This window comes from Pocillopora damicornis, chromosome 7, assembly GCF_964200805.1.
Source record: "Pocillopora damicornis chromosome 7, jaPocDami1.2, whole genome shotgun sequence".
In the NCBI taxonomy this organism is placed as follows: domain Eukaryota; kingdom Metazoa; phylum Cnidaria; class Anthozoa; order Scleractinia; family Pocilloporidae; genus Pocillopora; species Pocillopora damicornis.
In genome coordinates this window covers 11,296,471-11,438,069 of record NC_142676.1, presented here as the reverse complement: position 1 = coordinate 11,438,069, position 141,599 = coordinate 11,296,471, and the positions used below count along the sequence as shown (strand labels likewise).

At 37.3% G+C, this 141,599-nt stretch overlaps 13 protein-coding genes and 2 pseudogenes across 18 annotated transcripts in view; 8 read left to right on the top strand and 7 right to left on the bottom strand.

Moving 5' to 3' along the window:
* LOC149042578 (crt homolog 2-like) overlaps positions 1-355 on the bottom strand; it is a 5,140-nt gene extending 4,785 nt beyond the window's left edge. For both annotated transcript variants that reach the window (XM_089213083.1, XM_089213084.1), the window contains exon 1: positions 1-355. This exon is cut by the window's left edge and continues 1,131 nt beyond it. The gene's annotated coding sequence lies outside the window, so the exon portion shown is untranslated.
* Positions 356-501: 146 nt separating this feature from the next.
* LOC113664762 (crt homolog 1-like) lies at positions 502-8,964 on the bottom strand. The gene is made up of 6 exons (XM_089213079.1): positions 8,221-8,964; positions 7,298-7,484; positions 3,648-3,844; positions 1,412-1,571; positions 974-1,119; positions 502-780 (listed from the first exon to the last, which is right to left on the bottom strand). The coding sequence occupies exons 1-6, from the start codon at positions 8,736-8,738 to the stop codon at positions 657-659; spliced, it is 1,332 nt and encodes a 443-aa protein (XP_089069205.1). The 5' UTR covers positions 8,739-8,964; the 3' UTR covers positions 502-656.
* A 2,536-nt stretch (positions 8,965-11,500) lies between these two features.
* LOC113664767 (crt homolog 3) lies at positions 11,501-17,624 on the bottom strand. 2 transcript variants are annotated; one of them, XM_027180393.2, is made up of 7 exons: positions 17,186-17,585; positions 16,909-17,101; positions 15,777-15,954; positions 14,413-14,612; positions 13,812-13,971; positions 12,740-12,885; positions 11,501-11,971 (listed from the first exon to the last, which is right to left on the bottom strand). In XM_027180393.2, exons 1-7 carry the CDS (start codon positions 17,430-17,432, stop codon positions 11,827-11,829), a joined length of 1,269 nt encoding a protein of 422 aa, XP_027036194.2. In that variant the 5' UTR covers positions 17,433-17,585; the 3' UTR covers positions 11,501-11,826. The 2 variants fall into 2 exon arrangements, with proteins under 2 accessions (XP_027036194.2, XP_027036193.2); XM_027180392.2 differs by having other exon boundaries at positions 16,909-17,624.
* A 2,177-nt stretch (positions 17,625-19,801) lies between these two features.
* LOC149042577 (uncharacterized) lies at positions 19,802-22,188 on the top strand (annotated as a pseudogene). The gene is made up of 4 exons (XR_016188660.1): positions 19,802-20,068; positions 20,366-20,464; positions 20,982-21,078; positions 21,317-22,188. The product of XR_016188660.1 is annotated as an uncharacterized LOC149042577 (transcript).
* Positions 21,496-25,722, bottom strand: LOC149042576 (uncharacterized). Its single transcript, XM_089213067.1, has 2 exons — positions 23,696-25,722; positions 21,496-23,155 (listed from the first exon to the last, which is right to left on the bottom strand). The coding sequence occupies exons 1-2, from the start codon at positions 25,057-25,059 to the stop codon at positions 22,639-22,641; spliced, it is 1,881 nt and encodes a 626-aa protein (XP_089069193.1). The 5' UTR covers positions 25,060-25,722; the 3' UTR covers positions 21,496-22,638.
* Positions 25,723-31,809: 6,087 nt separating this feature from the next.
* Positions 31,810-43,998, bottom strand: LOC113664766 (polypeptide N-acetylgalactosaminyltransferase 2). Its single transcript, XM_027180391.2, has 15 exons — positions 43,796-43,998; positions 41,465-41,634; positions 40,243-40,341; positions 39,056-39,123; positions 38,784-38,849; positions 38,217-38,338; positions 37,539-37,626; positions 37,060-37,147; positions 36,327-36,430; positions 36,040-36,166; positions 35,719-35,811; positions 34,984-35,067; positions 34,371-34,497; positions 34,068-34,187; positions 31,810-33,385 (listed from the first exon to the last, which is right to left on the bottom strand). Exons 1-15 carry the CDS (start codon positions 43,904-43,906, stop codon positions 33,227-33,229), a joined length of 1,626 nt encoding a protein of 541 aa, XP_027036192.2. The 5' UTR covers positions 43,907-43,998; the 3' UTR covers positions 31,810-33,226.
* A 3,560-nt stretch (positions 43,999-47,558) lies between these two features.
* Positions 47,559-58,134, bottom strand: LOC149042575 (TNF receptor-associated factor 4-like). Its single transcript, XM_089213144.1, has 6 exons — positions 57,921-58,134; positions 56,600-56,663; positions 55,826-55,927; positions 50,992-51,066; positions 50,517-50,594; positions 47,559-48,795 (listed from the first exon to the last, which is right to left on the bottom strand). Exons 1-6 carry the CDS (start codon positions 58,088-58,090, stop codon positions 48,175-48,177), a joined length of 1,110 nt encoding a protein of 369 aa, XP_089069270.1. The 5' UTR covers positions 58,091-58,134; the 3' UTR covers positions 47,559-48,174.
* Positions 58,135-59,598: 1,464 nt separating this feature from the next.
* Positions 59,599-66,361, bottom strand: LOC149042574 (TNF receptor-associated factor 4-like). Of its 2 annotated transcripts, XM_089213086.1 has the most exons (8): positions 66,073-66,361; positions 64,544-64,607; positions 63,846-63,962; positions 63,106-63,270; positions 62,177-62,251; positions 61,587-61,664; positions 60,736-60,913; positions 59,599-60,594 (listed from the first exon to the last, which is right to left on the bottom strand). In XM_089213086.1, exons 1-8 carry the CDS (start codon positions 66,258-66,260, stop codon positions 60,317-60,319), a joined length of 1,143 nt encoding a protein of 380 aa, XP_089069212.1. In that variant the 5' UTR covers positions 66,261-66,361; the 3' UTR covers positions 59,599-60,316. The 2 variants fall into 2 exon arrangements, with proteins under 2 accessions (XP_089069212.1, XP_089069211.1); XM_089213085.1 differs by having other exon boundaries at positions 59,599-60,913; positions 66,073-66,360.
* Positions 66,362-66,495: 134 nt separating this feature from the next.
* LOC113678243 (uncharacterized) lies at positions 66,496-97,488 on the top strand. The gene is made up of 36 exons (XM_089213617.1): positions 66,496-68,748; positions 69,357-69,479; positions 70,615-70,714; positions 71,277-71,348; positions 71,825-71,896; positions 71,998-72,069; positions 72,318-72,389; positions 72,634-72,705; positions 73,103-73,174; positions 73,670-73,741; positions 74,154-74,225; positions 74,579-74,650; positions 74,945-75,016; positions 75,672-75,743; positions 78,170-78,241; positions 78,562-78,633; positions 79,562-79,633; positions 80,710-80,781; positions 82,755-82,826; positions 84,602-84,673; positions 85,071-85,142; positions 85,352-85,423; positions 86,735-86,803; positions 87,088-87,159; positions 88,109-88,183; positions 88,948-89,019; positions 89,117-89,188; positions 89,360-89,431; positions 89,905-89,976; positions 90,347-90,424; positions 91,219-91,357; positions 91,543-91,900; positions 93,137-93,262; positions 93,916-95,469; positions 96,050-96,464; positions 97,024-97,488. The coding sequence occupies exons 2-35, from the start codon at positions 69,392-69,394 to the stop codon at positions 96,451-96,453; spliced, it is 4,719 nt and encodes a 1,572-aa protein (XP_089069743.1). The 5' UTR covers positions 66,496-68,748; positions 69,357-69,391; the 3' UTR covers positions 96,454-96,464; positions 97,024-97,488.
* A 1,034-nt stretch (positions 97,489-98,522) lies between these two features.
* On the top strand, positions 98,523-103,245 carry LOC113678244 (putative skeletal organic matrix protein 5). Of its 2 annotated transcripts, XM_089213091.1 has the most exons (6): positions 98,523-98,687; positions 99,517-99,794; positions 100,192-100,306; positions 101,407-101,443; positions 101,621-101,747; positions 102,031-103,245. In XM_089213091.1, the coding sequence occupies exons 1-6, from the start codon at positions 98,552-98,554 to the stop codon at positions 102,547-102,549; spliced, it is 1,212 nt and encodes a 403-aa protein (XP_089069217.1). In that variant the 5' UTR covers positions 98,523-98,551; the 3' UTR covers positions 102,550-103,245. The 2 variants fall into 2 exon arrangements, with proteins under 2 accessions (XP_089069217.1, XP_089069218.1); XM_089213092.1 differs by lacking the exons at positions 98,523-98,687; positions 99,517-99,794; positions 100,192-100,306 and having other exon boundaries at positions 100,935-101,747.
* LOC113678245 (uncharacterized) lies at positions 103,050-108,007 on the top strand. Its single transcript, XM_089213616.1, has 4 exons — positions 103,050-103,163; positions 106,762-106,878; positions 107,311-107,425; positions 107,856-108,007. Exons 1-4 carry the CDS (start codon positions 103,050-103,052, stop codon positions 107,999-108,001), a joined length of 492 nt encoding a protein of 163 aa, XP_089069742.1. The 3' UTR covers positions 108,002-108,007.
* A 63-nt stretch (positions 108,008-108,070) lies between these two features.
* Positions 108,071-109,918, top strand: LOC149042573 (uncharacterized). Its single transcript, XM_089213127.1, has 2 exons — positions 108,071-108,775; positions 109,005-109,918. The coding sequence occupies exon 2, from the start codon at positions 109,143-109,145 to the stop codon at positions 109,521-109,523; it is 381 nt and encodes a 126-aa protein (XP_089069253.1). The 5' UTR covers positions 108,071-108,775; positions 109,005-109,142; the 3' UTR covers positions 109,524-109,918.
* A 7,636-nt stretch (positions 109,919-117,554) lies between these two features.
* Positions 117,555-118,136, top strand: LOC149042572 (uncharacterized). Its single transcript, XM_089213615.1, has 2 exons — positions 117,555-117,662; positions 117,849-118,136. The coding sequence occupies exons 1-2, from the start codon at positions 117,555-117,557 to the stop codon at positions 118,134-118,136; spliced, it is 396 nt and encodes a 131-aa protein (XP_089069741.1).
* Positions 118,137-122,288: 4,152 nt separating this feature from the next.
* LOC149042571 (uncharacterized) lies at positions 122,289-130,320 on the top strand. Its single transcript, XM_089213141.1, has 7 exons — positions 122,289-122,531; positions 125,129-125,397; positions 125,885-125,999; positions 126,406-126,528; positions 126,901-126,937; positions 127,418-127,544; positions 128,464-130,320. The coding sequence occupies exons 1-7, from the start codon at positions 122,369-122,371 to the stop codon at positions 128,962-128,964; spliced, it is 1,335 nt and encodes a 444-aa protein (XP_089069267.1). The 5' UTR covers positions 122,289-122,368; the 3' UTR covers positions 128,965-130,320.
* A 5,231-nt stretch (positions 130,321-135,551) lies between these two features.
* Positions 135,552-137,523, top strand: LOC149042570 (uncharacterized; annotated as a pseudogene).
* The last annotated feature ends 4,076 nt before the right edge of the window (positions 137,524-141,599 follow it).

The window sequence follows — 141,599 nt, the reverse complement described above, 5'->3', positions numbered from 1 at the left end:
TTTCAACGAAATCTTCGGCATTATTTTTCTAAAGGAAATCCTTTTGTTTTTCTTACGGCTTGATCCTATGTCAGATATAATAATGATAAGACATTTCGATGATGCTGATAAGTTGTCAAAGACACACGGGGTTATTTAAGGGTAACAAATCAGTTTTGTCTTTCTGTTAGGAATAAATCATGTTTTTCTGTTTTGCCATAATGATATGTATATGAATAAGAGCAAAGATGAAGGAAATTTGCGGAATCCAGGCTTCATGACGTTGATAAAGCCAAAAATGAACAAACATTTGTTAATTTGTTTATACTATTGAAAATACTATTAAATTGCACATACAATTTTTTTTTCAATCGATCGCAAACTCATCCGCACCAGCTCTTTCAGTCGTATTTGCTTATGCAATTTATAATCATATTTTTGTTCAGCTTTTTTTAAAATTTACTTTATCTGCTTGTTAACCTAGCCTTACTGCTTTGATGTCATGTAAAACATGCTATAAAATCAGATCTTGTCCTTTTATTTCGGATGAACTGTAGTCACTTTGCAAATGGATGCTGTCCACGCGTATCCTTGAAACACAACATCTTAGTTTTGGCCTCTTCCTCTACAAGTGTAATGATAAAACGCAAGTCTAACTGCTACTGCTTTTAAGTCTCTTAAACGTTATAGTTCGGTGGATGTCTGCTTTCTGTACTCGAGAGAAGAGGTTGCCCTGGTCCTAGTGCTGAGTTATACTCCTCACTTTGATTTTTATTCGTGTCCAGCGAAATCTCTGGTGCCCTGCGATGAAGAGGAGAAGTAAACACCATCGTGAGAAACCGGTCGGTTTTCACTCATCTCATAATATGTTTAGAAGGAGAGGGGGAAGGGGGGAGGGGAAGAGGGGGTTGGTGGGTATTGATAACACAACACTAATAATTAAGTAAACGCCGCGGCATTTCAACAGATGAATACGGTTGACATTTTTCCTTACCCCATGTTGTAAACAAAAATGGCGGGAACCATGATGGCTAACGCACCGATACTGAACCAAGTGCTCACGTGGCCTGCGGGGTGCCATTTGAATGGTGTTTCGTTGAACAATGTCCAGAAAATGAAGCCCAATGGCGTGACCAGTGACTACAGGATATGAAGATAAAATGATTTCATCATCAATGTTTACATATCAAAAATATATTTCTATATATCACCTTTCATGCTCTTTCCAAGGTTATCCATTTAACTATCCCCTATACGCCTAACTAAGCCCTCCATCCACTATGCTATTGATGCCCCTAACTTCACTCCCGTCAGAAGTGGTATGGTATGGTACCCACCACCCGGCTAACAACCAAAATGTGCTCGAATACACCTGTTCCACAACTGAGCGCCAAGGTAAAGATAAAAATGATTCTTCAAATTTTTCGCTTACCGATACAATAGCCAGCCAAGTGGCTCCCTCGGCGTGTCTCAGTAGATTGGCCCCTCCAGCATATGATAAAACGTACATGATAATGAAGATAGCTCCTCTGATGCCTGACGTGGAGTCACAACCTGCTGCGCCAAAGAAGCATTGAACTCCAAACCACCAACTAGAACGTTAGAGATAAACTTCGTTGAATGGCACGTACAAGCAAAAAAACGTGCCCTAACCCCAATCCCCTCACCCTACCACCCTTCCCTACACTTACAGACCCGGAGGGACAGACGGCTTTAACAACAATATGCTCGAGCTTCATTTAGGATACGGTCGAAATTTTTTTTCATGTCAAACTAAGAATCACTATTTTAACTATAGTTTCGAAGAAAAGTTTTGGTAAAATATTGAAACGCGCGCGATTAATTTACAAAAACGTATTTTCGAAGTGAATTCTTTAGCTCACCGAAGTGTGAATAGCCAATAGGCCATTTTACAGTTGTGTACTTAGTTGCCAAGCCTTTGATTTGGAGTGAGGCTGAAAGTGGCCTTGTTGTGAAAGAGACCAGTTTCTAGTTAGCATGATAACAAAGTAATTTGCATTTGAAAAGCAGCAAGGTTTGTATCATAACAAGGTTACCCTTAGCCTCATTCCTGTTCAAAGGCTTGGCAACCAAGCACCCAACTGCAAAATGGACTATTATAACATGTCAACATAAATGACTCCCGATGGGTTTCTTGAGGCAAAACATCCTGATCCTTCAATTTCAATCGCGTAAATATCTCTTGATTTCGGTTGCATGTGGAGATCTTTGCTATCCGCCTGCGTTTAAAACTAGAATGTGAATGGAGAAAGATAGAAAGGAGAAGAGTCCATGGGTGAAAATAAAAGGAAGCCTGGCTGTCAGCACAAGAAGTAAAGAAATTAGACCCGCAATGGCGCAAAAATCTCACCGAAATGGATAAAGACTCGTGGTTTAGGCAATCTTCGCTGCTCGCATTCGATCGGCAACCATTAAGTTTTGCCGCGTCTTGCTTAAGCCGCTTTTAAGTTGAAAAAAAAGTTGAGATAAAAAATGAAGTTCGGCAGAATAGAAACAAAGGTCTGAAGTTACCCGCGAAATATGTTTTTACTAAGAGTCTCCTGAGACCCAGGACGCTTCTGTGTTTCTATTGGCGGTCGGCATGTGGAGTTTTTCAGAGTGTTGACATCACTTGACATGTGGTCAACTAAAGGCGTGACTTGTTGGTTAAACTTTGGAAGTGGAAAAAACCTACTTCGTTCTTAGGCGAATGTGCCTTCTTTGAAGGAATTGATAGGGTATATATACTAAACGGATTGCCTTGAAATTTGGACCGAAGACTTCCAAGATACCAACTTAAACAAGAAAGTGGCGAAATTCCGTTTTTCCAAAATGGATCTTCCGCAATGGCCTCCGACGTAAAGCATATCGGAAAAATTTTGATTTGAAAACTCGACAGATAAATTGCAAATCAACCAAGATGAACATGGCAAATCCCCTCACGGATTTGAAGACCAACCCTTCAGGATTATTGACAATGTGCAGAAGTTTTATTTGTGCGGTCAGATTTGATTTGCAACTAATTTGCTCAAAAAAACATTTTCGGTTTACGATTAGATCACGCTAAAAAAGGAAATAATCTTTGCCCAATAGTGCATTTCATAGCCTCTCCGATGATATATAGTTTATGGTGGTTATGCTTCAAATAGCGCGTTTTTTTAAGTTTTTTTTTTATTTTGCGAAGGGCACCCGCGAAAGTCTACCTTATCCCTAAGTTATAGTCAGGAGGTTGTATGCCTCTATCTACTCAATGTTTGGGAAACAGACTGTTATGTCGTGCAGGAGACTAAACCTGGCAGTAATTGACGGTAGGAAATTGAATTTATACGTCAGTAATGATACTTGATTCCTCAACTGATTGAGGAGACGGAATGAATAAATGGCCAGTGCACTGTACTGTGCTGGATGGTTTTACGGGTTATTGTGTAGTTGTGATAGGTCAAGACATTTTACTCTCAAGTGCCTCTTTCCTCTTAGGAATTTAGATGGATACAGGCTCCGGCAGCAACCTGCGCAACTGTGCGAGGGAGTAACCCGAAATAGGCATTAGTCCCTTCAGACTCGGAATGAATCCCTAAAGCTTTGCAAATAGATCTAGCGTTCAGATTTGTGTTACCAAATCTTGTGTTAGCTATGAACCATTTGGAGAAACAAGACACGAAACTCACTTTTCCCCAAACTCTTGGATATTGCCAACATTTCCATACCACGGCAGAATGTCCAACCAAAACAAAAGTCCCACGCACAGCAGCTGATATGAAGACGTCCAAAATAGAAAATACATCAAGTTGATGCATTTCTTTGATGATTTACTTTCCATCTTCACTCCCTTCTCTTCGATCACGTTCATGACGGCTAAAGGAGCCTAAAGAATCAAAGCAAACTAATCGGCCATGTAACAGGGAGATTGGCTCAGTAAGTGACATTGAATAGTTTCTCGCTAAATTCGGTTAGCTTTATGGTTCATTGCTTTTATGAATTGGTGGAGAGATTGGTAGATGACTTTGTTTACATGAACTCCTGCCGTTTGCGAGAAATTAAAAAAGAAAAAAAAACATCAAGACGTAATCCAGCCAAACCACAGTAAGTCAAGTATTTTGTTTCGATAATGAGCGGTTGCAGTTTTTAAAAACTAATTAATAGGGAGTTTTAGATCCACGTTTGTTTCTGAACACGTGTGAACCGAAAGCTTCTAGGAGTCACGTGACCAGACTCCAGCGGTCACGTTCGCCGTCCACGTTTGAACTTCGGGCAAGGCAGTTTCTGGCACTTCAACTCCCACGATGCTTGTTTTCTTTCTGTTGAAGAGTTCTCACGTATTTCCTATAAATACATGTGAACAGAAGTCTTTCTTCATAACCAATCTGTTTGGCACACTAGGAAACCAATCTTTTATTCTCATTTTGTGTTTGAAATGAAGGACCTCCATCCTTTGTGCAATTCAAGATGGCGGCGCACACTGTATTAATTTTTGAAAGCCGACGTCGATCTAAAAAGCCGAAAGTCTCGAAACTTCTAACTACTTACCGCGGTTTGACTTCAGCGGTGAACACAACAAACGTGGATCTAGGGCCGGTTTACATGGATGCGGGGGACCTCAGGTAGGTGAAGTAACCCGCCTAGCCTTGGTCGAAAAATAGCCCGCGTTTACATACAATTTTGCAACCCCGGGATGCTGAGGTGAAGTTTCTAACGGTTATTGTCACGCTTGCAATCAGGGAAGTAAGATGCCACTACGACGACTTGTGGTAAAACGTTGCAAAAAAAGTTAATTTATTTTCTTCTTAGATTTTCACCGTTTCTGACGGTACAACTTTTGAATGTAGTGTGAAGTTCGAAGTAAAAACGTGACTTAATCGCTGTCGAGGTTTCATTGCTAAGAGGAAGTAAAAATTGGTGTTTTAACGTTTTAGCTCTGCATAAGACGGCTAGGAATGTACAAAGCTTTAACGCACTCGTCGTCTTTCGCTACTGTTTTGCTCATTTGATTTTATTGTAACATGAACGCTACCCCAGCCAGGCGGGTTATCCCACCTTGAGGTGTTTACATGGCAAATCGTCACCCTGGCTGACAGAGTTGCCCTACCCAGCACCTATCATGTAAACGTGATCACGATAAAATAAGAGATTGTATGGACAGGCGGGTAACCCCGCCCAAGCGGGTTACCTTACCCACGTGGGGTCCCCTACCTCGATGTAAACAATCCCCTAAAACGTTGCCGAAGAAACGTAATTTTTAAACTTGAATACCGGAAACAGCAGCGACAGATGATATATATGAAATCATTAACCGAGTTATCATGGGAGGCATAAATAAGAACAACTTCCCAGCGTGGCTATTCTTCGCTATTCGCCATCCTTCGTCACTATTCGCCACTATTCGTCACCATTCGCCACTATTCGCCACTATTCGTCAATATTCGACACTATTGCCACTATTCGTCACATTTCGTATTCGGTCGTTATTTGCACGGCACAAAAACCTTCGTTTGGGTTTATCACTAGCCCAGAAATACAGTGAAACTTCTATTAAGCGGACAACAGGTAGGCCAAGCTCTAGTTATCCATTTTTCGGTTTCCTATTCCACAGGGGGACAACTCGCTAAAATGGCCTCGTTGCAGCAAAGTAAGAGGTCACAAAACAAGCGATGCACTGTGGAAGTAAGGTGAGGTTGAGAATTTGACTGCATTTTCACATCTTAGGAGCGGTCGTAAATATTCACATACAAACTCTTACATTTTCGTCATGACTCTTTTTTCACAAGATTATCAACTCACGGCTGGAGCTTGGATTACCTGTGAACCAGGTTCCGAAATTAACGTCTTATGTTTCCCTTTATTACAAACCTCAATTTAACGGACGTCTCTATCAAGTATTTGTCTAAGTAATTTCTAATGTAAAAAACCTTAATTAAGCAGATACCGGACTGACAATTGACAATGTAGTGTATGGGATTACGTCCTTGTAATTTGAACAGACACGCTGAAAGAGTCTATGTACCGCGCGTATGATCGTTGCTGTTTTGCTCTTGTTTTTGCATTATTACTAACAAATTAAAGTTGGTCATGAAAAGTAATGAATTTGAACTCTGGTTAGCTTTGTTAATAACACAGAACTTTTTCACAGAACAGAGTTCCCGTTGAATTTTATTCGTTCACAAGTATTTCGCAATTTTCACAAGACACTTGGGAAGGTCCCGAGCGTGTACTTAAAAACATTATTAAGGGTCACGTGAATTAGTTCTCTCAGTTTACAATCTCTTGCAAGGTGGTTTTACCCTCCTTTCGCTGCACCTTTATAAAAAAAAACACCTTTGAAGACCTCAGAAACAAAGAGAAAACGAGCGGAAGTAAACTCAATTGGAAAGAAAAGTGCTTCAAAGTCATAAATCGGCTAAAAACATATTCCCCTCGATCGATGGATATGGACGCTAAATAGTTTTTAAGGCGGTGCAGCGATTCTATAAAATTCTTGTCTTCAAGTCGAAAATTAATGATCCGTTTGGCTGCCATTTGGCTATATTTTATACATATTTGGCAGCTGATCTACCATGGTTTGTGGTATTACATATTGCACTGGATCGACCTTTGCTTTTTTTTTACGCAGGCACCTTGTGCTATTTTGCTCCATTGTCACGCGGTTAAATTTAATTACTTGCTTGGGCACAAGTTGAATTTTCAGCATCAATTGTGTAGTCCTTCTCCGATATTTTAAGAATGTTTGGTCGCTAATTCATCTGTAATTCTCCTTACTATTTGCTATACAATTCTGGTATTTGAACAAATGAAAATTCCCAAATCGTTTTTTTTTTCATTCTCGTTACTTGTCTGGTTGACATTGCATTGACACCGTAAGGAAAAATTATCTCGTGGTCATTCATGCGAGTTAAAGGGTTAATTGAATTATTGAGAACACTATGAGGTAGCTCCAAGGTCCTCTGATTAAATTTTCCAGATGAAGTTTCATAATCATTTCCGGGAGACAAAGGATTTATTAAGGGCGATAAGGCACACAATTTTAACTAGAGTTCTCAAAAGAAACGCACTCCCAAAAATTGACTTCGACTTGAATGCTAGTTGGGTACCGGATCAGACCCTCTATTCTAATTACACACAAACTAAATTCGTGTGGAATTATCGGAAGAAAATCTTTAATATTGCCTTAGTGTGCGTTGGGATTGGTTTAAACCAGTTTTAAAATTTTTGATCCAGATTAACTAACAAGAAATTAAGCCATTTGGCTTTGCCCGCTTGGGTTAATCAAACCTAAAATAGCATTGAAGAAATTTCGATTTCTTTGACATAACGTTGTACTTACGAAACCAAGCATGAAAATCATCGGCCACATTACTCTGGAAACACCCTGAGCATCGTTTTTTCTTTTCTCGGCTTTGGGATCAACATCGGGAAAAATTGTTGGGATGAGGCAAATGAAAAGACCAACAACCACGATGACACCACAGGACAACTTCAGCAGGGTGGGCTTCTTGCGCAAAATCAGCATCCTTGGAAGAAAAAAATTCACAGCAGTGATGTTGAGTCGTTTCGTGAACGATGAAGAACACGCTAATAAAGTTATATCTCCATTATTAGAATGTAAATAACAGCAAAGAAGCTGCTAGTGTGTTTTTTGTAGGAACCCATTGTTACGAACAGTCACGTTCATTTTTAATCAATTTCTTCATGTAACCTTTAGTCATGCGTTTGCGGTTTCGTTTGTACAGGACACACTTTGATTTTGTGGCTTGATTTTGATTCATCTGTTTTATGTCAAATTACTTGTAATAGTTTCGGACGCTTCGACCATGACATATAATAAACAAGTTTCAATCGAGGATACAAGTTATTCTTTTCTTTACGACTTTATGACACCCATCATGTCAGTGAAGAAAGTTATTTTAGGCTGATTGCAAAGTCACATGAATTGATGTGGAAACAAATGTTTGCGGGAATTCATTCTAAGAACTTGTCCCTTATGATAAAATTCTTGCCGCCGGAAACAAATCAAGTTGGTTCTAGTTTTTCATGTCATCGTTAGAAAATCAGCAAATAAGTCACACCAGGAGCCCATTAATGGGCTCCCGGCCACATTGACTAACGATACCTACGAATATTTGTCACCGGCACCCAAACTTCAATTATGCCGTTACATTATCACTTAAACGTGACGGCCGAGCGCATCATGTAATGCTTGCTTTGAAGTGGACAGAGAACCTTCTTCTATAAAAACGATCCACTTACCTGATTAAAATAGTCAAAGGGATCATGAAGTTTCCAAGAATCGCTTGAAGGTATGGCGGTGTTCTCGACCCTTTACTCGCGAATACAACCAGAGCTCCGTTCAAAGAGTCACAGAAGCCAACCAAGAAGAGCAGAAGGTGTGGAAAACGTTTTTCTGTTTCGCCGAGATCTTGAGGTGAAAATGTTTTAATGAACAACGTTCCAAGTCCAAATATTACTACAAACGACAAACTCGCGAAAGACAGCACAAAGTAACTGTCGACTGATTTTCCCGAATGATTCCCATTCACGGAATCGATCCAAAGGGGAAGTGAAACGTTCTGACCGACTTGGCCGGCTACAGCAAGAAATGCAAAAAATAAGTTTGCCCAGAATAGACGAATTTCGCAGAATCCAATCTTAACTTTTTTTCGTTTTCCATAAGGTGAAGTCAGGCGAGATGGCTCGAAATCTTCAGTGGAAATGCGTGACACATCACCGTCTTCATAACTCGGGTGAGAGCTACTGGTAGAACCCATTTTTTGGAGAATTGACAGGAGATTCAAGGCGCCGTGCTTGCCGCGAAAACTTCTCACCAGCCTCGAGAGAAGGTGTTTATCTCCTCCCTGCCGGATAAACTTTAGTGCGTCCTCGCTCTTAGAAGATTGGATTGAAATTTTTAAGTTTCAAGGTCGTTATATGTTAGTAATCAAGTTGCGTCACAACATAGAAATCTCGTGCTCTCCATATGCTGGACAGGGCTATATCTACGTCAGAACAGTTAACTTAAACAAGTTTTTTTCATCACATTCACAAGATGCCATTTCGGCAGAAAAATAAAAATACGTTTATTCGTATATGTAATCGCATGGGCCCGAGAGTAATGGAGGATTAATTTCACGTGTATTCTGAAAGTTTTCTTAAAATTGCCTGAGTCGCTTGGTGCATTCACGCACGATGTCCGCGCGATGAAGTTCTTTAAATACCACCACAAATTTCAAGACAAACATAACTGACCAATAGATTAAATGAATGTTTCATTCTCAAAATACAGTTAACAACGTTATACGGCCTCATTCAGTAAATTGCAATCAATATATCGTTGCTGCAAACAGCAAAAAGGCTCATTAGGCATCAAGTAATCATGCTGTTTGTCACCCTTGAGGAACCCTCTGCGTCCATAACAACTCAACTGGGTCATCGGGTCTAGACCCCAGTGAAAAACACAAAGAAGATCGAACTTGTGGCAAGCACGAGTACGATTAAGGGCGCCAACTTCTCAAGGTTAACCAAACATAACAATTAACAAAAACAATCGAAAGACTGCATGAATCAACAAGATAAAAATAATTTTATTTCTTAATAAAGAAAGAATAAATTTCCAAAAGAAATACAGTTCTGTCCAAAGGCCGTTCATAACTCTTTTGTTATGAATATGAAAGCCGATTTTTGTGAGAGAGCGCACTTTATTTTGTTTCGGTTTACCACATACAGACCACATGATGTGTTCGTGGTTAATTGTTTTTGATGAGAGACGAACAAAATGTGAGGGTTATGATTACAGTCATGAAAAATTTCATATCTAAATCACATCTCGGTCTGAATATCTTAATTAAATGAAATGAAATGTTAATCAAAGCATTTGTGGTATTTTCTCGCCTTCGTGGGCAGTTTGATGCGTCTTTTTACGAAATTACCTTTAGCCGGAGGCCGTTCAGAGAAGAAAAGGTGTCTCCCTTTCTTTCTAAAAATCATTCGTACAATTACGTTCCCACAAGCTGCATTAATTTAAAAGGTGGCTCCACCTAACAGTGGAAATGAAAAAAATGAATCTATTTGGAAAGATCCTCTCGAAAAGCTTAGTTATTGATCAGATAATTCATCCGTACTGGGGACTGATTGTTATTTATCTCCTGAGGGGGCTGGAGGATTTGGGTTGCGTTACCCTGATACATTTTATGTCATTCCATCCATCACTAGTGCGCAGGTGTCTACTATGTTACAAAAGTTACGTCCGTAGAAAGCTGCTGACATTGATAACATAAGTTCTCAGCTGTTGCGTATAGCGGCACCTGTTATAGCACGACATAGACTAAAAATTGAGATCAATTTCTCGTTTATAATAAATTTAAATATTCACATTATATGGATGTCATATCAGTTCAATAAACATTCAATTAACATTTCATTTCATGATTGCCTGAAATAATTGCCTGCAATCAATAAAGCTTCCTTTTGTACTTGTTGGATACTTCGTTTTTTGAAAAGGTTTGTACTTTGTACTTTGGTAGTTTTTCGAGGTCGACTAAGATATATCACGGTAGACCTGTACGTGATTATAATTTTAGATGCTCATGTACCGAAAAATCTAACACTCGTAGGACAGCTGGGCGCGTCACGTCTATATCTCGCCTCCAAAATGTATCGAGATAAACAAAAGTTATGTTTCTTCACGCACAAACAAAAATATCTTATATACTATGATCGTGACAAGAGGGATACGGGATATGATCGTGACAGGCGGGATACAGGATAGGGCTGGTACAGGTGGGATCATAATTTAGCCTAAGTTGCGCGTAACACGACCTCAGAGACAATTGCTTTAGAAACGGATTTGATTAATGCTCTCGAGTAAATTGAGGCTGACAGGCCTAAGTGACTCTGTAGTACGTCCAGTTTTCTCTGTATTAGTTCAAGTGTTTACACGACCACATAGTATGTCCAGTTTTCTTGCCTTCTTTATAATTTTGGATAAGCTCGTATCGTACATTGAAACGAGTATCACTTCTTTCGGAGGCTTTGTTTTTCTCTAGAAGTTGATGAAGGCTGTTGTATCTTTGAGATATTACTTCTGTTGTTGTGTGATCGGCCGAAGAATTTTATCCATGTATCAGGATAGCTTTTCTGATGGTCCATCCACAGGTGGAATTTTTTAAATCTCGCTTATAAAATCCGTAAACACACCGAAGACCACCGTTTTTAAGCCAGTTAAATATGCATGAAGCAAGTCTTTGCCTTTCTCCACAATGAGAGTACATTATCTCTATTTAAAGGTTATGATTTGTCCATGAGTTGGCAGGGAACTAGAGCAACTTAGGTTTAGCCGGCGGGGTCGGGATGAAAATATTCATTGCATTGCGGGATGCGGGATTGGAAAAGTCTATTTTTGACCCTCATATATGAACTTCGTAATGGGCCTCGCTCTCCAGAGAGTCTCTGGAGAAGGTCTGAGGTTCGATTTCTTATGGGAACTCAGAATTATCTCCTTCTCCCACGCCCGAGACAAGACGAAAATTAGACATCTTTCTCTATTTCTTTAACGAACTCAAAACTCACCATCTTTCTTGTTCTATTTACAAAACAACTTATTGCACGATTCCAAAATAATTAGTGGAAATAATTGTTCCAGTTTGATCAAAGATCTCTAATTCGAAAAGTCAGAACCAAATCATTAAAAACGGTTGTTTTAGTCCTTGGCAAATGACAATTCCAAAATTTATAAGACTTTGTCACGGAATGATTGTAAATGAGAAAAGGCGAAATGTAGAAGTTGCCAAATACTAAAAGAAACATTTTAGTAGCTTTGGGTACTTTTACTATCTAGTTATTGTTGAAATTTCACCCTCCTTAAACGCTATAATTTCCCAAATTGTTGGTTTCAGACAACAGAGGACGAGCTGCATCAGATAGAGGTTCAGAACGGTAAAAGCGACATCGATGCGACACCTCAAAGTCTCTTCGCTCATTTCCATCAGTAGAAATCTCTGGAGCTCTGAGACAAAAAACAAGGAAGGTGGTAAAACAATTTGAAAAATTTTGGGCTAACTAGTTAACGTTGGGGGTGATCTTGTTTACTTCAGGGGAGGAGGAGGGGGGGGAGGGGGGGGAGCAGCTCGGAGAGGTGGAACGAGCTTGCAAGAAACCTCATAAACCAAACCCAAGACAGAAATGAAGTTTAGTGCTTGGGTGCAAGAAGGTCATCAAATGTACCTGTTTCACTCTAGTTGCCATACAATTCACCTTAACATGCCATAAGGTAGTTTACTTGATGAAACTGGCAATTGGAAAGTTCGAGTGAACAAAGGAGAGATATTTCCCCGTTCAATTCATCAAGTCGTGGTACAATTCGTGGGAACCAACTTTTACTCCCCGCCCCGCGTGTGTGTTCCGTGAGAAAGGGGTGTTAAATATTATAACAGAGTCCTTAGAAACTAATGCAATGAATAATGAAGAGTTTGTTGTGTACAAACCAAAACTTTCATTTGGCGCGAAATCATGTTCGTATACTTGTCCGAGAATATTATTTATTCCCATATAGAACAACTGTCATCCCTTCCCTTCCCTTTCTGCTATCACCTCTGCTTCAAGCGTTAAGGTAACGAGATTAAAGGAAACAATCACCCACCAAAATAGGTCTTGATTGTTAAAAAAATTCTCCTTGTCAGTATCAGAAGAAATGTTATAAGGATGGTGTGGAGAATATTCACACTGATCACAGAGTGTAAGGGGTTGAGAGAGAGTCGATTGTTTACTTTCTTACCCATTATGGTATACAAAAATGGCGGGAACAATGATCGCCAGCGCGACAATACTAAACCAGGTGCTGTTGTTACATCGAGGCTGCCATTTGAACGGGACCTCCTCGAACAATGTCCAGAAGAGAAAGCCAAGGGGAGTTACCAGAGACTAAGAAATAATAATCATGACAATAATAATTAAGATAACAATAGACGGTTAAGAATATATGAAAGTCATATATTTGAACTGCGGATAAAGACGTGAATGAAAGTGATCCTCGCAGTAATGTGCACTACTTAGGCAGTAGTGAAAATAAGGCCTGAAAAAAAAAAAAAAAAAAAAAAAAATTCAGGCCTGTACGGGATTTGAACCCATGACCTCTGCGATACCGGTGCAGCGGTCAAGGTCAAATAAAACGGTCAAATAAAACGGTCAAGGTAAATCATTTCAATTTGAAGGAAAGACTTCTGCACTATATGTAAGTCGCCTTAGGCAAGATGAAATGGCTCCTTCTTGGTGTAGAAGACACAGAATACGGCACAATAGAACACCACCTCATTAACCTTCTGTTTTCGTCATATTCCTCGTTCTTTTGTCTTTTTGTTTTCTTCTTTTGTCTTCTACACCAAGTAAGAGCCGAGAAGGTTTCAGTCTTAGTTGAACCGCACTCCCCAAAATTTTGTAAATAACTCGTCTCTATTTCGTGATTCATAAACTTTCCTCGTGTTCTCTCAACCTTCAGGCGTAGGATATTATACCAGTAAAGCGATAAAAAGTTCGATCTGTTGCTTTAATCATTGATCAATTGATAAATGCCTTAGACAGTACTTTGTTGGCCGACGCAACCTTGACCCTAGTTTTTTTCAAAGTTCCATGTCTTATTACTCAGACACATTTATTACTTTCCCCTCAAGGTTTCTTTCGTCTGAACGGGTTCAGGCTGGAACGAAACGGGAAGAGTTTTGGGCGGGATGGCCTTGGGACAGGAAGAGATTAATACGCGAGAACCTTCTTTTTTTTACTTTTAGCCTGCTTCTGTGCCCAGTTTGCGAACTGAACGTATTGAACAAGTAATGGCGAGTTTATTCGCTCACCGACACAATCGCCAGCCACGTGGCTCCTTCAGCATATCTTAATAAGCAAGCTGCTGCAATGTGATTTAGCAGATGCATCACGATGTACATTGTTCCTCTGATACCTGATGAATAATCACAGCCGGCTGCACCGAAGAAACACCGCAATCCAAACCAAAGGCTGAAAAAAAAATGTCAATTTACAAGTGTTACTGCGGTGATTTCGTCCATTTCAAGTCCTAAACTACGAGGCCAGTTTTCATCTCACTCTGTTCCGGTCCGCGTAACTTAAACCGATCGTCCAAAGCTATATATAGACCATGTTTAACTACCAACTGAGGAACAATAATCGTCTGTCTTGTATGCCCTTGTATGCCGTAAACAATGTGTAACTTACACTTCGTTTGAATAACCGACCCTTAGGCTTGTAGAAAAAGCGAGGGAATAATACTAAAAAAAATGATGAAATAGAAAGTATGACAGAATTAGGAATGAAGAAAGAATGAAACATACGAGAGAAATGAAGAATGAAAGAACGAAAGAACAAAAATACAAAGGACGAAAAAGCGGAAGAACGAGAGAACGAGAGAACGAGATAACGAAACAACGAAGGTATACTTACTTTCCGATACACTCTGCCAAATATGTAACATTTCCATACCATGGCAAAATGTTTAACCAGATTAGGAAAACAGAGATACAAAATACTTGATACGTGGTCGTCCAAAATAAAAAATAAATGACGCCAATCCTCTCTTCCGATGTTTCATTTTCCTTCTGCAATCCTTTTTCTTCGAGAATAAACATTAGCGCTGCCGGAATCTATAACAACGGAAATTCTTGTAGGGCTTATTAAAATTGAGAAAAATTATTAGAGCGCCATGCATAACGTGGCCCACAACAACAGCTGCTAAGGAGACAAAAAAACACGAAGCAACCCCAAACAGATAAATTCACTATGAAGGTTGATACTGGATCATTAGGAGAGTAGAGCAGAGATAAACTTTGCAACTGTTTAATAAACCATTCTGGAGAGCGTCGATGAAATCTCTCGCCCCACTCCCCTAATGCCGTCTCTAGATCAACCACAGGCAGCCCAAGATCCAGCTGTGAGATAATCATCTTGCGAAACAAGAGTCATGGCGAAAATAGAAGAGTTTGTATGGAAATGTTTACGACTGCTCTTAGGAAGTAAAAATACAATCAAATTCTCAGTAAATACCTCGCCTTACTTTCACAGTGCATTGCTTGTTATGTGGACGGTTACTGTTCTTTGCTGCAACGAGGCCATTTTAGCAAGTTATCCATTTCTAGGTTTACTACTCCTAAGAGAAGGACAAGGCTGCATTCTCCATTTCCGAACGCCCGATCCGAAGAGCGAAAAATCCAAGCTCAAATTGACCGGGCGGCCGCAAATCCAACGAAGAATCCAAGCACATACAGTTTCATTTCAATTCACTTCTAACTCAATCCTCCCCATGAAACCGACGCTAAGCCGCAGTTTGCTTCCAAATTTCCAGTTTAGACGTTTCTAACGACCCGCGTACGCATTCACCTCTAAGGCCTGAGTAGTGAACGTTGGAAAGGATAACTCGCTAAAATGACTTCTTTTCAACATAGTAAGCGATCAGACAACAAGCAATGCACTGTGGAAGTAAGGTGAAGTATATATTGAGAATTTGACCGTATTTTTTTTGATTCATAAGAGCGGTCGTAAATGTTCCCATGTTCGCAAGACCCTTATTTCGTAAGATGATAATCTCACAGCTGGAGCTTAGGCTGCCTGTGTATCAACTAGCTAGGGTCATATCCAACGCGTATGTCATGTGACTGCTTTGTTCTTCACACCCATCCGCAACTTCTAAAATTACCGTTGCCATCGCATCCGGTGAAACGGCAATACTATGGGCCACTTTATGCTATTCGAGTCAGACTTGCCCACCACAAACTTGATAATGGTCACATATAAATTAAAGATTTACTTACAAATCCAAACATGAACATAATAGGCCACATCACTCTTGAAATGCCATCAACTTCGTCTTGATCTCTGTTGCTGAAATCCAACAAAACTGTTGGGATGAGGCTAATGAAAAGACCAATCATTACCACAAGACCAGACAAAAGTTTTTGTCTAGACGGTTTCTTGCGCATAATGAGGATCCTAGAAGAAAACAAAACAAAACAAAAAAACAGATGAGACTTGTCAGCACTTTTCCTAACCTCTGTAGGGCTGCCCCTACCCTCCGCGGGGGCATCTGTGCACAAGCTACTCTTTCCCTTCAGGCTCCTCTTCGCCTAATCAAATTTGCAGTGAAATGTAGAGCCTGGAGGGGGAGGGGTGGGGATATTGCAGAAAAGTTACTTCTACTGTTCTTATCGAGATACTATCCTCAGGGGCATCACAGCTACGGTAATGACACCGATATGTTGTGTCAAATACTGCTCACAGAAATTTCATCTTCAAATCACTCAAAATCATGTATGTACTGAGCATTTACTATTCTCCCTCTCATCCGTACGGATCTATTCCTAGCATGTCACGCAACGTTGGGACTGTTGTGTGACAAGAAGGAGATTGTCACGGCTGGTTAAGGCTTTTTTATGTCTCAAAGCAGCTTTCTCGTGCTTAAATTGTAGCAAAACTATCGAGCGAGAGATCTACAAGTGATTAGGTTGGCTCTGTAATAGAAAATAATATGGTGTCGCAGTTCATATAGCGATTCTTGAGAAGCAGATTCTATCTGAATGGCGCACGGGCCCATAATTTTTTCTTTTATATAAAATATACAAGGACCCAAGCATAAAAAGGGGGGCATTTCTATTGTACCTCGATCTTTTCTAGCTACATTTATCGCAAATAATTTGATTTACCTTGTCGTTCCTTGTATTAAGGAATTCATTATTCAGCAAGAATAAGGTTAAGACAAATCAGCATGGACTCCCCGTGTGAATTAATATGGATGGGGAACTCAAGAATAAATGTTTGTTCGAGTAAAGAAGATAACTTTAATTCAGCGTGACTGTATGGTATTGAGTCACAGGGATCGCCATATCTAACCCATGCTCATGAAGTTCTCAAACTGAGCAGCTAACTTGAATAATAACATCAACTCACCTGAAAAAGATAGTCAAGGGAATGATGAAGTTTCCAAGGATGTTTTGTTGGTATGGTGGAGTGCGGGAACCTTTACTCGCAAATGAAATCATTCCATCGCTCAAAGAGTCAAATAAACCCACCAAAAACAACAGCATGCGGGGAACTTTTATTTTCCTGAGAGCGTTTGGTGTACATATTCGAATGTAAAGAACTGCAAGTCCAAAAATCACGAGAAATACCACATTTGTAAATAGTAATACAAAGTAGCTGTCCACCGTGTGCCCCGGGCTGTTACCTTTTGTAGAATCGATCCAGAGGGGAAGTGAAACGTTCTGGCCAACCATAGAAAGGACTGTGATAAGTGCGAAAACTACGTTCGCCCAGAACAGCGGAAGTTCAAAGAAGCCTATCTTTACCGTGGCACAATTTCCATCTTTTGAGCGCGGAAGGGAAGGTGTTGACTCGGACGTCGAGCTCGGCTTTCTGTTGGAATTCGAGTTTATCGCGAAGGCAGATGAGACTCTCGGTGTGGATGAATCCATTTGTAGAATGAATTATCGACGCTTTGTTTGTTTGTTTGTTTGTTTCTTTTAAAGCTTTTGGAACGGGTACCCCTGGATGAAGGCTCTCTCGTTTCGCACCCAAGCTGATACAAGCCGACAGTGTCATGACACTCTGGTGAGAAGCACGTTTGTTAAAAACGGGTAATTTCGAAGCCCGATCATTTTGTTGATCACGCGCCATACAGAGCGTTGACCCGACGAACTCAATCTAATCACCAATCACTTAACTGTGATTTTGTGCCTCTAGGGGAAAGCATAACAACATGTGGTTTATTTTCGAACTTATCTTGGCTAAACATATCTCATGTTTGTTTCTTGTACCCTACGTTGGATTTTAAAAATCGCTACCTTTGTTGATATAGTTTGTAACAGCCGTCGCAGTAAAGAAATGAAGATGAATTTATTAACCAATTTTTTTTCAGAGAAATACAAATTTTTCCCTTTTAAGAAGTCATACGTTGAAAAAAACTATCTGCACCTGGCAAAGGTCACGATTTTCACGCTTACACTTTCCACAGTCACCGTGTGAGGAGGGAGGGTCTCAGTGGGGTTGGCCAAATTAATTATTCTGGTCGTTAGTCGTAAAAACGTTTAACGTAATTGTTTTCTTACAAAATCATCAGAAATAATTTAACCGTTGTTCATAAAAAGGCCTAACTCTTAACCGCTTAACGTAAAAGCTATCACCCTATGGGAGATCCTCGTGAGAATCAGACGCGATATGCAGGTGTGTATTACATCATCTGAGGTTACACGAGGAGCTTTGGGCTTATACTATTTTGCGAAACGAAACGAAACGAAACGAAACGAAATCGGGTCAGATGAAATAAAACAAAAGAAATAATGCAGATATATTTTCTAATAAGGTAAAGATAACTTTCACAAGGATTTTGGAGTAATCGTTCATTAACAAGAAGGATTTTTATTCATTTCGCAAAATAGTAATTTTAGGAGAGTTACTATTTTGCGAAATGGACCATTTCCACCCCTGCGGTGACAACGTGACCTCTTTCATGTCACGAGAATACATCTAAACATTACAAATTAGTATATCAACGAACATTTTGGCCTCCTCTTATTTCTTAAACCGTATTAAAATATATTTCGCAAAATAGTAATTTTAGGAGAGTTACTATTTTGCGAAATGGACTATTTTCACCCTGAGGTGACAACGTGACCTTTTTCATGTCACAAAAATACATTTAAACATTACAAATTAGTATATCACCGAACATTTTGGCCTCCTGTTATTTCTTAAACCGTATTAAATTGTATTTCGCAAAATAGTAATTTTAGGAGAGTTACTTTTTTGCGAAATGGACTATTTTCACACCTGCGGTGACAACGTGACCTCTTTCACGTCACGAAAATACATTTAAACATAACAAATTAGTATATCACCGAACATTTTGGCCTCCTTTTATTTCTTAAACCGTATTAAAATATATTTCGCAAAATAGTAATTTTAGGAGAGTTACTATTTTGCGAAATGGACTATTTTCACCCCTGCGGTGACAACGTGACCTCTTTCATGTCACAAAAATACATTTAAACATTACAAATTAGTATATCACCGAACATCTTGGCCTCCTCTTATTTCTTAAACCGTTTCAAAATTTATTTCGCAAAATAGTAATTTTAGGAGAGTTACTATTTAGCGAAATGGACTATTTTTACCCCTCAATAACTTTCTTTTCGGGTCACAAAAATACGCTTAAACATTTCATTATAGTATATTCTCGAAGGGTTCGGTCACCTCCTCTTTCTCTATCCAGATATAATTAATTTCTCAAAGTAGTAATGTCAGAAAAATTACTGTTTTGCGTAATAGCTAGGCTATTTTCACTCAGCGGTAACGATGTCGTTATTCTCGTGTCATACAATAGGTTTTCGGTAAGTTTCGATTTAAAGCACTATCAAATCTCAAAAGGTCTAAGCTATCTTCACCTATATAAACGTCTTCTAAGTTTATTTCGCGAGGCAGTAATTTTGGAAGAATTACTGTTTTGCAAAATGGACCATAAATGATTTAAATGCCGCCTGAGAAAACTGACTCGTGACAGATTGGGTTTACAGGTCTCACCTTCCCTTGTACGTAAGTGTTTTAATTAGCTGTGGTCTGTACTTCTTCACTACCAAGCAACAAGGCGGTGTTTTCCTTTCCTCAGCTTCAAATGATTAAGTAAGAGCCAATTAATAACTCCATCTCAATAAACATGCAACAAGAGGTTTGGGCTAACAGGTTCATTTAATCAAAATCGACAACTGTGTAGTACCGTATTGCGTGACGCCGAAGCAAATCTCCCTTTCGTAAACGGTCGTTGTCATTTGAAACGGTCGATGCCATTTCTCAGAACAGTCGTTGCCATTTGAAACGGTCGATGCCATTTCTAAAACTAGCCGAGCAGACGACAGCCCTCGTGAATAGCTCGTACGCTGTTGGCACGCTCGGACGTCACTTCCGGGCAGTGTTGTTTATAAGATGGCGGAGCAATCCACGTGCGCGAGAGTTGAGCCCAGCTGAAACAGAACGAACCCATTCTTCTTGTGCAGGAACAAAACAAAAATCAATTAAGAAGCCAACGGGGTGGAACTCCTTTATGCAGTCAGTTGCGGTGAGTTTGTTTTGTATTTCCCGAAATATTCAATCATTTTCAGCCTGGATAAAGTGCTTGTTCAAATAGTCTAAAACATGTTGTTTCCCTTACATCCTTTACATCCGATTACAAGTGATTAAGATTAAGTGATCAGAAATATCAGTGAAAAATATACCGCATCTAAAATTTTCGTTTATGTCATTAACAAATATCTTATCTGTAAGTGTTGCACTTGTATTCGTTATTCTTGTAGGCCTTGAAATTACATTCGATATAAGCTGATATCGTTTCCTCGTACTTTGTATCATTCCACAGCCAGATGTCAAGGAACAACTTGGAAAGGGGGCAGGAATCGGGCAGGTTTCCAAAGTGGTTGGCAATATGTGGAAGAAATTGCCGACAGACAGACGAAAGGTTAGTTATAAACTTCTAACATTGCGAATGTTTGTGTATTAACCCTGCCCCATTTCAGTGGACTGCTATGTGGTTTACGTGGCTAACTTTGTAAGGACCGAGAGTGAAAATATTCTCGTCAAACTTTCCAATTAAAAGTATTTTAGGTTATGAATGTTGATCTTGAATCAAGCTGGGACCTCAAGCTGAATGTCAATTTTGTAATATAATGTTCAGACTTGTTATTTTTCCAGACAGAACTCTTAAATATACCTAGGGGATAGCAAGGCCCATTATAATGTACCAATTAATTTAACCTAAATTTTAATTAGAAATAACCTACATGTGGCGGATCCAGGTTTTGAGGAAAGGGGGGGGGGGAGGCAAGGGGGTATTATCCTCAAAAAATTATGATAGAGGGTGAAAAAAAAACTGTCTTTGCAATCTAGTTTATAAAAAAAATAGGGGGGATCAAAAATACACGATTGTTCCCTAATATATTTCCCCCCTTTAAAATTTCATGCTATGATCTTCATAGGACTGGAAAGATAAAGCACAGAGCTTGAGGGAAGACCTTGATATAGGAATAGCAGAGATAAAAAAATGTCCAACCTGCAGCACCCAGTTCACAAGGGAGAAGTGTTAGAATACATGCCCGGATATTCCGAGCACCCACACTTAAGTTACTTAACACTTGATTTCCTTTGTGGTGAATGCCTGAAATGATTATCGTTCCGTTCTAATTACGCCTATCTGAAAACCTGTATATGATATGACTCACTATGAGAAATAAATCAGTTATTACTCCTAGCATTGGTTGATGTGCCATTTTGTGTAACTACTATGGCGACATCGAACTCTTGGAACCTAACAAGAAGGACTTCAAATACCACCAGAAAGGTTGTCATGAGTGCATTTGCGAGGAATGCAATGAATCGTTTGACCATGAGCAAAAGCTAAAGAGGCATAAAGACAAGAAACATAAAGACAGCAACAAGTGTGATCATTGTCAAAAGACTTTTGCAGAGAAACGAAATCTTATAAGACACCAAAAGTCACATGTTTAATTAACCTATCCTGCATTTAGTGATTTTAACTGGAGTGATTTGAAAGGACTATTGGATCAATCTATAATACATAATTGTTTTTGTTTTTAAATTATTATTATCGATTTTTGAAATTAATAATATTGTGGTCATTGCAGCACCTGTACATCATGTTACTGTTCAAACCAAATTTTAAATCATTACAATGTTGTGTTAGACTTTAACAGGAAAGAATGAATTAAAACTTATTTACAATTTCAAACCTTCAATCTTTTCAAAGTTTTACGTTTGTACAGCTTAATCTTCAGAAGATAGACCACCCCCCCCCCCCCCCCACTTTTTGGGTGAAATAACTGGAGGCCAAGGCCTTAATTTACCTGAGTATTAGTTAGCGCCCCATGTGAATCAATGGCTGAACTTTGCTTATAATTTTCCTCAATCAGGATATCAGCAAACAAACCTTCATACCCACAAGGTTTCACTTGAACAAAAATATAATCAAATTATAAGTGTTTGAAATTGGCTAGAGTACTATACGGTTGTATGGCATCGTACCAATTATCTGAACCCATGGAAGAATCCTTAAGTTCTGGCACATGTACATCATGTTACTGTTCAAACCAAATTTTAAATCATTACAAATGTTGTGTTAGACTTTAACAGGAAAGAATGAATTAAAACTTATTTACAATGTCAAAACCTCAATCTCTTTAATAAACTTGTTGTTCAGGGGCAGATCCAAGGAGAGAGGTTTTTAATCTAGGCAATTTGCCTTAAGTGAATTTCCCTCTATGTTAAACATTATGCGAACATTCCATTGTTTATTCACTAAGATTTCTCTGTTTTCCTATTGTTTCCTTTGCATGTGCTTTGTCTTGGATTTCATAGTATGGGAGCCAGACTTCTTACTACTTTTAGTGTTTGTTTGTACTGCTTTAGCCAAGTCATGGGTGCGCTTCCTCTTGGAGGTTGGTTCTTGTAGTTGTACTGGTTGCCCTTTTGATACAACCTGACGGCTTCCACTACCACACTTTTGTTTTCTGTTGGGCTGGACTCGGATCTTTTTCCATTTCCGGTTTTTTTCATCTCACTGGACCCAAAAGAAAAAAGAGCGCTTGCCAAATTAGAATGCATAGATCTAGCAGTGGTTTAGGATGTTACCCTTTTTGCGAACCTGATTACACCTTTAGCCAAATTAAGGTCTCTTGAGCTTTGGAGCTTTTGAATTATTTGTTCACAAGAGTTTCTCAACAATTGTTCAGCATTTGCAATGGAATCATCCTCATCATCATCATTGCTCTGTATTGGTTCAGTGGAATGTTCATCCTCATCATCATTGCTCTGTATTAGTTCAGCAGTTGAGCAGTTTGGCCCTTGTTGTGCTGTTTCCATACTAGTGGATGCCTCTGTTACAAAACCATTAGAACCATCAGTTTGTGATGTTTGTCCAGCGTCACTAGAGCGTAATGGCTTATAACAAGCAACAGGAAGTGTCTTTCCTATTGCTAGCCAGGCCAATTTCTGCCTCTCATGTGGATTACTGACTAGAATGAAGTTTATGCAGTCTGCTAGATTTGCCACCCACAGGACATACTGGTGTTTGCATGGGCTCCCGTTTTTACCAACCGTGCAGGTACATATCCCAAGAGTCATGTCCACTGTATAACTGACAAAGAACCAATGAGACAATTCATAAATATCTCAATACAACTGGAATTTTTGTTTTTTCAATCTGTAATAGATACATTCTAGACCTTCAACTGGTTGATCCACTAAGATATTAATGGAAATATTCCTAACAGCAGAGTAAGGACTTGCTCTTACTCTGCTATAAAAAACTCAATACCCTGCCAAGAAGGGAAATTACTAAAGGTACCCCACCCCCTGGACAATATATTACTCATGTTTTGGTCTTCCTTATGCTAAATCAACATCCTTGGAATGCAGCATATGGATGAACTGCAGGAATTACATGTATCTCATATGTTATGCATGTTATGTCCCCATGTTTTATGTATTTTTGCTCCAAAGGGGAGGAGCCTAGAAACACTGCCCCCTCCCCCCCCCCCCTGCACTGCTTCCCCTATCAAGATAATTTGAATCAGACAATGGGGGAAAGATAGGAAAATAATGCCCACCCACACATGCCCTCTTGTACCATCAAAGCATTATGCTATTGTGACGGCTAAGAAAAAACACTACTGACCTGTGACTGCTATCTGAAGAGCTTCCAACTTTGAATACATTATTGCCAAAGTTCTCTACAGTTGAGAGGTAGGCATCAAGATCTTTTTTATCAGGGACTTTAAACCCTGTGCTTCCGTCTTTTCCTTTGCCAAAGAAGCGATGTCTGTACACGCCATCAAAACTCCCATCAGCAATACTAAGGAGCTTATTCTTGTAGTGATCTTCTAGATCAATAGTCAGCTTGTCTAGAAGCCCAACAACATTGTACTCTTTGGTGCGCTGCAGAATTACATCCTTAAGAACCAAAAACTGAGCCTCTACAAAATTGTTGGTGTGGTTACCTCTAACAGGCAGTTCAGTTCTAAAGCATAGAGCAAAAGATTCTTTGTCAGTGTATAGATTTTGCAAATAGCTGACTAGATTTGGGTATTTCTTGCAACAGCCATCATTCAAAAGTTCACTGAAGCAGTTCTCAAAATCTTTTTTTCTCTGTTTTGTCTTGGCATATAAGGACCTCTTGAAAAGGGTGAGAAAATAGGGTCTATCTGCTTGGCTGATACTGTTCTTGCTCTCGTGAAGCCATCTCCAAAGTTGTTGGAGCATGTGGAAGATGCAAAGAAGTAAAAGAGATGTTGGCCAAACAGACTTCAGAGCATTTCTTTCCTCTTTACAGTTGTCTGTAAGGATGACTTGGGGGCCTTGTTCCCGACCACGATCATTGAATGCATACTCTGGTAAACAGGACCAAAGCATTTCAAAGCCCTGTTTAAGTGTACGCTCCTGCTCATCACTGGTGATCAAGATGCCAAGTGGAAGTGCTCCAGATACATTGTTTGTGCACATTAAAAACACTTTAAGATTGTGCTCTTCTGTATTAGAAGTAGCATCAACAAAAACCATCTCACCAGACTGCTGCACTTCCTTGTGTACACGGTTCATGAGAGGCGTTACAATAGCAATTATAAGAGGCGTATTATCACCTTCATATATCTGGTAACAAGTAGTAGCTTCAGGGTTGTCTTTCTTGTATTGTTCAAGCCTTTCGGCAAGTCTTTCAAACATCATAACGCCCTGTCCACCATACCTATCCTTACCAAATTGTGTGTAGAGGTAACTAAAGTCCCTTTTTCTTGGCATAACTGCCCGATTGGCCTTTTTCCTGTGAAATTCCAATTCATCCTGACATGATTCTTTGAGTTCTTTCAAATACTGTTGCCTTGCGGTTGCTGGTGTATGCTCACTTTCAAACAGCTTCAAAACCCTTTCTGTGCACTCAGGAGAAAGGTCACGGAAATTAGAGGTCTTCAGAGTTTCAAGTGAATGGTTGTGGTCCCACTCTATGTCCAAAGAACAACATCCCTCGCTGTCTATTTTGACTATCATCTGAAAGGGGCAATTGGTGTTCTTTACTCTGGCAGATGGATTCAAGTACAATTTCTGCTGTGGATCTTTACTTGGACTCCAGTTGCGAGTGTTGTGTTGGCATCTATAGTAGTTTTGCAACACATAGCCGCTTGTTGGTGCCTTCTTTGTCTTTAACTTCACTGAGATGCTGTTTCTCACTTCATATTCGGATATCCATTGCTCCAGGTTTTCTTTCGTTATATCTTCGGTCAAAAAGTGCACTTTGAACTTTTCTCCATTTCCTGAAATTGCCTTCAGGTAGTAAAATGAATCACCTGGAAGCGAAGCCAGAAAACTCTCCTTTGTAATTTGGGTCGATTCAAAAGATTTTCTTTTCGATTCGACTTCTTTTATGGCTGAAGATATTAGATCTTTGAGAAAATTGTCGGGTTTGTCCGCCAGTTTGATTTGATAAAAGTCGCGATGGTTTGTGGGAAAGCTAGTCACGCATTGCTCTAATTGTCACGCATGTCGTCGGAGAGAGTCGGAAATATCGGTTCCTTCTTGGCATCGACCTTTACGATGGTATCGACCGTCATGAGAAATGGCATCAACCGTTTTCAATGGCAACGACCGTTCCGAGAAATGGCATCGACCGTTTCAAATGGCAACGACCGTTTACGAAAGGGAAATTTGCGACGCCGAAACCAAGTCAAGAGAACCCTGCTGAAGGCCCAAACCGAGGTTGTGTCCAATTAATGACATGGGAGGGAGCGGAAAGTAAGAGGTAAAAGCTGTTTTTACTAGCGACGGAGCTATTCTAGGGGGAAGTTGGCATGTTCTCCTGAGAGATTTGAAAGACTCGTTTCGTGCGTTTTGAAGGGTGTGCACTGTTTCGGTGCAAAACCAACATGACAGTTTTCCAGTGGCGGCTAAACATGTTTAGACTCTCCGTCTCGTATAGAGAACAGAAGCATACCCATGCCTAAATAGTCGTCCAGCAGTTTTATAATCGCAAGTAATACAGTTACTTTGCTTCAAAATTTTTAATAAAAATAATATACATGGAAAAGTTACGCGCTTCTGATTACACCCCCGTCGCACATGTAACAGCCGTCAATTCGATGTCAATTCCACGTTTTATTCGATCCGATCAACTACGCTCAGCACACCGTTCGAATACAATACTGTACAAGAAATCCTTACAAACAAGCAAGTGTCTCTATCCGTAACCTTGAAAACTGCTGAAATATCCGTAATGCTTCCGTAATGTTCTATTCCTTCGATGTGAGACTAGTTAAACGATCCTTATCCGAGAAATAAAGGCGAAAATAACAAGCGATAAAAGCACATGTATGCCGAGGTTTGACCTAGTGTCGAATGACAACACCTCGGCGCAGACTGGGCCTAGTGCACAGGACACCTAGCATTTACAGCACACCTCTTCCTTACGAGCAAGAGATCGTGTTTCGCATTTGCGCAAGTTCCACGTGCTGCAAGAAGTTCGCTTTGTGCTCGCTTTGTGTGCTGCTAAATCAGGCAAGATTATGGCTTTTAAATTTCCTGTTCTTAAGCCCAAGACCATCGACTGTTCAGGTCTTCCAGTTCATGATTTCAAGTGTTTGACAAGCAAGGAAATCATTGGTAAGGGCGCTTATGGTGCTGTGTTCACTGCTAACTGGCAGACTGTTCCTGATGCGGGTGGGAAATCGGCCGCTGCGGAGAAAGTCGTCGTTAAGAAATTGCTCGGCGAGGACATATTGGATAAGAAAACGTTTGTAAAGGAAGCAAGAATCATTCAAGAGTTGAAACATCCAAACATTGTGAAGTTCAAGGGAATCTGCAACAATCCCTTCGCCCTTATTCTCGAGTTCCCGCCCGCCGAGTGTAAATAATCCATTTCGCAAAATAAACATTTTTCGGAATTACTACATTCAATTAGTTTAGAAATTACTACATTAAAGAGGAGGTGACCAAGATCTTTGAGAGTATACTATAATGTAATGTTTAAATGTATTTTCGTGACATGAAAGAGGTCAAGCAAAATAGCAACTCTCCTAAAATTACTATTTTGCGAAATATATTTTAATACGGTTTAAGAAATGAGAGGAGGCCAAAATGTTCGGTGATATACTAATTTGTAATGTTTAAATGTATTTTCGTGACGTGAAAGAGGTCACGTTGTCACCGCAGGGTGAAAATAGTCCATTTCGCAAAATAGTAACGCTCCTAAAATTACTATTTTGCGAAATACATTTTAATACGGTTTAAGAAATAAGAAGAGGCCAAAATCTTCGTTGATATACTAATTTTTAATGTGTAAATGTATTTTTATGACATAAAAGAGATTACGTTAGTCACCGCTGAGTAAAAATTGTCCATTTCGCAAAATAGTAACTCTCCTAAAATTACTATTTTGCGAAATACATTTTAATACGGTTTAAGAAATAAGAGGAGGCCAAAATGTTCGGTGATATACTAATTTGTAATGTTTAAATGTATTTTTGTGACATGGAAGAGGTCACGTTGTCACCGCAGGGTGAAAAATTCCATTTCACAAAATAGTAACGCTCCTAAAATTACTATTTTGCGAAATGAATAAAAATCCTTCTTGTTAATGAACGATTACTCCAAATTCCTTGTGAAAGTTTTCTTTACCTTGTTAGAAAATATATCTGCATTATTCCTTTAGTTTTGTTCTATCTCACCTGATTTCGTTTCGTTTCGTTTCGTTTCGTTTCGCAAAATAGTATAAGCCGGAGCTTTGGCCCCATAAAAAAATTCGCATCATGCATTCTACGGAGGCGGTCTATTTCTGTCATCAGTGTAGAGAATAACTTTAACGCTTGCGGTCGGTAAAATTCAACTAATAAGTAATACTTCATCTCTACTCGAATTTCAATTACGAAAACACGACCAATCTTGTATTGGAATCTCTTGGCGCGATCTCATCATGGAGACCGAAGTCTTCGATCGATCGGCTGAGCTTTCTAGAGTTACGGGATCCCATCTCGACCCCAAAAGGTACTGGTATGTCCTAACGAAAAGTTAGGCTGAATCAGGCTGAATGCTTGGTAAAATTTCCGCACAGCCCCATACTATTGTAAAACAATATATTGTTTTTGTCATTGTTTTCTCTATCCAAGAATTGAATGCATAATGTAGTATGGGGCTGTGCGGAAATTTTACCGAATGCTTTTGCAAAGAACGAATTGTTTCGTCGATTGCGATGACTACAATACGTTCTGTCCCGCCAGCAGGTCGCAAGCGCGCCAACAAAGGCTGTTCGTTCAACGCCATGTAACTAAACAACACGTATGTTGTACCTTCAATTGGTCTCTGTGCCGGACTAATTAGACAAGGAGAATTCCAGCAGATGGATTTGCGAGGTCTCAAAATATAATCCTGTTGTTGATGCGGTAAATCAAATCGCTTTCGATCATACACTGAAAATGCCTCTCGCCGAATTATCATTGGATATTGCAAAGATGTCAGTCAGGAATAGCCAAGCTTGACAATGACATTCGGGAACTAGTAAAGGATAATAATTACATAAGTTAACGGCGGATGCCTCAACTTTCAGTCATAAGAAAGAGACCAGACAAAGAGAGGTCTCCTGAGATAAACTAGCGTGAATTCAATTTTTCGTGCCCTCTTGGATAATGTACCCCTGAGGGTTAATTTTAATCTCTTCTATACCCTCTTGGGTAATGTATACCTGAGAGTTATTTTTAATCTCTTCTATACCCTCCCGGGTAGTGTATACCTGAGGATTATTTTTAATCTCTCCTATACCCCCTTGGGTAGTGTATACCTGAGGGTTATTTTTAATCTCTTCTTTAGACTCTTGGGTAGTGTATAACTGAGGGTTATTTTTAATCTCTCCTATACCCTCTTGGGTAGTGTATACCTGAGGGTTATTTTTAATCTCTTCTCTACCCTCTTGGGTAGTGTATATCTGAGGGTTATTTTTAATCTCTCCTATACCCTCTTGGGTAGTGTATACCTCAGGGTTATTTTCAACCTCTTCTTTACTCTCCTTACACGGCGGTCGCGTTCGACGATATTCATTCGTGTGAATTTGTTCACAATGACCTAAAATGCAATAACGGTGTTTTAGATCAGCTTCTCCCCTGTTATAGTCAATTTTGGTAAGAGTGATGTCTTCGGAAAAGCTCAAAATGCCGTTCCAAAACCTTCGCACATAAAAGGCCTTTATAAGAATAGTTGCATTGCGCCGAAGCTTGTAGACCGAACGGGGAGACCATTAATTGAAAGTGATGTGTATTCTCTGGATTATCTCATCAACACAGTTTCTGGACTCTAAAAGTTCAAAACCATGACCTGTATAAAGAGGGGTTTGTCGGAGTTAGCCTTATGTAGGCCTAGGTCTTCTATCATGGAGGTGAAATCAGCTTTGCCGGTGCCGTTTTTTTAGGCTATTTTTGGGTTTCTCCTTTTTGCATGTTCTAAATTGTTCCTGTTACATGTTTCTGTAACATTTGGTCAGGAATATTTGTGGACCTTGTGTTAACGATTTACTGTTGTCTTCTTTAAGACATGTATTGTTTCTATAGAGAAAATGGGGGTGGGGTCCAAATCCGCTGTGACACTGGCCTCCCGGTTTACCAAAGTTTGCACGCGTTGGTGGGCCTGAATATGTTTATAGTATTAAGTAGTGTTATGACGTGCATTAAATGTCGATTGTCGAGCTCTCTTTTCTTTCTCTGACTCACGCTTACTTTTCAATGAGAGTTCAACTTCAACGGCTCTTTGAACATTGCAGGAGTACGAATTTTGTGTGTGCCCTGGACGCCATGGTTAGAAAACTGATATCCTTGATCTGTTTTGACATTTTTCAATCAAAGCGATATCGGAATGCTTTAATTGGTGTGCCGGACGATAAAACCAACTCGGAAAAAAGGTTGCTTTGGCAAACTACATGTTTGATTGAAAAATGTGGTAGGATCCAGTCTCGTGGCTATTTTAATTAACGCTTCCATGAACGACAGCGAATAAATGCAATATCGGCGGGGAAAAAAAAGGAGAAACTCACTGAATTGGCTCTGCTTTACGGCAAGGCGAAGTGAAGTCTCTTCAACAAATCGACTACACCATGTGATAGTTTCGCGGCAGTCTTCACATTCGATGACGTCATACCCTCAGCAGATCGCTGTTCCATTTGCGGTTTGTATTTTTGGTGGTTTCGGCGAGATAGCCTTCATGTCACGCCACAAGCAAGCTCAACGATTCGCCCAAACATCGAAATATTTCGTGTAATGCTAAGCAATTTAATGTTCAGATATAGCGTCTGATGTTCTGCAAAGTTATTCGACATAACGCTAAGCCATTTCACGCAACTCTACACCATTTGTGTGTACGCTGTACCATTCGACATTACGCTGAGCCATTTCACGCAGCGCTACACCATTTGTGTGTAGCTATACCATTCGACATCACACTGAGCCATTTCACGCAACGCTACACTGTTTGTATGTACGCTGTACCATTCTACATTACGCTGAGCTATTTCACGCAACGCTACACCATTTGTGCGTACGCTGTGCTACTCGACATTACACTGTGCCATTTGACGCAACGCTAAACCGTTTGTGTACTGTATTGCAAATGAGTGCTAAGCTATTCGTAATTGAGCAAGTCCATTTCACAATTTCATGTTCCAACTCGACATGGGCAACTAGACCGTTTATCATTTGGCTAAACTATTCATGTTTAGGGTGTTCTGTTTCACGAAGGAAAACTAAACCGTCTAGAATTTGGCCATGCCATTCCTTTATTAGCTATTCTATCCTGCAGCTAATCCTTAAACCAGCTTTGTATATGCTGATCTATTTGAGATCCTTGTAATTTTGGTGGTGACGGCCGCCCATAGGAAAATGATTAGAGATAAAATCATCGGAAGTTGCGGTTTTTTCTATTTCATTCGAGGGGAGCTTTCTTAACTTCTTTGTAGCGATTATCGGATGTCCTGGAATGTTTAGCGAACACCTCATGCAACCAAGAGACGTCAAACCTTGGCTTGAGTTACTTACGCAAATTTGCTGTCGGCACATTGAATATGCAGCCAGCTCATTTGCATAAAAGTTTTTTCCGACGCAAAGCTCGTCACGTAAAAAAGAGAAAAAAAAAAGTTGAGTCTTATTAAATCTTCGATCGTACGTCTTGCACTCTCATCCGCACAAAAATTCTGCTAATCTGAGTGAAGCATAAATTTGCAAACACTTACCCTTCAAAATTTATCCTCAAGGCATTGGGAAGTAGAATACGGGCATGATTACAACTGAGGTATGGATGAAAAAGAAGATCTGAAGAAAGTTTAGTTTGATTAGGTTTTGTTTTACTGTGTGGGGATTGTAATCACCTTTAATAAAACGAGCATATCGTTAGGGAGTTGTCCCCGATTTTTTAAAAATTCTTTTTTGATCCCAATTTTTAAAAAATGTTATGGATGATGCCTCTAATGCGTAAAAATTGCAAACAGAATGAAATAAGCACGCTATATGCTACCTTAAAAAATTAAGAATCTCTCAAAATTTTGTATCCGATCTCGAAATATTCGATCGTCACTGTTTTGTGATAAGTATGGAAGTCTCACTGAAACTTGTCAAAAATTCCCCGAGTCTGCGATTTGTTAGGAAGGCCGGGGGTTTGGTGCCATTGTAGCTTAGAGTTATTATTGCACAATTCTCCAAAAAAGATATGAAATGATCGAGAAGATATGTTAAATAACACATGTAAAATACAATGAAAAGGAAATGAAGAGTAGAATTTAGAAAGAGCCTTATAAAAACCTTTATTGCTTTACATCTCAGTACCCAATTCCCTATTTGTAAAACGTCCTAATAACACAACGGTGATACGAGCACTGATCAAATTGAACTGTACACTAAATTTTATTCTATAGGAATTATTCGCTACCTATTCACATTGCAAAATGGATAGATAAATAGTCACGCACGCTCGTTCGTTTAAATTAGCTGATGTTTGTGTTTATGAAAAAGCTCAAGTTTCATATTCCCAAAGTTTTTGCTAGGAAAGGGAAGGCAAGGTTTTTACTCTATCCTTCCTGTCAAGTTCAAACGATATTCATCTCTGCAGTATATGAATTAGAACGAAGTTTGTCTCTGCAGTATATGAATTAGAACGAAGTTTGTCTCTGCAGTGTGGCTGTTCTATCTTTCCAGCTCTTAGGGCCAGCTTGAAAACAAAAACTGGATGTACTGAAGATGTCTGACTAGCCTGCCAGTCAGCAGGCTAATTTCAAATCGCGCTCGGCCGATTTGAAATTATTCGCCTAAATACTCCCTGGTTTGTACTCAACTCAATCTTGTTACCATCAATTTTAGCCGTTAATTGTTATTCTATCTCTTGTTCAATACATTTTTCTAATAATGGATAAAAAACTTCGAGGAGATTGATGCAAATGCTTTCGGAAGCTGACGTAACCTTAGCAACACTGTTGAAAACTTGATTGATTAATTGAAGTTCACCGAATGGTTAAGATTGAGCTGTATATACAAATCAGTGACGTAAAAAAAAAAAAAAATCATATAAAACTAAGAATGAAAACCCAAGCCCTAGCAGGTATGATTTTATCGGTCAATCTCTGTGGCAACCCACGGACAATGTCAAGATATTTAACCAAATCACGTTAAGCGCACGGGGTTCCTACGATTACCGTCTCAAAACTTGCCAGAACGTCATCGCACGTGTTCTAGAAGTTTAAGAAAAGTACCTTATGCTATTGCAATTGTTAGTATATACTAAAGCAGAGGATAGCGATAAAGGCACGCTCTGATTGGCTACTCAAAATCCAAACATCCCTTCCTCCTCACCTCCGAGCAATAGCGCAGGATTTGCGCCCGAAAATATTGTAATCGTCGCACGAATAAATGAGTTCAAATCTTCTTTTTGTGCCATTTTATCTCACTGTTTTAGTATATTATGTCTGTGGCTTGTGGTGGATTTTAACTTCACCGCTTCGCAACTAAGTAATATCCATTTCGACTTCGGCGAATAGTTGTTAATAATCAAAAGTGTCTGGAATCAAAGTAAAATTGGCAGACTTTTTTTTTTTTTACTCTTGTACAAAATTATCAGAAGTCAGATACTATAAAATATTTACTGCTGTCTACTATTTTGTTTTTTAGTCGTAAAAAAATTACTTCATAGAAAGAAATTAGAGTTAATTGTTCATGTTAAGAGAGAATTGCCATATTTGGGAATACTTGTCGATGTCACAGTTATCTACGGTCACGTGTTGACCACTCTTGACGTCTTTGCTGTCCAGGCACAAGCCAGACTGTCTGTGGCGCAGAGTGCGTTTAGGGGTGTGTTCCCACATCTAATTGACAAAATAATCACGTCATTTTGCAATAAAGTTGATAACTTTTCTTTTGAAGTTCAATGGCGCGAGCATGCCTTTCATTCTCAGTGTGCGCACTGATTGCGAGCGTTTACACATTTAAGTGTAGCAGATGGAATTCTCTTTGAACAACATTTAAACTAACACGTCAACGACGTCATAAACCAGTGGTTCCAAGAAGCGATAGCTGCTCTCTACGCACCGAGAAACTCCTAGTTAAGCATCTTCAGCGATCTTCAATCTTTCCGCGTGGTGTATATCTTGATGAACGCGCGCTGACGAATGCATCAATAGTTCATTTTAGGTCTCGTGTAGTTCACAGCGCATCCTAGCGGCACATAATTATACGCGTACCTAGCATAAGAATATCAACAAATTGACGGTGTTTCTTTGGGGCTGAGGCTCGCCAGTGAAATAATTCCTTTTTATCTTGTGAAGAAAACACTGTGCCGACGGTTATTACCCTTATCCAACTTGAGTAGAACGCGTAACTATATGCAGGTGGCAAATACAGCGGAAACTTTGGCTCAGTTATTTCAATTCCCAGAGCTTATGTGGTCTGGGACTCGCATTCTTCACCTCCAACTCAGTGGTTGGGCTGACTGTTCTCAGTTTGTCTTCACGGGAAGATCTACATGAAATCATTGTGGGGATTACTAACCTGTTCGTTGTCAGTATCTCGACAGCCTTCTATTACAACTGGCCTTCCAGGCGAAGAGTCTTTGAGCGTCAAACACATGTCGTGGTGACGTACTAAACTTGTTTTTGTGAGAGCCCACTCCTAGAGCACGAAAAAAAAAAACAACAACAACAAAAAACAAAAAATAAATAAATAAAAGAATCGAATGGACAAGAAGCTCTTGGCTATTTCATTATCCTCGAGTGAATCGTTGCAGGCAAGCGACGTTCCGCATCATTTTATCAAATGTGTTTGTGTTCGTCCTGCCATTTAATAACGCAATACCTGATTTCCTGCCTGTCCGTGACAATCGAATAGGCCGATAGAGCCGCCAGCCTGGCTACCAAGTGTATCCAGACATTTCTTGCCTTGCTTCAACTCCCCGAAGGAAACATCCTTTGAATCAGGGACTCTACGATCAAGAACAGAAATGGAGAGTTTGATAGTTGAGAGTCGAAATTTATTCGGGATTTATTAGTGGTGCTCTGGCTTAGAGAACTCTCCGAAAAGTGGATGTAGATGACGTCGCCCCTTTGCACGGTCGCACCAAGTTCCGTGGCTCCCAAGTAAAGTTCCGTTAGCCTGAGGTATGGTTGCGTCACTCCCAACTAAAAGCTGCGTCGCCCTCAACTTTTAAAACTTCATTACATGACTGTAAAAGACTTTGGGAAATTTCTGAGCCACGATTTTCTATTTTCAAGGTGCCTTTTTTCGCTAGATGTTTTTGCTTACATAAGTTGTATTATGCAGGGTATCCTAAATAGTGGGTGTTTAATAGTGTCATGGAAACTATAGTCAGTTAGCTATTGCACAAAGGCGTGAGCATTGTTAATTCGTAATCACATAATCAGAGACACCAAAAAGCTAGCAAGGTTGTTAGTAAAGAAAGCGAACGTACTGAAGATCTGGATAAACAGTCTCCAAATACCACTTAAATGGCTTGCATTTTAGACGTTCCCGCAGCTCTTTTCTTGATTTCACACTACAACCAAAGAAAAGAATCAATCATACCAAAACATCACACCAAGCAATAAAAAAAAGTAAAACAGAAAACAAACAAACAAAACAAAAGAAAACAAACATACAAAAAAATAAATAAATACAAATTCGACTTTGGGGATGACTTACGCTCAGGTATTTGAAATGTCAGTCACCACTACCGACAGCATTATTTTCAGGACTACCCTCATCCGGACGATCAGACCACACGATCATTTACGGTAACACATAAACCAATAAAAATAGCTTCTACATGGAAAATATAGGCTTTCCTCTTTTAAATCAAGGATAATATTTTTCTCTAACTGCCACGTGGAGCACCTTCACCGGTTTGTTCGTTTCAGTCTCTCGTCCCAATACGCACGTTTTTTCTATCTCCTCCATTCAGAGACGAGCATTTAATTTCTATAAAATAACTGAGACACTACGAGGATCCTGATTGGTCAAAAACCTCTCGTTTATCGTACCAGTAAAACCCTTCGTTGCTTTACAAAGCAATAGACCGCGCTCGAAAAGTTTGTTAATCACTCGTGATTTACAAACATTTCTCGTGTTCTTCCATCAACCCGCGTGGGTTGTTACACCTCTGAACTGATCAACTGATGTCCTGCTCTTCTGTTCAAAATTTCATTACCTTCCATAATTGGCACTCCGCGCCATGGGACGTGCAGCATAATAGAATCTCTTGTACTCGTCCATCCAAACCTCAGCCGTTCGGCGGGTATTCCTACATAGACATGAATAGCCTACGTGAAAAACTTTCACTGAAAGATCCCGATTGTCAATGAAATTCTCCTTGTCAATACCATAGCAAATGTAAAGAGGAAAGTGTGGAGAATATGAATATTAATCTTAGGGGGAAAAGGGTTAAAAATCCCTTTTGGATTACACAGAAACTTTCAAGATAGAAACTTTAAAAGGCAAGAGTGTGACGTATCGTGCCACCATAACCTACTTCATGTAAGTGTTGGCATTTCCATCAGGAAATGAATAGGGATGTCTTTTTCTAAACACGTGACCAACTCTTGAACAAGGAATGATTTCCATGCTTCCTCCACATTGCCATGTCCTGAAGGAGATTTCTGTCAGAAACGAAAAAAAAAATGATCTCATTATTGCTATCACAGACCTGAAAGATTCTAAAGCCGATGGACAGGAAAATACATTTACTTTTATTTTCCCCACTTTTCCCCTTTTATTTAAAATACATCTACACTTTTAGTTAACAGTTGACCCACTTACCAAAGTTTTCTCCGCCCCAGATGTCCATCATGACGTCATACTGCCCTAATTTCTCGAACCAGGCTTTCTCCACCACAAATAAGCCACCAGCTATCATCGGTGTTCTGAAGACAACACAATAATTAACAATCATCCACCGAAGTGGAGGTGAATAGGGGTAGATATCTGCCGACACTGAGGTGAATAATTGTTTCAGTATACACCGCGGAGAGACAAAAAGAAAAGAAAAAAAATAGTTTACTTATTTAACTAAACCGAAAAATAGTCGGAAATTTTGGTCGTGATTTTGTCTCATCGGTTACTACTTCCGAACCAGCCAATCAGCGCGCACGAAAAGCACTATTCATCTGTGTGGAATATACTAATTAACAAAAATATAATTGATACCGGCGAAATGTCACGCTAGCTAGCATCCCATCCAGGGGGAGTAAAAATAATCCATATCATTTGATGTCACAGAAAACAAGGTAACTGTGGCAGTTACACAAGAAAGTTTTATATGAAGTCTCCAGAAGAGAAGGCCTTTAAAATGTCACGCACCACTACTCCGCTCTCTCTGCTTATTTCGAAGTGAGCGTTACGTGACGCTCTGTAAAGGAAAGTGTCTTATATGCAGATACGTTTATCATCACATGTAACGCAACAAAATTGCACAACCAAAGGTCACGCAGACTGCATACAGCAAACAAACGCCATGTACATTATGGCCTGGATTACATGTGCTGTTATGTACCTAATTGGTGCCACTGGATTTTTTTTTCTCGCTTGTTTCTCTTTCGTTGTTAAGCTGTCCCACTTAAAATGTAGACTCCAATCAAATCCTGAAAAAAAAAGTCATAAATGAACTACTGAGTTAATAAATTTAGAAGGAATGGCACCAAATTGTAAGTATACGACAAGTATGTAAAATGCATCAATTGTTTCAAAAATCAGATTGAATACACACTCTAAACAACTTGCGATCGATCGCTGTCACGTAATGACATACTACACCATTTATCTTCATGTTATGTCAAATCTCGTTTCTCAGTTCACGTTATATCACCTCTAATCCCTTTCCATCCAACCATAACACCTCACATCGCACCAAAAATACGTCACGTCACGTAACGTCCAGTTAATTCACGTCACGTCACATCACACACTCTATATCTGAAGTCACATCACGTTATAGTATATAATTATATGTATTTTAAGCCGATGAAACCTCACCTCCCTTAATGTCTGCTGAAGCTCCAAGGTAATTAAAATCATCCATGTTGATTACGTCAATAATTGGACTAACTACAACTGTTCTATCCTGAAAAAGGGAAAGGATAGAAAAAAAAAGTGAAGCTAACGAGTAGTGATAAAGACACTCACACCAAATCCGCGTGACTGAAAAAAAAGTAATCAATATTGCAATAATATAATAATAATAATAATAATCACAAACACTCTTTAATGATTTATACTGTATCATTATTCTACCCCAAGCTCAAGCCAGTGAAAAAAAGAGAAAAAAACGCGCCCAAAAAAATTGGCGGTAGCCGTTTCCGTTAAAACCAGCATTTTATTTCACACTTCTTTTTCCTTTTCATCGCTGACTGAGTGTTTAGCCGACGCTATAAATAAAAGAGGCTTACATATCAAAGGAGTGAAAATGTCTTTCAGCTTTGACCAAGATTATAGCAGCAACACTAATTATCCTTTTTGTCTTCCCAGCGTTTCCTGACTGCTCATTCAGGTTGTATTAGAGTCAAGAGGATTTAACCCTTCACTGAGAATTTCACCCAAGGCGTACGTGGAAGAGCATCTCCAAAGCCAGTGGAACGTATCAAGTATAAGGGTCAAGGAGCAGGGCGGGGTCAGGAGGCACCGATATATTCTCAGCAAAAGATATATTCTTACCTCTACAATTCTCTGTAATAGAGGCTCTAACCAGCCAACATTACACTCACAGTGGCTGTCAAGAAATGTTAATATAGTGCTGGTGGCAGCATTTGCTCCTTTAACACGAGATCGTATTAACCCTGGAAAAAAATGTCAGAGCCTCATTAAAGTAAGTTAACAAAGACGCCCTGGGGTTTTCTTTTAGTGAATAAAGAAACAGCATTTTATAATCCCTGAAGAGAATTGACCACAACACTCAAGTTGACTTGCTCTTTATTGTGATCCGCATGTTAAGTTAAATACTCCCCACTTTCCAAATCACCCATCTTTTATAACAAGGAATGGCTAATTTAGTTTCAAATTCACAACTTTTAGAGTAAGATTTAATTGAGTTGAATTTTTGATTTTATACTTTTTCTTTTTTGTGTGAAACATCAAATCCAATTGATCAAACATGACTTGGCCTTGCCAATTTTCTCTCTGAAAACAGTAGACTTGACTCAGTCCAAAAGGTGTACATGTGTTAAATAGAACTGGATGGGCTTTGCACTTTATGTATAGGTTAAAATCTAAAATTCAGTGTACCTTCTCTTTTGTCATTTCTAAGAACTTTGACCTTTGGAAGCCCTAACAAGAGCTGACCATCATCAACTGTAAGCCAAAAAAGCAAATAAAATTTATTAGTGATGAAAATAGACAGCCAATTTAGTGTAATACTACTGGCATATGATCATGCATGATAACAATTTTAGACACTATTTAAAGTTCTAACCAAAACAAATTTATTTACATTGCTTCTACAGTGCATGTCAGCTTTTGTAGTCAGGGAACTTTTACAATAATTATAGTCCACTTACCATTGTCACTGAAGTCATCAACTAATATTATTTCTGCGATGAGGCTTGGTGGACTCTTATTTAATATACTGAAACAAAATGGAAAAATAAATAAAATAACTAAATTCTAATAAATCCTATCAAGTAATTCCCCCATATTCTTGATCTATGTTTAGCTCAGTTAAGACCTCAATGCTAAATGGACTGTCTGCTCATTCTGGTTTCCAGTCCTGCTTTCCAAACATTGGCTATTTTTTTTCCAGCTGGACTGCCAGTTTCAGCTCCTCATCCACCCTTGTAAACAGCCAACTGGTTTACCTCTACCAGTTGGGGTTTGTTATTACTTTTTATTATTAATCTAAATTGTGCTTTTTACAAGGATTTCCAGCCCTGAGAATAGCCATAATTGCACAGGTGTAAAATTAAGGTATTTTTTTTTAAGTGTGTTTGATATCGCCTATAAGCTGCTGCCTTTTGCGCCACTCAGTCAGGTTGACAAATGAATGACAAAGCATTAATAATTCTCAGTCTAAGGTAGATCGTTGAATATTTTAAGTCAGTTAAGGCTAATGGTGTTTATATGATAAACAAAATAATAGTTGCTTGTACAGTATAGATATAGAATTTCTTTTTGTGAGTTCCACTCGTGACACCGATGTATCTCACTTGTTTGCTATGCTGACACTCATGCAATATCTACTCAAACACTCAAGGAGAAATTCCATATCTCTGTGTGGCCATGCAACTATTTTTTTCTCTATTTTTTGTATGAAGCAGCATCATTTGTGCTTTATCAGAAACCCTGTTAGGGTTCTACACTGAAAATGGGGCAAGTATGTGTAGGGTGGCAAAAAACTGAGGGGTCATACAAGACAGGAAAGAGAAAGATTGGTCGTCATTCCTTAAATGCTCATTGACTGAGTTAGGTCAGGGCCGAAAGAAAAATACTTGGCTTGCCGTTGTGATCTATATGTACAAACTTCACTGCACTTGGTCTGCACATGACCTCAAGCCAAATAATTTCCCATGAGACACACTCACCCAGTCATAATACAAAACATGTGTTGTGTTTTTACATGTGCACTGTAGTTCTCTTGGTGTTGTTCTCAGCTGGAATAGCTTGGTGTACCTCCCTTATAGACACACCTTGTAATACACTAATGTATGTGTTACTGTAATTTGTTTTATTTATGATTAAAAAACCTCACCTTTTAACAGTTCTAAGAAGGGTTGATCTTCCCTCATTGTGAAATGTTATTATAACAGTTGTTGCAGGTAGTTCTTTAGAATATTCTTTATATCTACATCTGAAATGAAAACAAAATTAAAAGCAAATTAGAAATGAATTGTACATGTAATTTATAGTATGGAATAGTGATAATTAGTAAAAATGATTTGGCTCCACTACTTTCAACACCATATACACAGAGTCAAAAATGTCAGTAGCTTTCACATTTTATACAGTCATGTACAGTGTATGTACATTGTACCTGTAATTCACTGCTTTAACCATTTAACTCCCAGATCAAATTCGTATTTCTCCTTTCTGTCAACCATACAATTCTCATCATGTTATTTTAGAGAATTTAAGTATTGAATCAACTAATTATCCCAAAATTAAAATTTGTCTCAATTCTCATCATTTATCTGTTTGATATTGTATTGATATTGTAAGGAGAAATTCTGTCTTCATCACTCATGGGAGTTCAAGGGACAATGATCAGATAAGAAAATTTTGGTGAGTGGAAAAGAACTGTATAGAGAAAATCAACCCACTGACTAGCACGACCAAGAACTACAAATCATAATAAACTGTATATACATGTTTGTGCAGTCGCTTCCACTGCTTAGTGTAAACTTAAGGTCTAAATAAATTAAGCCTCAAATGATTCACTAATCATTATTCATATGGTTCAATCACATTAAGTCTCACTGCCAAGTTTGTATGTATTGAGTAAAAATATCAGTTATATTACAAAGTTAGATATAATGCTGAAAATCCAAAACTAATGAAATGAGAAGGGAAGTTGCCAGCCTGATTCTCAAAATTATACCGGAGATCGAGTCTATTTTTAACAGAGGGATTTGAAACCAAATATATCACTTCCTGCATCATCACAAATTCAACCAAAATAACTATGATTACAACATTTACATGTAACCAAGTTTTTGACCAATCAAAATGCTACTTCAGAGTGGAATAGGAAGAGTTGTTTCACAAGAGTTTGTGGAATTCTCTAGGATAAATTTCCATGGAAGAGAAAATCACAGTTTTGTTAAAACCAGGTTCAAAATGTTTCAGCTGAAAGCTGCCAAAATTGAAAAGGACTTGTTCAACCTTTCTGGCTAAATGACATGAAAACTGATTCTGAGAAAAAGATTCTCCTGGTAAAAGGCAATAAGTCCTTACTTAGATCATCAGTTACTTACTGTGAATGTCTAGTATCTGGAACTGTTCTATCTCCCCCAATAGCATCACTTGCAGCTTGATTAAATTGATTCCTATCATATTTATCTTCTCCATCCTTCAGTGCTCCACCTTTAAGATAAGCCTCTTCATCAAAGGCTGGTCTTTCCACTCCTACTTCCTTGTGAATATACTGTGGATTAAATATTTAATATGAAAAGGAAAAAAAAACTTTATTACAGTTGATTTCATAGGAAAAGAGTCAGAAGTCTTAATCAAAAATTAGGAATTTTAAGTTTATCTTTCACCCCATTTACTCCCATAAGTTAACTACAAGTAAGAAAATTTGTGATAGTGACATTGGGATACTAAACTTCTATTGCCCCAGAGGCATTCCTGAAACTGTTACTGACAATGATTATATAATAAATCACTCCTTTTGCTGCAAAAGTTAAATGGTTTGGTTTTACATTGGACAGGTGTTTATATAATAAATACAACATTACATGGTCACTTGGAGATACAAAATTTCTCTTCTAATGTTGAAAAAACACTTCACTCTTTCCCTGCTCTCACTTGTGAAATATTTGTCAGCACTCAAAGAGAAATTTTGTGTCTGCATGGCCATGAAATATCCTCTATTTAATTTTGAGGAAGTCTTGACACCTCCCAGAATATTATTGAACTGATGCATTGAGAGGAAGTTTCTTTAAGTTAAGCCAGGTTAATCCAGAAAAGGTCATCAACATCATATTGACAGATGAAGATAAAGAAAAACAATTATGCATTAAATGGTTTCCTGTTTCATTTGTTTTATAATTCCTAAATTACTGTATGTACATGTATATCATATGCTTTTTAAGTATCAACCTTTGGAAGTCACAAATTGGACACCCTTTGCCATTTCTGGAAATTTTAGAACTTTTGAGAAAATCCAAGTAAAATGAAGTGAAATGAAGTGAAAAAATCTCAATAAATAGCACTGTTCACATATACGGTAAAATATCAGAAAGTATATCATTGTGAATCAGTTAAACTCTGTACATAAGCTGTCTTATACATGCAGGTGCAAAATTACTCTTGAACTACAGTATATCTGACAATTACAAAAAAATTTAATGAGAATCTTGAAAATAGTAACAACAATAATGTTAATGACAAGGATAATAAAACCAATGGTGATGAAGATGACAATAATGATGATTATGTTAGTAATGACCTACCAAGAATCTAGGATGCAATTTTCATTGGAACTGTCATAATAAGCAAATTAGGCCACTTTCTATTGCTCTACTGGCATAATAACCCGTGCAGGATGTTGTGACTCAGAACACAAGAAAAGTTGGTAAATGACAAGATGGAAACAAGTGTTTTAAAAACTTTTCTTGTGTTCTCCTAACATCCTGTATAGGTAATTATGCTGTAAAGCGACAGAGTGTGCAGTCTATCACTTTCATAAAATAACCAGAGGTTTACTGATGCAGTAAATGATAGGTTTTTGATCTATTACAATCTGGATATACATACAGTATTTTCATTGCTTAGGATATGTGTTGTTACAGGGATATTTCTATTTAATTGTGGGTAGATCTGAAACAAAAGTTGCTTTTAGTAGGAAATGAGTGGTAATTTTCTTCTTGGCATTAAATTGAATAGTTAGAATGATTCACCTCAAATTTCATCGGGGATTTCAGTAGCAGTTTTATTCTACAGTCTGAATCTATTACAATAAATTGTTGCATTTTATCTTAATCTTTCCAAATTGGAGTGATATGCAAACATTATTTTATCAGTTGGTGGGAGAGGACTTTGCCTGAAGGCACCAGTCAGAGTTTAATTTAATTTTCACTGTGAGCATCTGATGGTACGAATTCGTTTTGTGAGGTTTCTCAGAAATTTTCCAAAATTTTGTTCGCCATCATTATACTTTGCAAATATAATTTATCCCATTTCAAGTTCAATCGACGATTCGTACAAATAAAATCTGTCTTCAGAAATAGAAAAAAATTGTAGGTTTCTAGAGAGGAATGAAGTATCTTAAATAAAAACAGTCAATAATTTATAGAATCCTAACAGCTTTCCCACTGAGATGGGAAAATGGAAATGATAAAATTCAATGGAAATCTTTGTCATTTAAGAAGATCTCCTCGGTTACTCATTGTTCAATTGATAATGATTCTCATTGGCTAATAATACCTCCAAAGAGAGCTATCACCTCTTCCTGTTATCAAAACCATTTCAAGGGGCAGTGCACTTCCATGAATTGGTTAAAGAACTTTATCTTATAGTAGCACAAACATTTTAAAATACACAACCTCGCACAAACCGAGGAACAATACGAATTCTTACAGTACCTTTGGCGGCTCGCTCCGTAATAACCCCGAATCCGATGTGAAATACAGTATTCCTAAAAGCCATATCACTATCAAAGCAACGGCAAAAACTCTCCTTTTTCTGATAATCATGATAAAATCGGAGCAAAATTGTGTTCTGTATGCTATTTACATTGTATTAAGACATGCATGTTGGCAGAATTAGCTTAGTAACCACGTAGGGCAAAGTCACGCAACTTGAGCGGTTACTTTGACTGCTGTTTGGATAGAGACGGCGCAGAGACTGGATCGCAACGCGTGCAAAGTGCATGGTCTAAACCTTGAGAAAGTCGATTTTTGTGTAAATGCTGTGATTCAGAGTCATTCATTAAGCTTGTAACGTGTAAGAATAAGAGCACAAAAAGCTTACTCGTCTGTTTTTCTCGTTTGGTCTCACCATGGATCAAAATACGAACCATGGCTCGCATGCTGCCGAATCTTTATTTAATTTTGAGGCACTTGATTAGTGCATACTCGTTGAAGGCCCGAAGAAATAAGCGATTCACAGCATTATTGTGCTGAATTTCGAAGGAACATATAAATAAAACGGGGCTCAAAAGTGATCCACGAGAAACTTATCATGATTCAGTATTCTTGTAAATTTAAGTAGTGAAAAGAGTGTTCTTAGAATTTCTACATTGAGTTTGAAACAGTAGAGTTTGTGGTAAACGTAATTTACAACAATTTTTTTGTTTGTTGATAAACAGTCAATGTATAATTAAGTGTTGGGAGCCCAATCATTTTACCACGCTTTGGGATTGGTCCAGAAAACGCACGCTCAGCGCGCTCAGAACTGCCACCCGTGGCTGCTTTGTCGCGCCTCAGATAACTTGTGTGTTATTGATGTGTTCAGAAGTGGCGGTAACACAGGTTATTGAATGAGAACAGCAGCCTGCCTGCTTCCTTTTTGCTTCGGTGTATCTAAGTCTTAAACGTTTGAAAACCTAAAACGTTTAAAAATTCTCCTAGCGCCACTTCTTCTCGTAATCGAAATGAATAGGCAGCTAGATGGTGAGACATTTTTATGTCATAAGGGTCTCCCTATCAGAATTAACAAAGTGAAAACTGTTATCTGCTAAGACCCTACATCTAATGATACAAGTATCTACGAATAACTAAAAAAACATAACACAAAAAGCCACCGGAGAAAAACAGAAAACTTTTGAAATGCTGATGGCGAGAAGACGCACAGTTTTCTTAAGGTGTATGGTTTTCATTTTTGCTTGCTAGTTTTTTTCAGAAAAACGAAGCAGAATTCCCACCATTTTCCCTGAGAAATCAATGACCTCAACTGTTTGCAAAAGTTGCTGGGAACTTCCAACACCTTTAAAAATGATCCTGAAAGAGTAACTGTGACTAGAACATTTTTTAACATTCGGCTTGGTAATAACGATTCATTTCTTACGGTATTGGAAATTTTACTAATCATATTTTCCAAAGAAATAAACGATTCCATTAAGAATTGCACCCTGCTGCAATAAAGCTTTGCCAGAGCTCATACTTCTTAAATATTTCGAAGACTATTAATGTTTATTAACGGTCCTTACTGCTCAATAAGGAGATCAATCTTCATTTCATTTGAGTGCCGGCCTCGGTTTTCTTCTTCTTTTTGTTATAATTGTACGGAATCTATTGAACTAACCTGAACGTATTAAAATTCAACCGGAACTAGTATTTTGTTTTCGAACCTGTTTAGGTTTACTTGCATCTCGTACACCCTTTTAAAAGGCTGCTGTTGCATTAGATAGTTTGGTTTTATCAGCTGAGTTGATAAGGTAATTTACCACCGTAAAGAGTTTCTAAGCTGACGATTCGAGCGTAAGCCCTTCGTCATTCACTCTTACGAATGGTTAACGCTTGAAAAATCAGCTGAGAAATTCTTCACGGTCGGTCAATTGACTTCAAGTCAAATTACTGAAATATGATTAGTGAAATTTCCAAGTCAAAATGTGTTTTTATCAACTGAGTTGATAAAGTTTATCAACTCAGTTGATAAAAACACATTTTCTTCTGATATTCTCCACCGACGCAACACCGCAGTTTCTGTAGGAAGTTACCCCCTTTAGTCAGGTGTTGCATTGGAGGACTGTTGGTCAAACAAATAATTGAATGATGGCTCATGTTTATTTTAGAATCAAAATGTGCAAGCTAAAAATCAGCGTGGATGATTTGGAATCGGGAATCGCTTTAAATTATATACGCGTGAGAGAACTTATTTAATTGCAATCATTTATATATTAGCTTCTGGTATAGTTTTTGTGCGAAAGGAAATGACAAACTTAATGTCTAAACTTTTCCGCACATACTTTAATTGAAAAGCTAGGGAATTAGTTTTCAGTTTTTGGCTCTTCTGATCCAATACTAGTCTTACGCTACCTCTTTCTGGAATTTGTAGAATTACCAGCTGTTTTAATACCATGATCAGGTATCTTTTGCAACTCATACGGAAACCACGACAAGGCAATGGTTTTAAAAAAACGGAGTTACTGTTACCGACGAAATGGGATTAAGGTAAGGGGAAGGGGTGGGGCTTAAACTCTCCGATAGTGAGCCGATCTCGAAGTGAAGGAAAAAAAAGCGTCATTTACAGTATAGCACCTGAATTCGAATTAAGTGAGATACAATTTCAGGACTCCCATGTCTAAAGTTCTCTTGGTCTTAAGGCCTTCTATAGCACTATGGAGCTTTTTCTGGTATGATCTCAGCAATAACATTTTCCCTTTTGTCTGGATCTTCCGTTGATCAGTCAACGTGAATTTCACTTTCTTTTGGAAAGTAAAACTGGTAAGATGGCGTTATTTTTACCCCTTGTTGCAGCAATGTAAATGGATAGGAATTGTTCTTCTCTGCCTTGAGGCCATTAGGATAGAACAGTGTTGTCAGCTTGTAGCCAAAGTTCTCTGTGTAGAATGCAGCATTGTATATTCCTTCGTCCAAACCCTCTATGGCTTCCCTCAAAAGTGAACAAAGGACTGGTAATCGAGAGATTGGCGATAGTGGCAGGCTTACATTAGTTGTCACTCTTTTTGCCGTCTGAGTGTGATGCATTACTTATATTTTTCATCAAGGATCTATTCTCTTTCTCCCATGATCAAACCTCAATATGGAAATGAAAATAAGATACCGCTATGATCGCTTCAGGCAGGTGTTGTTGTTGCGGTTGTTGACTTCGGATCGATGTAATGCGTTCTTAGGGACATGTCATTATTTATCGCCGGCGGGAGGGGGTCAGCGGATATCCAGGGGACCGCATGGTTTTAGGGGGACCGGACGGGGGGTTAGTCGTTGTCATCAGAGTTTAGAGGGGAACTGAATAAAACCAACTGCTAATGCGGGGGAGGTGGGGTGGAGGTGGGAATTACAATACTTCAGAACTGTTACGAGTTCGATGTTTTGGTTATGGCGACTTTACTAAGGACTCTCGGAAAAAAAACAATCTTAATATTAAAATACATCCTGACGTCCAACAACACGAGTCACAATGAACTCAGGGACATAGAAAGTTCAGCATGTTTCAACACGGTCAGACATAGTAAGTAACAAACCTGAAAACTATGCACAAAACAAAAGGGACCTGATCAATAAAATAACCAAACTACAGCTGATGGATTACAAATATTTCGTTGAAAATAACACGAATAATATCTACCTACGCCCAACAAATAAAATTCAAACTAATAACAATGACTGCGAATGTTCCAGAAGTACAAACACAACATAACGCAAATGAGAAGACACGGCACAATTTTATCTTAACAAGAGGTTTATTGAGGGATCAGGAAAATTTTATTGCGAAATAAGCAAAATCCTTCGAAACCCCTATGCGAAAAATAATGACCGGTACCTCCCTCCTTAAACCCTTCACTGCTACAGGGACGTACTGAGTACGTCCTAAAACATTGTGTACTTGTATGAATATTTCCGCACATTGATCAAAACTTGCTAAACTCAAATTTTTCTTTAATTGGTTCAGAAGTTTCTTCTATAAAAACATTTAAGTGGACTTGTTTAGAGTGTAAATATTTACTCTAAACACTTGATTATAATTAATCCATAGCATTTTGAACAAACCCCAAACTCATGAATATTGCTCACAAGAAGAGCCGAGGGAGGTCTGATTCTATCCATTGGAGAATCTTTCACGAGTCCATTAGCAGGCACTACGAATGATATTCTTAGATGAATTCCTGATATAATCATAAGATCTAAAGCGTAGAAAAGGGAAGGGGCGTGGGGTATAGAGGGAGGGGGGTTGGGGACGAGACTACACACTGAAATCATATTGTTATCCCTTAAGCACCCTAACAGTACCAGGTCGCCGACGGCATAAAACTATTCAGTTCATTTGATGGGGTAGAACATTATGAAGGAGGGCCGACTTCCAATTGAAGGAAAAGAGTGTCATCCACAACGTAGCATCTTGTTTCGAGTTTCTCTTGGGACATAAATATAATTCCCCTATATGCAGGCATCCTTTCTTTGCCAGGCCTTACAGAGATATTTAAATCACCGTGTGGAACTAACTCACGGGAATAGTTTTCACGTTCCTTTGGGTTTTCCTGCTGATCAAGAAGTGTCAATTTCGCTTTCCTTCTGAAAGGCCAATGTAATATGGCGTCATATTCACCCTTCACTAAAGAAACAAAAACTGATATGGAATTGCCCTTGCCAAGGCCTAAGCCATTAGGATAGAGTGTTATTACCAGCTTATAGCCACAATGTTCTGTGTAGAACGGAGCACTGGTTTTCCCTTCGTTCACACCGGCCTTGGCCTCTCTCTTGAGTTTACTGAAGTTATCAATCTTCCAAATAAACATCGAAGGATAATCAGGAGATTCACTTTTCACCATCACTGTTTTCTCGTTTACTTCATTCTTTAAACTCTTCATTGTTTCTTCTGTTTCACTTAACTTAACACAAGCCAAATCAAGATGGATTTTTGTAGCAGATTGAAGGTGACTGTCTACTTCCTGACGACAAACCTGGAAGAAAATTTGTTATTGAGAAGTAACAGGCTTAAAGCTTTGTAAAAGTATTTATCGAACGTGAAATACAACACTGTCAAACAAAACAAGGAAAAGAAAGGTAATGGAATTCCAATAAACACTGACTCCTTACCACAACATTCATCACTCAACATAAACATGATATCAAGAGAGAATATTATCCTCTCTTGATAATCCATAATGGAAAATGAATTGATGAAAATGGGAGGGGATGGATTTTAATATTTATTAAGAGGATTTTATCTTGGTAACTATATATTAACATATTTGCTATGGACTTGGTGAAAATCGGCCAATAGATATGAGAAATTAAATGACAAATGAGGTGTGATTTACCAATTGATATGGGCTGCGAGATAATTCAAGCCTATAAGTCGAAAAGAGAAGTATAGTAAACCTATTATCATTTATCATTCTATTTTCTTATTTCTGCTTTCCTGTCAAGTTTCAATTATAGTGGAAACAGTGAATAATCGAAGGAAAGTCCGCTATGTTTGAAGACTGGCCCCCAGCAGCGTCATTTACATATGTGTCGTATAATATTACCGTCATCTTGTAGAAGACATAACAGGTTCCTTTTTTAAACGTAAAAACTTTTCAAAACATCGCAACGTGATGGGGGAGGAAGGATTCCAACCACGCTCCCCTTCCTTCACCACGGGGTACGATTTTGCATGGACGTCCGAGTCATTATTGTTGGAAATTTCAGTCTCAGGGTTTTCGATTGGCAAACAACTAGTGCATTGAAAAATTCAGCTTGTTACACCTTGCAACTTGACATTAACCATGGTAACTTATTAACTCGTCTGGTCGATAGCCCCACTCGGGAAGAGAACATCTTGGAATTTTGTGCATGCGTCTTCTCCAGACACTGTAAACAACCTGATCGTCAGGGAGCCTTTCTCCGACCACAATATTTTAACATTTTCTTTTCAGACCTCCCCTTGTGAATGCCGCAAGTCCAACAAGTTAATTTATCTTAATTTCAAAGCAAACTGTTCTTCTCTACGTGAATTACTGTAGTATGTATCTTTTCACTGCACGTTCTTAGTAGATGATATTTATAGTAACTGGACGGACACACAGGACAAGTCATTACCAACTTACTACTAGTCTTAGAAACAGACACTACTTGCGACCTAGGTGTTGTAATCGCTTCGGACCTGTCAGGGAGCAAAGATGTTTTAACGTGCGGTAGTAAACAGGTGAATTTTGATGTGAACAAACCGCGAAAAATTGGGCATTAAGTCAACCACCCACTGCTCTTGTAGGTAATTGCCCTACGACAAAATACCGAAGCCGAAGTTCGTCCACGGGTGGTGGGTTGTTGACTCAATGTCTTATCTTCTGCGGTTTAGTTACATCAAAAGTCACGTGACACTACACGTAAAATCTAAGACCGAAAAGGTGATTTAATTTAAATAAGTGATCCAGATAAATATGGACGAAAAGACTAATGAACAGGGGAACAAGGCTTGAAATCTTGGTTTTGTTTGAAGTGTTGGGCTGGGGAAAAATACGGTCAGAGAGAAAAATACTGCGATTTAGGAGCAACTGAGAGTTGCCGAGTTTCAATCAGATTGTGAGAATCTCTAGAAATGTCAAATGAAGGTAATAAAATACTCTAATAATTCCTTTTGAAACAAGAACTACAAAGTAGAGATATGGTAATTTATCTTCCTTTCTCATGAACAAACCTTTTCTTTACAGCCAATCTTAACATAAGGACAGCAGATTATGGTCCGTGGACAATCGTTTACGATGTGACTTGCAACCTAAAGGGATAATACCGTTTCAGTACAAACAGTCTTCATGCACAGAATCAGAGCAAAGATGGCTATGCATTTAGGGTTAAATACGTAGCGCTTTAAGGCAACTGAATCGATCACTGAAAGGAACATAATTCCGTTACGTACAATTGTAAGTCAAATTCACAAAAACACCATAGGGGTCCATAGTGAAAACGAATTTAAGACAAATGAAAAAAAAGTTTGCGCGAAACAAATTCCTTTGGCGTGGGTATTTCCTAACAATAATTCAACAAGATGTTAAAAGTGGATGTCTGTCAGCACGGAGCGGCCTATTGTTTCGGAAAGAAGGACTGCTTTTGCTTTAAATCTCAAAAGAAAGAAAAATTATAATAAAAAAAGGAAGGAAAAGTGGACTTCTCACCATTTCCCTGAGAATGGTGTGTCCACAGCTGTTTGGGCAAGTTATAGGCAACTTGCTGCAGCAAGAAATGTGATCCTTGATTAAAGAGATGAGTTAGTTAAGGACAATTTTTTAACACTATTAGCACTGACAAGGAAATGTACCTGATGATTCTGATAAAGCGCTGTACATTAATTAAAATCGGACTGGACTGCATCAAAACCAGGAAAATGCTACAAATCTCGGAAATTCCCAATTATGCAAATAACCCTTGCGAACTGAATTCCCAGTTTTCTGGGAATTCCCAGGAATTCCTAGGAATTCTCAAAAATTCCCAACTTTGCATTTAAGCTCTGATTTGAAAAGCTTAGAATTACTGAGAATTTCTGGGAAAGGAAGACTCCAGTTTTGTGAGGACTTGGAATTCCTAGGAATTCCTAGGAATTCTCAGCTATACAAACTACCCATAATTTAAGAAGGTGGAATTCTTGGAAATTTCTGGGAATTGAATTTGAGGTAATTTAATTTAATAAATATCCTGAGTTCCACGTCAATTCCAAGAAATTCTCAACGCCTTGAATGTGAAGTTTTTAAGAAAAGGAGTAATTTTAGAAGCTTAAAACTTAGGCTCAATAAAAGGTAAGCAATACAAAATTTACCAAGAGATATAATACATGTATATGTTTATAACTTAAAGATTATGAAATTTATTTTTCAAACTAAGTTTTAGTAAATCTCTACATTAATATGGATTTCTCATGAAGCAGCAGTGAATTAAGTTAAATGCTAATTGCCAATTCATCCAATGTACTCATATCACAGAGTTGCTTTCTAACCTCAAAGGACTTTTGGATTCCGTGATCATAAAAGTTTTTTATTGTGATGCAAAATGTCTTATGTTCACAGATGTGCCAAAATCATCAAACATTCATCAGCTGTTCCTTGGTACATAACTTCCACATGTGTAACAATAACTACATTGTTATCTACACTTAAAGAACTTTGTCAGTTATGAAAATAAGTTACTTCCGTAACCTACATTACTGGTTGCCTTTGTTAAAAAATCTTGGAACAGTCAAGCTCAGTTGCCTCAAACACAGTGTCAGAGACTTCTTGTTCACATTATTTTAATAGAAATTTCATGCCTTAGACAAACTAATTCAACACCTACTTAATCTTTCTTTTTTCATGATTTTTGTTGCTGTTTTTTTTAGTTTTTTGCTCTGTTTTCGTGACTGATTGCTGTAATTTGTTTTGCTGTTTTTATCCTTTCAAAACATTTTTGTAAGAGTTCCAATACAAGACAAGACAGAGGTAATCAGTGTTCCCTTTGAGAAAGAACACCTTTTAAATGAATTCTTCAATCTACTTTATTTGAAACTCTGATCTGGAAATATTTTTACAACAAGACTTGTTAGTAGTAAAGAGTTCAAACCGAGTTTCCTCTCAAAACTTAATTCCTTAAATGTCCCAATCACTGGATCTCCCAAAAAAAATTACTTCTTTTTATTTTTGGGGCAAAATACAAGTCCTTCTTTACATACAAATGAAAAGTGGAAGTCACACTTCAATAAGAACAGCTCTAAAGTTTACTTGTTGTTTGTCTCTGTCTGCCAGCTATCAACAAAATTGTTTTATCTTCGGATAGTGTAAAACCATTTGTAGACCAGTGTTCCAACGCACCTCTGTAATCGCATAAAGTTGCTTCTGTCTCTTGTACAAATGTTTCTCCTTTATCAGACGTACTCTACTCTGTTGGTACCACTACTTTAAGTTCAGTGGAAACGACAGACTGAGGAATCGAGATGGGGGTGTTGGACTGTATTGCTGAACGCTTGTTACGGTCAGGCTTTGTTGATTTAGGTACTGGTACACTGGGATCATCTATGTATCTCTTATACTTCCTAATGCGGTACCCTTCTTTTATAAAAATGAGGGTAACAGACGATTTGTAATCGCATTCAAAATTGTGATTGGCTTGTGTTAATTCTCACCTTTGCCATGAACACAACTTAAGTGGGTTTTGAGATTCTGTTTCATCTCCAACTTTCGGCCACAAATCGTGCATTTGTAGTACGACTGATTCTTGTCGATTATTTCTACATAGAGTGAGCTCACATCACTATTTATTTTACTATCAGAACATGGATACAAGATATCCATCGTCCAGAAGCAGAGAACCAGTCGGAGAAGTCATGATAAAGTTGTGCGCTGCTCTTGACACTGCAATCGGGAAAGCCAGTGGATTCACTTTGCTAGCCAATGACAACTCCTAGAAGATACACGTGATCATGCCCGTGATCGCAACCAAAGAGAAGATTTTATTTGGCGCTCATCTTTGAATATATTTTTCATCGGTTGATCGCTCGTGTGTTAAGTTATTTCTTTTCTCAACTGTTTTGCTTAATATAACATTTCTAAAGATAGGTTTTAATGTGGTTCAATGGGAAAACGAGAACAGCGTGAGTGTTGTAAGTGAAAAGAAAGTCGTTGGCGCCGTGGAGTTAAAAGAAGGGACAACAGTTGACATATTGACTGGTACAAACAAGGGACGAGTGGCCATTTATAAAGCTACGATTTTGAAAGTTTGTGGTGAGTAAAAATTGCGATATTCGTTACGTGATCAAAATCTTATGAAAAAATGGATATAACGGCTTGAATTAAGCTTATATAACGCTCGGCGCAACTGAAACTAGAATAATACTGAGAATCGAGTCGGTCACTTGCATGCCGCAGTTTCGTAAGCTCATGCTTTACAATGAAATAAATCTATCAGTAAGGTTTCAAGATTACTTTAGTCACGTTTGGGAACATTCAAGATTCATAATGCAAACTGTGATTAAACAAACCTTATTACATAAAGAAGCCCTCCTTGGTAAAATCAAAGTAATGTATTCAGCACTTTTTTTTAATAAAATCTATGGGAGAGATGTAATAACTCCAATATAAAAGTCATTCAATACAACAGAGATTTCCCAATCCCACTGCACTTTGTTAAATTGAGCTTCCAATGAATGCCCTTTTCCTCATAGCTATCTAAGGCCTTGTCTGAGCTTTTAATGCATGTATGTATATATATAGTTAGATATAGCTCTTTGACTCAATGTAAGAGAATATATAGCTCTTTGGCATACAAAGCTTTGCTTTCATGTCCAAATTGAGCACTCTACTAGGATGAGTCATTGCTGCTAGCATTATGCATGCTCACTAGTTTATCTAGTTTGAGCACTCTGGCATGGCTTAGATGATACCACACGTGTGAGATCACTTGGGGTGGCTATATAGCCCTACCTCCATCCTAGCATCAGCACTGCACTGATGAGGCCCAGAAGGCCGAAACAGTACTGTCTGCAGTTATATATATATATATATATATATATATATATATATATATATATATATATATATATCTCAGACAAAACAATTTCTCCGTTTGGACAATTACCTAACCCAACTGAAAATAATATATCATGGCGTATTCTAACCTACTCTTTTCTTTTTCATTCGACTCCTTCATCGATGTTTTTTTCTGACAAAGGTAAAAAATAGTCAAGCTTCTTGTAGACAACCCTATTCAAGGCCAACAGGGAAAGCTGTGAGCCTAGGGAAAAAAGACAAACAGCAGCTAAGTCTGCTGTTTAGGATAACTTACAATAAGATTTTAATTAAAAATCAATTCTATTTAACTGTTATTAACCCCATTCACTCCCAAGGGTGCTAGGTCAAAATTTGAGAAGAAATCTTTGAATTTCAATGTGCAGAATAAACAAAAACAAAGAGTAAAACATGAAAGTGCTGCTTGACAGCTTACATTTGAATGCTCACACAGAAGAGTTTTATCCAAGTAAGTTATAACCACATAAAATCAAGTCAAAGCCTGTCTCTGGGAGCGAAAGGGTTAAATACCATTAGTATCATCATCCAAAATTAAACGATTCATTTTAAGACTATTTTTAAATAGATGGTATTTATTGCAGTAAATATAATCTAAAATATTGTATTTTATGGAAGAGTCAACGTCAATGATCGATTAGGACTATTTTACATGAATAGCTGTAACTGAGGATTAATTCGTATGAAGTTTTCAAGAAAAGAAAAATAAATCAAATTCCATCCTAATATTACTACGTGTTGATGTTAATATACAACAAAAATATTTTACATGTAAACCTTACTTAAAGCTTGTAAATAAATTTCATTGAATACTTGAATTTTAGCTGAAATTTTTTCATTTTTGGTATTAATTTTATATTAGTAGCCTCAAATTTTCGCTTAAAAATTTCCAGTAATTCTTAAACAGCTGAAATTTTTTCATTTTTGGTATTTATTTTATATTAGTAGCCTCAAATTTTCGCTTAAAAATTTCCAGTAATTCTTAAACATTCCTAGAAATTCCTAAGAATTTTTTAGATTTACAGCTTTTCGGGGAAAGTCATTGGTGCTCTTAGTTGGAATTCCTAGGAATTCCTAGGAATTCCAAGTCCTGTTGGCTATAAACTTGGAATTTCTGGCAGTTTCTGGGAATTTCTGGGAATTTCTAGGTTTTTAGGACCAGAGTTGTTATAAATGGGAATTCCCTGTCCGAATTTACACCTCTTATTCCTAGGATTTCTTAGGAATTCTAAAATCCATTTCGTAAGGGAAGTTCTCTGCTCTTTGCGAGAAGTGCGTGGGTTCTTTAACGTCCTCTGCTAACAAGTGCGGAGAGGAAGCAGGAAACAGGGCCTACGGCTTATTGTCCTTATCTGAGAAGACTAAAATTTCTAACCATTGCAGATGTCAAAGCAAAGGCAGCATATTCTCGTTAGTTTTTTTAAGAACCTGAGTGTTGGTCCATTCTGATGGCTGTATTTACCTCTTTACTCCTCAGTTCTCCAGTCCATTCACATCCATCACTTGGACAACGAATAGCAAAGGAAAGAATCTTCCTTTCAGTTGCTTTGTCAGGAAAAACATCCTGAAGGAATCGAATGAAAAAGGAAAGAGTAGGTTAGAATACGTCATGATGTATTATTTGAGTTGGGCTTAAGTAATTGTCCAAACAGATAAATTGTTTTGTCTGAAAGGATCTATTTCAGTCAAATAAATTTTTTCTTCACCAACGTATGTATACGTATTTACAACGTATATACAACGTATGAGTTTAGTTAAATTCTTCCTCATCCAAAAAATTCCCACGAAAAAAGTTTCTTTCAAGGTTTCTTTGTCAGTTTTCGAACACGAACAGTTGACTTAAAACATTAGAAATCAATTCTTAATGTCTATTCGGGCAGTAAGCAAGCAACTAGTTGGATTTCAGGAAAGTTTGCGAGAGAATCTAGGTGTAAACATATACAAAAAACCTGTTTGATTTAAGAATGAACTGCTTCTTAGAATTGATTTTCCAATGATTATATCGAACCAATGAATTTAACCAAGGTTTGTACCACCTAACATGAGTTGATTAAACGATGATCGATAATCTATGATGACGGTTGATAATTTTTACAAACACTGCCAGAAACTTTGGAAATCTTACCTTAGTTTTCCAGGAGTTTGTCTCTAGTGTTTCACATTAAATACACTGTGTTCTAGTTTTTGCGTTAATGGAATTTAACCTAAATACAGTTTTTATGATTGATTCGTGTACCATGTTTCTATCCAGACTTGATCTGTCCGCGGGGCAAGTCAAAGGTTCATGACGAATTTCCTGCCTGTTGACATATTTGGAAATAGAAGAAAAAGACATAATTTAGCGCGTATTACCTCAAGAGGTGTTATTGTTACATGTATGCAGAGTATGCATCTCACAGATTATTGCGTCTGAGAATTTACGGTTATAATAAAAAGAACTGGGATAAAATTTGGACACTTGAAAATAAAATCTTTGTCACGATACGTGAAATCCGTCATTAAAATTTCGATCTATTTAGTAGCTAAGTTCCCGTCCACGAAAACATGCCTTCATGAAGTTTACGTCGATCTAAATTATGTTAACTTTCATGATTATTTCTGCATGAATAAGAAGTCTTATCAGTAAATGTAAAAATGATTCATTTCTAGCTTTATTCGATATTTTTTTTTAAAATGTGGTCGAGTATTCAAGCTCACGGGGATTAATTAACAAGTTTCAGAAAAATCAGGGAAGCGTTTCGAATTATCACAACTGAGCCATTTGGTCCCTGTATTAAGCTTACAAATGAGTTCAATTCCCTGCTTCGTTCATAAAATATTTAGAAAAACCACAACGGCTGAAGGAGAGTTTTGGCAACTCACAAATATGCTATAATGATGAACGCTATATTACAAGAATACCGATCGCGTAACAAAAGCGGAATCAAGTTGTAGTAGCATGATGTGCATCATCGACCATATAACTGACTGAGCTATTCTTAGGTATTACTTCCTATTGCAAACATTGTAGTTTTTATCAAAAAATTGAAATCGAAAATTTTCAAGAAGCTTTTAATACCTTATGCTTTGTTAAGGATCGTGGTAATGAGTGGAGGCGCAAGAATTTGTATTGTCATTTTTTGTTAGTGTTGGTGTTTCATAGTTTAGTGTTAGGTGTTTATTTTCTCGTCTTCATTAGTGTCCTTTGTCAGTTACCAGTTTTGTACTTGTTATATTTATTTGCATATCGTATATATATTGGTTGCGCGTAATTTATTTGGTTAGTTGTCTAGTTTGCGAAAATTATCGTTACATATCTAGCTCTGGGTTTCATGTTTTCGTCTTTGGTTTGGTCACATTCGTCTTGTAAGTATACTTGTTTATTTCGCTTTGTCGTTTTCCAGTACTTTCACTCATACGATGTAAGTTATTTTATGCTCATTCGCGTGTTTGTAATTTTGTCATTTTCAGTTACCGTATTCAACAATGAGTCAAGTTTGTTCTAGTAAAGTTTGAAATACGGGTGATTAGCGTTTGCAGCTATAATGAGAAACTATGTTGTTTACAAAAAGCCGCACCTTCTTAAATGCTCCTCTAGGCAGTCTTTACAAAATCTGTGGCCGCATCTCGTAAGAACTAGCTCCTTTAGAGTCAAATGACATATTAAACAGAGGAACTCATCTTCAACTGCATTCACAAAGTCTTCTTCATAACCTGAAGGTAACTGATTTCTTGCAGCTTCCGCCATTGTACAGAATCACACGAAAGTAAAACTATACAGTGATTTGAATAATTTTGACGTTTGAATAATATTGTTGCTGTCGGTGTGCATTGTGTGACCTAAAGTAAACGGCTTCATGTCAACTGTGTGGGCCCCTTTGGCGTCCCTGATCCAATCGATTAAATAAAATTGAATTTTTCCAGTATAGTGTATAGCACTGAACCCTCTAAAGCCCCCCAGTCTTCAATTTAAAATACAGGTTGAAGTTATTTATTCAGAATATTTATTTAATCATTCGCAATTAAGTTAAAAACTTTGACCAGAAAAAAGCAAAGGATAAAACAAGGGTTTGGACGAGCTAATGAACTATTACAGTTATTTTAAGAGAGATTAGCCCCCCCAAGTAGTTCACTGCAGTAGCCTCACTGCCTCACGACAATTGCAATCACTAGTCTGAAAATCTGCGACGATATTTACGGGAAATAAGAAACAAAGATCTTGAAGGCTGGTATTCACTGCACAAGTAATTTTGCTTTCTACGCTGATCGGTAAGCTAGGAGATTATCAGCCAAGTACCATAAATATGATCAAAAAGAGACATTTCGAGACAAGAAAACAGAAGACATATATATTTAATAGATATTTTCAATGTTGCAACGTTTTAGGAAAAAACTGAAAACCGAAATGGCTTTAGCGTCAGCGATTTCAATCTTTGTACTCTCTTCTCTGACATGGAACGTTTCTGTTAGACTTCGAGCACCATGAAGGTAAATGATAACACGGGTGGTTTGTGAGGGGAAAAAAACCATTCGAAACCGAAAAAAGCAAGTCACTCACGGGCAGTCAAACGAAAGCATTCGAAAGTCCAGTTTATGCCACATTTATATATTTTTACAAGCTTAATTTCCCATAAAATACCACTACTAATTCTAAATCTCCAGTGGTGAGTAACAGAGAACTCACTGGAAGCCAGGCCGTTTAAGGGGTTCGTATGTTATGATTCGCTAGTCGATAGTTCCCATGCAGGCGCTTTTTTCGGGGAGCTAAAGATAGAAACACTCTGAAGAGCCGCTAGAATAAATTTTATTCCAGATTTCTTTATTTCTCTATTCAAGAGCCTTTTTGGAATAATTTCCCTCTTCCTTTTAGACTATCTAATCATCAAATTGTAGACAAAAAGAATTAAAGGACTTTTCCTTTAGAGCTTTTAGATCTAAAATCTTATTACCCACTAACCCTGGGTAAACTTAACCCCGCTTTGAACAAACCGGCCCTGTGGCTCAGTGGTTGAGTAGCTACAGGTCCGTGTTTGAGCTCTGGCCAAGTCATTGTGTTGTATCACTGGGCGGGATACTCTATTTTCACAGTGCCTCTTTCCACCCAGGAGTATAAATGGATTATGCAGAACTGGGAAATGGATGAGTTGACGAAGGGCTGCCTAGGGCTGGCTAACTTCCCGTCTCGGAGGGGTAACAGTTACGTGCTATTGACACTGATGTAAAGATTCAACAGGAGAGCACTTGAGAGAGCACCAGCAATCTCTTCCTTTTAATGAGGATATAATAACATAACTGCATATGTAATTTTCCTCTCATCAGTTAGTAATCCTCGGCGAAATGACAATATTCCAACCACAGCTATTTTTATAAGAAATTCACCAATCATCCTAAATGGCTTAAATCACTTTTATTATTATTATTATTATTATTATTATCGTCATCGTTATTATTATTATTATTATTATTATCGTTATTATCAGTATTATCATTATTACTATTATTATCATTTTTAATATTCGTGTCCAAATTAAACCTAGATGAAGAAGGATGAAACTTAGGAGGGCGACTAGCCCTAGAAATGGTCTTGGTTTCTAACAAATATAAAAACAGTATTATTACTTAATGGCCATCTCGGGGTTTTTTCTATTGTTTTTTTGTTTTGTTTTTGTTTTGTTTTGTTTTATTGTTTTGTTTTAGGGACATATATTTAACTATCTCCTTGAGTAAAAATGTAACCGACTTGTCTTGAACTTCGTAAACGAAATGCGGCAAATTCAGTGCTGTTATTCGTAGCCTGTTAATTACCTTCTTTCAGACCTAAATGGTACATATGTTAAACCTATATGTATAAGTAAATATTCTTGATAAACGTTTTTGTCCAAATTAAAGTCTTGCGACTCTGTAAGTACCCTTTAAGTCACTTTGGAATTTGTCCAAAACCTCGACAGTTTAAGATTTGAGATAAACAAGCGAATCAAGAGGATGGAGGTCCGACTTCAACCTGAAGAAACAAAGTGTCATCCACGATGTAGCGCCTTGAATTAAGTCTCTTGTGAGATACGAATCGAGGAAAGCCCAATCCTGTGCTCTCCTTTATCAAAGGCCTTTTAAAGATTTCTGGATGATTGCCTGTAAGGAACTCCGTAATTACGTTTTCCTTCTGGTTTGGATCTTCTTGCTGGTCAATCAAAGTAAATGTCACTTTCTTCTTCAAAGGCCAGGGTAATATGGCGTCATAATCACCTCTTTCTACTGTAATGAACACAGAGAGGTGCGAATGATCAGGTTTACAGCCGTTAGGATAGACACTCACTTGTAACTTGTAGGCATAACTTTCTGTGTTTGTTGAGTAAAACGGATCACTTTTCAACAATTCCTTTCGTCTATTCATACCTGTAGCTTGTTTTAAAACTTGACTAAAGTTGCCAATCTTCCAAATAAACATACGCGTATCCACGAGTCTCTTTGTAGCACCTAGTTCCTTCTCTGTATTCTTCAACCTCGCACAAGCGAAATCAAGATGTGATTTGATGTCGTTTTCCAGGTGATGGTCCACCTCGCGTCGAAAAATCTAATCAATAATAATTGTAGTCAATTTACAAAAAAAAAATAGTTTCTCTCCAAAGGATATGTTCTGCAATGAAAGTTAAAAACGAGTTTTGCCGAATTACTTTGTGGGCCTGAACGCAACTTGAACTCTGGAATTCCGGGTTGCAAGTTCAGAACTGACTATTTACCATTCTACACATGTCTACATCCTTGCCATATGCACATGTGCTTTAGCGTGTGTTCTAGCTAGTACATGTGAAAGTAGTTCGGGTTGATAATAATTCTATTACTTTTAACTTAAAGATAAAAAATATAACACAAGCAATGTTGGACCATTGTTTGTCAATTATCTTAAGGCATATTTTTCGCAACTTTCGACATTGTGCACACAAATCCAAAGTCAAATATAATTGTCGACAAAATTTCAGTTTGTAAACCTTACAGTAAAAAGGAAATGCCTCGTCAAAATTTTTTTCGAGATTTAACCCTTATCATCTGGTGGGGAAAAAAGGTGCTTAAGTAGCCTTTATTTTTTTATTTTGATTTCATAATCTTCGTTGTGATCTCCTTATCTTGCATGGTCATGAGTTGAACACCTTTCTTGTTGCAGGCACCGACCCTAAACCTGGAGGTACACATGTAGCTGCTAATCAAAGATTGTGCAAAGCCTCTCAGACTAACATATTAGTACATACCTTTCTTTTGCAGCCAAGATATTGATAGGGACAGTTAATTACTTTTAGCGGACAAATAGTCTGAGTGTGATTGGTGATCTGAAAGAAATTATTAACATCAATGCAAAAGCAAATGAACAAGAGCCACTGCACTGGGACATTTTCTGAATGTGTAAAGTGATACATGTAGTAAAAATTCTGTACTATGGACAAGCCTATTGGCCCACCCAGATGGAGATTATCCCAGTTCTCATAGCATGAAGCGACCAGGAGTATCACTACTCGCCCCTGGACTGGATGCTCATCCATTACAAGGTCCCCCCCCCCTCCCCCAACATACTGGGTGGAAAGTAGCACTGAGAGAGTAAAGTGTATTCAGCCCAAGAACAGAACACATTGACCTGGTCTGGTCTTTAACCCAGAGTTCAGCACACTAATCAGTGGGCCAATGTGTCTTTTAGTACCGGAGTTAAAATAATTTCAGTTTACTTTAATGCCTAAAAAAGGGTGGAGCTCAGTAACATCTTTTTCAGAAAGCCCTAACTACTATCACCCATAAACAAAGACAAACACACATACAACCAATATCAGAAAAAATATGAAAAGCCTACCGCCTCTCTAGGAATAGACTGGCCACACTTGTTGGGGCAAGGTAGTAGAAACTTTGGACATTGATCAAAATGATTCTGCAAAGTTAAAGGAAAACATATTGATAATTAATACAAACAGAAAAGGATTAACTATAATCTTATGATGATAAACTGACACATTTTGTAATAAATTTGGCTTTCATATGCCATGGAACACTATGTGAGTGTTAAATTTTCTTTACATGGACGTGTCAAATACTGGGTCCAATTTTAACATGTGTGGAAAGGGGCTAAAGAGACTGGGTCTGGAGAACAAGCCAAACTTATTGGTCAAAGTTCTCGACAATATATAACAATTATAAAGTAATAACAATACTAATAATTACAGTAAATGATAAACAACAACAATGATAATGACATTGATATAATTATTCAAACTGCATAGTGAGACTTAAAAGGAGCAAGACAAAAGACATGACAAGATTTCATTTTCTCACTACTTTCCCCATGGTTCACCAGTATGTAAGTCTCAACTTTGTAAACTTAGATTTCCTAGCATGGGACCAAAAATATCCCATATTAGGAAAACTGACCTTGGTGGTCAGTTGACAGAGTTTGAAGTTACAGCTTACAGTAACAATATGTAGCTAACTTCAAGATGATCAGATACAAGTAAAGAAATGATCTTGCAGGTAAACTAGTTACAAATTAAATTGGAAATAACAGAAAATAATATGATAAGCTTTAGTTCTATACCATTTGCCATTCAGTTTTTCCTAGAAGTAAAATGTCAAGATGACCTAACACTATGTTATCAACATAACCTGGGGGGCTAGCAGTGTGGCACACTTAGTTATAACATAATTCAACCCAATGGACTGATCCAACCAGAGGATTCACCTGCCTTGATCCTGTTCCTTTTAGTATATCCACATGAATTTTACAATTACCTTCACCTCACATTTTGGGTATGACCTATTGCAGTGTACACACATTATGATTCTCCACTGACAGATGTTCCTCAAATGGCCATTGAGATTCATCTTCCTGACTTGGACTTGACACTTTGCATTTGTGCAAGAGATCAATTTCCACTGACATGTTTTTAGGTGAGTCTGATAAATGAAAAATAGAATATAGCAAATTAAAAGAACAGAATGGAGTACCTGTAATTAAAAAAGTGCAATACACAGTACATGCTTGAATACAGTAGTTATCAGAGGAATCATATTATCCAGCTGTGGTGGGATTTGTATGAATAAGCATGGAGATCAAGTAAGATACATGTAGTGACATCAACCTTGCATTCCTTTTTTGCATTTTATATAGTCTGGGTCCATAAAACTCTTAAAATGATGGCCAATACCAAAGCCATCTTGACCAAACAAGCTTTCTCAATGACATAAATATTTTTGGTCATTATACCAGTTGAGGTCATAGTGTTTACCAAATTTAATTGTCTTCAAGGTCCTTAGAAGGTGTACACAAATTTAATTGTCTTCAAGGTCCTTAGAAGGTGTACACAAATTTGACTTATACCATCAAGTTCAAATTAAGGAGAAACACAGACTTACATTAATTGTAACTGTGGGATTAGGACTGAAGTATCCTACAACAAAATTGGTTGATCTCTGTCCTGTTGTAAGGCCAGTAGTTTTTGTTTTGTTTCTCCCTTTTTTTTATTTTTTACCTCCTTCTCTCCCAATTCGCCAGTCCAGTTACATCCAGAAGGGTCACATCTGTAATTTGGACATCTGATGGTCAAAGAAAGTATCTTCCGTTCTGTTGCTTTGTCTGGGAAGACATCCTGAAAATAGGATGTTAAGGTTAAGGATGTATTTTCTGAGTAATGACAAGGGACTCATCATTGTAACATAAAATATAAATATTCTAGAGTTGATCAAGTTCAAGATATCTTGTATGGAAAAAGGTGTTAAATTAAATCATGTTTAATCATCTTTTTGACCAGGAAAGTAACATCATGGGCTTGTCCACTTATTAATAACATGTGAATGTGAATTTACAATTTTTAATTAATAATTATATTAAACTATGCATATTCCATCATGTTTATCTCAACTTGTAAAACAGTGGCAAAATATTTTAAAAGAAATCTTTATTTTAAAATCTTTTAAATTTGATAGCCAGAGCAAATGGAAATAGGAAAAATTTTAACTTAACAAAAATACTCTAAATTTGGTTCCCTCTAATAAGTTATTTCAATGCAACTTCTTCATAGGAACATGCAAATGCATGCAAAAGAATGTGTTGCTGCATAACAACTAAACATACACAACATATTTCAGCTGATTAATTTAATGAAAATTCCACAGTCAATAGTTCATTTAAATCAGTATTAAATCAGTAGTTTCCTTTAAAACCATTTACCTTGTCTGTATCCAATTTCTGCCTGTCTTTAGGGCAATTAATAGATGTTTTGTGGCTCTTCTGTCTGTTAAAAAAATGTACATCTATAAATACCATAATATTCAAATCAATCCCTACCACAACACAATGTTTCATGATGAATCAAAAGGTAAGGGGAACAACAGATAAAAATCCCTCACTGACAGGTCAGACACCTTAATTCTATTGATTACTACCGATTTCCACAGATAACCAAAAGGAACCAAATTAGACAGAACTAAAAACCCATGGAGGTTTGCGAGTGACCTTTATTTAAATGGACAAGAAAAGCTATGGGTACTGCAGTTGTTTGAAAGCTGAGAGGACTAACCCGGCAAGGTCAAATTGTAATACAGGTTTCTTTATTTTCAGGGAAGCATATGATGATAGTTAACAATGAAAAAGCCAACGATAAGTAAATAGCAGCCACTATCAAGTATGAAGCAAACAGACCTATTGAAACAATTAGGCCCATTTATGTTCTTCAGACAAGTGATGGGACTCAAAAGAAAAAAGTCTACTTGGGGATTATTTATTGATCCAACACCAGATTCTCTGAACAACATAACTCTAAAATCACAAGAGTTGTAAAGCAAGCAGTAAGGAAAATGATTAAATGAGATCTGGGATTAAAATGGTTAAGTTTGTTGGGTGATTCATGACAAGAAATGTTTAAAAGGAAAAAAGGAAATACTACTTTCAATTTTAATACAAATCAATCAATTAAACACAAGTTGATGAATTATTCAACTTCAAAGCTTTAAATCTTACAATAACTATAAATTAACCCTTTGACACCTAGGAGTGACTAACTTGTAATTTCTCCTTACAATACAATACCCCAGATTCAAACATTACAATAATGGAAATTTAAAAAATGATCACCAGTTAAAGAAGTTCTTAATTATCAAAACATATTCTCTTTGTCAGCACCTTTAGAAATGTATAGAGGACAGTATGGAACGAGAATAAGGATACTTATGTTTCAAGATGAAAAAAAGGGTTGCTCAAATTTTCAGTTCCATTTATAATTATTGCTAATTCATATAGACACTCTTTCGGTGGCCAATTTACATTATCAACTCAGTTGATAAATTATAATTATCTTATTGTACCCTCCACTGACGCAGCACAAAATTTTCTTTAAAAAACTTACCCAATAGCTATATTGCTAATGTTTGTCAATTCTGAATGTTATATCTATAATACTGTCGGAATTACATGTATGCATTTCTGTATAGGAAGTTCTATGCATGTATTGCCTTTGAATCCTCATTTGAGGCAATGAAAGGAGATCGTTGGCTTCTACACCCTGGATCGATCAAGAATTGAGCGCCGCTTCACATACGAACTCGTTCGTACATCATTACTTCGTCACTCTGTCCGTCGACTCACAGCAAAAGGTATGTAGCTGTGCACAAGAGTAGGAGAAGCTATTTATAGGCTTTTAACATGCAAAGTATCAATTTAGTCGTGTCGCGTGGCCACGACAATGCATATAATTGTTATACCTTCTAAAATGTTCCTCGATGCATTCTTTGCAAAATCTGTGGCCACATCTTGTCAAAACAGGCTCCTTCAGCGGCTGATGACATATTGAACACTCTAAATCTTCTTCAACCTTACAAACAAACTCCTCATCATAGCCTGAGGGCACCTGAATACTTGGGGCTTCTGCTATTCTTAAGAGAAAGCTCATGTCGAAAAGCAGTAAAACGAAAGCGACAACTTATTCATGAGTAACACCCACTTGATCGTAACAACTTCCGTTAACCGTATGGACGGACTGTTGATAGCCCGTGGGGAGAAGGGTAGGACGTTAATTTGTTTTATTTAGGCTGAAACCCATTTAATTTTCACCATAATGACATGTTTGACGAAATAGATCGGATGCTCAACTGTGGAATTTTCCCGACTTCTCACTGCGCAGGGAATATTTTTACGCATCTTTTTCTATCTTTCGCCCTTCCCCCCTCACCCCTCCCCCGCTAATATCATTTGATACTAGTGCACCGCGCGGAACTCTGGGAGCTCGGCGCACGATAAAGGAGCTCGGCCCAGCTCCAACAACGTTTGACGAAGTCATCTTCATTTGCATTCACAAAGTCCTCATATTGACGATCCGCTTTTGGCAAAGTAGCAATTTCATCAACACCTCGAACAAACACTTTTTCAGTACAGCTAAGTATTTACCTACGCAAACGCAGTGGACACAAAAGTTATTTTGTAGGAGCAGATCTTCTTCTCGAGGAGTCAATTTATCAGTGAAAACGTTTTCATTATAAATGGTTGGGAAAATCTCAGTATTGTAGTTCCCATTGTTGAACATTGTTACCTTCGCTCAATAAAAAAACTAGACTCCATTCCTTGTTAATTATTGGTTTTAGAATGAAAATGATAAATCCTTACATCAAAGTAGATGATACGATGATAATTTGACGCTTAGTTGGTTTTAAAGTAGTAAAAAAATGAGTTCTTGAGCGGCATTTAGTATAAAGCACAATGAAGATTTTCTAGGCTAAGAGAGTTCATTGCTATGTGATTGATAACCAAAGTATTTTATTTTTGTGTTGGAAATGAAAAGTTTTTATTTGTCGCTAATTACTTTTGTTCACTGACGTTTCTCACTGCAAATTGTCGGCCGGATCAATTATGATGTATGATTTAGGGTATAAAATACTAACATTTGGTGAATAGTTTCGCTCATGAGGACTTATATTATTGTGTGGCAAGCACCTGTTTCATTTCCACCGGTGGCGATTTGAGTCAGACGTCATGTGTAGCAACTAGAATGAAACTTACATCAAATAAATGAAATAGTAAAAATGAAAAATAAAAAAAATAAAAAAAAATGAAATAGTATATCGCCAATTTAGAAGTGCCTACAACTAACGGCGAAAGGGACCAAGACGATGTGTAACATCTCAATTATGGAACGTTAACCGTTGTGGCGAGTTTTTCTGTGGTGGGGAGTTGACCGTAAACCATTTTGTTGCTCAGAAACTAACTAAGTTGAAACTTGCCTTTTCAAATTTTGTTAAAGTACTAATTTAGCGTATTGCAAATTGTACCATGTTATGAAGCTTCGAGTTATTTACACTACTCTAAATTGATTTTCGTTAACCGAGAAATGAAAACAGTTCAGGGCCACCGTTTTCCAATAGATCAATTGAGTAAGAAAATGGAAAGTCTGTCCTTTGTCAACACGATTAAATCTTGAGAGTAGTCCCATTTTCTGGAGGTGTAGCATTGGAAAGACACGCATAATGTCAGGAGAGCGTGATAAAAAGCTTTTGATTTTTAGTTTCAGATTTTAGTTTAGATTTTTCGATTTTTAGCCTCGAAACCACGATTTACCAGTTTCGTGAGTCCGCAGGAGTTTTACCACACTATAGACCTGGTAGGAAATACAATGTGTTCCTTTCATGAAAAACACGCGCAAAAAAAAAAAATTCATAGTGGTAAATCTATAGAGGACTGATAATTAAACTGCTAACGCTTGTCAAGTCCTTAAAAAGAGAGCTAAAAAATCAATCAGTGTGTTCTCAGAGGACGATCAACACCACAGCTGAATCGATAAAAGGACTAGCGATTGTGCAAGATGTTGTTTATATTAGAGAAAGCAGTGAATTATACTGCAAATTTCATTTTCAATTTCACTTATTTTACAGAGAAACAATAAAAAAAAAAAAACAATAAAGTTTTCTGTTCGTCTTCGAGCGCAATTTTCGGAGCATAATTACACTGTTGCCATTTGTGTACCACCATACCACATTTGGTTTTCTCGCATCTTAAACAAAAATTATATCTTAACAGACTATATCTGTTTGGTGTTCTGTCAAAACAACGTATTTAACGCTGTCTTCAACATTCCCCCTTCATTCATTTACAAATAAAAGATTACCATCTGTCCTAAAGAAGAATTCTTCCAGCTTCAACTTATAGCCTAGGCTACATTGTCTAGCCAACTGAATTGGTAAATCTCTTCGAGTGATCTTTGACGATAAAAAATACAGTAGCTACTCGTGAAATGCAACCTGGCACGTAATGATTCAAAGCTGACTTGAGGTGCGGGGTATAGTGTCGCAGGTGTAAGGAGATCATTTCTCCTGTAAAAAAAAAAATAATGCTCCATTATTTTATCTGCATGTAATCATTGTTATGTGACAAGTAAATACATTTGTAAGGTAAGGGAGGTCCATAAGAATAAAAGAGTTTTGTTATATTGTGGGGAAAACATATCTGCTAAGCTAACGGCGAGTGGTTTAGTCACCATACTCTCCTTGAAAAGAAAAGTGAAATTTGTTTGCAAAATTTCAGAAGGTAATATCACAAATAACATTTTTTTCGTATTACTTTTGATAATTTACTTTACAAGTGGCAGAAAAGTATTATCCTTCTCGTTTCCTCATTTCGACACGAGCGCCCTAAGTAAGTTATACAAACAATACGGAGCCGGATGCAGTTGACCAAAACCAAGACAAGCTCTTGGGTCTCCCTTTTCTTTCTTTCTTCCTTTTTTCCTCTTCTATCTTTATGCTGAGTAAACTAGGTAGACGAGGTTAGATTTGGAAAGTACGATGTAACCAGAGAGTTTTAATTTAGGCAAACTCCAAGACAGTATGAAAGAATCATGTAGCCTGCATCTATAAAGAACAGATATTGGTAAATAAAATAATCTCATTAACAAAAAAGGGCTTTTTTTCTTCTTTCACTGTTTGGAGATCTTCACTGTCTTGAAATTTACTTTATGGAGTCGGAAACGTTTTATGCCGCTTTTTATTTTCACCAACAGGGTTATGATTTTAAAATAGATGAGGAGTTATTGTCATGGAAAAGTTAACCCTTTTTGTGATATCGCTCATCTTCATTCACACGTTACTTTTGAGGGACCAATACAGTACAGTAGCTGTTTCAGGTAAACAAAAGCTTTCATTTGCATTTTTTAGTATCTTTCAATCAGTGAGTTATCTGAGTGCGTAGTAGTGGTGTGGGAAGGGTATTGCACAATTTTCATTCAATTAACTGGTTGCTCAGTTTCGATTTTTTACCAACTCTTAAGGAATCACGAACTAGTATGTTGTGTTTCTATTTCAGTCTCATTGGCACAATACAAAGAAAATCGTCGATGCTAAGGCTGAGAACTAGATAGCCGCGGATAATCAGTTAATAAATGTTTGAGTTTGAGAAACGCAGTTGAAAGGGAAACGAAAATAGAAATAGCAAACAGACGATCGATCGAAGAAAAACGTAAATTAAAGGTTTTCATAATGCTGGAAAAAATAAAAAGCTTTCCGTGCAATCTTGCAAAAGCTCACATTGATCATCTGCCACTATAAGTTCCAGAGTACATATAAGGATAGAAAATTCGTTTGATGTTTCTGCTCAATATGTTTGCTTCATTAGGGAAATTGCTAAAAATTTGGCTGAAAAGGCCAGCGTTCTCAGGGCCTTAATCTACCTAACAGCTAACAATGAGAATAAAATTCGCTCCTTGACGTTAGGAATAACAGCTTGCAAAAACTGAGGATTGCATGTTTGATGTTCCTCTTTTATTCAACTACTCTGAATGAAGTTTAAAGAGAGATTTAACTCATTTGTCACACATAAAAGTAGAGGACTGAAGTTTTCGACGTAAAAACCTACGCGGGTGATGGGATAGGAGATAGCTGACAAAAGAATGCGATAAAAAGAGAAATAGCCAAAACGATAATGGCTCATAATCCGACTTACGCTAGAATGTTGCTCTCTCAGATGTTCATGTATGTGACTCCATTGATTTCAATTATTCAGCTGGATAACATATTTGGAGAGTTCGAAACCCCAGCGCGCTCTATCTCTTTACCTTCACGTTGGCAGTGGGCTTACAGATCACTCAGTGAGTCAGGAAATAAGTTCGCGTATTTTTCCGTCGCAACCGTCAAGATAATTCATCAACCATTATCTCTAGGAAGACTAGTAATGATCAGTACGATAAATAATTCGCATGGCAACAATAAAGTGATGCTTAACTCTTTGTTTGATGTAAAGACAAAAGTGCATTTTTCTTTCAGGCTGTCAAACTAAATGTTCTATATCATTCTCTTTCACTTGGTGCAAGGACATAACAGCAGTGGAACTTATGAATTGCAGCTCATTGTTTTCCATGCGCCTGTAAGACGCTTTTGATCACCTCCCATTAGCTGCAGAATAGCTGGTTTTCCTACAAACGTTCTTAAAGCGCCTTTTCTTGAAGGAAGACAAAAATATGGTAGATTGCATAAGAACTGTCCACCTCACAAGTCGTTTAATGATTGAGTATCGATTTGTTTCATTATTATATTTATAGTCATTTGCATTTCTTTTCCTTTTTGTGGGAAATTCTTAAAAATGAATGATTATGTAGAATACGTAAATAAAATTAGGAGTATCAACCGCATTGGCATGCTTGATATTGATCTATAGTTACTTGGAAAACAAACATGAATACTCAAAACAAGGGGGGAGGTTTGCTTTGCTTGATCAGAGGAATTATTCATTCCTTAGCAGTCTCAGAGAGAGGATATGAATTGAATTTTTCGGCCATCAATACTAGACATTTTCAACAATTTGTTTTGTAGCCATTGCAATATTTCCCTAGAAAATGACAGTAGATTTTGATACAACGTAATTTCAGTTAATGTGCGGAAGAACAGATAACAAGTTCTCATTTTTTTCCTTCAACTTCTCCATTCAGGAAGGTGTCGTCAAGTAATTTGTCTCACCTTGAGGCGGAAATGTTTTCAAGATTTACCATTTACGATGGAATGTAAGTGTAAAACTCTCAGTGAAGGAAAAAAAATACCTAACTCAAAATGCTATCGACGAGTATGGTGATACTTTCAAAGCATCATGAAAATTCATCCGTGCAAAGCATGTGAAAAAGGGTTCTCTGCTGCTTTTTATAGGGACCTTTTTAAGCCTAGTTGGTTAAAGGATTTCCTTCGGCAACAGAATTTAATTGTTGTTGGAGTTAAACAACTTTTCAAAAGATTTACTAGGTGATAACTAAGACTGCTGGAAACTGTTAGGCCATGTCTTCGTTAATATGGGGTTTGCATTGGTTGGCTATTTCCCAGACAACATGTTCCAATTCCTGTGACCCTATGGCATCGTGAATTCCATCGAAAGTAATCCATTAGGGTGTTTTTTAAAGTGGCAAGACTTCAGATTCAAGACGTATCCGGTTCAACTTCATGCCTCATGAATGATAATCATGTCAACTTTTATTTTTATAAAACGCAGGTATTTGTCTTCAAATTCTATTGTCTCCTTATCTGAAAAAGTATTTGCTGATCAGGAATACTTGGGAACTCTGTAAGTTTAGCAAATCCTCAGGAGAGGCTTCCAGCAAAGCTCTTTCCTTAATTACAGTAAGTAACAACAGAACTGATTCACATCTGCCATGTGTTTCACAGGGATTTATCTTCCAACGCTATTACTTCTTTGCCCGAGAGAGTGTTTGCAAATCAAAAAGGCCTGTACATCCTGTAAGTGAAGACATCGGTCGCACATTGCCAAGCAATTGTACAGAGTCACTTTAGTTTTCTAAAATGATGACAAACCTATAAATAACATATACATTATACTTTTTGACTTGTGAAAATTTGTGTGAAGAATTAATTATACTCTAGACAGGCTGATGAAGAAAGACTGATGTAAATGACGCTTCTAGCAAATTTCTTTCCTTAATTACAAAACGTTACAAAAAAATTTACATTTGCGACGTGTTTCATAGGGAATTACGTTTCAACGCTATCACTTCTTTACCCGAAAGAGTGTTTGCAAATCAAAAAAACCTGCAAAACCTGTAAGTAAAGACATCAGTCGTAGATGGCAAAGCAATTGTATTTAGTAGCTTTAGTTTTATCAAATGATCAAAAACCTCTGAATAACATGTCTATTTTGCTTTTTGACTTTTGCAAATGTGTTAACCATTAATTATACGCCAGAGAGACTGATGAAGAAAGACTAATGAAAATGACGCTTCTAGCAAAGTTCTTTCATCAATTAAAGAATTTGACAAAAAATAACCTCTGTGATGTGTTTCATAGGGACTTATCTTTCAACGCTATTACTTCTTTAACTGAAAAAGTGTTTGCGAATCAAAAAGGCCTGTACAACCTGTAAGTAAAGATAAAGATGGCAAGGCAATTGAATTTAGCCACTCCGCTTTAGTTTTCTCAAATGATCAAAAACTTATGATTAACATGTCTATTTGCTTTTTGACCTTTACAAATTTGTATTAAGAATTAATTATACACTAGATAGACTTAGAAAAATAGAAAAATAGAAAAAAAGAACGGTCGCATAGGCTCCAGAAGAAAACGGACAAATCAAACGAAGATTAGCACTTCACAATTGACTTTTTTTTTTAAACTAAAGCCTATTTTCAGGGTGGTTTTGATATACATATTGTGCAACATCTTTTTAGCATGGGCTGCTCTTTGCCTAAAATGTTACTCCACTATTAGGCATGTTTTTTTTGCTATCATTGTTGTTGTTGTTTTTTTTTTTAAACAGAAAAATAGGTTCGAACAGGATCAAAATTTTGCCCGAGAGAGTGTTCGTCAACTTAACAAACCTGGAATATCTGTACGTAACATATGGGGATTGAAGCAGGGAACCTTGAAAATAAAAAGAGCGAATACAAATAATAAAGGGGAATAAGCAGAGATTTAAATATTCAGTCGTTTCTTCGAAAAAGTTATACTTGACAAACAGCCAAAGAAGTATCTTGATGCTGAGCCAATAATGTGATTTGGTTTAGGCAGAATTCAAGGACCTTTACTCATATTGTAGGGAAATTAAAAAATGCTGGAAATATATTTAGCTTTTATTTTACATTTTTTCGTTCCCAATTGCCATGTCCAAGCGTCATTTATGCCATTTTGTTTTAAATCTCATCCTTATATGAATGAAAAGCTGGAGCAGAAGTTACCCTTTTTGCATTTTGAACTTTTTCTTTTTGCTTCCTTGGCTCTTTTGTTTTTGGTTATTATTTTGTTATTAATTTTATTTGTCTATTTACTTTTGCTTATGTTTTGTTTTGTCTGTTTTTTGTAGTTTGTTTATTTGTTTTTTTCCTAGGGATTTATTTTCGAATTCAATTTCCTACCTACCTGCGAACGTATTTTCAAACCAGAAAAACCTCGAATATCTGTACGTAGCAGAGGTTATTTTGATAACATTAAATGATATTTAAGCGTGTCCTGTAGTTGAGGAGAGGAAGGGAGGGAGGAGGAGGAGGGGCGGTAAGGGACTATTCAGGGTTTTACTACTAGTTATGTGCTGTCACCGTCCCATGACAGTAATGTGGGTCACATACTCACATGCACCTTTGGAACTCCTCCCCTTCCCCATTGGTTAGTAAGGCCCATGAAACACATGAATTTTTGGGCGCACAACTCTTTTTGCATAATGTTCTTTTTCGCTTCGTTTGCCATTTTATTTTTTCCCATTGTTTTGTTTTTATCTTATCTTGTGTCATTTAGTTTTATTTGTCTGTTTGTTTTTTATTATGTTTTGTGTTTTGTGTGTGTTTTTCGTTGTCTTGACTTTTTGTTTTTAATAGGGATTTATTTTCGAATTCAATTTCCTATTTACCCGCGAACGTGTTTGTAAACCAGAGAAACCTCGAATATCTGTACGTAATAAAGGTTACTTTGATAACATTAAACGATAAATAGGTGTGTCCTGAATTGTTTTATTGACGCTCTTTTGTAGTTGCCCGAAAAAATGGAAAATCTGTAAGTAAACATTAATAAAATACATCCATGAAAACCGAGTTGCTCAAATGAAAAGATGCGACGAATACAGGGAAATCTGCAATTAAAATCATTGAAGCTCAGCTGATCAGTTTTATGTTAACTTATAGATGTGTACTTGAAATACGTATACTCATATCGTGCAAAGAGTTATTTGTAAACGTCGCTAATTGGACCTAGCTTTGCCCAGTTGCCCTTCTAAGTACTAAGAGATTTATATTGCTTCCCTTAGGGGTTTGTCCGCGAATTCTCTTATCAAGTTATCTGGTGGACTGTTCGCCAGCTTACTAAGACTGAAAATCTTGTAAGTAAAAACAAGATATATGAAATGCCAAATCAACTGTACACATTACGAAATCTCTTTTGGTTCATGCACATAAATTCAGTTCGCGGAGGAAGGATTTTTCAAAGCCTAATCGGATGTTTCTGAAATCTAAGGTTCCTTACCTGCAGTTTAATGTAAAGTTATGTTGTAACTTTGAAATCATATTTTTGTGACGCGCCGCCATCTTGCATGTTAGGTCAAGCAGGATGCAAATTTAAGTTTTTTCTAAGATTCTCAGGCTTTCTAATTCTAACTTACAACACGTTTTGCTAGGGATTTGTCATCAAATGCTTTAAAGTCATTACCGAGAAAAGTGTTTGCCAGCTTAAGAAACCTAGAAAAGCTGTAAGTCTTATGGTGCACGTTTGGCTTTTAAACTATTATTAAAACCTTCTGTCAGTTTCATTATGTATTTATTCGAAAAGGTACTCTTATGGGTGCCGCAGTATTCGCTGTTCATAGTAACAATCTTGGCACTATTAGAAATTCCAAAATAAGCGGCCTTGTTTTAGTCACGTACTAAAACACTACTTGAGTTGAATTTTTCGCTACTTATTTTTTGGACGATAATAGAAATACACTGGCCTACCGTAAACGTTTCTGTGAAAACAATGTGTACGGGAGGCAGCATTCACATACTCAGCTCATGATACGATGTTATGGGAAACAGGAATATAGAAGAACATAGATTATTTAATTATAAGATTTTAAAAACGACAACTAAATAGTGTTAGTTCCCTTTCAAGACCTTAAAAAGACGGAATAATCAGGCCTGGAAATTATGGCTAGATTTTCATATCTAATGAGACCTCTATAGGATATTGTTTCTGCAATTTAAGTGCGATGGTCGGACAAGGCCTGGAATCTATTTAAGCTGGCCGAGTTGACATCCCAGATGAGGGGTCGCGAAGTTTTAAATATTCGTCGATAACAAAAGAATAAAAACGTTTTTACGCATCTCGTCTCCATTTTTCCAAAAAAATATTACCTTTTCTTACAGGAACTTGTCCTCAAACGCTATAATCTCTTTACCTAACACGACTTTTGCTAACGTAACAAGCTTGGAGACTTTGTAAGTAATATTTGAAAATTAAATTAAACTGGAGCGCTCTTCCACTGAGTTTTAGTGTTAAACTTATGTTAAACTTATGTTAAAGTTGCTCATGAGTGAAAAAGGAAGATGCTTGAAGAAAATACATTCACAAGGCTGTAAACATTGGAAACTGTGATTGCACTTTCTTTGGTATCTGATTGGCTAGTAATTTAAATATGAGCGGCAGCAAAACAAAACCGATGTAAAGGCAGATTACTTTCGGCGCTTAATTGAACCGGTTTTACAGGAAAATGAAATAGGAAGTAGTCATTGCATTCATCATACGAAAGCTTTTGATTCCTGGAAGGAAAGAGAATGGATAGGACATAATCAAATTGAGTCGGCCTTGTGTAAATTTTAGATCAAATTTAAAAGGGGTTTAAGGATGAAAAAGAAGTCAATAGATATGCTTTAATGCAGCATGTTTTTTTTTTTCAGGGAGTTGTCCTTGAACCCTTTGACTTCCCTACCTGAAATGTTTTTTTGGCAACCTTTTTAGTTTGCGAGAATCATAAACAAAACAAAACAAGAATAAAAACAAAAAAAGAATAAAAACAAAAAAAGAATAAAAACAAAAAAAGAATAAAAACAAAAAAAGAATAAAAACAAAAACAAAAATTGGGTGGCTAAAAATTTGGAGCCTTCTCCAATCATTCTGGCTTTCTCGAGTCCGATGGGGGGGCTTCAAGCGATTTTATAACTGTCATTGGATAGCCCTCAAAAAGTTCTTCGATGCTAAAAATCGAGCCATTATTGCTAAGTGATCATGAGAAATAGTTTGTATTATAAAAAGGACGTGAATGATTTATCGAGAACTAAGACACTCTTTGAATCAATACGACCACTACATCCGGGACTGCATCAGGCGTATTCTTCGAATGTACCATAAGGGGCGATATTGAACAAACAGTGGTATCACAATTCCAGCCTTTTCGAATTTTGCTGAATAATCTCGGTTTGTTGGTTGTTTGGAATATTAAATGGCCGCAAGATTTGTTGCAGTGAACGGAGAAGATGTAAATACACTTTCCGAACAACCTAAGAACAAGTAAACCAAAGCGAAAACGCCGTATGATCTACAGATTTTCTCGGAAGTTTTTTTTCTGTTTGTTCTGAACACCCCTCAAAGTTTCGTAGTGAAAGAAGACTGAAAATAGAAGTATCTGATGATTCAAGTCAGAGTCAGTAATCGAGTTTTCATTCAGCTTAATTATAAAACCAGTTCACATGTATTTGGCCATGTAAACCTTTTTGTAATTTGGGCACCGGGTAGTTTGTTTCTATTTCTTTCTACCCAGTATTTGTATAAAGCCGGCTTTGCAATCTCTACCATTTATATTTATTGTCTATATTATAAAAAGAAAATTACACGTTAGCCCAAAGATATGAATGATATATATGATATTATATAATAAGCTCAGTTATGCACGCATTCTGATTGGTTTTCACTTATGATCTATTGGAGGACAGACGTATAGATGACGTCATCTTTAAAACTTTTTTTTCCGTATATTTTAATTCTTTGTTATATAAAACAAATACATTCCAATTAAAAAAGTTGCCGTGCGTCTGTTCAGTAATAGATCACAGACATAGACCACAGATCTTACCACATTTTGACGTCATCTATGATCTATTACTGAACAGACACACGGCAACTTGGAATCTATTTGTTAATGATATGATATGACATGATATGATATGATATGATATGATATGATATGATATGATATGATAAAACTCTCGCCACTTTGTAATATCCTCTATCTACAGGGAACTTTGCTGAAAATTTAGCCTACCCATGAATGAAATATTCAATATTTAAATTAAACAAATGGCTTTTTAGTTGTTTCATATTGAGGTTCCGTTTTTCCGAAAAGTAATTTTTCTTACAGATATTTACCTTCAAACGCTATAATCTCTTTACCCAACTCGACGTTTGCAAATCTAACAAGCTTGCAAACTTTAAAAGTAGCGTTTGGAAATTAGTCTGAAGCGTTCATCGACTTAGTATTATAGTTAAACCTATGATAACGATAAATGATAATCGCTAAAAAAAGAGAAATACTAGAGGAAACAAAAGAAACGTCCTAGAACATTTTAAAAAGGCTGTTAAGGCTGTAAATCGATGCAATGGTGGATTACCTCCATCGCTTAATTGAATGCACTCTAAGGATTTCATAGGAAGACGAAATAATAGTTATCGTTGTATCCATCATACGAACATTCCTTATTCATAGAAGAAACAACAATAGATGGGACGATAATCAAATTGAGTCGACCTTGTGCAAATACGGAATTATCAAAGCTTAAAAAAAACTGATCGTCAAAGCTGGGTTGTCTCTCAAACGAAAGCGAACTAAGGATGAAAAAAATTTTGCTTTAATGCAACATGTTTTTCACAGGGATTTGTCCTCGAACTCTTTGACTTCCTTACCTGAAATGTTGTTTGCCAAGCTATTGAACCTGGAGGGATTGTAAGTTACAATAATAATTAGACTTGAAGTGGGTTGCTTTTATAGGCTGCTGTTTGTGGACCTTTGTGTTCATTCACGAAGTCATGGCTGAACTTAGGTCCACGTAGTATCCCATGGCAAGTTCAAGTTATATCCTCGAATATTATCTTAGAATGTTTTTTTAAGTCTTCTTTTTCTTTTCCTCCTGTTAAAAATTTAATGGAATCGTGAATACTGTTTAGCTCGGCCTATTTAATTATGAATGGAATTATCTCTATTAGTACAAAACGAGTATATAACTTTATTTGTCTAAAAAGTCCTCGTGTCTGTTTCCTTGACAGGTCTTTGTCGTTTAACTTCATTACCTCCTTACCCGAAAGAGTGTTCGTGGACCTTACAAGCCTTAAGTTCCTGTAAGAAAACTCAAAGGGAACAAATATGACATTGAACGTTTCCTCCGGTTTAACGTTGTCATACTGCATTTGCATTTGGAAATATCCTAGCCTCCCTCAACAATCACATGCTAAACAAAAGGCTATTACTTGACGCGTTCGCGTTGTTTTCTGCGATATATGTGGGAAAAAGTTGAAGAGGACGTAAATATGAATCACTTAGACATTTCTGAAAAGTTCCAATCCTTATAAAGTTTCTTAAAATCACATTTCTTTTCTCGCGATGTTGAGTTCTATTAGCACCATCTATTACGACATTAGCAATGACGTGGGCGTAAAGATGGTGAATTGTCAGTCATTGCTCTCTCTCTGATGAACAAAACTTATGAGCTGAAACGGTCTATCACCTGCAACATGATCTTTTCAACTCATAAAGGCTGTTCTTGTCAAAATTAAGAACTGCTAGGATATCGACAAAAGCTTAGAATTGTAGCAAAATAATTAGTGTTTATCACTAAAAAACGGGAAATAATGGATTAAACAAAAGAAGAAACTTCATAGAACATTTTCATACGGCTGTTAAAGCTGCAAATCGTGACTGGATTTACTCTGGTACCTGACTGGTTAAAAATTCCAATTTGAGCGACAGCAAAACAAAACCGACGCAATGGTGGATTGTCTCCAGCGCTTGATTGAACGTCACTCTAAGGATTTTATAAGAAGACGAAATAACAGTAGTAGTTGCATCCATCATACAAACGTTTTTGCTTCATGGAAGAAAAAACGATGGAATGGACGATAATCCAATCGAGTCGACCTTGCGCAAATACGGAACTGTCAAAGTTTAAACGCCGGATTGTCTCCCAATAAAACCCTCTGTGATTCAAGAAAGCGAACTAGGGATGAAAAAAATCAATACATATGCTTTAACGCAGCATGTTCTTCACAGGGATTTGTCCTCGAACTCTTTGACTTCCTTACCTGAAATGTTGTTTGCCGACGTCTTGAAGCTGCAAGAGTTGTAAGTTACAATAATAATTAAATTTAAGTGTGGAATGCTTTTAAACGCTACTGTTTGTGTTCATTTTCGTAGTCATGGGTTGTATCCCTTGGCAAGTTAATTTAATCGGCGATTTCGTTGCACCTGAATAAAGAAACGGGTACCAATAACCTCTCACTATGCTTTTACAGTTTTACTTAACAATTCACTTTTCTACAGGAGATATATCCTTGAATATTATCTTAGAATAACTTTTTATGTCTTTTTTTTTGTTAGAAAGACATCCATACGTTTCATAATGCAGATAATAACACTATAGACCAATTTAGCTTGTCTGTCAATTTCGGGTCCGAAGGCAATTCCCAGCTTTATATTCTGTAAATTCTGCGTACATATGCACCTAAATAAGAGGGATATTTAGAAGAAACAGCTCTTTAATGGTTCTCTCTCTATGATGAGCAAAACTTATGAGCTGAAACAGTCTATCACCTGCAACATGATCTTTTCAACTTATGGAGGCTATTCTTGTCAAAATTAAGAACTACTAGGGTATCGAGCAAAAACCTTCGAATCGTAGCAAAGTAATAAGTGGTAATCACTTGAAAAAAGTGACATAAGGGAGTAAGCAAAAGAAGAAACTTCATAGAACATTTTTATAAGGCTGTCAAGGCTGTAAATCGTGATTGGATTTACTCTGGTACCTGAAAAACTCAAAGGGAATAAATATAACATTGAACGGTTATCTCGGTTTAACGTTGTCATGCTGCATTTGCATTTGGAAATATCCTAGCCCCTCTCAACAATCACATGCTAAACAAAAGGCAATTACTTGACGCGTTCACGTTGTTTTCTGCGATATAAGTGGGAAAAAGTTGAAGAGGACGTAAATATGAATCACTTAGACATTTCTGAATAGTTCCAATCATTATAAAGTTTCTTAAAATTACATTGCTTCTCTCGCGATGTTGAGTTCTATTAGCACCATCTATTACAACATTAGCAATGACGTGGGCGTAAAGATGGTGAATTGTCAGTCATTGCGACGAAGATTGTGTATCATTTTCCTTACCCATAATATTGGCCATGTTCTTCCACAGGCATTTGCGATCGAATTCTATCAGCTCGTTACCAGAGAGGATATTTGTCAATCTAAGAAATCTAAATTTTCTGTAAGTTAGAGCAAACGTATCAACTAAGATTACCATGAGATAATATGAAAATTTTGGAGTTGTTAGAAAGACATCCATACGTTTAATAATACAGATAATAACACCATAGAACAATTTAGCTTGTCTGTTAATTTCAGGTCTAAAGGCAATTCCAACCTTTATCTTCTGCAAATTCTGCGTAGATATGCACGTAAATAAGAGGGATATTTGGAAGAAACAGCACCCTAATGGTGCTCTCTCTCTGATGAACAAAACTTATGAGCTGAAACAGTCTATCACCTGCAACATGATCTTTTCAACTCATAAAAGCTGTTCTTGTCAAAATTAAGAACTACTAGGATATTGGCGAAAGCTTTGAATTGTAGGGAAATAATTAGTGTTTATCACTACGTCTACGTAGTATCCCATGGCAAGTTATATATGTTATTTGCCGGCTGGGAGGTCCGTATGGTGAAAAACTGTGACCGAGGTCTTGAAAATACTGCCCGAGGCCGTAGGCCGAGGGCAGCATTTTCAAGACCGAGGTCACAGTTTTTCACCATACGGACCGACCCTTAGCCGGTAAATAACATATTTATTGTTTTTAAACTTGACGAAATTCTCTCTGAAAGAACCCGAATGATTTAGGGCTGTTAATACGGCAAGATCTTCCATAAACTGAACAATTTTTGAGCGAGTAAATGGCAGTTAAAATAGAGGTGAAGCAAATTAAAGAGAGATGCCTCAGCGAAACATTTTCATTTCCGTAACGATAAAGGTGATTTAAAAGGCTTCCAAACAAACTTTGAAACATTATTTTTACAAGTATCTGTCACAATCTGACACCTGTCAATTAGAGAGCGCGTAAGAAAAAAAAAAGCATAAGAGCATTTGAAAAACAACGGAACTAGTTTGGCAAGGAGTACTGTCACGACAATGTTTTCTTCAAAATCAGTCAATAATCTAACGGAAAGTATTATTCACTCTCATCGACGATTCATTCATGTACGAAGATTTACCTCTGTTCATGAAGTAAACGGCGAGGAAAATAATTGTGAGTAAATTCAACTTTTTTATTTTGAAGTTGTGAGAGTTCGCTAGTTTGTTTGCTGCAATGGCGTGCGTAAATCTGATCTTTCCTTCACAAAAACTAAATTCGAACGGCACACTCCAACGAGACACAAGGGAATTTAATGCGGCCTTTTCTCAAAAAATTCCTTCAGTTTCTGTTGTGTAATTTACGGTACAAATGTCCAAATTGAACGGAATTGGAAAGACTCACCGGGAGCCTATATTTGTTGTAGAACTTAAATTAAAACTTTGCTCGCTCTTTCTCTACTAACAATTTTCTCGAGAAAATTCAGATATTAAATTAAAGTTCCATCGTTCAGTTTAATTGTAATCAAATACCTCACGTTTTTTACTTTCTGGGTACTTTTTGTGAACGATTAAAATTAATTGCAGACAGTTTTTAGGCCGCTTGTCAACCAACGTAATGACACTATTGTTTATACAAATTCATTCTGAAACCAATATTTTTCTGTCAACCAAAGTGATTTGAGAGAGAGAAAAGAGAGGATTCATAAGTTATTTATCGGCTTGAGGTAGTGACCGACTTGTTTGCTTTAAAATACTGCCCAGCCGGAAAACGAGGTATATTTATGAAAAATGACAACGAAAGTTGGGATGTACTCGGCGATTCACGAAAGCGTTACCGTGGCCCGTGGGCAGAGATAGGAAAATACTGACCGGGTAAAGAACCAATCAGATTGCAGGATTCGTTACCGTGCCCTCTAAAAAAACAATAAAAAGTTATATCCTCGAATATTATCTTTTCATGCCTTCCTTTTCGTTTGTCTTGATGAAAATTTAATGGAATTGTTAATACTGTTTAGTCCGGCCTATTTAATTATAAATGGAATTATCTTTTTTAGTACTCAGAGAGCATATAACTTTATTTGTCTAAAAAGTTCTCGTGTCTGTTTCCTTGACAGGTCTTTGTCGTTTAACTTCATTACCTCCTTACCCGAAAGAGTGTTCGTGCACCTTACAAGCCTTCAGTTCCTGTAAGAAAACTCAAAGGGAATAAATATAGCATTGAACGGTTATCTCGGTTTAACGTTGTCATGCTGCATTTGCATTTGGAAATATCCTAGCCCCTCTCAACAATCACATGCTAAACAAAAGGCAATTACTTGATGCGTTCATGTTGTTTGCTACGCTAGAAGTGGGAAAAAGGTGAAGAGGACGTTAATTTGAATCACTTAAACATTTCTGAAAAGTTCCAATCCTTATAAAGTTTCTTAAAATCACATTGCTTCTCTCTCGATGTTGAGTTCTATTAGCGCCATCTACCTATTACATATTAGTGGTTTAGCAAGAGGACGGGAACATCAGTTCAGAACGGGAAAGCGCGCGGATAATCGGGACACGACTCTATTTCGACTTCCGGTGTTAGCGTTGCCTTTCTCCCCATTAAGTTCAGAACGTCATTTCGCTGGTTTTCCCGTCGTGATCAAAACGCGTAGGATTTGCGTTAATTTGGAATGGAATGATTTCAGAACTCATTTCCAGGATAACCAGGTCCCTGTCTTTATTTTATTCGGTGAATTTGTGAAAATTTACCGCTACATTTATTCTGGATTCCCGAAAGGAAACACGATCGTTAGCAAGCGATCCAAGACTTTAGGGCTCAGTTACCTTTTGTAATTCAGCGTGGCTTTAACAACGCAAGGGCTTTTCTTTTGATACATTTCTTAAACCATGTATGAAACCTCTAAGAATAGGTGCTGTTAATTTTATCGTGAATTAATTCATCATTAAATTAAACTTGCCTCATGTTGAAGTTTATCAAAATGAAACAACACGAAGGTTACCTTCCGCTACGAAAGAAAATGACAATCAACTTAATTTCGGCACGGCTTTCTAAATCTATTAATTTGATTCAGTCTTGAACGACTTTATTCGTTAAAAAATTAAATTAAACAAAAAAAAAAAAAACAAATAAAACAGGAACGAAGTCTTATTCCTCAGTCTAACCGTTTCGTTGGTGAGTAGTTTGAGTGCATTTCATTCGTACATGGTTAAACGGGAACTCGTTGTAAACAACTCTATCGTTGGGTCGCTTGATCTCTACATGTTTTCGTCATAACTCCTGATAACTCCATTCAAAATGCATTGCAACTCTAAGAAGGTGGTGCTCGAAAGAGATGTACTGTCATGATTGAGAAGAATATTCAGTAAACAATGGAAAAAACTGTAACGATTTCAATTCCAAATCACACTTTACAAAATTATGAAGAAAAACGAGTAGTGCTGAAATCTAGAAGCGCGAAACGAAATGACAGCGATATAAATCATAGAAAAAAAATATTTAGTGGGCTTCAAAATTTGATAGATGAATGTGGGAATAATTTCAAAGTTTAATCGCCCATGTGGATTCATATTAACAACAAACTATCCTGTTTGCGCTTGTTACACTCTCAAAGAGGATAATTTAGTTGTCCTTCAAGTGGTCTGTGAAACCAAAAATTCCAAGCTGATAGTGATCTTAAAGAGCCGAGGTCAGGATATTCAAGAACAAATATAACGTCGACGGTTCGTTGCAACGACTGCTGAGTCACTTTTCAACACAACGCGGCGGCGTTCTCGACCAAGTTTCTTATCGGCATTTTTGCTGCGCGCGCCGTTCTGAAATGACGTTCCCGTCCTCTTGCTAAACCAATCTATTCTAATATCAGCAATGACGGGGTTGTAAAGATGGTGAATTGTTAGTCATTGTGACGGAGATTGGGCATTATTTTCTTTGTATTGTTATAAGATGGGTCATGTTCTTCCACAGGCATTTGCAGTCGAATTCTATCAACTCGTTACCCGAAAGGATATTTGTCAATCTGAGAAATCTAAATCTTCTGTAAGTTAGAGCAAACATACCAACTAAGGTTACTGTGGGATTAAATGAAAATTAAAAAAGCCTTGCAACAACAAGTGCACTTATTTTCAGCAACGAGGGGATGCTCTCCTGAAAAAAATAATATTTACAAGGATTTTATCAATACCTATCAAACTCGTTTGATACAAATGTTATTATAGAGCGCGAGGCAGTAAGACGTTTCTAGTCATCTTGGAAAATCTTTGTATCTTAGCGTTGCATTTTCTCAAAGCCATTTGTGTCCCTTATAATGATATTTTCTCTTACTGGCGTTCTCTCCATGAAAGAGCTGGTTAAACGACTAATAGATGCGACAGAACCTGTTTTTTAAAACCATTTCTGTAATTATTTTTTTCCCCTTTTGTTTTGTTCTTCTTAGGTATTTTCCTTCGAACTCAATTACTTCTCTACCTGAAACAGTTTTTGCAAATTTAACAAAACTGCAACATCTGTGAGACTCAACATGGACAAATAGCATTAAGTCTTACCCTTGAAATTGCTAAATAGTCAATGTTTTGTAATTTGATGGTTGCATTTGATAGACATCGAATCCTCAAAGCTTCCATGGCGTGAGACTCCAAGTCATTCTAAAAATAGGAAATTTAGTTGTAGGATTGTTATCTCAGGTGAAATTTTCTTATCCTCTATTTCAAAATTCAGAAATTTTTCTTCAAACGCCATCACCTTTTTGCCAGAAAGAGTGTTTGACGACCTGAGGAACTTGCACACAATGTATGTAACAACAACGAAATTAGCACGCCCTAGAGCAGAGCTCCATGAACTAACCTAAGTGAGGAACTTATCTACTATTCTTCCGCAGTAGAGCGGCCAAATATTAAGAGCTTTCGCCAACAAGTTTGACTTTCCCAAGTCCGATCGGGGGCTTCAAAAGAATGTAATGTTGTATTTGGGTAGGCCCCAAAAGGTTCTTTTATGCAGAGACTAATTGAGTCAGTATTGTCCAGTGATGAGGAAAAATTAATATTACTTCATCATATGACCCGTACGGCCATGCGAGAGCAATCCAATGGAAAACCAAAGTGAATGCAGAAGTGTGTAGGGCCCGAAAGGGTTGACTTGAGGCGGTCCGAAAAAAGCTGTCCGGTCTCACACGGCTTTGTTGCAAAGAGAAAAGAGAAAAGATTTAAAAAAAGGAAACATTTTTTATAGCAGAGTTCTTTTGTGGTTGTTCTAATCAGGTTGAAATGGAATTTTCGAAATTTTCAACACTTGGTGGCCGTCACGAAATGCTTATTGCCTGAGTTAGGTCGGGCCGGACTGTTAAATAAGGAGTTTAAGATGTCACTACGACGACGTGTGGTAAAATGTTGCTGAAACAACGTAATTTATGTTCCTCTGAGACTTTCGCCAATAGCTCGATGCGTTCAAAGTTTCTTACGGTACGACATATTGACTTCGGCCTAACATATGAACTAAATTATGTTGAGTTCAAAGTAAAAACTTGACTAAATTGCTGTCAAGGTTTCCTTGCTTAGAGGACGTAAAAGTTGGAAATTCACGTATTAGATCTGCATGGGACGGCTAAGATATGTAAAAAGTCTTAAGACACACGGGTTTTGCCAACGTTCTGCTGATTACATCTTTTGTTATGCAACCTTCTCGTTGCCGTCACGTGGTTTTCGTCGTGGTTTTCTTAAAGTCCCTAATGTTTCGATTTTGGTCATGACAAACGAACCTCGCTACGCTCGATCATTATGACATTACCGAGAGCCAAATATCTGCAAGTTAGGCCCTCCCGCTCAGTCAATAATAATGTAATAGGGAATTTTACGGAAAATTAAGCCCGCGCGTGATTGAAATATTTAATGAAAATGAACAAGATAAACGTAAAAAAAAAATTGCAAATTGAATGATATTGTGTTGAATAATTATAATGAGTAACTGTTGAATTTCACAATTTATACAATGAATACGAAGAAAATTCAATAGATTTGTGGGCTGAAGTTTAAATATTGGAAGTGAACTTAAGACACTTTTTCCGGTTTGAAGAAGAATATAATAGGAATGATGTCTTTTTTTCAGGGATTTTACATCGAACGCTATATCTTCTTTGCCCGAGAAAGTGTTTAATAACCTAATGCTATATAACTTGTAAGTAAACTCTTTTTTGTGTTCAATAATGATCAGAAAAACACAGATTACTTTAAGAGCGAGGGGATTGATACCATTTAGATCTTCTGCATATGTTGGCATCCTTCGGTTTGCCCTCCTGTTTATCCGTACGTCCTTAAGTCCACCTCTCTGTCTGTTTGTTTATCTCTTCATCCACGTTTCTATGTCTACGCCCCTGTTTTGCTCTCTCTTTGTTTACTTACCTTTTAGGTCAACCTTAGTTCTTTTATTTTAATCACGATAAAATGCATTTATTTTGTTAGGTATTTATCCAGGAACTTTATTACCAGTTTACCTGAGGGATTGTTTGCAAAGACGGATAAAATCCACGCTATGTGAGTAACTGTTGACACTAGACTAATTGGAAAGAAACAAATTATACGATATGCATCACTTTGATTTGAAATTGGAGTGAACAGCACATAACTGTACCGCATTTACTCGGCAATAAGCCGAGACCCCAAACTTTGTACGTGTAGACTCGGCATAACGAGAACCAAAAATAAATCGGAAACACCCGGCTATAAGCCGAGACCTATTCATTATTACAAGACTGAATTGTTAACTACGGGAAAACCTAACATTTTCTGAATAAAACCACATCTACTGTCATAAATGAGGCTTAGACGATCGTGATTTATGGTGATTTAATATGCAAAGGACGAAAAAGCTAACTATTCAATTGAAAAGCAACGAATCATAACTCAGATGAATTAATGTGTTCCAAAATATCAATTTAAAACTAACTATGTTGTTAAGCGGCATTACCAGTACCTACACATCCGTAATGTCTATCAAACAATCTCGTACAGAAAACAGTCAAGTTCCATCGATTTGTAATCACATCCCGTCAGCATGACGGTTATTCCCTATCAAGAATCTTTAACATGGATGTGACACCGATGCGGTTTAAACTATCATCCAGCCGCACTCTCGAATTCGAAATGAAAGTTAATAACCAATGATTGTGTTTCCTTACTTTTAGTCGGCTTATAAGTAAATAAATCCCGATTTAGTAGAGTTTCCACGTGCTGGAAAATTTTTTGTCAAAAACTTTCAGCTATAAGCCGATACTCCCTCTAGAGCCCAAAATTTTAACTCACTTTAGTTTTAATTTGTGTAAAAATCGCTCGGCTTATAATCGAATTAACACGGTACACCAATTTACGTTTAACTTACCCTGTGATACACGTGTAAAGCAAACAAGTCATATTTTGGTTTACTCTCCTTTTCCCATTCGTTTCCTTTTCTTCTGACCCACTGATTTTATTTTATTGCATTCAGCCATCTTTCCTTCAACCGCATTACCACGTTACCAGAGAGAGTGTTTGTTAGCTTGTCAAAATCACTACGATTTCTGTACGTATCAAATGCTTTGAACTCATCGAAGGTAGTAAAAGTTTTAATTCAGCCTATGAAAGAACAGTCAAAAACATTTCATTCCTGGAAGGAACTGACTTTTCGGACATAGCTTGATGCTACTCTGGTTTGCAGATTTATGAATGTAACTGAAGAAGTTACAATTCATATACCCAAAGTTTCGACACTCCTATCTAGTGCCTTCATCAGGGGTGATCTAAACGCTGCAACAAGAGGTCATTTTAAATGATCACTAATTAGCGGCCTTTTTTTTTCTGACGAGGTGTAAATAGGCGTCAGGAAGCAATCCGCCATCGTCACGATTTGAAGGAGCGTGGGCGGAGTTAATATGCCAAGCCTCCAAACAAAGGCGCTGGTGGTAACGCCGATTAGTGGTGATAATTTTAGAATTATCCCAGCCAATTGTATGGTTAGTTAGGCATGTGTGCTCCGATAAAGCTGAATTTTCCTTTTTGCAAAGGAAAACCGCTTTTTGGTGCTCTTGGTGCTCTTAATTTAGTGATCTTATAAAAGGACCTCTTGTTGCAGCGTTTAGATCACCCCTGATGAAGACACTAGACAGGAGTTTCGAAACGTTGGGTCTATGAATTGTAACTTCTTCGGTTACATTCATTAAATCTGCAAACCAGAGTAGCATCAAACTATGTCTGATTGTCCACCTGGTTGCCGTGTGAACTTTAATATATTTTAACTGACTTTTCGTTGTGTAATCGTTAAAATAATTTTGTTCATATTTATTCTAGGGATATTTCTTCGAATAATATTACCTCTTTACCTGAGAAATTGTTTGCCAACCTGACAAAACTGGAATCCCTGTAAGTATCAATAAGAATACCAAGCACACGTGATGAAAAACTGTGTCCGAAAATAATTGTGAATATAAGGGGCAAAATATATGTCTTTTGTTTCTAGTTATTTGGCTTCTAACCGCATTGGCGTTTTACCTGAGGGAGTGTTTACCACCTCAACAAGTCTTATGCATCTGTACGTGATCAAAGTGGTTGAGTTTTCATTCTATGTTGATTAAAGAAACGTGCTTTTCGAGTAGATGTACAACTTTCACTCTGTTACACACGAAAGAAGAAAGAAAAGGTACAAAAAAAGAACAGGAGAAGGTCTCTAAACTTCAACATTGTAAGTAAATTTTTTATTCAGATTGCTAAACCACAACCTTCTGGAATACATTCCACATCAAGCCTTCTTCAAATTGGAGCAGCTTCAGTTACTGTAAGTTCTCTATCACTGGAGCACCGCCCAGTACTTATCAACGCCATAAAAGACAATTCGATCAGAGACCTTCTTCAGTTTTTTACAACTTTTGAATATTCATTAGTTTTCACCTTTAATTACGTAATCACTAGCACCTCGATCTTATTTAAAGCTCTTTTTTTTTATTTAAAAGTTGTAAATAACTGAAGACCAAAACGTTTTTATTCAATTTTTTTATCGTTTTTACGTAAGAAGTTGTCCATCCTCGCATTTTTTTTAACTCTCTTTTTTTTAACTCTCTCTCTCTCTCCCTCTCTCTCTCTCTCTCTCTCTCTCTCTCTCTCTCTCTCTCTCCATATATATATATATATATATATATATATATATACTCTCTCTCTCTCTCTCTCTGTATATATATATATATATATATATATATATATATACATATATATATATCCGGCGAACTTTCCTAAGGTGTTTCGTCTTTCTAGGGCACTTTCATATAACCCCATTAAGGCGGTTGGGAAGGAAGCATTTCGTCTCGGTTCTAACGATCTACACATGTAAGTGTTATGACCTGAAGTTCTACGCTCCATTTCTGTCTTGACAGCGATTTGTGAGTGAAGATATCTGTATTTGCAATGTAACGTAAAGGAGGCTAGTATAGTTTGCATTGCCCTTTTTAAAATGCCACGTTTAAAGCCTCTGGAAGGGAATGCTTACTTTCAGGATCAAAAGCTTTGAAATTGAGTTGTTTTTTTTTTTAAGGAATCATCTCTCGATTTTCCTTAAATTCTACCATTACAATGTCCCTTAATTCATGAACCACTCTTTCTTCTATCAACCGTTTCACCTCAAAAGGTGTCTCTAAATTTCTAAGATTTTCTTATATTTGCCATTTTTTTTTATCAAAATATTTATTTTTCCTTGCAGATATCTTATACAGACAGATTTGAAAGTATTGACTTTCGAATCCTTTGACAGGATCAGGACAGTTGATAATTTTGAACTGTGATATTTCTTTATTACCATTTAAACCATAATTCCATCTGAGCATTTTGCCGATTAAGAAATGTTCAACTGTGTCGAACGTTGTTTTGTGATTGGCTTAGAAAACTCTCGCTATCCTCTTAACCTAAGAAATACTAAAAGAGATTAATTGAAACTTAACGAAAAGAGCATCATTTTAAAAAATGCATTAACTTTGAGTTCTCTCAGGCTCAGTTGGGATGCCTGGAACTTATCGCAGACTGGCTCTGTGGTAATTTTCAAGAGGGTATCAATGGTACTAATCGTTAGTTAAAAATTGACAAATTTTCAAGCAATGGCCGTAAAATAGTTGAGCATTTTTTTTCTCTTTAAACGCAACAGGTTGAAATTTACAGCTGGCCGTTAGTTTTTTTAGCATTTGCCGTAAACGTCGTCTCTCATCGAGACTGAGGTTTAAGTGTTACTGTATAAATCGAAAAGCAATCAAGATCTTTAACTTCTTCCAAACTAATAACATGGCTTGTTTTCATAATTAGACTATATTTGACTTTAAAACTTAAACTCAGAATCATATCTAGAGTCACGAGTTCAATAATGGTTTTGAATGGTATACTATTGGGAACTTTCTAACAAACCTTAGATCTGGAAGACAAAATGAAAATATATAACATGAGATGTATAGCTAATCCAGGTGTTGCACTGTGTACATTTTTCTAGTGTCGCGTGGAATCGCACTCCAAGGACAGTGACATACTTTTCACAACAAGCCTCTTACACAATACATATGTCAGTATATGCCTTTTGTTACATAACAGTCCAAGTGCATCAACATACACTACGACAAGTTGCGGTACTGAAGATGCAACTATTTCGAATCTCTACGCTCTTTGCCTGTATAAAGTTACAAATGGCATTGAGCAACACTGTAGTCTTGTAGTCTTGATTCGCCAACAGGCAACTAAAGATTTTTTCGCGACTAATGATTGGCTGGATTTGAACTTTTAAGCTCTGCCCTTTAAGCGCTTCATATGGTATGAGTAGCCTCGTTTTACAAAGAGACACAGTTGGCGTTGTCGAATACCTCCAGTTTGTGATTTTAGAATCTATCAAATATCTCGCAAGTTTGCCCTGAAATGTAGACATGGCTTAGCATTGGAATAGTGAATTCGAAACATAAACTGCCAATTGCCTTTAGTATTACAGAAATGGCACTTAATAAAGATAATTTCTCGTCTGGCTATTTTTTCGCGAGTGTAATTCACGCTTCAGAAGATTTTTTAATTTGGATTAACCAGGACTACCGATTCCCTTTCAGAAATGCACAGGTGGCTAAAGCAATTCAAAGGCCAGTGGGATCAAGCCGCTACGATTTTAAACGCGCTCTGCTGTCCATGGGGTTTACGGAAATATCTGAGGGGATTTTTATGCCCTGTCTGACAGGGACATTTTCAAACTTTTCTGGGAAAGAAATCCAAAACTGCGTGGAGTGTCCTCCTGGTAATCATTTTTTTTAAACATAACTTGGACACAATGGCGCTGTGATTTGTCAAAAACACATCGGCTTTTATCCCAGAAACCCAAAGAAAACTACAATATTTTCCTGTCTTGAGAAATGGCGCCACACAAGACGAATTCCCAGATTTTGATTTATTGAAGGCCTTTGGTTTGGAGGAAACGAAGTGGGAAATCTGAACGCTGAGTTCATCGAGAAATATGTTATTTTCCTTAAATTTATTAAATTTTCTACTTAAATTTGCAACTGATATTAACTAACTGATTGCTTCGTTTCAAGCTTTACTTGTGGGCTGCGCAGTAAAAGTTAAAGAACTTCAGAAATTCACGACTACATTTCCCCAAATGCTCACTAAGAAGAAAAAGTTGCCATTGTTTTTATTCAAAAAAAGTTTGGCGATAAACTAACAGGATTTTAATTCAGAAATTTAATTAAAGTGCTATTTGCATGAGAACGGAAATCACTTGCAAAGTGAATTTGCATTCAAGATTTATGGCTGTTCTGTTAACTGTCCTTGATCTCAGCTTTCATTTGAAATTTTATGCCAAGTTTAGGCGTTTTATATTAGTACTTTCTGAAAAAATTTAAGGAGGGCTCTGTGAAGGCTTTAATTTGAGCAGAGGCAATGGAAACCAATTTGGTTAAAGGAAATTAGTGTACCACGAGTGCAGTTGTTTCGAGAAAGGTTGTCCTTGACCTAGAGATTTCCCCGAAATCTGTTGGTCAAGGGACCGTGACATGTAATTACTCACAATATCTTTAGAGGATATCGCGGGGTTATGGCGTTTTTTTTTTTCCCGACAACCTTCCTCGAAATTGCTGTGTAAACAAATAGCTGAACGGCGTTTGAACTGGTGCACACGGCTCGATGTGCGGACTTTCGATTTTGGTGTTGTTGTCGAAGTGCAGTCTAATAAGACTTTGTCCTAAAAATGGAAACAAATTTTACCGATAAAAACTCTACAGCTGAAATTTATTACGATGTAAAAGCTCTGGCAGATTAAAGCTGTTTCATAGGCTTGCAGAAACTTTCCGTACAGATTATCAGATCACGAATATGTACAGCTAAAGCAGTATTGTCATCCAAGCAATCGATTAAGCTGGGTAATGAAATGAGTTATCCAACAAAATGTGTTAGCTGATTGCTGTTATATACGATCTTCATTATCTTTCTTTCCTTAGTTTTTACGAACTCTTTCTTGGTTTCAACTTTTTTACAGGTGGATTTTACTCAGATACTCTTGGCTACCTGGCAGAAGGCTGTAAAAAATGTCCCAAAGGTTCCTATGTCGCTTACGACAAAAGGCCGGGAAAATCAGTTTTAGATTGCAAGACATGCCCCCTCGGTAAAGAAAATTATGTCAATTATATTGGTATAGTTCTAGACTGAATCATGATCATCTTCATGATTGTTTCTAAGTTAATATAGATTACGGTTGCTTCCTATTCTGTGTTGAGATTCGGACATGTGAACCAAAAAAAACAAAAAACAAAAAACGAAGTGTCAACCGTCGAAAAACAGAAATGTATTTGAAAAAGGAGATGAGAGTATTACCATTACTCTGGCGATTCTATTGCTAGCCTAATGACAAGCTCCCATTGATGCTGCAGCACGAGCCGCAAGACCTGCGAAATTCTATCCGGCGATTGGAGCGATTTTGTGAGACTTAGGTGGGGAGTTGAAATTTGAATAAGAGCCTCTCGTTTGCGTGCCATAACCTTTCCGAAACTCTCGTACGCTCGCATCGCTTTCCCGTTCGAAACACGTGGAATTTGCTGCTCGTGTCTCAGGAGCAATGAAAGCTTGCGAGCTGGCTACCTCCTTGATGATGAACGCAATAGTCTTGGGACACCTCAAGCACTTTAAGCACCGGAAAGAGGCGATCGTAGGAAATATTTGTATATCTTATGCCCCAAGTGCGTTCCTTCAATAATATTTAAAACAAACACACTATATAGCTATAGAAAGAGTCTGCTTCAAAATCTTTAACGCTTTCAGGAACGGAAAGTGACTTTTTCGCTGGATATCGTGCTTGTCAATGTTTGATAGAACACTATCGAACCCATCTATTTCACGGGTGTTACAAATGTAACCAGAAAAGTGGACTGATATGTCAGGATGATTATGCTTCATTGAAACGTGGTCATTGGTGGCACTGGCGTAACGAATCGTACAAATATCGCTACAAAGATTTCATAAAGAATCTCCTGGCGTCATTACCAGCTCTCGATGAATTCTCCGTGCAGTATCCTCATCCTATTCCGACGCCGTACAAGTGTCCAGTGGAAGACTCCTGCAAAGGTGGTTTGGACTCAGAATGCGCACTTGGATACGAGGGCCCTCTCTGTGCAGTTTGCAGCTCAGGATACTACAAGCAGTTAAAACCCTGCATTAAATGTCCTTCAAAGCCGTGGATTTTGGGACAGATGTCAGTGATTGCTACGATAGTATTTTTAATCATTGCTTTTGCCGTGTGGAAGAGAAGGCAGAAGAGTGGGAGGACAAGAGGACAGTTTTTAATAGACACAATCCTGTCCAAACTAAAAATCGTCATCGGCTTTTATCAGGTTACGCATGGCCTGCTCGAAGCATTTTCTTATATTAAATGGCCAGATTCGCTTCAGGATGTAGCAAAGTATTCGGGGATACTGCAAATGAATTTTCTTCAGGTTTCTCCCATTCACTGTCTTTCCTCAGGATTGTCGATGGACGCCTTCGGAGATCTGTCATTAATTCTTTCAATTAATGCCACTGTCATCGCCCTATCTTTTCTGGTTTATGGTTTTCGCAAGGTATGTATCATCAGAAACAGAAGCTTGGAAAATGAAGAAAGGCTGAATAAGATATCAGAGACCAAAGAACTTGTGTGCAGAAATTTGTTTTTCTTTCTATATGTTACTTACCTGAGTACTTGCACAAAGACAGCTAATGTTCTACCATTCGCGTGCAGGAAACTCTGCAAAGATGAAAATGAAGATTGGTGCAACGAATACCTAAAAGCCGACTACAGCATCAAGTGCCATGGACCAATGTATGGCCAATTCGAAATTGTTGCCTACATTTCAACTACTTACATCTTTGCATTACCAACCGCCTCATTCATCGCTCTCTGGAGACATCGAAAAGTACTACCGATATCAACATCTGGTGAACCGGCCTATGATTCAGAGGCAGTTGCAGGATTGCGCTTCCTTTTCGAAAACTATAAATCTCGTTCGTGGTATTGGGAACTGGTCGAAACGTCTCGCAAAATAATCCTCACATCAGTCCTCATCCTAGTGGGACAACAGAGCAGGTCGTACATTGGCCTGGCATGGGTCGTTGGTGGAATGTATGGAGTCCTTTTCTCCTGGATTAAACCCGTACAGGACTCGTTCGAGAACAGGTTGATGACGACGTCCCTCGCCGTCACCGTTGTGAATTTGGGTGTGGGAGCAGTGAGCAGGATTCCGGTTGAGAATGTTTCAAAGGATTTCGACATGAACACTGATACCCTGGCAATGAAGATCTTGATACTTGGAGCGAATTCTCTGGTCCTTGGTCTACTTGTTGGTAAGAAGTTCCACTTTCGGCTTTTTTAGATTGCCTAGCTGAGAGATGACTAACAATGGAAACGTCTCACTATTCATTTTTCTGTCATTTTTTTTTTTCTGGCTTAATCAATGATTAAAGTCTCTACGTAGCAAAGTGCTAGCCATGAAGCAGTTTGATAAGCCAAAATATAGACAAAGTAAAAACTAAATGCAAAATTAAAAAAAAAAATAGGAACAAGCAAATAAAACAAGACACGCCGAAAAGCTGACAAATTATCAACAGACAATAAGGTACTTCCGATCTCAAATTTCATTAACTTATAAAATTAAAAAAGTTGGACCAAGAGATCCGAAATGATAAATTGAGTTAGCTTCTTTCCCTTACTTTTTGAGTGGTAAAGCATGAAAAGTGATCATGATGTTGATATTTTTTCTAAACCTACAGCATTTTCCCCTTACTGGAGTGCAAATTACTTGGGGTTAGAAATAATGATAATATCAAATTTACAAATGATAAATGATAAAACAGTTAAAAATAGAATCTGAAAAGATATGAGTGGATTACTTACATTCAGTTTATGCTATTTTTTCCTCTATAGTCCAGTATTTGGTATATTTGCATCAGTACTTCAATGAATGGCGAAAAAACCCGCAATGGTCTTTCTCGTGCTGCCTAGCTCTGCTTCTTCCTCTAAATGACATGCAGGGAGACGTTCAAGGTGTGGTTGGTACGAATATCCTTGACACCCAGCTAGAAACAGGAATGATAGACAAACCGTCCATTGCTGATTGCGTTCAAGATAGCGGAGCTCTAAGTTTCGCTCTAGCTCCTGCAGAAGGCGAAGGCTATGATGTTGCTAAATTGGAATCACAGGAGCAAATCCATATTGGTACGAGTAAGCGTAGCCTGGTAAAATCTAATCGTGGGACACAAACGGACTTGTTTACGCCATCAGCGTATGCTGTAACTGCACAACAATCATTTCAAGACACGTATATGTAGTAGACATCTTGGTGAGTGGAAAGAATTGCTTATGAAAGTTAATGCATTTAATAACACAGGCAAGTTACATTACAAACAGCAAAATGAAGCAGCATGACCTTTTTCTACAACGATATTCCTTCTCAAGATGAATATTTCAAAAAACATAAGATTGGATGAATCCGTTATATTGTGATAAATCTCAAACCCAACCTAAACCTTTCCCGTTTGTGGTATCCAGAGATGTGAGGCAAAAGGGAGAAAAATGTTGATACTTTTTCACAATTTCGGTATTTATGTATTTTTATCGTTTTCATTTAGTAATGCGGATAGCCTTTTATTAGTCGATTATTCATTTTAAAGTTTTTTTTTCTTGTCGGGGTTTTAAAGAAAAATTCCAAACGATCAGTTATTATCCAAATTTATTGCCAGAGAGCGACCTACGTACACAATAATACACACGCAAAAATAATGGCAATACTGGATATAATTAATGTATTGATTCATTCACTTAGGGTTACACTGAGGTCGTTTAGATACCTATGCATCATCCCAACATAAACCTTTTTATTTTCTTATTTCTTTTTTCAGATTTCAAAACCCTACGCGGGAAAATACTGTGACCTGCAGTTCAACCAAGACGTAGTTTACTCCTTTGTCTCATGCTTATGTAATTTTCATCTCACTCACTATTTGCGCTCTGCAACAGCTTTTTGTAGACATACTATATCAATCCCCAGTTACACGGAAATTATAAAAAATTTAAGAACAAAGGAAAAAATGAGACACTCAAACAAACAAAAACATAAACAAAATGGAGTGGAGGTAGAAAATAAGTGCGGAACGTACAGAAGCATATTTAGTATTTAAGGTTTTGAGTTCGCATTCAATTATGTGTCACTTAACAAAAAGTCAGCATCGATTGTTTCAGTCAAGCTGATATTAATTGTACAGGGCGACTTTTAACTGCTATACTGTTAGTTATTGCCAGGAGGCGTTGCGTAGCAGAATGTGCAACTAATTACGATACAAATAAAATTAGTATTATAGCTGTAACTTGGGGACTCGTTTAGAGAGAATTCCTTTCCAGGGTAGGTTTTAAAAGAGAGAAATGTGAATATTGATCATGATAATAAAGGGAATTTAGCAGTGGTCATACTATAAATGAGGTGGCTCTTCTTGCCCACTGTTGCCAGATCAAGTTCGAATTTGAATTTTTGTGAGGGAGAAAAACCGGTGGCCTTGTAGAATAACTTTGAAATGAACCTTTACCCAACCCATACCCCGATTAGCTGATACAGACACCAATACTCTGGTCCAAGAAACCTACATTAAGCGGAAAATTGATTATTTGTTCATGCAAAATTTCGTTTCATCAAAGACAATGATATTCTTAGAACGGGTAGTAATGTTTAACATGGCTCTTTACGTTTACGTGCATGACTTAATCAATATCAAATTCCATTTCATGCCCTATCTTCAATTTTATCTTGCTCATTTCAGGTTCGATTGGGATGAAAGTTACCTCTATTATGAAACTATGAAATTCACTTTATCATTTTAATCTTGTTGGGCCCAGCTTAAAATCATATTCATAGTCAAATCAGCAGAATTTCTATTCATGATGGTATGAAGGTGCCCTAAAACTGACAAACTAAGAGAAAAAGATGACGCCATCGTGTGACAGAGACTAACAGCACAAGAAAACATGGACAAACGAATTTTCTGTTAACTACATATTTGAATCAGACACTTAAAAACACTTTTAAGAGAGCACAGAATTCAGAGTTCACCAATAGATAAGCAAAGCTCGAAAAAGTATCTTCAATTCCCGGGGCAAAAGTGAAACATATTGTTGTTAAGTAATTTTTCTCGCTCACCCATAGGTCAAATATGTTAGTTAAATATTGAGAGGCGATGCAAAATAACCAACCAATGGGAGGAAAGAGCAAAATGCCATGTCATAGGGGAAATTGAACAGCGATTGTCTCTTAAGTAAACAAAGTAATAGCTTGCTAAAGTGTTTGCGTGAGCTGAATTTCTATTGGCTGTAAAAAGACTGAAAAGCTCCAGGTGCAAAATTTCTCACCACAGTCTTTGTGAGTTCGGCATGCTTTAAATGAGTTTAAAGCGCTGTGAATTTAGGCCACCACACAGATGTTCTTTCGCTGCGTTCTTTACCATGTATTCTGTTGATACCTGGGTTCTATTCATAGTCCAATTCGCCATGATAGCAAGGACTGTAAGAACACAAGGTAAGTTTCAGTTATTCAAATATCTAGCACATGTAACAAAAGTTCAATTTCTGTCAGTGAAATTTGGCAGGTAGCCAGCAATCCATACGCCATGTAAAATAATCATTAACGCTGTGGAGATAGCAATTTAAAATTTTCTGCTTTGGCAAGTTCATAACTGCAAGGCTGTCTTTTTAAACATTGTAACCATAGTAAACAACAACGAAGAGGTCCTTATTCCGTCTCAGAGGTTAATTCAGTTCTCGATATATCAATAGCAGGCTCGAGTCCTTGGGTTGGGTCGTCTAAAATTATTAGAGACTTCAAGTTCCAGTTTTCATATAAATTCTCACTCATTGCATGAAAATGATGATATAAAAAACGAAAAAAATCAATTCAATTCAATTCACAATTTCCTTAACAGAGCTTACGTTAATGTCATTTGCATGTAGATGGATAAACGTTCACTTAATTGTTTATAACATATTTTCGGCTTTTTTATTGAACGATTGGGGATACCTTATCCACCCTCACTCATGCAGAATTTTCCGGAAATATCAGTAGTTTCAGACAGTAATTTCTTAAATGTTTCGCGTAGTGTTAACATTAACTTCAACTTTCACTCATTACTTTACTTCAAACCACGATAAATTTATCTCAATGTCAACAATCTATTGCTACCGTAGCAATACTTTAAAATTTAGATCGATAAAAAATAACTCAGCGTTTAATAAAAGCATTCAACTTCCTGAGGGTTTGTCCACCGTAAGGAACATCAAACATCGTGATGGAAATCAAGACAAGTTATCGTTTATTACATTTCAAATATGACTCATTTCTGTTTTCAAAGAATTCTCTGAAGCAGATCAATGTCGCACTTTGGAGTTCAGGCCTGAAAAAGAGTTTGATGGCAAACGCCTCGTGAACCACGTGATTCGCATCGTTGAAGTCACGGTGAGGGAGTTTTGTGAAACTATGTGTTATATGGAACCCGACTGTGTGAGCATTAACCTTGATAAACGAGCGGGTGGACGTGGAGTGTACAGATGTGAATTGAATAATGTTACCCATGAAGAACACGAAGACGAGTTAACGAATAATACAAGTTATTTTTATCATGCAGCTGAGGTATGTCCTTGTTTTAATAAGATTTTTGCCGCACCAAAACATTCTAGCACAACACTCCATCAGTGCACCACGTTTTCCTTCTGATTTTTGCCTGATTAAGACTCAGTGGTGTTTTTTAATATCCATAGCCAAGCTTAAAATGTGGTTTGGTTTGGTGAGTTGGTCTGTGCTATTCATCTGCATTTGTTTTTTTACCATAATGTCAATATGTTTGCAAGCCTAAAGAAAAAATGTCTGGGAAGTTATCAGGGATCCACTATTAACCTTCTTAAAAGTAAAAAAAAAAAAAAAGACTTCGATGATCCCCGCTTGTTTGCTACAAATGCTCCCGGATGTACAGCCAAATGATGGTGGTTATGATTGTGACAATGATGGATTTATTTTCTTTCAATGATAGAGTGCCTGTGCAAGAAACTCTTGCAAATACAATGCCGCTAGTCGAAGCGGTTATACCAACGTTGGATTTTACTGCTTGTGTCCCGCTGGATTTAGTGGTCGAACTTGTGAAAAAGGTAAACTTTGTATTTGCGACGATTCTTGAGGACATTCAATGGTGAGTGTCTTGGCAAGGGGGTGTGAAAGAATTTTTTTTCGCAAATGTGAAACGTAATTGATACTATACTACGCTTGTGTTGCACTTATGTCACCAACAAACGATACACTAAATAGACCAAACAACGAAAACTTTACAACAAAAACAGTGGATTTAGCCCTTTTCACATTCTATAGTTATTGAGTTGTCTTTTCTTATTTTTTTGGTGAGTGAAAATAAATGTGCGCACAAAGAATTATGTTAAAAAGAAATTTTGGGCTTACTTGTTTAGTGTAATGGTTTGTGGCCTTCGCTAGAGCCTCGTCGAAAAAATGATGCGAATGATGTCATGGAATCAGGGGGCTGCGCACAAAGAATGATTTTAACGAGAAAGTTTGGGCTCATTTGTTAGGTGAAATGGTTAGTGGCCATCACGAAAACCTCGTCGATTAAGGTCGAGATTAATTGGGATGTGAGAGGTTCGCATTTAACTCTTTGTATCATGTCTAAGTTGAAACGTGTTTTTTCCCTTCCGCTCCTACATTTTATCACCTATTCTAACTGCCTTGTCCAACCCCACCAAAAAAAATTCGCATGGAACTAAATGCTGCTAGTAATGAATTTTCCACTTTATTCTCCCGCGTCTTGACTTTTTCTACGTTTTGCTTTTACCTACTTTGGATTTAACTCAATCACTCGTCTGAGACTTAACCTAAAAAAATGATATGAGATGTAATAAAATAAAAAAAAAAAGAAAACTTACCATTTCCCTGTTCAGCAATGCCCGAGGCAGACAACACTGTCAACGAGGGTGTCGATTTACAGGTAACACGTAAATGAACAGATGAATAAACGAGCAAAATATTATGTTCTCCAAATCCATAACGGGTGGTATGATTGTCAAGCAAACACAAACATACCTACGGTTGCCATCTGATGATGATATGATAAAGGGTTACGAATCTGCAGTCCTAATTTATGTCCATTGAGACAAGGGGTCACAAAACTGTTTTTGTAAAGGTTAGTTTTTAAAAAGTGGAAAAATTAGCCCATTATTGCTGTATTGTCAACTTATTCTAGGACCCGCGACTTGCAAGGAAGTTCATGACAAGAAACAGTAAGTAAAACGAGTAAACTTTTATTTCGGACCTCGATAGTGCCAGGGACTAAACAGTGGTACATCACGGCCATGTAAGATGTCCCAACTATGATTTGAAAGCCCGAGGAACAGAGCTGTATAATGTTGTAATACAACTTTCATTAATTATCATCATTAATTACTTTGAATTAATAGAATACAAGAAAGTACTTTGGTTACGCTCCTTCTCGACTCTAAGCCACTCTCTGTTCTTTGTCAAGTGGGTGATTTTGGATGTGGAGATGGAGGGTGGACACCGGTAATGAAGATTGATGGCAATAAGGTTTGTGTACATCTCTTGTTGTTGTTTGTTTGTTTTTACTACTTTTGTATTTTCCAGGATCAATAGAGCAAAGAGTAATTTTGAATTAGTACAGAGTCCCTTTTTAGTACAATCCCTTTTTTTGATAAGATCCTGGAAGAGATCTGCAATGATAATGTCAACTAGATCAACTAAACAATGTTACCCTGCTTTTCGATTGCTCAGGCTTGTCAAGGTAATGGCTGTTATGAAGAAAAAACAAAACAAAAAAAACATTAATGAAATATTTCCTATTCTTTTTAAGAGAACCTTTCATTATAGCAGCTCTTACTGGACTGACAGAAACGAATACAACTCTCCTGGAGGGGAGACTGGGTTTGACGAAAATGAAATGAAATTACCCACCTACTGGAACACTTCGTTCTCAAGGATCTGTCTTGGTATGAAGATCGACCAACAGCTCAGGTTCATTGTCGTCAACAAGCAGGCCGACTCTTTGTACTCACTAATCGCTAATGGGAAATACCGCGAAACGTCACTGGGTCGCAACACTTGGAAGGAGATGCTTGGTGCAAATGCTTCTCTGCAGAAAAACTGCAACAAGGAAGGTTTCAATGTTGTTTGTCAGGCCACAGACTCCCCTAAAGCCAGGATTGGTATTGTTAGCAACCAACAGAACGACTGCAACACATGCAACTCAAGGATCGGCTTTGGTACAGGAGGAAAACCTGATGATTCAAACACGTGTGGCAATGAAGCAAACTTGAACCCGGATAATGGTGTGAAACACATCAAAGCGATGGGATACATTCTGGTACAATAACGAACATGTAGCAATAAGTTAAATTAGCGAAATACAGAAGAGCCTAATAAAAGCGGGGATAAGCCCGATGTATAAAAGATATCAGCAGGGGATTTTCGGGAACTTTAATCCAGGATGTTATTTGATCTGAGCCATGCAGTCATAGACTTTAAATAATTAATAATGGGGGGTAAGTTGCAAAGAGAATGAGGTGCTGTGTCGGTGGAAAAGTGTATCAAGATAATTCGGTTTCATCAAACGAATTGATAATGTAAATTGGCCACCGTAATGGTTTCTAAGCTGACGTTCCGAGCGTTGGCCCTTCGTCAAAACGAATGGAAGAAGGGTCAAAGCTCGAAAAGTTAGCTCACAAACCCTTTGCGGTGGTCAATTTACATCATCAACTCAGTTGATAAAACCAAGTTATTTTATACAAATAATGAAAGCTTCTTGTCATCTCGTGCTTAATATACCTTTATACAAACTCTGAGAGAATTGAAAGCTTATTGTAACTTCCGCCGATGTCTGATTCCTATTTTGACTCGGATGCAGAGCTATATAGTGGTAAGAGAAGGAGCCAATATAACGAATTCGTAGTCAACGATATCGAATCTCTGGACTGGTACCAGTCGATCGTAAGTGGCTATTATAAGTTCAATTTTAAGATTGGTTGTTTAAACATCAACAGCGTAATTAAAAAAAATCGACTAGGTCAAAGAGTTGATGAACAGAAATATGTTTGAAATTTTTTGTTTAGCCGAAGCAAAGCTCGACAGCACTGTTTCATCGCGCTCGAATTCACATCCAGGACTGGGCTGACAATAGGCTGGTAGACTTCTACAATCGATTATCTCTCCTAAACAGAATCAACGAACCGACAAGAGTAACTAAAACACATAAAAGTCTCATTGATGTGTTGTTAATTAATCACGCGGAATGTTACGCTACAAGTGGCTCTTTACACCTTGGACTGAGCGATTATGACTTAAACTTCACCATGCGAAAAAATAAGGCCAAAGCCGCGCCAGATCGAGCGTAGGAGAATAGAGAATTTTAACTTTTTAAACTCTTAGCCTTAGCTGACTTGAAAAGGGTTCCGTGGTCTTCGGCCTACACTTACGACAAAGTCAATGCTGTATGGGCTTATTGGCGAACAATTTTTAAAGTTGTTCTTGACCAGCACGTGCCCCTGAAAAAAGAGTGGATTCGTGGCGACAAATGACCGAGGATTGGAGAAACTGCATTGACAGCAAGGAAGCTGTCGCGGCGGTCGCTGCAGACCTGAGCAAAACTTTTGACGCGATTAACCACCGCCTTAGTGAAAGTGGAGGCCCATAGCTTCTCTTACATGCCTTGGAAATTATGTCCTCTTACCTGCTGGGCCACCAACAGTGTGTCAGTGTAAGTGTCAGTGTCAGTGTAGGTGGGTGCATGCTCTAACTTCAAATCAATTAAAACTGGTGTCCCTCAAGTTTCACTATTAGGACCGCTGCTCGTCAATATCTTTATTAATGAGTTGAATTCTTGGTACCTATGTACGGCGATAACACGACTGCCTATCTGTCAGATGTATCTCTTACCATCCTTGAATTTTCCATTAACAAAGATTTACAAACTCTTTCGTCGTGGTTTGATTCTAACCAATTAAAGTGAACAGTTCTACGACTAAAGCATTATCCGTCGAACCCTGTGACTATATTTATTCTTAACTTCTTAAATAATGTTCAAATGACCCTAAATTTAAAAAGAATTCTTTCTCTTATTTACTAACTGAGTTATGGAACAGTTTGCCCTCTCAATTACGTCTTTCAAGGAATGCAAATTACTTCAATTGAAGTAAATTGCAGAGTTGTAGCCACTTAGAACATGCCTTATAGTCTTGTTGTCACGTTTTTAGCTTATAGCTTTTTTCAGTTTATGATTTAGCTTTTTACATTTCATGTATTTATTGCTAGTTTTTATATTTACTGAGCTGTTTTAAGATGGAATTTTTTTATATGTTAACTTTAAAACAAATATGGGTAGCCGCAATAGGAAAAGAAATAACAATTTTCCCCCTGTCCGTAAGGACTTTACAGAACAGATCACCAAACATCACCAAACCGCCACCTGCTGTATTCGTTTACTTACAAATCAAAAAACAAAAAGCAAATAATGCAATGTACATTCTATTGATTAAAACTTTACGATGTCGATTTATCTAAACTTATATCTGCGTTGTATGATTTCATGCTTCTAGCGTTCGCTTAGACCGTACACGTTAAGCATCAGATCGTTTCAGAAGTAACAACTTTTACATTTTCTTCTGTGCTATAAAGGCACTTTGAGTAAAGTCCTAACTTAAAAAAGAGAGTACGGTCGCGAAAAACGTTTATGCGCTTAAAGCCCTTTTTTTGTACTGTGTAAATTTGGGAATCATAAACTTTTCGTTGATGCAAAAAAAAAAAAAAAAATGCGCATCAAGGATGAACATTTATACACTGTAGATCGACCAAGTGTAAGCGCATATGAATTATAAATTACAGGCATCAGCAAATGTGACCGCTATCTTTTCCAAAATACACAAAATTAACAGCTTCGACTGCTTTCAAAATCATGCATTCCGTTTGTGTCTGTGCTCCTTTATCGATCTTATGCTTTACGTTACCCAGGATTGTAACCGCACAAGGTAAATCTCAGTCTGATTCATATGTTTTACCTATCATAGGCTCCTTAACCCCAATTTTCTAATTTGGAGATGGTATTTCGGGTAGTAGTACAAATTTTTACTTCGTGAACGAGAACTTGACAAATGCGCCAGCAATTTTTGCAAATCCACAACAAAGTAGTCCGAAAAAAGAAAAAAAAATGGACGTTTCACTGTAAGAACGAAAGGACAAAGAGCAATTTCAGATATCCATGTATTGATGGCTTCTTTTTTTCCTCTGTATGATCGTATTCATTTTCCCTTTTCCTTCTCTTATGGGACAACGGGCGTGTAGTTCAAGTCAAGCATTTCACCCTAATCAATAAGTTTTACGTAACTAACATTATCTATCCGCTAATGAAGGCAGCAAAATCATTTCTCCACTTATACAAGGCGTCGATCCATAATGTTTACGCCGAATGGAAGGTTAAGGCCAGCTGACCCAAACTAAATCTTCTGACTTGTCTAAATCAAAACAGCAGCCAGAGAAAGACTGATAAACGGTAAAGGAGTGATATACAACTTGACTTGTATCTTCATAAAGTACACGTGATAGCTGGCTGTATAGCTCACTCCAGACGTGCATTGCCTGGTCGGCATGGAGATCGCATATATTCCATTGTTCCGAAAACACATGATCTCAACCCCATTGAAAAAATATCTATGAAGGAAAAAAAAGTTTTAAAAAAATTAATTAATCGTCTCTTTTCCCTCTCTCAAATCACCTCTGTTGACAGAAAAATATTGGTTTCAAAATAAATTTGTATAAGCAAAAGTGTTATTACGTTGGTTGACAAGCGGCCTAAAAACTGTCTGTAATTAATTTTAATTGTTCACAAAAAGTACCTAGATTGTTAAAACGTGATGTATTTGAATTGGACCAATCGATGGAACTTTCATTGATTTGATATCTAAATTCTCTCAAACAATGTGTTCGTAGTGAAAGGGTGAGCGCAATTTTAGTTCTACAACAAACATACGCTCTCGGTGAGTCTTTAAAGTCCGTTCATGGAAATTTGTACCGTAAATTGCACAGCAGAACCTGAAGGAATTCAATGAGAAAAAGCCGTATTAACTCCCCTCTTGTCTCGTTGGAGTGTCTCATTGAAATTTAGTTTTTGTGGAGGAAAGGCCACATTTCCATGCCATTGCAGCAAACAAACGAGCAAACTCTTACAACTTTAAAATAAAAAAAAATTGAATTTACTTACAACTACTTTCCTCGCTTTTTGCTTAATGATCAGAGGTAAATCGTCGTATATTAATTAATCCTTGATGAGAAATAACAACGCTTTCCTTAAGATCATTGACCATTTTTGAAAGAAACATTGTCGTGACGGTCCAATACGGACCTCCCGGCTGGCGAATAACATATATTTCTTCTATCTAAAAGCATTCTCTGAAGCAGGCTATTGTCGTACCCTGGAGTTCAGGCCTGAAAAAGCATTTGAAGGTAGACGCCTCATAAACCACGTCATTCGCGTCGTTGACGTTACGATGGAGGAATTTTGTGAAACGATGTGCTTTTTGGAACCCGATTGTGTCAGCTTGATCGTCGGGCTGATGTATATGGAAAGTATAAATGTGAATTGAATAATGTTACTCACGAAGGACACGAACACGAGTGGAGGGAAAACCCAAATCACTTTTACCACACAGCTGAGGTACGTGTAATATATTTTAAAGATTTTGCATATATTATGGTGAGCCATAATTGACACACACAAAAAGTGTACTTAAAAGGCAATAGATTTCGCAATAGTTGCCTGAAACAAATATTGCATTGCTCAAAATTTTATCACCAGTTTGATATTTAGTGTCGTAGAAATGTTAGGCTACAGGTTGTTCTATTCTAGTTTCTTGAGAACTCATTCTACAGTTGTTCCCGCTTAATTTTCAGCAAACTTGACCGATTTGAAAATAGCCAACTACTGTCAAGCTAGAATCTTTATTTTGCGAAGAAATCGCCGTAGTCTTCACATCCAAGGATAAGCTCGCTCTTGAATTACTAACACTCTCTTCTAACTTGCTGATTGCCGGTGGTCATAATTTTAGCAGTCATGGTTGTAATAATAATGATTTTCTTTTCGTGTCAGAGTTTTTGCGTGAAAAATTCTTGCATAAATATCGCCACTTGTCAAAGCGGTTTCACGGTCAGAGGACATCGGTGTGTTTGTCCAGCTGGATTAAAGGGTTATAATTGTGACGAAGGTAAATGACACTTGCGCTTTTGCTTTTTAGTATGAAAGCACTAATGAACTAAAGTAGACTTTTTAACCGAATTGGCCATTTGATATGCAGAAAACATGAAGATTAAGCAAGAATATATCTGGGAAATCATTTGTGTTCTACGGCGTTCATTGAGGACTTCAACATCGGAACCATGTCGATGTTTTGGTAAGATGCTCTTGCAAATGATAACGCTACAGAGAACTAGTTATCATACTTTACTTCCGAATTTGACAACTTTCACACAAACAGTAGAAATTGCTGTGATCAGAATTGCGTAAAGTTATGGACCAGACCATTTCGGTTGTTGAAACGAGGTCTTAAGCGACTTTATTCTAAAGTGAATCTGTTGTTGCCCCTTTTTCCTTTTTATCAACTAATTTATCCATGTATTCATTAATTTGTTTTACAGACATCGACGAATGTACTGAAAGCTTACATAACTGCAGCAGTTATGCTTTTTGCAACAATACTGAAGGGTCGTACAACTGCACGTGTAAACCTGGATACACTGGAAATGGGCGAGAATGCAGATTCGATTTTAATCTTTTACTTTAAAGAAAATTCAATTCTCATTTCTTTTGTATTTAAATATAAATCGGTAGTCGCCTTATCGTCGGTATCTTTCAATTTCCACAGGAACTATGACGTGCAAGGAAGCTCAGGAGAGAAAGATGTAAGTAAATAAAATCAACGTTCGTGAAGCGTTTTTAGGTTGATTGTTGAGGTCAGGAAGGATACTTAAAGAACATTGAGATATACGAAAGAGATCGATATATAACCTGCCATAACCAACTTGGTTAGCTGAGTCAAGATATGAGATGGTCACGTGCTAATTACTCTATTTTTAACTTGACTTCTTGTTTGCTTTCGTTACAAGCGCACGAGTATAAAGAGAAATAGTTCGAAATGGCTTGTTATTGAACTATCCTGATCCGTTTGGAGGGCTAGCCAGATTACAAGATTTGTTTCTTTCTTTTCCTCCACACGTATTAAAATAAGTACGTTTATCCTCTCCATTTTTTCGGGGGTGGTGGGGCGAGTGGGGACTAGAGGCCTATGGGTAATACACGAAGCAAGGCTACATATGATGATCTTTTCTCAAAGGAAGAAGTCTGTAAATTTTTCTGAGATAAAAAAAACATAAGACGAAATATTTTTATAATTACTCTAGACCTCTTTAAAATTTAATTTTAAATAAAAAGAGCAGACTTCAGTGGCGTGGTTACTCTCCTTATTGATTCAAGACAAGTCCCCGTTTTCTGTCATGTGGGTGATTTTGGATGTGGCGAAGGAGGATGGACACCTGTGATGAAGATTGATGGCAGCAAGGTTTTTTTATTGTGTTCTTTTTTCAATTCGAGTTCGTCGGATTGATCTTAATAAATGAGATAAAACGTTATAATTATATTCTAATTATTACTACCATTTGCCACGTTATCATTGTTATATATCATTTAAGTTATTCATTATTATTTATTGAGTTATTCACCTTCGTAAGTGTGAGACATTTGTCACTTGAGTGAAAAACACGACTGAACGAGTTTTCGTCCTTCTACAGGGAACCTTTCATTAAAGTAGCTCCTACTGGACTGATAGAAACGAGTACAACCCTCCTGGAGGGGAGACTGGGTTTGACGAACAGGAAACCAAGTTGGCCATCTACTGGAACGCATCTTTCTCTAAGATCTGTCTTGGCATGAAAATCAATGAACAGCTCAGGTTCATTGTTATCAACGAGCAGGCTGACTCTTTGTACTCACTGATCGCCGATGGGCAATACCGCGAAACCTCACTGCGTAGTGATACGTGGAAAACGCTTATTGGTGCAGCTGCTTCTTTGCAAAACAAATGTAACAAGGAAGGGTTCAATGCATTTTGTACGTTAGCATCGTCATCAAAAGCCAGGATTGGTATTGTCAGTAACCAGGAGGACGAGTGCTTAACGTGTGACTCAAGGATCGGATTTGGGACTGGAGGCTACCCAGATGATTCGAACGTGTGCGGTAACGTGGCAAAACACCATCCAGATAATGGAGTGAAATACATCAAAGCTATGGGATATATATTGGTGCAATAAAAAGGGTATGACTAAAAAAAAAAACAACAACAACAACAAAAGCAATCATTTACTTAGTCATCAAGATCTAGAAGATCGTTGGTTTCTTCGTTACTTAAGCCCTGGAAAAGTGCAGCTTGACGATGCAATCCAAGGCGTGAACGCACATCATTAATGTATCGCTGTGATTTCAACATGGGATCTCCTTTTGTTGTCATCTCCGCTAGAAAATTGCGCTCAGCCATGCACGCTAAACTCGGCAATCACTTGCTGCCGTTCAAAATGAATTTTTGAATTGCATAGGAAAGAAAATGCTGCGAATTTATATTGACAAAATTGTGAGGTTAATAAGCGTGACGTTGTGAGTGGAATGAACCGTTTTCCTCTCTCAATAAATTTTATTTATGAATTTCTCATTTTTTATTTGTTATTCGAGCCTTCTATTGTCGTAGAAGTTCATCACGTGACTTTGGCAGCAGACACAATCACACATTTTCTACCCATTATTTGACACGTCAAACAATAACTTTTGTTGCGCATGCGCAATAACTAGCGCTGTATTAACTGCCGAGGTCGATCAAAATGAATTCATATAATATCCACTAAACTTAAGTATTTGAACTCATTTTTGCAAAATTTCTTTTAGAGTTTGCTCGCACGTTTTCTGAATAGAAACACTCAGGGCACGTGCATTTGAAAACTGTTCCCATGGAATGGAAGTAATATTTTTGTTTTGATAATTTAAGGCATAAAAAACAGCCAAGAGGAGCGAAAAGGGATTAAAATTTTTTTTTCCTTGGTTCGCGCGAAAAATGATATAATAACTACATAATACTACTACTACTACTACTACTACTACAAATAATAATAATAATAAACAACTTACGACTGTGGTTAAAGTTCTTCATTTCCTCTGAGAAACAAAGCTTTTTCAAAGCTGTTGAATACGGGAAGTCTCTAACGGCACCAAACTAAACATTGTATGTTGGATGATTTGACAAGTTTTACTTAGCATGTTCTTTGCTCATGTTTCTGCGGAAAATTTGTGGTGCTACAGCTCAGAGAACACATCATAACTAAGTTTCTGAATTAATATTACAATGCTCTACGAAAATAAGCGACTCCTCATTTTTATTTCTGGATATAAAATTACATAAACATTGCTTAACCTCGGTAACGGTCATTTTGCACTTCAAGGTACAATTCATCCTAGTATAGGCCAATCGATTATAATCGATATGAGAATTAGTTTAAGATTGCCGATTGGTCACTGCCGACAGATTAAAGGAGAACTGATGTCCAAATTCATGTAATTTTTTTCACCGTGTATCGTACATTTATGTATGATGGAACAAATTTCCGTCATTTTTTTTTCCTCGAACGACAGTTTTCATCCAGAAAACGAAGGGTTTTTAGTGATAATTGGCTCGATATTTGACTGTGGTACGTCGGCTTAGAACACGAATGTCAGCGGTTCTTTTTGTAGCGTGTGACGTAGGTTATGGGGATGAAGGTAAACACGGCAAGAAATAGGCAAGTTGAATTCAGGACTGCGGCTTGCTCGCGGGAAAGAATTTGTGGTTTTCCAGGAGTAAAGATTGTGCAAGGTGAAGCAAAAAATGATTCAAGCGCCTCTAATATTAGAAAATTGGTCTTCTATCCAGGGATTGTGTAAGAGTAAAATATTTTTGCTTTCGTAACCCTATGTCTTTGAAACGTAGTTACGTGTCCAGATCATGAGCGGCGTATCTTTTATACTTGGATTGACCTCGATGTTTTCGGAATAGGGTCTCCACTTTAATTTTTCTTACATACTGGTAATTTAAGATATTTCATCTTCCATTCTGTTTCCCATATTTTGTTATTTACCTTTTTTAACATTAGTTTGCAACGCGTTTGTAGTCTGGATTTTGCAATGGCATATACGATAACGCACGCTGTTAGCAATGTCGCAAGAAGTCCAAAAGGAAATAAAATTTTGAAATTCGTGTTGAACTTTGGTTTATAAGTTCTTTATAATGGGTTAAATTCTTGGCTTACGCAAGAAAGAATGTACAAATACGGAAGCCCGAGTTGTTTGAGTTTATTCTTCTATCTGTTCTTGGCGGTTGAGTAGCTCTCGTTGCTATATTTACTTCGATTACTTTCGAGCTAAAAAATGGTATACTGCGCGGCGTTCGATTGTAACAACGACTCGAGGTACACAACTGGTATATCCTACCATTGCTTTCCGAGGGATGAAGCTCTACGATCACAGTGGCTGGCAAAGATCTCACGAGCGGATCTGGTCGTTTCGAAAAACTTCAGGTTGTGCTCAGAACATTTTACACCTGACTGCTACGAACGAGACTTGAAAGCAGAAATTCTTGGTTTGAAACCCAGATCTACGCTAAAACCAGGTGCAATACCCACGGTTTTTTCGCATCGTAGACCATCAAAAAGACCTCGACTTTAATCGGAGAAACGTTCAGAAGAGAAAGTCAGAAAAGAAGTAAGTGAATCGTGAATTACTCTCTTGCAACTGGGTTGGGTTGCTTCAAAGCTTGGGTTGTTACAAACTCTTGAAGCTGCTTATCATTTATGCATGATTAATAAAAAATAAAGAAAGGTGAATGCAGTTTGGGGGCAATAGAAATTTATATCTTAAGGGATATCACCCGAATAGGTTCCAGTGAGAAAGATTAAATTTTCGCAGAAAAGTATTTCTTCTGTGATTATTATTCTTTAAATAATGAATTCTTTTAACCTTCTTTACTTCTATGTGAATAAAAACTTAATACAACTGGAAATTCTAAGTTAAAACCAGTGCAGGCTTTCAACCAAAGGAGGGCAGGGTCAGGTGTTATATTTTCCAAGAAAACCCCATTGAATCATTGCTATAACCATATAGTAGCATAGTTTATCTCCCATACCTACATTTTTCATTCTCTCAAAGGGGTCACTAACCCATACCATAACAGAGTTAATATTTTTTCTGTTATAGTATATAGCCTCTGTAACTGCACAACCTAGTTGTGGAATCGAAGAACATGCAGCTTCAGCTTTAGAACAGCCTGCACCTGTTGATGTTGTGAATTGTGGAGCAAGTACATCAACCTTAGACAGCCCATCATATCCATTCCCACATGATTTAGGGCCTAAAAGCACGTTGGTTGAGTCACAAGCAGTGCAGGTGAATTTGCCAAACAAGGGTGTGGATTTTGGAATCCAAGTCAATCTTCGTGGTCTCCATTTAATGATGAAATCTACTGACACCCAAGTCGAGGTTGATGTTTCAGAAAGCAGCACCCAGACTGAAGAGGTATTCCTTCCTGAAATTGAAGATAACAAGGAAGAAGCAACTGAAGCTGCTGCTTCCCCAGAATTCTCTCCAAGAAAAGATGGCATCTACCTTCCCACAAAACAGGAAGATTCAGATGATTCGAACATGTCAGGATCAGACAATGAACACCAAAGGGAAATAAAATACGAAAAGCCACGGGATGATACCAGATACATTGTATTTAAAAAAGAGCTATTTAAGAGCTAATGTCAGCATGCATCAAACAAACAGCGGCAAGTCACCCAAATTTGTTTTCCCTCCTACTTTTATATTTTGTAGCCCAATATGTTCTAATAATTGTGGCGTAGTTTTTTTTGTAAAAATATATTTCAGTTTCCTAGAAATAATTTTTTTCTTTCGATCCTCAAATTTGCAAATTTTCACCGTGAATATTACCCGAGTTGTGTGACCTCATGTATCGAATGTATTAGACCTTCGGTATTTCTGTGAACATAATCCTTTGTTTTATCATCTAAACTTGATCCCCTGTTGTTATTGAAGCTGCCAAGGAAATATTTATTTTTTGGCGAATATTTTTGTCCGACATACTTTTCCTATGTCGAAAAGTAGCATCAAAACAAAGACAGTTTTAACAATGACCGATATGACACAATCTACTGAGCTTCAAGCTTTTAAAAGACCAAAGGATGGTTAGAAAGTAACTGTAAAAATTTCCTTGTGTATTTGCGTTGTTCTATCTTGAGACGAACTCAAAGTCCGGCGCCTACTTGTCGCCACCGTTAACTGGCATAAATCACTACAACTTGTAAAAAAATCTAACATAACACTCTTATCTTGTTTATTTATGATTTTATTAGCTGTTTCGTTGATCACGTTAATTATGCTCTACCACATCCTAGCCAGATTTGAGTTCCAGTTTATATGTCTTCTCTAACTTATTATATCAGTTGCGTGACAAGCGCGACACAGAAATTCAAAGATGAATCAACCTCCGAAATACCAAGAGATGGGTTTTTTTTCCTCTTTGATTCCTCTCTAGAAAAACCTTTCAGGAATTACTGCATTCAGATCCATCAATGAATCCTTTACCGGCTGAAGTCAAAGTATGGTTACAGTGGTCAATTTGATTGACAAGCTACATACTGATTTAGCTAACTGATCTGTTTTATAAGCGTCTCATCTTACATGCTAACATGGAGATTTGCTATTTAGTTAAATCGTTCGCTGGTGGAACTTGTGGGCTTAGTTATCGAGAAGACCAAGTCGTTCCCTTGCGGGATTGTTAAAAAGACATTTCATGTCACTTGCGGGGTTGCAAGTTTTCAGATCCAGAAAATGAAATTGATCTTGTTTTGTCGCGTGCCGGCATCTTCGAGACGCCAAAAGATATCGATGATTTTACAAATTGCCCCTCTCACAGATCAAATCTCGGTGTTGGGTGGAATCGTAGTTCCAATAGCAGATGTAGGGTGCCAAAAGAAATGTCCGGCCATGGTAAAGGCAGGGTTAAGTCGATTCCAAAAGCTGATAGGGAATTAGCAAGCGTGTATCACAGATAGTACTCAAAATGTCTGGAAAATTCTTACAATCTGGCTTCGGTGAGTAGGCTACTTACCACCGTGAGCAAAATTACGCGTGACGTCAGAGTTAAGTCTCGATTGGGAATTGGTCAAAAGGCTACCAAAAATTCAGACAGAGGCGGAGTTTTCTGAAGTAATGTCTTTGTTGGCTTTCCGCCGTATGGGGGACGCCTAATTATGCACACGGTGGTAAGGGGCCCTTCCGCACTAGCGACTAGATGCTGACAAAACATGTTTCTCTTCGCCAAAATCACATCAGAATTTTTCTTGCTAAAGGTCAAGTGTGCTGCACGTATTAACACCCCCAGGGAACCCCTTTACAGAAAAGGGCGGGGGTGCTCGCCTGGAATTTCGAAAACGATCGCTATAAAATTATAAAAGGAGCTTAAGTCTTATCTGTGTGGGAGTGGCAACAATTAGCCTGTAAAAACAAGTCTTTATGTCCTTTTCTGTCTTTTTCAATGCTTCCCTCGCACCTACAGAGGATTCATACAAACATGAGAGCCGTGCCGCGTTTACATTGTACAGGTAGAAGAGGTCGTCCAGAACGAGTATTTCTTTCTGTAATGAAAACCCCAATAAACTCACTCAGAAATGACTCATTTCGAGTAAATGTTACGCTGGTTATTATATGGCAACCGGTATGAACTCGTTCTTGCACAAAACTCATTCGGATATCATGTAAAAGGCCCCTAAAAGTTTTTATTCCCAGAGCATCACGCTTTGTTCGCCTGTCTGAATACTAAAAATTTCAGTAGCGTTGAAGCAACAACCCGCTTTAAGTCTATAGACAAATAGACAAATGGCAAGTAGGCAAAACTACGTTCTCTAATTTATGACAACAAATAACAGAGTTTATGGCTTAAGAGGAGGCCGCCTGAGAAGCATATATGATGTTGTAGCTGTTGCTGATGTGTTTGTTGCTGTTGTTTGACTCCATTTTTTTTTAAATGACAGACATCGATGAATGTGCCTCAGGGTTACACAGATGCAGTTCGATGGCATATTGCATCGATATGAAAGGCTCGTACCACTTTACATGTAAGCCTAGACTTTATGGAAATGGCCGAGAATGCAAAAATAAATGTTTCTGTCGAGAAATCATAATAGAAATCATTATTAGGTCTTTTCCCATTGAAGAGATCGCACTTGGCTTAAGATGGTGCTTTCTAATGTGGTCGTTGCTGCCGTTTCTTTCCATTAATTCCATTCCTCCTACGGAGGACTTTTAGCCGGGTGGTATAGAAATGCAAATAGTTTTAGGTGGTAATATAAAGTCAAGGGGATTTTTCTTTCCTCTTCTTTTTTGTTTGTTTGTTTGTTTTTTTGGTTTGTTTTTTTTTCCTTTTCTCTCTTTTGGTTTGTTTCTGTGTTCCTGAAAACGCTGTTCGCAAACCAAATGGGCAGAGTGATCTATCAACGCCGCTTAACCGTAAACTTATGATAGTCGCCTTTGAAATAAAACTTTCACCAGGCTTGAAATCCCAACTGGACTAAAAATTTTGTTACTAACCTGGATGACCTAAACGGAATTGTAGCAGGAAGGCCGTTAAAAATAATCGACAAGTCTTAGAGTCAATCTAATAGTGTAATAAATAGAGTAGACTAAAATTCTACAGAGGTAAGTTTTAAATTCTACTAGATAAAAATTGTAGGAGCTTTGACTTGTAAGGAAATCCATGAAAACGAAATGTAGGTAGAATTTAATCCTCATGATATTTCCCAAAAATATTAAATAGTGTAGCGAACATGCCATTAGTCCTTGCTCGTCATGCCAGCCAATGTACTCGAATTTCAATCCGTGCTTGCAATCTCCCTTTAGAGCTTACTCATAAGATAAGAGACAGTGTGCTTCCAGAAAACTGTTTCCTTCTAGGTAGAGCTTATGTATCTAAACAAGGTCGAAAGGTACCGATTCTTCAAAAGGGTTAAGAGTTTTATCTCTTATAAAATGTAAGCAGTATTCCCAACAACAAGCGACAAAATTCTCGATAGATTGCAGAGGTCGGAGAATTAACCAAAGAGATAATAGATCTCAATAGAAATTTCCGGTTTATGAATTTAGTAAGCCATAAAAACATGGACATAAGCCGTCACTACTGTATAACATTTTGTACGTATAGTCACTAATCTTACCAGCTTCAAAAAGCGGTCTTCTTTTTCAAAAAGAAAATTCATCTTTATCGGCGCACACATGCCTAACCGACCATCCAATTAGTCGGTTTTATATATATGTTCTGCATGCATTGATCTAAGGCGTCGGGTCCGTGTAGAACAACAACAAAAAAATGACCTTAGTCTTCACGACACGATGTTGTATATACCGAGGTCAATTCTACGGTAACAAATGAGTAAGGGATCAATAAATGCAGATACATGACAGGACGTCGACGGTTAATATCCATCAATTCGGAGAAAATACAAAGATAGATTTGTTCCTCTTTTTCAGACCACCTTCCATTATAACGCGCATTACTGGAGAAATTACCATGAATTCTCGGTGGAGAAACTGGGTTTGACGAACAAGAAATAAAGCTACCCACTTACTGGAACACATCCTTCTCTAAGATCTGTCTCGAAATGAAGATCAACCAAACGCTCAAGTTCATTGTCATCAACAAGCTGGCTGCCTCTCTGCACTCACTAATCGCTGATGGCCAATACCGCAACACCTCACTGACTCGTGACGGGTGGAAAAGTTGATTGGCAGCAACGCCTACTAACAGCGCAACTGTAACAAGGAAGGATTCAATGCCTTTAGTGGTCAAAGTGATCGTTCTAAAGTCAGAATTGGTATCATTAGCAATGAGCAGGACGACTGTCAATCGTGCAACTCTTTGATTGGATTTGGTACAGGAAATCACCTCAACGACACAAAATCTTGCGGAAACGAGGCACTAAAAGCAGGTTCAGATAAGGGATGGAAGAGTGTCAAAGCCATAGGGTACATTTTGATGCAATAAAACTTCACTTCTGAATTCCTTGTGAAAATGCTGAGGGGAAAGTGCCGTGATTTAAGTTGAACACGAGAAGAGAAATTTCATATTCACAACCAAGCATGTATTATTTTGTTCATCATATAAACACAATAGCCCTTTACCGACAAAAAAAGTCAACTTTATTAATGAAAGAAAATAAAAGGATCGACTATCCCTCAAACCGTAAAGTGCGCTGGCGTTAAGGTTCAAGATGGAAAAATGGGTTGAAACACTACAAAAACAAGCAGTGGGCGTAATTTTCAATGCACAAAATTCTCAATCTTTGACTTGGTCCTTACCGACAGAAGAAATCTTCCAGGTACATGGCTAAAATCGGAGTGCTGCAAATCTTCTAGTGGTCGATTTTCGTTCTCAGCCGGGAAAAATGCCATTATCAAAAGCACAGAATATGTAACTTTCGAGTTTTTCTTTCCGCATTTTGGTTTTTTTTCCCTTCTGGCAAAGTTTGAACGTCACAGTCTGTAAGCATTACGGATTTTTTCAGTGTTTATTGGGCCGTGACACTTGGAAGATACTGATTGGTCCACAGGCCTCTTTACAGCTCAAGTTTAACAAAGAGGGTTTCAATGTGGTTTGTTATTCCGGGAGTTCCACAGCCAGAATTGGTATTGTCAGAAACAACGAGAACGAGTGCACTTCCTGTGACTCAAGGATCGGATTTGGCGCTGAGGGATACCTTGATCACTCGAACGAGTGTGGCAACGTGGCAACGTGGGAGCTAGATAATGGAGACAAATTCGCTAAGGCCATAGGAGACATCTTAGCACAATGACAAAAACTTCTCAAATAAAACATGAGCTCCGACATCTCACACCCACTGGTGTGGATGCATGTGAACAAGTCGAAAGATATCACTGTGGGGACATCTACTGCATTAACGCTGTTTAGTAAAATTAACACCAGAGGACGCATAACATAAATTTATCAAATGTGTACTCACACTTGTCAAAGATGGCAACATACAATTGTTTTGGGCGAGGCGAGTGAGTAGTAGGTTGGAGGCAGGCTGCCAAGGACAAAAAACAGCTAAAAGAATAAAAGAGCACCTCTGTAACCTCATGAGAACAAGTGAAGTAAAATAAATTCTTCGATAATACATTTTAAAAAAATATTTCGGCATACATCGATTTATTATGTTGCCGGTAATTGTATAAAAACAAACATCGCTCAAACTGACTGTTTAAACCCAATGAATATCTCAGCAGACGCCGAAAATTTTAGAGTATCACGCCATGAAATGTAAAGCCAATCTTCCACACACTTGCTTGCCCTTTAGTGTTTCTGTCCAACATTAGAATGAGTCACTGGCCCGATCTTATTTTTTTTTTGTCAATAGTTGTTTACAATGTTTCTTCTGTCACACGAAGAGGCTTGAATGTAATACTGCTACGCATGAAATAACATAGTTTTCGAGGGTTTTGATTCATCCTCATCTGATTAGTTCATCCTCGGACAGTGGTGGCAGTTACAGAGTATCTCACTCATAGAACATGGAGCCGCTTTTTGCAGCTGACGTCATTGAGTGCTAAACTATGCAGAGAAACAAATATGTGTAATGTTAACCCATCATCCTGGATTTGTTTTGGGTACTTTTTGTTTCTAGTAAAAGAGTACACAAAGGTCAGGAAACACCATTTGCTTGTGAAATTTGTTTAAAAGATAAATGAAACTGAAATTGTTACAAGTCCTAACCACATAGTTTATTTTTTATTTTTATCTATTAATTTATTTATTTTTGTGACAGGACTTTTTATAATTTCTGTTTTGCTAATTTTTCTATACGATACGTATTCTTTAACTCTCTCGGCTTGAGGGAACTTATTTCAGCGTAGTAGTGTCGGCTTATTAAAATGTGTTGTAATTACAGAATATTGTAGTTAATTCCTTGTTTCATTGAACTTTAATGTTGCTGCAGTCTGTGTCTAATCAATAAAGAATCGTCATACTGTTTCGCTTTGATTTGTCCCAAAACTCGAGGAGTCTCGCGCTCTAGGCTAAACTACCGCTCCACAAGTTTTATTTTTCTCCGACCCTTATTGGTATCGAGACTTTCCAGACGTCCCAACCATTGTGGTATTATTTACAATTTAAATGCCATAGCCATTGCTTTTTACTAACATAGCCCGACACTCAAAAACGATAAATAGTTTGTGGCTCAGTAAAACATGGACTCAAATAAGGTTACAGTAGGTAGAGTATTACGTTAGCGGAATCAATTTAGAATGGTACAGTCTCGTATTTATTCAATATTTGCCTTCCAGCAATCCCTTCAAATCGCTCAAGCTCGCCAGCTGTAAGAAAGATGAGAAAGAAATAGAGCGTGAGTTGAATTCACATTGAAGATGAATTGCATCGACTGAGAGGAAAATCAAACTGTTATTGTCCAAAAAAGTAATTTTTAAATGGGATACTATTCGATGTTCTTTTCGTGAACGTTACTGCTTCAAACTCCTGCTTCGTCCTTGTAGCTTCAGTTTCCGTTTTGTTGTTATTTATTATTATTACTTTTTAATTCTCTCAATTCCCTGCTTTCTACATTACGCCCGAAATCCATGTGAGGGCTCATTCACTTACCTAGTTGTGCTACTAATTCTTGTTTGATATCATTGCATTAACAATGGAAAACACTGACTGTTCCATGAATAAATGAATGATAAAAAAAACCCCGTGAAACAAAAATATGATATTTTAGCAAGTTTCAGATTGCTCGTTGCAAGTAAAAAGACTTCTCTGAAAAGCTAAAAATACTCATTTCTTCATCAAATGAAATTATTTAGCAAAATGTTGATATATTTCTTGATTTTGTTCATAACAGGTAATAATATAGTTGGTAACTTAGTTCAAAATGGCAACTAGGATTCGCAACATAATTTCAAGGTAATATCTATCTCTCATCTCCCCTAAACGTAAAAAAAAAATCGTTCTTTTATTGTGGATCGATGGTTGCGAGAGGCTGGATCAAATGAGTCTGAATTGAATGTTTGTTAAGGTTCACATGGTTTCTTTATTTGGAAAATCCTATTCTTTTCGGTGGATTATCGCTTCTACACTTTTCTGTTTTGTTTCCTTGAAATCGATGTTAAAAAATGCCCAATGAATTATAATCAAACTGTCTTTGTTTCTCTAACAATTAAGGCCAACATAGCAACAATTCAGCTTCAAAGAGATATGTTTCTTGCTCTATCTGCCTTTAACTCGAAAACAATATAGTTAACCTCTTTCATAATAAAAGTGATCAAAACAAATTGAGAAACATGAGCATATTGTTTTTACAACATTTTCGAGGGAAAACACGAAGTAATGTGAAGTCATTGAAGGTATGCTAATAGACCTCTGCATATGCAAAAAAAACAAAAATGAACTGATTCTCCTCAAAGATTTCAATTGCAGAAAAATGTTCCTTCAATCCTTTTTTTTTTACGGTCATTTTTTTACGTTTGCGCCACCACAATGCTGAAATAACTTCCCTTAAAAGATAACACCTTTTGATTTCCTACGACACTCTATGATATTTAAAAACCACCTTTTTATTTATCTTTTATCTTCCTCGTTACAAAATCGGAATTGAACGCACTAATTAACTTCATCAAACTTGTTCGTTAGAGCTTCTCGATAAGTTAAACGTTTCCATGTAGAGTGCGAAAGAGGTGCTTGCTTTGATAATTAAATGGATAAAAATAAACTAGTAAGGGTTTACGAAGGAGGACTTTTTCCTCTTGAGGTTAAAAATTATCATAATGATGATAACAATAATAATGACAATAATAATAAAGTCAGCAATTTTAACAACAACATAATTCCATTTTTCGATTATGTCTGCAATAAAAGAAGGAAGGAAGTCGTAGCGTGTATTAGTGTATATCAAGTCAAAAATTTGAAACTTGTGTAGATATAAAAGCTAATTTGAACTTGTAATGATGAATTTCTGATGATTCTTTGCCTCCAATATGAAGCCTCTATTCCTAAACGGGAGCAGGGAATCATAAAGAAGGGACAAGATTCACAGGAAGTTCTTACCAGCGAACCAAAATAAACGTCGTGAATATGAAAGCGATCTTCGCAGTAATGAACACTACTTAAGTAGTAGTGAAAAGAACGCCTGAAAAAAAAAAAATTCAGGCCTGTACGGGATTTGAACCCATGACCTCTGCGATACCTGTGCAGTGCTCTACCAACGGAGCTAACAAGCCAACTGGGAGCTAATTACTGTGTTGGTTCGAAATAAACCCGTCCAGTGGTGAATAAACGGTTGTGAAAATATGGAAGTCATATATTTAATGAACATCGCTATGGTAATTTAACGAAGCTTCGTAATCATGCCAGCTATTGTACATGTATTTCAGCGAAAAAAAGGAGAAGACGGGAATATGGACAGAAATATGGATATGACAGGTGTAGCGGAGGTGAATTGGCTAACTTAGCTTGTGACAAGGTTGCATGATAATCAAAAATTATCGGCCACGAATATCATGACACAAATGAAGTTCTTAGCACCATCAAGATAAACAATGGTTGTATGATAATTTAGAAAAGTTTCACAATGCCACCTGTTGTGCGTGTGTAAAAGCGATAACTTAGGAAACTATCAAATGAGTTCTTTATTTTCACAAACTAGGTTCACATCTATCCATTTCTTTAAGGCACGCATTTTCAACCAGTTTAGTCAATTACATTATGACACAGAAATTTTGCGCGCTTTACTTTTACGTCTGCTCGATTTCGTTATGAATATAAAATTGTAGGAAAGTTGCGTGACCTATTGCTAAATAATTTTTCCTTCGGCTACTTTGTTAAAACAATTCTTTCAAGTCGATTTTATCTTAGTTCAGCACAAACGGTCTTAATATCAGTGTGCGTATCAATTAGGAAATTTTATTTATCACTCCTTTATTTAGTAACAACTAAGGAATACTGCTCTTCGCAGAAAAAAATAAGTAGAAAAACATTAATAAATAATGAAAAAGAGAAAACGTAGTGCTCGCGGCTCCTCGTGGTCTAAGGCAGATGTCAAGACTATTTAAAACGAAAGGATTGGTTAAAGAACCGTATTTTAGGTTCAGATTATCATGGAACTTTTCCAGAGAGTCTTGTATCATGTATTCCGTTTTTAACTGTGTTCCTCAATTGCTGTTTTGTGTCATGATATCCACTGTATTTGGATCACAAGGTGATTTAAGTGTTATTCGTATTTAACTTTAAGAATTATTTCCACACGTTTTATGACAACGGAATGTGTGTATGTGTACGTGTATGTATGTATGTATGTATGTATGTATGTATGTATGTATGTATGTATTTGCGATATTTAGACAGGCTAGTTCAGTTCATCTCAATGCTAGTTTAAAAGAGGCGGGTGTAAACAATGATAAGGTCAGACCTCAACAAAGGGCGCTACGTTCAATACTCTTTGCGAGAAGTGCGCTGGTTCTTTAACGTCCCTGTTAACCATTTCAGAGAAGAGAAAGGAGATAGGGCCTACGGCTTATTGTTCTTACCCGAAAATATTGTAGTGTCTCATAATTAACCGTTGTTAAAGCAAAGGCAGCACATTCTCCTCAATTATTTTGCGATCCTGAGTGTTGGCTAGGTCTGGAGCTTGAACCCTGGACCTTCTGCACACCCGTCCTGCACTTTACAACGTGAGTTAGCCAAGCGCAAATAGTCAAGGTTTCGAAAGTGGATTCCATTTCCTTCGATATGATCACTTTCCCTTTCGTTTTCTGGCACGAAATATTTCAGGAATTCAATTTCCATACACAATTAGCGCGATATGCAACCCACCTCAACAAAAGTGTGTGCTTTTTTTTAAAATAATTTTTTCGCCTCCTGTGTAGTACTTGAAGTTTCACAGAATGTTGCTGGAAATTAGGAAGAATTTATTTGTGTCCTACAAGAAGTTTCTTGTAGGTAATTCGACAGGTGTTTTACACAAACTTATGTAGAAATGGAATTCTTTTATGCAATACGTTTACCTGATAATAATATCATTAAAAAAAAAATTCAACTCGGATTCAACTAAGAAAAAAGCAGTGTTTAGGAAATAAGATGCATAAGAGTCTGAAGTGCCATAAATGTCATAAGCAAAAATGTGGGATTAAAATATGGGGCTAGCCTCAGTTTTTAGAAATTGGACCGTGACGCCATGCTTCATGGTAAGACAAAAGTGTCTATGGCCAGGACTGTTTCAAGAAAGCATCTCAGGGTACAATTTTTCCACTTACAGCAAATTTTTTTTTTTTTTTTTTTTTTTTAACTGACGTGAGAGCTTTTCAGATATTGGTCATCATAAACGTATGAGCCAAAGAAGGGAAACGTTAATTTGTCGTCTATTTAACTGACATAATGTGATGTTAATTAGAATTATAATTAGCAGTGAGAAAACCACAACAGAGGGATGGAATATCCTCCAATCATTATAGTGAAGGTTGAGTAACACCTTTTTTAATTGGACTACCACATTTTAAGCTGGGTAAACAGCACCAGGATAAACTTTCACACAAGTGTTAGTTCGATCGTTATCCTCTTGTAATAGTAGAAAGAGTTTTATTGAAGACAGTTAGGTTTGTTTATTGCACATGACTGATCACATAATATGCTGTCCAAGAGAACTGCTCAAACCATAGGCTTTCCATTTTCTTGTGTTTTGAATATAAACTTAGTGTTTCGTCTCGGCTAAGAGACTCGTGCCGATCCCTATAGTCTACGCAACAATCTCAATAGTCTGTAATGGCTTGTAATACATTACAATATTTGCAATAATCTCCCACAGCCATTATAATCTTTGCTTTCCATCAAACAGGTAAACATATTAAGAGATAAAATGTAAAAATATCCAATTTATTTTTAACTTTCGGTTCTACTTCGTTGCATTATTCACTTTTTATACTCGCGAAAGAGGTCATATGTCTATACATCGAGCCGGCAATCGGTGACCTTATTAGTGTTAGTACTGTGTACTATGCCGTTTTGACCCGACTTACGCCTGCATTTTGAGAATTCTTTCTTAAAAACTGGGTGTTCTAACAAAAACTCAATTTTGGCTTGTGGCGACACAAAAAAAGGGAATTGGAGAACTATTTTTGAAACATGTCCCCAACCCTTTCATGGACAAAGAATGAAAAAAAAACTTTTTTTCGACGGGAAGTCTAGAGGAGCGCTTTTAGCGAGACCGGCACTCAAGTGTATGGTTGTGACCTATATAGCATTCAGTAAGGAAAAATACATAATTCGTATTTACTTAATTAGTTCATTACCTTTTATTGATTAAATTTCTTTTTTTTTCACGTCTCTTCCTTCACGTGTTATCCTCCCTTTGGGCTGCCTCGCGCCTTGCCTCCGATGGACTGAAAAACGCAAAGAAGTAATTGTTTTCTGCAAGATACATAGTTGAGACTAGAGCTGGATTTGCGGTCTTAGAGTTTAAGTGTAGTAGTTTAACTTTCCAAGTTTTTAAAGAGAAATGATACTAATTGTGCAGCGTCGAAGAGAGAGCGCTTTTTAGGGAAGCGTTTGCAATAAAAACTGAACAAATACGATAAAATGAATGTATACGCCCCTAAGATAAAACTCGCATTCAAGAAAAGGTTCTGATATTTACTGACATCTTTAAAATGCGTTATCCTGGCATTTTTTTGGAAAGAGTTATGTTAGAATATAAAACAGAACAAAATAATTTGCTAAAGTATAAAAAGATTACCTTATTTAGAAATGATAACAGGTGTATTTAGCTATTTGCTGAAAATGCTCTATTGACTCGACCATCAGAAACGAACACTGCAGACCACCGAGGAACAGACGTAAGACAGGGTCTGTTTTCTGTAGATGAGTTCCGTTACTTGAATGTGCCGCGAGTTGGAATATTCTCGGTGCACGACGACTTGGAATGTATCATGAGATGCCTTCAACATCCTTCTTGTATTTCTGTGAACTTGGCCCTCGAAATAAGATTGCGGTGCGAGTTATTATCATCTGATAAGTACAGCAACTCCAGGGAATTCAAGCAAAACGAAAGCTCACATCACTATCACATCGTGGTAAGACTCTCCTTTGTGTTTTTTAAATTTTAAAGCAGCCTTCCCAAGGAAACACAGTCTACGATCTCTTGCATGGCATAATTAGACAACATTAACCCAGATAAACGATCATTAACTTCCCCTGAGAATAAAACAGTTATCCTTCTCTTCCTCTAACGTTTGTCTTTCTTCATGACTGAACGAGTTATGGTTTTCCCGACTATTATTTCGCTCGTTCTCTCGTTAATTCGCTTAGTTATCTATTCACTCATTTCATTTGTTCATCCTCTCGTGTTCTTAGGTGTGTCCTACCTCCACAGAAAAACGATCTTTGAATCGAATAGCTCTTTTATAAGTTTCTCTCTTCTTACTATTATTTCTCTTTGAAGTTTTTCTTTTTGCAAAAACAGTACAGGTGTGACTTTTGGACACACTGCATAGCACGCTGCTTAAGCTAAATCGTTTTATATTGAAAACATGTTTTGTTTGTATCTCTTTCTTTTCCAAGAATATGTGCGCTGAAAATCATTGCGCAAATAACGCCTCTTGTCAAAGAAGTTCTACAGACAAACTTTATCAGTGTTTGTGTCCTGCCGGATACGAAGGTGCGAGGTGCCAAAACGGTAAACAAAAAATATTATCTCTATCGTTCAAGTGAGATCTTCAATTCGAATATTTGGAAGCATACAAGTCGCACACTAACTGCATGGACATGTGCCATTTACTTCGTCTTTCCTAAAAAACGAAAACGAAAAAAGCAACGAAAGAGAGAGTGAAAGAGAGACACACAAAGGAAAGTAAACTGACATGCCGTTTTCTTTAATCTGATACTGGCGTCTAAGATTTGAAAAATAATTCTAATTGTGGCTAAGTGGGTTAAAATATAAGTAGATTGAATCTACATACGAGTACATTTGATATAGTATTAACCAGATTATAAAGAAAAGGAAATGATAACTTGCAATTCCACGTGACCCACTAATTCATATGTTTGTTTTCTTCGCTTGCTGTTTCTTTGGTTGTCTTCAGATATCGATGAGTGTGCCAAAGGGAATCACCATTGCAGTTCTTATGCCTTTTGCAAAAATACCAAAGGGTCTTATAACTGTGCATGCAAGCCGGGGTTCACTGGGAATGGCCGGGAATGCAAAGGTACGTGTAAGGGTTAACTTTTTGTAAACATTGAGCTGAGAGGGTCTCCTATGAAAGAACTTTCTGACGAAAATGTCAACGCACTCCAGTAACTATAACGTGCGATGCAAAACACATAGCAACCTGCGCGAATTTACAATTATCAATGATGATAAGACCCTTTACCGGCGTCTCTTCTTTTGAAGGATTTAAAAATTAACATGCATGCTGCCCAGGAAGTCCTTTAGAAAGGAAAATGTTTCAGTTTAGACAAGAAGTGGAAATATAGTGATAATAACAATAATAATAATAATAATAATAATAAAACTACAACATTGGAGAGACAATATAATTTTACAATTCTAATGAAAGATATTTTAAAACTTTTTCTAGGACCTACTTCGTGTAAAGAAATTTATGACAAGGACACGTTAGTAGACTTGATATTCGGTTATTATTTATGTAGTACATCAAACATTCCGCTTTCCCGCAATTAGTTCAAGCCCATCGCGTCACCAAATATACCCTAATTTTCAAACCACCGTATGCAAAGAAAGTCCTTGGTTTAAATTCGATTCACTTTGGTGGAGAGTATTCTCGTCCTTATAGAAGGAGTGAAAAATATTCCTTGGCCCCGGACACCTGTTTAATTCCGGGACAAATAGCCGAGCATTGTTGCTATGAAGGCTGTTGTTTGTATTCCGCAGTTATTGACGTCTTTTGCTGAAGGATTAACTTTTCATTTGCTTATGTGTTGAATCATTGTCATTATCACGCAGTAACTTTGCCACTGGGATTTTCATTGCCTCTATTTTATGTATGATAATTATTTTCATAAACTCTAGTTTTATTTAACCATTGTTGTTTACTTTAATGCTTGTGTTTCTTTCTTTCATTTTCATTCCAAAAGATCCAGTATCAGTGGTATGGTTACCCTTTTTGTTGACTCCAACCCGCTGTCCGTTTTTTGTCACATGGGAAATTTTGGGTGTGGAGATGGAGGATGGACGCCAGTCATGAAGATTGACGGCAGAAAGGTACATACGGTTTAAAAATAATTCATTTCCTGTATAAACTCGGTCTCTTTCAAAACGTTGCAAGTTAAAAACGTTCGTTTTACATATGTATGCCTTTTGTTTCTCTCCAAGTTGGAATTGCACAAAGAACAGACTTTGTACCACTTAATTTTCAAGACTTATTGTGTGTAGTGACTGTTGAAAAAGAAAAGTTAAAAAAAGGTATAAAATATATCCTAACATATTTGTCTCAAGTATCACGTATCAGCTAGATAAGAAATACAATCATTGATATCGTAAATCGGTTAGAATGCTATTTGGAACAAAGAACATATCTTATCTGAGTTAAAGTTCCACACTAATTGAGGGTTATGTAGATACCACCTTGATTTAAATAGCATTCATTGTTTATCTCCTGAACAGCAGCAGTGGGGGTGGAGGGGGATATGTACAGGAGGATTTTTGGAGGACAATAGAAAATTTAATGCAATAAACTTGCCAATGAGGAGGGATCGTGGATCATAGGAATATTACAGAGTGTTATCGGGGGATCAGGTTACTTTTATCGCGACACAACCATACTCCTTTTTTTTTCTATATACAAAGAGATCCCAATTTATTTTAAGAATAACGACGTCTATCAACCCTCATTCACTTCACAAATGATTAACATTTCTATGACTCTTCATTGGCGTACACATGGAAACACAGGAAAACTACTCATAATCAAAATGTCAAGCACTGATCCACGGCGCCGTGTTCGTGTTGGACAAAAAAATGACCTTAGTCTTCATAACACAACGTTGTAAATACCAAGGTCAATTCTGGGGTAAAACACATGACTAAGGAATCTATAAATGCAGATACACGACAGGGCGTAAACAGCAAATAGCCATCAATTCGGAGAAAATAAAAAAAAAGATTTGTTCCTCTATTTCAGACCACCTTCCATTATGACGCACATTATTGGATAAATTACGATGAATTCAACCTTCTCGGTGGAGAGACTGGGTTTGACGAACAAGAATCAAAACTATCCACCTACTGGAACACATCATTCTCCAAGATCTGTCTCGGAATGAAGATCAACCAACAGCTCAGGTTTATTGTCATCAGTAAGTTGGCTGACTCTCTGCACTCACTAATTGCTGATGGCCAATACCGCAACACCTCACTGGGTCGTGACGGGTGGAAAAAGTTGATTGGCAGCAACGCCTCTTTACAGCGCAACTGTAACAAGGAAGGATTCAATGCTGTTGGCGATCGTGCTAAAGTCAGAATTGGTATTGTTAGCAATGACCAGAACCACTGCAACTCATGCAACTCTTTGATTGGATTTGGTACAGGAAGTTATCCAAAAGGCGCAAAATCTTGCGGAAACGAGGCACTCCAAGATGGAGGGAGGAGTATTAAAGCCATGGGATATATATTGGTGCAATAAAACCAATTATTGACTACTTAGTCCGTAAATGACTTTTCTTTCACCGTGGAGACATCTTATTCCGACAAAACAGTAAGGGAAACGGTTGTCAAAAAGCCCTAAATATACAGTAACTAAACATTTACACTACTAAAGAGATATGTAGATATCCACAAGTACTTAAATTTCTTAGACTTCAGTATACAGGCATATTTAAGACGTTTTTTCTAAAATGTCAGCGACCTTAGTTCAATAAACAAAGTTGTAAAGTATTTCTGAGAAAAAATGCATAGCTGGCAATGGATAAATTGCGATTAATTGCCACTTGGCTTTTATGCGACAGAAACAGCAAAGTTTGGTCTCTCAAAAACTTTTTTTGTTTTAGACTAGAAATAACTAAAACTATTCGAAGACTCATGGCCTTGATCGATCATCGAACTCAGAATTTTCTATCAGTTAAAGTGTCTTGCTAATAGAGCATGAAACAGTGTAAAACCATGTCTGATGCTGAACCGATTCATCTTGACGTGTATGCTACTTTTTTCGCTGGTAAAGGAGTGGAAAACCTGAAATAGACTCTGATTCTATCGGTTACTGGTTGTTGTTGTTGTTTGTTTTTATTACATGTAGAGCCTTTTGTTTGCGTAATTTGCTGAAAATAGTTTAAACTGAAACCACAGGTTGTTAAACCACAATTACTCCTTTACTTATCATTCGATTCAAAATGTATTGTTTTAACTGTCTCTGGTTAAGTGAGATTGGTTCAACACGGTAGTGTCACCCTACTTAAAACTGTGTCGCAAGCTGAGAATATTGTGTTTAATTCTAGTAACATTAAACTTTATTGTTGCTGCAGTTTGTGTCGAATCTTTAAAGCATCGTCTGATTTTTTCGCTGTGATTGGTCCTATAACTAACATCCTCAAGATGTTGGAAAAACTGTGCCACGGCAAGTACAATTTCTGATTTTACCATTTGGGTATCAAAGCCATGGAAATGTCTTCTGCCAAAAACAAGTAGTAGTAGTAGCATAAACACGTCAAAAATTAAATCGTAATAAAAAGTGTTTTCTACTGTGGCGCACGAGTGAAATTAAAAAATAATAATAATAATAATTATCACCGCACAAACATAATTATTCGAGCAAAAATATTCCTACCAGTACAAAAATATGTCCCTTAGTGCAAAAAAAAGCAGATGACTCTTTGAGACAGCGATATTGTGATTTGATTGGGAATTTTAAGTATGTTACAGGGAGGTTAAAAGGACCTGAAGAGGAAATCATAAGTAGGGTAAGCAGTCCTACAGTAAACGCTGGGTTCTAGATGATTTTAAACATTCTATAGTTTTTGTTCTGTGTTTGCACCGGAAGTTTTTTTTTTTTAGCAGCAATTAAGGAATACCGCTGGTCGCAAAAAAATTAAATAAAGAAATAAAACTAAATAATGATAAAGAGAAAACATAGTGCTCTCGGCTCTTCATAGTCCAAGGCAGATGTCAAAAACGAAATCATTGGTTACAGTTCAGAATTAAGTTCAGATTATCGGGAGACTTTTTTTGCTGAGTTTTGTGTCACGTATTCCGTGTTTGACTGTGTTCATCAGTTGCTCTTTTGTCTCATGATATCCACTTTAGTTGAATCACAAGGTGATTTAAGTATTATTCGTTTTTTATAGTGAAATTTATATCCACACGTTCCATAATAAGACAATTTATTAATAAGCCCTTTACTTTGAGTCGTTATTATCCCGCGATAAGAGTATCATCACCCTTTAGAAGTTTATATTTCAAGAGATAAGTTCGGATTCATATCTGCAGTCATCAGCAAAGTTTCTAACACCAAACTAACCAGTGTTAGTATAGTAATTCGACAAGTTTAATTTATCCAAGTATTTTGCACAATCTCATGTAGATATAGAATTCTATAATGCAATACCTTCCCAGATTAATTCATGATATTCATGAAAAAAAATTTCACTTCGGATTGCCTAAGAAAAATGCAGTTTTAAGGAAATACTATGCAGAAAAAAATCTAGTTCAAAAGATGGGTATTTCAGGGATAGATTGTGTGTCCTCAACCGTCTGAAATAGGTCATTGCAGTTCTACTTTAATCATGATTTCTCCCACACATTTCAACCGGCGCTAATCAAACCGCTATTTGAATTGTTTGACGCGAAGCTCTTTCTGTGCTTTTAATAAGTGAATTGAGTCTAAAGGGCCATGAATATCATAAACAAAAATGTGGGACTAAAATGTGAGGCTAGCCTAAGTTTTCAAAAATTGGATCGTGATGCCATGTTTCATGACGTCATTGTATAGACAAAACTGTCTATGGACAACGCATAACATGAATTTATCAAATGTGTACTCTCCCTCCTTAAGGACAGCAACATAAATTTATTTTGGACGAGGCGATTGAGCGGTAAGCTTAAGGGAACGGCCAGGGATAAAAGAGCAGCTAAAGGCTTAAAAAAAAAAGAAAAAAAAAACACCTCCGTAACCCTCGTGACAACAGGCGAAGCAAAATACATTTTAGAAACGCGATAATACTTTTAAAAGAACTCTTTCGGCATACATCGATTTGTTTTGTTGCCGGTAATTTTATAAAAACAAACATCGCTCAAACTGATTCTTTAAACTCAGTGAATATCTTAGCAAATCCCGAAAAGCTTAGAGTTTGGTGTATCACGCCATGAAATATAAAAGCCAATCTTTCACACCCTTGCTTACCCTTTAGTGTTTCTGTCCAGCATTGGAATCACTCACCGGCGTGTCTTTTTTTTTTTTTTTTTTCAAATTCTCTTCTTTCTCAAGAAGAGGCTTGAATATAAAACCGCTACGTATAAAATAACATAGTTTTCGAGGTGGTGGCGGTTACAGAGTATGTCACTCATAGAGCACGGAGCTGCTTTGTGCATTTGACGTATCGAGTGCTAAACTTAAGGTTACAATGGGTAGTGTATCATGCTAGAATCAATTTAGAATGCTATAGTCTCGTATTTATTCAAATTTTACCTTCCAGCAATCCCTTCAAATCGCCCAAGCTCTTCAGCTGCAAGAAAAATGAGAAAGTAATAAAGCGTGAGTTGAATTTACATTGAAGATGAATGGTATCGACTTAGAAGAAAATCAAAATGTTATTGTCGAAAAAAAGTAGTTTTTAAATGGGATATTATTCGATGATTTTTTTTTCGTGGACGTTATTGTTTAAAACTCTTGCTTCGTCCGCGTAGCTTTAGTTTTCGATTTGTTGTTATTTATTATTATTATTCTTAATTCCCCCAATCCCCCGCTCTTTACATTACCTCCGAAATCCATGTGAGAGCCCCTTTCTCTTACCCCATAGTGTTATTAATTATTGCTTTACATCATTGCATTAACAACGGAAAACATTGACCATTCCATCAATAAATGAATTTATGGGAAAAAAATGTGAAACAAAACTTTGATTCGCAGTATTTTTGCGAGTTTCAGAATGCTCGTTGCAGGTTAAAAAGATTTCTCTGAAGAGCAAGAAATACTCATTTTTTATCAAATGAAATTACTTGGCAAAATGTTTATGTATTTCTTAATTTTGCTCATAACACGCAATATAGTTAGTGACTAAGTTCAAAATGGCAACTAGGATTTGCACCATAATTTCAAGGAACTATCTACATCTATTCTCCCCTTTTACCGTGGATCGTTGGTTTTGAGAGGCTGGGGTCAAATAAGTCTGGATTAAAACTTTGTTATGGTTCAAATGGTTCTTTATTTGGAAAATCCTATTCTTTTCGGTGAATTATAGCTTCTACACTTTTCTGTTTTGTATCCTTGAAATAGATGATCAAAAATGCCCAATGATTTATAATCAAACTGTGTTTTTTTTCTAACAATTAAGGCTAACACAGTAACAATTCAGCTTCAAAGAGATGTTTCTTGCTCTATCTGCCTCTAACTCGAAAGCCATATAAATAACCTATTTAATAATAAAAGTGATCAAAACAAATTGAGAAACATGAGCACATTGTTTTTACAACATTTTCGAGGAAAAAACGAAGTAATGTAAAGTCATTGAAGGTATGCTCTAGACTTCCACTTATACAAAATAAATAAATAAACCGATTCTGATCAAAGATTTCATTCGCAGAAAAATGTCCCTCTAATACTTTTGAGGTGACTACGTTTGCGCCACCACAATGCTGAAATTACTTCCCATAAAAGGTAACACATTTTGGTTTCCTATGACACTCTATGATAATTGAAAACCTACTTTTTATTTCTTTTTTTATCTTCCTACTCGTTACAAAATCGGAATTTCATGGCCTACTTCGTCAAAAGTTAGAGCTTCTTATCGATAATTTGAACGTTTCCTTGTAGAGTCCGAAAGAGGTGCTTGTTTTGATAATTAAATGGACAAAAATAAACAGGTAAGGGTTTACGAAGGAGTACTTTTCACTCCTGAGATGAAAAAATTATGATAATGATAACAACAATGATAATGACATTAATCATTTTTCGATTCTGTCTGCAATTAAAGAAGGAAAGAACTGAAAAATTTGAGAGTTATGTAGATATCAAAACTAATTTGAACGTGTGATAATGAATTTCTGCTGATTCATTGCCCTTCAATATTAAGCCTTTATTCCCAAACAGGAACAGTAAATCATGGAGAAGGAACATGATTCACAGGAAGTTCCTGCCAGCGAACCAAAATAAACATCGTTATGGTAATTTAACAAAGCATCATATTGCCACTGCTGTTGTATATGTATTTCAGCTAAAATCAAGGGGGAGAAGGAAATATGGATAGAAATATGGATATGAAAGGTGTGGCGAAGGTGAATTGGCTAACTTAGCTTGTAGCAAGGCTGCTTGATTATCAAACATCACCCAACACGAATATCATGACACACAGGAAGTTCCTACTAACACCAAAATTAACAGTGGTTGTATGATAATTTGACAAAGTTTCACAATGCCAGCTGTTGTGCATGTGTAAAAGCGGTATCATAGGAAACCATCAAATGAATTCTTCACTTTCACAAACTAGGTTCACATCTATTCATTTCTTTAACGCACGCGTTTTCGACGACGAACCAATTTAGTCAATTACTTTATGACACAGAAATTTTGCGAGCTTTACCAGTCTAAACGTCTTCTCGATTTTGTTATGAATATAAAATTGCAGGAAAGTTGCGTAACCCATAGCTACATATTTTTTTCCTAAGCCATCTTGTTTAAAACAATTCTTTCAAGTGCAATTTATCTCAGTTCAGCACAAACGGTTTTAATATCAGTGTGCGTATCATTAGGAAATGTTATTAATCATTCTTAAGTAGGGGCGACAGTATGGATATGAAAGGTGTCGTGGAGGTGAATGTAGCGCCTTCTTTTTTTGCGCAATTTGCTAAAAATAGTTGGAAAAGTGTATTTAATTCGTAGTACCATAACACTTTATTGTTGCTGCAGTCTGTGTCGAATCTTTAAAGTATCGTCTGAATTTTATGCTGTGATTGGTCCTATAAGTGACAGTTTCAAGATGTTGAAAAAACTACGCCACGGTTAGTACAATTTCTGGTCGAGCTTTGTATCAGAACCATTCAAACTTCTTCGGCCGAAGAAACAATTGCAGGAGCATAAACATGTCCAAAATCGTTGTGAACAGTGTTATCCACGATGGCGAACAAGAGAAATACCAAAAATAATTATTACTTTTCAAACACATTTATTCAAGCAAAAAGTAATCTAACCAGGACAAAAATATTTTTCTTTGTACACAAAAGACAAATGACGCTCTGAGTCGGAAATATTGATATGTATATGTATACAGGGAGTTCGAGAAGCTATTACTTAATTAATAGAATTTCCTCGTTTTGTCTTTTAAGGCAAATTTCCTTAACCACGCACAAGTGAAAAAGACCCGGAGAGGAAATCATCTATAGGGTAAACAGTCCTAAAGCAAACTCTGGGTTCCAGATGATTTTAAACATTCTATGGCTATTACTTTGTGATGGTATCGGAATTTTTTTTAATAGCAACTAAGGAATACCACTGGTCGCTAAAAAAACATATTAAATAAACATTAATAAATAATGATAAAGAGAGAACATAGTGCTCGCGGCTCCTCATGGCCTAAGGCAAATGTCAAAACTATTTAAAACGAAACCATTGGTTACAGAACTTTATTTAGGTTCAGATTATCAGGGAACGTTTCTAATGAGTCTTGTATCATGCATTCCGTTTTCAACTGTGTCCATCAATTGCTGTTTTGTGTCATGATATCCACTGCATTTGGATCACAAGGTGATTTATAATTAAGTGTTATTCGTATTTAATAGTAAGAATTATTTCCACACGTTTCATAATAACATTATGTGCATATATATTTGCGATATTTAGACAGGCTAGCCCAGTTCAGCTCAGAGCTGGTTTTTAAATGGGGGCCTATGTAAACAATGACAAGGGCAGACCACAACACCGGGAGCTACGTTCCCTACTCTTTGCGAGAAGCGCGTTGGTTCTTCAACGTCCCCTGTTAACCATTTCAGAGAAGAGAATGGGGACGGAGCTTACGGCTTATCTTCCCTACCCGAGGAGACTAGAATGTCTAATAAGTAGCCTTTGTCATGGCAAAGGCAGCCACTGGTCACTCGGTCGTAATTATTTTACGACCCTGGGTGTTGGCACCTCCTGCACACCAGTTCTGCGCTCCACAACGTTAGTTAACCGAGCGCGAATCGTCAAACTTTCGAAAGCGGATTCCATTTCCTTCATTATCATTTTCTCTTTTGTTTTCCTGCAAGAAATATTTCGGGAATTATATTTCCATACGTAATTAGGACGATATGTAACCGACTTCAACAGAAATGTGTTTTTCTTTTTAATAAATTGTCGCCTCCTGTGTAGTACTTGAAGTTTGACAAAATGCTGCTGGAATTAGGAAGAAGACATTTTTGTCCTACAAGAAGTTTCTAGCACCAAACTATCCAGTGTTAGTACGTTAATTTGACAGGTGTTTTATACAGTGTCATGCAGAAATGGAATTCTATAATGCAATACCCTTCCCTGATAGAAATATCATAAAAAAAATTCGACTCGAATTGTCTAAGGAAAATGCAGTTTTAAGGAAATAAGTTGCGGTAAAAAAGGAAAACAAGCTCAGAAGAAGCGTATTTCACTGATAGATTGTGTGTCTCGTCCTTCCCAAATAATTAAGTCATCGCAGCTCAACTTAAATCATAACTTTCTCCCACGCATTTCAGCCGACGCCATTCAAACTGCTCTTTGAATTATTTGACGTAAAGCTCTTTGTGTACTTTTTTCAAGTGAACTGAGTCTAAAGGGCCATTAAATGTTATAAACAACAAAGTGGGACTAAAATGTGGTGCTAGCCTAAGTTTTTAGAAATTGGACCGTGACGCAATGCTTCATGGTATAGACAAAAGTGTCTATGGTCAGCAGTGTTTTAAGGTTGCACCTCTGAGTACAATTTTTCCACTTACAGAATTTTTTTTTTTTTTTACTGATGTGAGAGCTATCTAGATATTGGTCACCACAGGCGTATGAGCCAAAGAAGGGAAACGTCGATTTGTTTAAAACTACTAGGTCCAGTGGTCTTCAACTCTTCCTCGTGACTCCTGAGAAAATGTTTTTCTAAAATGCAAAAGTAATATTTGGATTACGGTAAATTAGATTCGCAAAAAAGTTTTAAGAATATAGCGTGAATATTTCGAAAGATTAGAACAAAAGGTAAACTTTTAAAAAGGATGGGCCCTATTTCCAGCCGTTTATTTTCGTTTTGGCATGAGAACAAGTGTAGCAGTATAAACACAACTAGGCATTCATGGCGTAAAACCATCTTCATAACTTTGGCCAAATAGTAGAAGTACTCCTATTCCTTTGCCGACGCAAGCTGTCCACAAATTGCTACTTTCAACTTTTTTTCCCCCGGAGATTCCGGCCCTCGGCTTAGGCGGTCAAAGGTTTCTTAAGAAAATCTACAGTTTATAACTGTTAGGTGAAAGAAAATTATTCTCCAACTTTACATGGACCGAACATGTGGAACATGTAATATCTAAAGTGAACCAGAGATTAGGTCTTTTGCGTAGAATCAAGCATTTGTTGCCGTATAACGCACGCCTTCTTTATTACAAAAGCCTTGTCCTTCCCATCCTTGATTATGCTGATATGGTATGGGGTGATAAGGATAACGCTGTCTTAATGAACAAGCTGCAGGTGTTGCAGAATAAGGCGGCAAAACTTGTTCTAGATAAACCATAGTACTCTTCTGCAACCGATGCTCTCAATCAGCTCGGCTGGTTAAAATCAACTCAGGCACTTCCATCGCTGCTTGTATGTTTATAATTGCGTGAAGGGAATTACATCTCACAAATTGGAATTATCTAGAAACAGCGATGTACATAGATACAACACTCGTTGCAAAGATCATCTTAGACTTCCATCAGTTTAACGGAACTGGGGCAAACAAAGAACCTGTTATCATGCCTTAAAGACTGGAATGCCTTGGACAGTTACTTAAAGAACTTTGGCACTATATGTCAGTTTAGGAATAATTTTTTAAAATCTTTTAATCCATAGCTTACTTTTGTACTTTTTTAATATCTGCAATTTTTATTTACTTTTAACAATTTAATGTTATTTTGGATTAGGACCTCTCTGTAAATCACCTACGGGTGAGGGAGCTACTTGTTTAAATATCATTATATAAAAGCCGAACTGTCAAATTAAAGCTCGTCTATTCAACTGACATAATGAGGTGTTAATTTAGAATTATAATTAGCTGTCTCAAAAACACAACCGTTAGACGAAAGCGTAAAGCGGAACTGTCAAATTCAAGCTCGTCTATTTAACTGACATAGTGAGATTATTTAAAATTATAATTAGCTGTCAGAAAAACACAACAGAGGGATGAAATGTCTTCCAATCATTAATTAAAGTGTTGGTTAATTAACATCTTTGTCAATTGGCTACCATCTTTTAAGCTGGGTAAACAACATCAGGATGGACTTTCACACAAGCGCTAGTTTGACTCTTATCCTCTTGTAACAGTAAAAAGAGTTTTATTGAAGAAAGTTAGGTTTGTTTATTACACATGACGTGATCACATTGCGTGCTGACCAACAGACTTTCTAAAAGTACAGACTTTCCATATTCTTGCGTTTTGAATATAAACTTAATGTTTCGTCTCGGCTAAGAGACTTATGCCGCTCACTAAACACCTTTTAGGATAGTCCACACAACAATCTTAATGGTCTGTAATGGCTTGTAATCCCTTACAATATTTGCAATAATATTCCGCAGCCATCATAATCTTTGTCTTCCACGAAACAGGTATACATCTCAAGAGATAAAATTATCAGTAAAATGTAGCATTCTCCAATTCATTTTATAACTTTCGATTCTAATTCGTTGCATTACCTAGTGGTTGGTTTCAATTTTTATAACCGCGAAAGAGGGAAAAAAATAAGCTATACATCAAGCCGGATATTTGTCTATTTGGTTTTGATGGTCGCACGGAAATGTCAAGTATGTCCCTCAAGAATGTTGTGGTGCATAACAACAGTAAATCTTTAATGATGGAAACAAATTTTAAGAAAGAGCGCCAGTTCATTGCGTTCCGTGTGCAAATTATTAGAAGAAACTGCAAGAATTATTTCAGAGTGTATGCGTGTTGTTTTGTAAATAACACCGAAACGTATTTCAGCTTGTTTGTGTGTCCCTGTAAGCTACGCGGAATGTCTCTAAGGACCAGATTGTCGAATTTTATATTTCAATTTCGATCTTCTCCACACTGTGCGTGGTTCATGGCCTGATTCAACGATAATTATCGAGGAGTCGCCATCCGGTCACCTTTTTTTACTTTGTAAGTCAAGGAAGCGTAACCACACGGATCATATTTATGCAACGTTTTAGGACAACTTGGGATCTATTTTCCATCCAGTTGTCTCGAAAACCTAAAATCCTCAACGTAGAAGATGAACAAACGAAGTTTAAACGATCAAAATAATATTTCGAGCGCAATTGAGCAAACGCGCGGATTTGCGTTGTTTTCAAGATGTCGATGGATGAAAGTTAGAGAGATACCCACGGTTTAACCCTTTAAGGTGGTACGATACAAAAAAAAAGGAAATTTTTGTTGAAAATGAGTCCATTTTTTTCTCATTTGATTTCACCTCTAAAGGCTTTTGTTTAATCGTCCCAAATGTCTTTTTGCGAATAATTTGTAATAAAATAGTAATAAAATGCAATTTCTAAGGCACTGTTGTTCCGTTGCCATGGAAACGTATTTTTAAATGCGTCCTTTTAGGGCCTAAAAGTGCGATTTCCACCCAGGCCAAAGCAAACTGATTGCATCTTGAGTAATCTATTGGGAGACTGGGGCCCAACAATGACTTTTAGCCTCGTTTTGATATGTTTCGGTGAACGGCCGTTATTATCAATCATTTAGTTAGGAATTTTCGCAAGTGAGAGAGCTTCAATCATCAAAATGGCGAAATTTTTGTCTCAGAGACGTAAGAAGCGTAAATTTTATGGAAATCGCTTTACAAATAGTTCAAGAATTAACGAAGAAGAGTCGATTGCTGTCGAAAGCACTTCGAGTGGGATACGTGAATCCACAGATGGCATTTCACATGATCAAAGCGAAGCGAAGGAATCTTCGGCTTCGTATCGAAAGCTTCAATCAACTATATCAAAGGTCTGTTGAGCTGCACAATCTCAGGTACACTGAATTTTATGGGGATGGGGACAGCAAGAGTTTTTCCAGGATAAAGAATATTTATCAAGATGCTGGAATTTTAGTGGAAAAGAAAGAATGCATCAGTCACGTGCAGAAGAGGGTTGGAACTGCACTTCGCAAATTAAAGCGTGACAATCCAGGCCTTGGAGGCAAAGGGAAACTCACAGACAATCAAATCGATAAACTGCAGAACTATTATGGCATTGCCATAAGGTCCAATGTTGGAAATTTGGCTGGAATGAAGAAAGCTATTTTTAAAGCTATCCATGCTAGCCTCATGCATTGTGCCTCAAGTGAGGCATGCCCACTTCATGACCACTGCCCAACAGGTAATGCAAGTTGGTGCAAGTATCAAAAGGACAAAGCCAACCATAAAAATCTCTTTAAGCATGGACCTGGCCTTTCTTTACCTGTTATTGCCAAGCTAAAGCCTGAATATATTCGACTTAGTGAGAACAACTTGCTGCAGAAGTGCTTACATGGCAAGATGCTTACATGGCAAAGGATTCCAAAAGAAATTTATGTTGGAAGAGAGACATTGGAATTAGGACTTTATGATACTGTTTCTTATTTTAATATTGGTTCAATTAGTATAATTAAGCTTTTCCAAGCCCTTGGTATTCCTCCTGGAAAATATACCAAGGATGGGTTTCAGACTCCAAGACCAGCTTAGAGTTAATATTGCACAACATAAAAGCAAAGCTACTACCAAGAAGCGATACAAAGTGATTAGGGACCTTAAAAAACGAAAAGATGATCATAATAAGCAAACTGAAGGTGTCAGCTATGGCCTTGGTCAGTTTTGAACAGTTTAATTCATGGAACGTACCATGAGATGCCTTCAACATCCTTCCTGTATTTCTGTGAACTTGGCTTTCGAAATAAGACTATGGTGCGAGTTACTGTCATCTGACAAGTACAGCAACCCCAGGGAATTCAGAAGAAACGAAAGCTCACATCACTATCACATCGTGGTAAGGACTCTCCTCTGTGTTTTTTGATATTTCGAGGCAGCCTTTTCAAGGAAACACCGTCTATAATGTATTGCAGCCATAATTGAGAGGGCGTCATCCAAGATAAATGATCAGTAACTTCTCTTGGGCATAAAATAATTACCCTGGCCTTCTTCTAACGTTTGTCTTCCTTAAAGGCTAAACGAGATATGCTTTTTCCGATTATCATTTCACTCGTTCCCTTTTTATTTTGTATAGTTATCTATTCGCTCATTCTATTTGTTCATCCCCTCATATTCTTAGATGTATCAACCGTGACCCACCTCCACAGAAAAACAATATTTGAATTGAATGGCTCTTGTATAAGTTTCTCTTAAGTGAATATCGCAGAGCCAGTTCAGGTGAGACTTTTCAACAAACTTGCATAATACGCTGTTTGGGCTAAGTCGTGTTATATTGAGCGTGAAGGTTCTTTTTTTCTTTCGCAAGAACATGTGTGCTGAAAATCCTTGCGAGAACAACGCCACTTGTCAAAGCAGTTTTACAGACAAACTTTATCGGTGTCTATGTCCTGCTGGATACAAAGGTCCGAGGTGCCAAATAGGTAAACCAAAAATCCTCTATGTCTTTCAAGTGAGATGTTCAATTCAATTATTGAGAAGCATAAAGTCGTATACTTATTGCATAAACATGTTTCATTTACATCGTCATTTCTAAGCAACAGAAAAGACAACGAAAGAGAGAGTGAAAGAGAGAGAGACACATACAGGAAAGTAAACTGACATAAAAAAGAGCAGAATGATTAACTATTCTTCAAAAACAAGTGCATTTCATACTTGGAGAGCCATCCGTTAGTTAGCAACTTCAAGCAAGACTGGAAATAATTATTATCAATGATGACGGGACGCTCTACCGACGTCTCTTCTTTTCAAGGATTCGAAGTAACATGCATGCTGCCCAAG

Excerpts from the sequence above, each read along its gene's own strand:
- LOC113664762 (XM_089213079.1), bottom strand. The coding sequence starts at position 8,738 with ATGGGTTCTACCAGTAGCTCTCACCCGAGTTATGAAGACGGTGATGTG. Across the intron at positions 7,485-8,220 it reads CCTTTGACTATTTTAATCAG|GATGCTGATTTTGCGCAAGA; the intron begins GTAAGTGGATCG and ends TTTTCTTCCAAG. Across the intron at positions 781-973 it reads ATTTTTGTTTACAACATGGG|GGCACCAGAGATTTCGCTGG; the intron begins GTAAGGAAAAAT and ends TCTTCATCGCAG.
- LOC113664767 (XM_027180392.2), bottom strand. The coding sequence starts at position 17,432 with ATGGATTCATCCACACCGAGAGTCTCATCTGCCTTCGCGATAAACTCG. Across the intron at positions 14,613-15,776 it reads TTATGTTCATGTTTGGATTT|ATTCCGGCAGCGCTAATGTT; the intron begins GTAAGTAAATCT and ends CCGTTGTTATAG. Across the intron at positions 11,972-12,739 it reads ATTTTTGTATACCATAATGG|AGCTCCAGAGATTTCTACTG; the intron begins GTAAGAAAGTAA and ends TTTTTGTCTCAG.
- LOC149042576 (XM_089213067.1), bottom strand. The coding sequence starts at position 25,059 with ATGATAGTCAAAATAGACAGCGAGGGATGTTGTTCTTTGGACATAGAG. Across the intron at positions 23,156-23,695 it reads TCTTCAGATAGCAGTCACAG|TTATACAGTGGACATGACTC; the intron begins GTCAGTAGTGTT and ends GTTCTTTGTCAG.
- LOC113664766 (XM_027180391.2), bottom strand. The coding sequence starts at position 43,906 with ATGATTATCAGAAAAAGGAGAGTTTTTGCCGTTGCTTTGATAGTGATA. Across the intron at positions 34,498-34,983 it reads ACTGTTTATCCAGATCTTCA|AGTCCCTGATTCAAAGGATG; the intron begins GTACGTTCGCTT and ends TCTTGATCGTAG. Across the intron at positions 33,386-34,067 it reads GAGATACTGACAACGAACAG|ATGTGGGAACACACCCCTAA; the intron begins GTTAGTAATCCC and ends TTTGTCAATTAG.
- LOC149042575 (XM_089213144.1), bottom strand. The coding sequence starts at position 58,090 with ATGGCGGAAGCTGCAAGAAATCAGTTACCTTCAGGTTATGAAGAAGAC. Across the intron at positions 55,928-56,599 it reads CAAGTCTGGATAGAAACATG|GATGTTTTTCCTGACAAAGC; the intron begins GTACACGAATCA and ends CGATTCCTTCAG. Across the intron at positions 50,595-50,991 it reads ACACCATTCTCAGGGAAATG|GTTGCAAGTCACATCGTAAA; the intron begins GTGAGAAGTCCA and ends TTATCCCTTTAG.
- LOC149042574 (XM_089213085.1), bottom strand. The coding sequence starts at position 66,260 with ATGAGCTTTCTCTTAAGAATAGCAGAAGCCCCAAGTATTCAGGTGCCC. Across the intron at positions 64,608-66,072 it reads ATCGAGGAACATTTTAGAAG|ACAGAAGAGCCACAAAACAT; the intron begins GTATAACAATTA and ends TTTTTTTAACAG. Across the intron at positions 61,665-62,176 it reads AGTCTATTCCTAGAGAGGCG|ATCACCAATCACACTCAGAC; the intron begins GTAGGCTTTTCA and ends AATTTCTTTCAG.
- LOC113678243 (XM_089213617.1), top strand. The coding sequence starts at position 69,392 with ATGGAAAAGTTAACCCTTTTTGTGATATCGCTCATCTTCATTCACACG. Across the intron at positions 72,070-72,317 it reads CAAAAAGGCCTGTACATCCT|GGAATTACGTTTCAACGCTA; the intron begins GTAAGTGAAGAC and ends CGTGTTTCATAG. Across the intron at positions 85,143-85,351 it reads TTAACAAAACTGCAACATCT|AAATTTTTCTTCAAACGCCA; the intron begins GTGAGACTCAAC and ends TTCAAAATTCAG.
- LOC113678244 (XM_089213091.1), top strand. The coding sequence starts at position 98,552 with ATGAGTTTAAAGCGCTGTGAATTTAGGCCACCACACAGATGTTCTTTC. Across the intron at positions 99,795-100,191 it reads ATTTTTATCATGCAGCTGAG|AGTGCCTGTGCAAGAAACTC; the intron begins GTATGTCCTTGT and ends TTTCAATGATAG. Across the intron at positions 100,307-101,406 it reads TGGTCGAACTTGTGAAAAAG|GACCCGCGACTTGCAAGGAA; the intron begins GTAAACTTTGTA and ends AACTTATTCTAG.
- LOC113678245 (XM_089213616.1), top strand. The coding sequence starts at position 103,050 with ATGTCTGATTCCTATTTTGACTCGGATGCAGAGCTATATAGTGGTAAG. Across the intron at positions 103,164-106,761 it reads TGGACTGGTACCAGTCGATC|CTTGATCGTCGGGCTGATGT; the intron begins GTAAGTGGCTAT and ends CGATTGTGTCAG. Across the intron at positions 106,879-107,310 it reads ACTTTTACCACACAGCTGAG|AGTTTTTGCGTGAAAAATTC; the intron begins GTACGTGTAATA and ends TTTTCGTGTCAG.
- LOC149042573 (XM_089213127.1), top strand. The coding sequence starts at position 109,143 with ATGAAAATCAATGAACAGCTCAGGTTCATTGTTATCAACGAGCAGGCT.
- LOC149042572 (XM_089213615.1), top strand. The coding sequence starts at position 117,555 with ATGGAAAAATGGGTTGAAACACTACAAAAACAAGCAGTGGGCGTAATT. Across the intron at positions 117,663-117,848 it reads CGACAGAAGAAATCTTCCAG|TGTTTATTGGGCCGTGACAC; the intron begins GTACATGGCTAA and ends GGATTTTTTCAG.
- LOC149042571 (XM_089213141.1), top strand. The coding sequence starts at position 122,369 with ATGTCAAGACTATTTAAAACGAAAGGATTGGTTAAAGAACCGTATTTT. Across the intron at positions 122,532-125,128 it reads CACTGTATTTGGATCACAAG|AAACGAACACTGCAGACCAC; the intron begins GTGATTTAAGTG and ends CTCGACCATCAG. Across the intron at positions 127,545-128,463 it reads TGAAGATTGACGGCAGAAAG|ACCACCTTCCATTATGACGC; the intron begins GTACATACGGTT and ends CCTCTATTTCAG.